The sequence below is a fragment of the Acipenser ruthenus genome, chromosome 4 (assembly GCF_902713425.1).
Source record: "Acipenser ruthenus chromosome 4, fAciRut3.2 maternal haplotype, whole genome shotgun sequence".
NCBI classification, from domain to species: domain Eukaryota; kingdom Metazoa; phylum Chordata; class Actinopteri; order Acipenseriformes; family Acipenseridae; genus Acipenser; species Acipenser ruthenus.
The window spans coordinates 50,340,246-50,484,424 of NC_081192.1; the positions used below are offsets into that span (position 1 = coordinate 50,340,246).

General features: G+C 38.2%; 2 protein-coding genes across 30 annotated transcripts; both read left to right on the top strand.

Moving 5' to 3' along the window:
• Nucleotides 1-19,162: 19,162 nt before the first annotated feature.
• Nucleotides 19,163-94,302, top strand: LOC117399461 (band 4.1-like protein 3). Of its 29 annotated transcripts, none has more exons than XM_059022510.1 (27): nucleotides 19,163-19,335; nucleotides 38,251-38,441; nucleotides 40,030-40,221; nucleotides 62,753-62,857; nucleotides 63,074-63,116; nucleotides 64,073-64,148; nucleotides 64,295-64,513; nucleotides 65,620-65,707; nucleotides 65,979-66,131; nucleotides 66,913-67,010; nucleotides 68,156-68,331; nucleotides 71,085-71,168; nucleotides 71,800-72,062; nucleotides 75,061-75,627; nucleotides 77,389-77,442; nucleotides 79,249-79,314; nucleotides 79,935-80,126; nucleotides 80,892-80,936; nucleotides 82,021-82,125; nucleotides 83,510-84,187; nucleotides 85,596-85,712; nucleotides 86,218-86,301; nucleotides 90,436-90,564; nucleotides 90,914-91,012; nucleotides 91,494-91,574; nucleotides 91,851-91,967; nucleotides 93,193-94,302. In XM_059022510.1, exons 2-26 carry the CDS (start codon nucleotides 38,262-38,264, stop codon nucleotides 91,959-91,961), a joined length of 4,005 nt encoding a protein of 1,334 aa, XP_058878493.1. In that variant the 5' UTR covers nucleotides 19,163-19,335; nucleotides 38,251-38,261; the 3' UTR covers nucleotides 91,962-91,967; nucleotides 93,193-94,302. The 29 variants fall into 29 exon arrangements, with proteins under 29 accessions (XP_058878493.1, XP_058878487.1, XP_058878488.1 ...); XM_059022504.1 differs by having other exon boundaries at nucleotides 19,164-19,335; nucleotides 86,218-86,649; XM_059022505.1 differs by having other exon boundaries at nucleotides 19,164-19,335; nucleotides 71,854-72,062; nucleotides 86,218-86,649.
• Nucleotides 94,303-100,144: 5,842 nt separating this feature from the next.
• Nucleotides 100,145-112,626, top strand: LOC117399667 (zinc finger and BTB domain-containing protein 14-like). Its single transcript, XM_033998984.3, has 2 exons — nucleotides 100,145-100,418; nucleotides 110,612-112,626. The coding sequence occupies exon 2, from the start codon at nucleotides 110,627-110,629 to the stop codon at nucleotides 111,941-111,943; it is 1,317 nt and encodes a 438-aa protein (XP_033854875.1). The 5' UTR covers nucleotides 100,145-100,418; nucleotides 110,612-110,626; the 3' UTR covers nucleotides 111,944-112,626.
• Nucleotides 112,627-144,179: the final 31,553 nt, after the last annotated feature.

Genomic DNA, 144,179 nt, shown 5'->3' on the forward strand with positions numbered 1-144,179 from the left:
CACATATTCCCTATCAGTACACATACAGTATGTCCCCTTTCTTTTGAAGTCTTGACACCAATGTGGTCTTTAATAATTAAAGGAATATCAGAGTCTCTTGGGTGTAGTCTGGTAGAGTAATTTCAGCCTCTTTTGCAAATCCAAGATTAAATGCAAGGATCTTTTTGCTTTGCTCAGCTACACTGCAGCATTGAACCATACAAGCTGCTGTATTGAACCATACAAGCACAGATCTGCTGCTGTTCAATGCCAAAGTGTTTAGATGTTCAGTGGTATATTTGAAGCTTTATGACGTGTCATATAAGTTAATAAGCAGCAGTGTGGTGTTTCTTGTATAAGATTAATGTAAAAGACATTAAGTACTTTGAAAAACGCAATGATAAAGGGCACCTGTTTCTGCAGAATTGTGTTGACAGATAAAATATCTAACATTAAAAGGTGCCATCTATTTTGCTGTGGGCTATGAGGGTGCTGCAAATCTGACCCCAAGGAGAATTGGGAGAGCGTTCCATTGAAGCTCTGGGGAGTGTTCATTGTAGACGGCAGGTTCAAATGCTATCAGCTCTTCTGTAATAATAAAAACCACAGTGGAAATTGCTTTTATTGTCAGTTTAAGTATTATTGCTTTCTGTTCATTTGACATTCATATCCGTTCCTCGCTCTTTTTTATTGTGGTACTTTTTATAATGCATTTTCTTATAATGCACGCCTACAGGTATAATAAATCATCACCTACAACCTTCAGCTTTTCATGTGCTTTGTAAAATGAAATGAAATTCTTAAAGAATGTATGGTACTTGAATATTCTCCGTATTACTGTAATACAATTTGTTTTTTTTCTGTTAACTATTTCTATAATGCATTTTTAATTTTTTTTTTTTTATAAATTGCTAGATATACACTCTCGAGTATAAAGTCAACCTTTTGGCTAGTGCTTTCATCAAGGGCAGTAATTTTGTATACTTAAAGGAAAATGTGTCGTGTTAATTATTTTTTTTTTTTTAAACAGATACAAAAGAGTTAATTAACTTAACACCAATATTAGAAGAAGTTCAAACTGATCCCAGGTGACCCTTAGGCTCATGTTTGTCTCTATTTGTGGTTAATGTGCACATTTAACACTTTTGAAATACAGTAAGGCAGTGTATAGTCAGTAGCTTGTGGTTATTGGGTATAAATAAAATTCCTATGAAGTACTAGAATGCTTTATTTAAATTGTGTGAGGTCACAGGCTTTCTAAATGAACAAGGCCTGGTTGCTAAACCAGCAGAAAAGGCATTTCTAGATGTGAACAAAAGAATTGGGAAAGGGAATCTTTATAAAAAATAAATATATATTTATAGTGGATAAACTGAAATATAAATCTGCATTCTAAGTACCTCAGCGTTGATATATTGCGCTGCGAAAACATCCTGTAATTGGGCAAGATACAATTATTTCTGATTTAAGTCTGATTAAAAAGCCCATCGCATATAGTGCTTTTATTAACTGGTTGCGATGTAGTTGTACAGGAATGTTTTCTCATGTGTTATGGTCACATATTTTCCCTCCTTCACTTGAAGGGATTGCATCTTCAAAAAAGATGCTCTGCTTGTTGCTCTGGTGTCCCTTCAGAAATGCATCCATGTGTTATCTACTGAATTGGATTACTGAAAATCTGAAATGCTTTGTATATCTGAAACACAAGAATATGAAAGGTTTAATTGGGATTCCCATATAGCAGCTTTATTTAACTCTCACCACTCTCCCTACACACCCAGCCTTACTCAAGCCTTGGATAACTCTTGAGGCACGAGCTACAACTTAGGGTATAATTTGGTTGGTTTGTTAGCATTTCTCTGCAGAAGACTGCAGAAAAGTTAGATTTAATTATATTTATTTCAGATGCTGAATTTAGTAAGAACAAGAAAAAAAAGGAATGAAAAAGAGGCCCCATTCAAATAACTGATAGTGTCCAACAGTTTTTTGTTTACTATGCTTAAAATAGCATCATTAGATGTAAAAATGTTATCACCATTTGCTAGGTTTCAAAGGGGAGAAAGCTTACTGTATATCTAAATAGTAAAGAAACGAGACTGTCAACAACATCTGCTTCTGATAGAGTAATATTAATGTAAACAGACACCAAGACATTACTAAAATTCAACTGTCTGCAGAAATATACATTGAGGGAAAATGAAGATAGAATGACATCATTTACATCGGTATGTAATGTAATACAACACAATAAAGTTTCAGTCATCAGTGTATCAAACTTACATGTTTACTGTTCTAGCTGTGTTGAATCCTGGCTGAAAACACCAAAGATGATTTCTTTTTATTTATACTTTTTTGGGTTGTGGGGGTCTGGCTGTGATTGAATTTTAACAACAGTATTAATGTAGATGTCAAAAGGGAGTGTGACGGGGTACACCCCGCCCCTGTATTATTATTTCTACTTTTATATATTTTTATTTATGACGACGAAAAAGCCGTGTTCATTGTTTGTTTTTAATTAAAACTTTTGAGAATGTGGCTGGAGCCTTAACAAGGTAATTGTTTTATTGATAATTAATTAAGGCTCCAGCCACAGCTTAAAAGAACCTGCTACAGGCTGATGGAGGCATTTTGAGCCAGAGACGAGTACTGTGCTGATCTGGAGAATACACCCGAAGCAACTGCTACCGCTGTACCACACGGTGTTTGTTTGTTGATTTATTTTGGCCATCGAGCCCTTTTGTTTTGTGTAAAGTGTTTTGTTTATTATTTCATTTATTATTAAAAGCCGAGCGCAATCCCGTCTCGTTCCCCGTTCCTAACTTTGCTGCCTTTGCCTTTGTTTACTTTCTGGCCTGCCTGACGTCACGCCACTCGCCATCTTGTCACAGTATTTTTGGAGGGGATTGTCGATGATGACCTACTGGTTACTGTGACAAGGCAGGCTGAGTGATGACGTCAGACCCAGGAAAGGAAACACACACAGGACGGTGAAATGATGAAGGCGCTTGCTTGCGCCAGTTTATTTGAAATAAAAAGGTTGTACAAAACAGAAAACCCCACTGAACAAACAAAACGGTGCGTTGGCCAAAGTAAATAGACAGATAAACAAAGTGGACGAGCAGACAAATCAGTACCGCGCTGGTGCTTCCAGAGCGCAATAGCAATTGTTATTTTCTTTTCTCAGTTTTTACCTCCTCTCCATACCCGTTCTTTACTCACGAACACACAACCCCAAGTGAGTAAAACGTGCATCTATATATATACTGTTGTGCCGGGATTCAATTACTAATTAATTATTCACTTGAATCCCAGCATGTGAACTAATTATGTGCAACCCCGTGCTCACATACTAAATACTTTAAATGCGCGTGATAGTGCCTAAATACAATAATACATTTTAAACACTCATGCTCATTACCCACATTATATCCTGTGTACCAGCTGCAATATACCAACATTTACACACTACATGCAACATATAACACACAAATGCACACAGGGCGGGGCATATTGCCTCAGTTACCCATATGAAAAAAATATATATAATTTGTATATGTATAAATTATATATAAAAAATATATAATTTGTATATGTATACCACTGTATGTTCCATATGAGATTTCACTCTCATATAAAGGGATACTTATATAAATCACATATGCACAACAGTTTATTCTGTCAAGGTTCTCATAATTTGACTTATGTGAAAATTATACATGTCCTTATATGTTTCATAGTGATTTTGGTAAAATACGGGAATTTCTTATTCGGTGAACTATTAAAACATATACTTTAAATATATGATTCATATAAGCAAGCTTGTTAATCATATATGCACTGTGGTGCAAATAAGGCCAGTTTCTTATAATTTCACTTATACAAGACATTACTGTTTCCATATGAACCATATATGTACTGTGACGAGACAGGGGTGTATGGATAGAAAAAGACAAGACAGACTGACGCACTCAGTGAATGCTCAGGAAGTTTATTATTGCAGAGCCCAAAGGGTGTCTGCTTGAACACTGTAAAAGCAGGGGGGGGTCACAACAGAGGAGCAACACCCCCTCTCACGCTGACCACCGGCCCTCGTCCCCTAAACAATACGGATAGGACCAACAAAAAACATCATTTCAAAAATTCTACTTGTGTATTGTTTTCACTATAAAGCAATTTTTTGACTGTATTGCCTGTCTTATATGTCAGCACATAGATTAGAAATATACACAACTTTTTGATAAAGGTGACCAGTTTGCAGCTGTTTGTGATGCATTTTAAAACAAATGTTAAAATGAAATAACACTAAATACATAGTCTCTTTGAACCACTGCAAGTACTATGTACTGTATACTCATTATAAATTCACAAAGTAATTTAATTTGTTCATTGTGTTTTGTATGTGCTATTTTGAAGTTCCGTGTTATTCATTCTTATCCTTATCGTGGCTCCGATAAGTATTTGTACACTTGGTATACAAATCCTTATTGGATCCAGCGTGCCAGTATGTGTATATGACAACCATGCAAACTTCATGATGTCCAGGTAAGACTTAACATTAAGCAGTCATATATGAGTCAACATATAAAATCCAACGTGTCTGCCTTATGTTGAATTTTTCCTTGTATGTGACAATGTTTATACTTGTATGTTAAATTCAGAACATACATGTTAAATATATTTTACATACATAACATAGAAGAAGCTTGTATGATTTGTATATATTTTTTTCATATGAGTATGTACACTACAGTTTCTTACGGAACTATATACAAGCAATGTGTCTGGCTTTCATTTTAAAATTATATTTACTTGTGTGTAAATTATTTGATCAGGTAGCTGACAAAACAACTGCTAAATCTGTGAACAATATGGTTGAGCTTTAATTCTAGATTTTAATTAAATCTTTTAATCTCACTGTAACAGGGGAGATCTGTGCTGACTCTTCTGGCGTGTTCATAGTGCTGCAGGGAGAGGGCAGCAGCTCGTCAATATCTGCCTGTCAGTCATGGCAGTGACACGGAGAGGGGAAAGAGTGGGTGTGCGGACTTTCCTTCTCTCTGAGTGGCTGGGAGGCGGGTCTTGGGGGGATTGCTGACCCTATAAGTTTCATTCTGCTGTTCCCTCAGCTCTGCCCACGGAGACGTAAGCCGGCGTGCGGAAGCGCTGGAGAAAAATCAGCCCGGACGAAAAATCCCGGCGAGACAAACAAAACCAAAAGAAAGAAAGATTTAGCAGTAGCGGGGGAAAAGAAAACTCTTGGGCAGCCCCCGACAAAGTGGATAGCAGGCTGAGGGAGCCGCTAGAGTAGGACGGAGACCCGGGCCGTACGGATAGCGACGGTTGGGGAGAAGCTGCCGAGTGCAGCACTTTTTATTTTGTAGTTTTGTTTACTGTGTTTTGTTTTCTCTGTTTCTTTTGCCTTTTGATTAGTGTTCTTTTTGTTCTCACTTCTGTACCCTGTACCGCTCCGGTATAGTGGTGGCTCTGTCGCTACCATAGTTGGTACGGCAGGCCACCGACAACAGCGCCCTCTGCGGGCTGAACCCAAAATAAGTTTCTAATAAAACTGGGCACCTGTGCGGTGTTTTCAGCCTCATTTCTGTCTCTTGTGTCAGTGAATTACCCACCACCCTTCCACACGTGGTGTCAGAAGTGGGATTCACTGGCACTGCCCCCTTCAAGCAGTGCACACCAGCATGGATGCTTCCCAGTTTGCGGAGATGATGAATCTCCTGCGCCAGACCCTGACGGCAGCGGTGCAAGGGCCGGCTAGACCGGCGGGACCTGACCCCCGGTTGATGAGACCAACCAAGATGACGGCAGAGGATCGACCCGAAGCCTACCTGGAGGTGTTCGAGGCGCTGGCGACCTCTGCCGGGTGGGATCAGGCCCAATGGGCCAGTTACCTCTTGCCCCAGTTAACGGGGGAGGCGCAAGCGGCAGCGAGGACGCTGTCTCCCGACCGGATGATGGACTACCCCACGCTAAAAGCTACCATCCTGAATCGCGTGGGGGCCACACCGGAGGGCTATCGGAGGAGGTTTCGGGAGGAGCGCTTCCCGCCCGAGGAGCACCCTAGAACCATAGCGCATCGTTTAAATGAGTATGCCATGGGGTGGTTGCGGCCAGATGCGACCACGAAAGCGAGGCTGGTGGAGGTGATTGTGGTGGAGCGCTTTCTGGAGTGTCTAGCTCCGGAACCACGGCTGTGGGTACAGCGGCAGGCACCCGCCACCATGGATCAGGCGGTCGCCCTGGCAGAGCAGTACCGGGCAGCCGAACCAACGCCAGCCAGGCTGCCGGGGAGAAGCACTGCGGCATCATTGGCTCCACCGGCCCCGGATAGGGCGAAGGGACTGGGGGGAAGGGGTGTACAAGGTTTTGGGCGGGGGGGGGCTGTGCGAGCTCCCGGCCCGGGGACCGGGGCAGCGTGGGGTTCCCCGCGGGCTGCTGCGGGGTCGGACCGGGGTCTCGCACGGTTTCCTTACCGTCGAGCCCCTTTGATGGCTCCGGTGTTTCCACCTCTTGCCGAGGCTCCAGGGCGAGAAACTAGCCCACTGCGGTGTTGGACGTGCCGGGAGGTGGGACACCTCGCGCGGGATTGCCCCGTGATGGAGTGTGACCTCAGCCGACCAGGTAAGCCTGTTCAATTACCTCAGTCACTTCAGCAGACGGGTTTTGTTATTCCTGTGACAGTGGATGGTACAAAAACCCAGGCGCTCCTGGATTCAGGGTGTGGTCAGTCCCTAATACAGGATAGCCTAATCTCACTGGGGCATAAACGGTTATTGGGACAGGTGCATATCAAATGTATTCATGGGGATGTACGCTCCTACCCTAAGATAAGTGTGAATATAACGATTGGCCAGCAGGGGACGCAGGTGCATGTAGGGTTATGTCCTCGATTGCCAGTACCAGTAGTTCTGGGGCGGGACTGTGGGCAGTTTAAGGATTGGTTAGCTGCTCTGACAGCCCCGCCCACCCTATTGGCCAAGAAGGAGGAAGTAATTGGAGAGATCTTCCCCTTCTGTGACCCGAATTGGTTTTGCCAGCGATTTAGACCCCGAAAAACTAAACGGGAACGTCGGGCCGCTAAGAATGAGGGCTGGCGATGGAAGGAGTCCGAGAGGTTTCAGGTGGGGGCGGTTGGTGAAGAGTCGGGGGGGGGAGGCTGCAGAGCCGGCACAAGCGTCCGGCTCGGCTGCCTCCGCTCCGGACCGACCCGACCCCGAGCTGGAAGCCATGGGAGCTGATTTTTTAGCTCGTTCCCGTGACTTCCGACTCGAGCAAGGGCGTGACGACGTGCTGGGCAGGCTCTTTGACCAGGCAGCGGTGGTTAATGGTCGGGTGGTCGAGCCCAGACGCGCCGCCACGTACCCTCACTTTGAGATTAATCGAGACCTGCTGTATCGTGTTGACAAATTACCCCAGACGGGGGAGGTGCGTCATCAGTTGCTCATCCCTCAGCCCTTTAAGGAGGATTTGCTGCAGCTTGCTCACGCTATTCCCCTGTCTGGTCACTTAGGAAGGGACAAAACCAAAGCGAGGCTGGTGACACGGTTCTATTGGCTGGGGCTGGATGGTGACGTCAGACGGTTTTGTGAACGGTGTGGGGAGTGTCAGAAAGCTAGCCCTAGAGCCGTCCCGCGAGCCCCACTGGTGCCATTGCCCCTAGTGGAAGCTCCGTTTGAGCGTATTGGGATGGACATAATCGGGCCATTGGAAAGGAGTGCGGCGGGATACACACACCTATTAGTCATTTTGGATTACGCGACGCGTTATCCAGAAGCTATACCCCTCCGATCTATGTCCGCTAAGTCTGTTGCCGACGAGCTCGTGAAGGTTTTCTCCCGGGTGGGGATCCCCAAGGAGATACTGACCGACCAAGGCACTAACTTTATGTCCCGGCTAATCCGCGGGACATGTAAACTTTTGGGGATTAAGACCATTAGGACATCGGTGTTTCATCCTCAGACCGATGGGCTTGTGGAGCGCTTTAATAAGACCCTTAAGAACATGTTGCGCAGATTTATTAGTAGTGATGTGCGTTACTGGGACCAGCTGATTCCTCCCCTTCTCTTTGCGATCAGAGAGGTACCCCAGGCTTCCACGGGGTTTTCTCCATTCGAGCTGCTGTATGGGCGAAGACCCCGGGGTGTGCTCGATCTGGTCAGAGAGATGTGGGAGGAACAGCAGGATAATTCGACGAATGCCGTCCGGTATGTGTTGGACCTGCGCAAACGTCTGGAGTCTGTTGGAAAATGGGCGCAGGATAATTTGCAGCAGGCACAACACAGACAGGAGACCCAATACAATAGAGGAGCCCGGTTGCGCACATTTCAGCCGGGGGATAAAGTGCTTCTATTATTACCCAGTTCCGAGTCGAAACTCCTGGCTAAGTGGCAAGGACCCTTCGAGGTTACACGCCGGGTTGGGGCGGTGGATTATGAGATCTGCCAGCCGGAGCGGCGGAGAGAGAAACACATTTATCATGTTAACCTCCTGAAGCCCTGGCTGCAACCGGAGGCATTGATAGTGGCGCACGCAGATGACGTCACCGACCTGGGACCTGATCTTTCTGTGTTGGCGAAAACAGGGTCGGTACAGATTGCAGAGAATCTGACACCAACACAGAAATGTCAGGCTCGGGCGCTGGTGACGAAATTTCCTGATGTGTTTTCTCCCGTCCCGGGGCGGACTCGAGTAGCCCATCATCACATTGAAGTTGAGCCGGGGACGCTAGTTCGCCAGAGGCCATACCGTGTACCTGAACGTAAAAGACAGGTAATAAAAACGGAAATTGATGAAATGCTGAGACTGGGGGTAATAGAAGAGTCCCAAAGTGACTGGAATAGTCCAATTGTTTTAGTGGATAAGCCGGACGGGTCAACTCGGTTTTGCATTGACTTCAGGCGAGTTAATGAAAAATCGAAGTTTGACGCTTATCCCATGCCCCGGGTAGATGAATTGCTGGAGCGTCTTGGCACGGCTCATTTTATGACGACACTGGATTTAACGAAGGGGTACTGGCAGATACCCCTGACCCCGAAATCCAAAGAGAGGACGGCGTTTTCGACTCCCTTCGGATTATACCAATTTAGGACCATGCCCTTTGGGTTGCACGGAGCACCAGCCACTTTCCAGCGGATGATGGATCGCATTTTGCGGCCCCATCAGCAGTACGCCGCTGCTTACATAGATGACGTGGTTATCCACAGTGAGGATTGGCCGAGTCATCTGTGTAAGGTAGCGGCGGTATTGCAATCCTTGCGGGAGGCTGGGCTCACTGCTAACCCAAAGAAATGTGCCATTGGGAAGAGTGAGTTGGAGTATTTGGGGTATCGAGTAGGGGGTGGCCAGATCAGACCGCTGATTGCTAAGGTGAAAGCCTTGGCTGACTGGCCGGTCCCTACGACCAAAACCCAGGTGCGCTCTTTCTTGGGACTAGCGGGCTATTACAGGAAGTTCATTCCGGACTTCGCTACGCTCGCTGCTCCCTTGACAGACCTCACCCGGAAGGCTGCCCCAAATACGGTTCAGTGGACGGAGCCGTGCCAGAGGGCCTTTCTCGCCTTGAAGCGGAGATTGTGTAGTAAGCCAGTGCTATGCAGTCCGGATTTCGGTAAGAGGTTCACCCTGCAGACGGATGCGTCAGAGACAGGTCTCGGGGCAGTGTTGTCTCAGGAGGTGCGGGGAAGCGAGCACCCGGTCCTGTACATCAGCAGGAAGCTCCTTCCCCGCGAGAAGAACTATAGTACCATCGAGAAGGAGTGTCTCGCAGTAAAATGGGCAGTCGAGTCACTCCGGTACTACCTCCTGGGGCGACACTTCACCCTGGTTACAGATCATGCCCCCTTGGCATGGCTTCACCGGATGAAGGATAACAACGCCAGAATCACGCGATGGTACTTGGCCCTGCAGCCCTATGCCTTCAGGGTTGTCCACCGAGCAGGGAAACTGCATCAAAACGCAGATTTTTTCTCTCGGGAAGGCATGGGGTTGTAGGATTTTCGAATGGACCGGTGGTGCCATTCTAAGGGGGAGGATATGTAACAGGGGAGATCTGTGCTGACTCTTCTGGCGTGTTCATAGTGCTGCAGGGAGAGGGCAGCAGCTCGTCAATATCTGCCTGTCAGTCATGGCAGTGACACGGAGAGGGGAAAGAGTGGGTGTGCGGACTTTCCTTCTCTCTGAGTGGCTGGGAGGCGGGTCTTGGGGGGATTGCTGACCCTATAAGTTTCATTCTGCTGTTCCCTCAGCTCTGCCCACGGAGACGTAAGCCGGCGTGCGGAAGCGCTGGAGAAAAATCAGCCCGGACGAAAAATCCCGGCGAGACAAACAAAACCAAAAGAAAGAAAGATTTAGCAGTAGCGGGGGAAAAGAAAACTCTTGGGCAGCCCCCGACAAAGTGGATAGCAGGCTGAGGGAGCCGCTAGAGTAGGACGGAGACCCGGGCCGTACGGATAGCGACGGTTGGGGAGAAGCTGCCGAGTGCAGCACTTTTTATTTTGTAGTTTTGTTTACTGTGTTTTGTTTTCTCTGTTTCTTTTGCCTTTTGATTAGTGTTCTTTTTGTTCTCACTTCTGTACCCTGTACCGCTCCGGTATAGTGGTGGCTCTGTCGCTACCATAGTTGGTACGGCAGGCCACCGACAACAGCGCCCTCTGCGGGCTGAACCCAAAATAAGTTTCTAATAAAACTGGGCACCTGTGCGGTGTTTTCAGCCTCATTTCTGTCTCCTGTGTCAGTGAATTACCCACCACCCTTCCACACTCACTTATAAAGTTTAAATGGGATCCGTGGAGGAGGTCTCTATGCCGTGAAAAAAATACCAAGAAGATTTTAAATACAAAGAGGCATCTTCCAACTGTGCTGTGTACCATGGATTAGCTTTCATTCAAATGTTGAGCCATATTGACAAAACAATAATGCTGTGGATTTCAAAGCAGATATGCATTCCTCCTGCTTTGTAAAAATAAAACAAAATGGTGGCCCTGTTCACGTCCATTCCTTGTCTACCTGCATCAACATGGAATTTCATTTATATAAAATAAAGAAATCATAATTCCGTCATGCTTAATGGATCCTCTTAATATCCACAACTAGCTCGTCTCCCTTTTAATACTAAATATTAATGATGCATGATTTGAAAGAAGGGTGCTTTCAAATATCCGTTGCTCATTGTGTTATACAAACCAGACAGGAAGAGTTTATTAGTTTACTGCAGCATTATTTTATTAAACTGCAAGATGACTGACCACTCGTTGATTGCTGTTCCATGGAGCAGTAACTGATGATTCAGCTTTGTCGTGTCAGATGTCAGATGAATTTGAGTCATTTCCTTTGAAAATGTATCTTTTTGAGATTTCCGATGACCGTATTCTAGTTCTAAACAGATGTCTTCCACATTTCTTATAAAAGAACAGTTTTTTGCACCAGTGTGTGGAGTGCAGGGTGAGTCATGTGATTGTTGAGTTGCCGATCTTGGTTGGGGATTCAGAGGGCCCTCTGAATTGGTCTTTGCGTTCCTGTTTTGAGTTTTAGTGACCCCTACTGGTCAGGTGCCCGATGAGTTCAGGTGTTAACTTCAGAGGATGTGCCCTGTCTCAAGGGTTCAGTAGGTTGGTTACATAATTGATTGACAGAAGGAATGGATGTGACACATTGATCTTCAGTCCTCTTAATTGGTGGTTTGCAGTCAACATTAAAGAAAATGAGTAGAAACAATGGGGGTAAAATACATTGAATTGATTAAAAAAAAACCTCATGGTACTTGGTAAGGACATTTTTCATTATTTGCTGAGACTATCAACATTTTGGTATATAATCCGGGTACAGACAGAGACACTTGTTCATCACACTATCCCACTATCACACCTACATGTACAGGTATGTAGCTCCAATTTCATATTTTTTAGCCACGACAGGATTTTGATTTTACTGACATACTTGTTAATCTTTGTGTATGCAGATTTCAGCTCGTGCTGAATTCTAGGTGGGTTTGGTACAGTCAAGGTAGATCAATTACTATTTTTTTTGCTGCAGTGAAGCCAGCCAGGAGAAGCTTTGTTGGGTACATGGTGGAGTATTCTGTGCATCATTTTTAATCTGTTAGTACACCACTGATTTTCCTATTGACGTGCATCTGACTAGACACCCTGTCAGCATGCATGTATAAGTCCATCAGTGCTTCAGAGCCATCCGGATTGCAAATACCAATGACTATGCATGTTCTACTTCTCTCCAGTTAAAAGAGATGAGGCAGATTGACGGTTTTAAAGGCTTGCTTTTCATGTGAATGAATTACATTGAAATGAATTACCGTAAATTGTGGGTAGAGGATTAAACTTGTGACGTTGCATTGAGATTGTTATTTTTATATTGGTGAAGTTTGTGTTATCTTCAGGAAAGCCAGCAATGGTTCTGAATTTGATTAAAATCTCTAAAAACTTTTGTTCTCCAGGAAACAATTTTGGAGAACCAAAATTGAGCATCTTTCTTTAGTTTTAGTGGAAAGGGAAAAATTATTTCTTATTTTGATAGTGATAAATAGGGGCAGCTATTCTTAGAATAGTTTTTTTTCTTGTGTCCTACTAGACCCTGATACAGCCATCAGATATCTTGTAACAGATCAGATGAAAATGACATCACACTGAAATCAGATACACTTCAATTATTCTTATTTAATATTTTCTTCAATATGTAGAGATTGATATAATTTTATATCGACCCCCACAGCCCAACTGCCACAGTTATATACATTACTATGTCTGGATTTGGAGTGTGATTTGGTTATCTTACTTTTGGGGTGCAATGTATGCAATGCTATGTCTTGCATATGCTGTGTTTATTCAGTAAACAGATGTAGGTTTTTAAATGTTGGTGGAGCATAAGCACGTTTCTACACCACTTACACTAAAATGTAAACTTGACATTGGTGTGATCAGGTTAGCTGTTAGTGCGTGGAGAGCTAATTATAGCCTTGAACTATCAATGTCTGAAAGTTTTATAGTGATATCTGAGTATTATACTGTGGGTTGGAGCTTTTTTGGTTCATCTATTGTCCTAGATCATTTTACTGTAGCTGCACTACAGAAATGGTCAAAAACATTTTACTGGTTGAGATACTTGGTAGTTATTTAAGAAAAACTGTATAGCTGATATTTTGGTCTTGAAATATCATAAAATGTTTATTAAAAAGCTTTTGAAATTTACTGTTTACGTTGTAGAAATGTTCTTATTGATGTATATCGTACACGCTAGCATGCTACTTAGACATTCCTGAGTGATGAGTCACAGTGGCTGTACAAGTTTGCAAGTGCTTGACATTTTGTTAACAGAATTGTAATTGATTTTCCAGTTTGTCTGTTTTTTTTTATTACATTTCAGTGGGTGAGTGGGACAGGATGAGTCTTATAATCTAGGGAAAACCAGATATCCTGCTTATTTATTTATTTATGTATGTATGTATGTATGTATGTATGCATGCATGTATGTATGTATTTATTTATTTCCTTAACTTTTTATCAACTTTATTGGGGACAAATTGTTTTGAAATGATCTGTGAAAAAACCTTTTTTTTTAAATTTTTTTTTTATTTATTTATAAATATCCTTGTGGTTAACATTTTACTGACAGGCTTGCCAAGAAAAATCTGATATTTGCTGAGTGTTGTACTACTGTACTCGGTTCCTCATTTCAAATGCTGCATGTGATGTTCTGCTTTTTACTATCTTGAAAGGGCTGTAGCCAGTCAGCTGATTAAACAACTCACAGATAACAATCTGCTTGAATCTCTGCAGTCTGGCTTCCGGCCGCATCACAGTACTGAAACTGCTCTGCTCCGGATTGTGAATGATCTCCTGCTTAATGCTGATGTTGCTGCTCCCTCTGTGCTTGTCCTCCTTGACCTAACTGCTGTTTTTGATACCATAGATCATAGCATTCTTCTTGACTGCCTTCAGAAGTATGCTGGGGTCTCTCCTGGCTGTCCTCTTACCTATCTGGACGCATGCAGTCTGTCTTCTATGATGGAAGCAGTGCTGATGCAAACCTGGTCACCTGCGGTGTCCCTCAAGAGTCTGTTCTTGGGCCACTTCTCTTTTCTTCAACATCTTTGCTGCCTTGAACCTCGGAAACTGTCTGCTGCTGCCTTCCCCCACTGTACAAAGCCTTGCTGTACTTCTGGATAGTAACCTCATCTTTGATGCCCAAATCTCCTCTGTAGTCAAATCCTCCTTCTACCACCTCCGAAACATCTCAAAGGTCTGTCCCTACCTTTCCCTCCCGGATGCAGAGATACTCTGTCATGCATTCATCTCCTCTCGACTCGACTACTGCAACTCTCTCTTTGGTGGTCTTCCGTCACGCGCCATAAACAGACTGCAGCTGGTTTAAAATGCCGGTGCTAGGATCCTTACCAGATGTAAAAAAAACATGATCACATTACCCCGTCTTACCCAGCTGCATTGGCTACCTGTAAAGTACAGGATTACTTTCAAAATTCTCCTGCTTGCCTACAAGGCCCTTCATCATACAGGTCCAGAGTATCTCTCCAACCTGCTGACCCGCTATGTCCCTGCACGCAAGCTGAGGTCCTCTGACTCTGGCTTGCTTGTTATACCCAAGCAAAAGTGCACCACACTCAGAGAGCGCTCTTTTAGCTTCATGGCCTTGACTCTCTGGAACTCTCTCCCAGCTTTGGTGCCTGATGCTCCCATCGTCGCTCGCTTTAAATCAACTCTCAAGACCCACTTGTTCTCTTTTGCTCTCAATGCTCTTTAAGCCTGATATCTGTTATTAGCTGCTGTCTAAATTGCTATTTCAGGTTTTTCACTTATTTTCACAATCTTATTTGTACGATTCTCTATGACACACACATCCACAATGTTTCACTGCAATTTGTAACCTGATGGCTTCACTTCTAGTGAATGTAATAATCAAGTAAACATTATTAGTAAGTACAATTTAAAAAAGAGATACAATTCTGCACTTTAAATTGATTTTAATTTTGACCTTTGGGTGCAGCCATTCTCTAATTTTAATTTGTGTGTACCTTTTATAGTACCTTAATTTCTAATGACTGCCCATAATTATATTTTAGATTAGAAATCAGCAGGTTCCAGATTGCAGTAGTTCAGTTACAGTGGTTTGCAGAAGTATTCACCCCCCTGAAAAGTTTTCACATTTTGTTGGCACCTGAGCGTACTCCACAACACTTTCAAATTAGACTTTACATGTAGAATCTACACAAACTACTCCACATTGATAAAGTTAAAAAATGCATATAGAATATAAATAAGTAAGATTTACAGAGAAAAACAGATTAATCTCAGTTGCATAAGTATTCAACCCCTTTGCTACTGCAGCCCTAAATCAGCTCGGGTGCAAATGATTTGTTTGAAAGGTCACAAAATTAGTGAAATGGTTTCAGCTGGTGTGTACTCAAAGTGGTTTAACTTGTAGATAATTTCCCTCAGGTATATAAAGACTTTCAAGCTGCAACTCACATAGTGATCCAACAAAGCAACCATGAAGACCAAGGAGCTTTCGAAACAAGTCAGGGATAAAGTGGTAGAGAGGCACAGAGCAGGAGAAGGGTACAAGAAAATGTCAAAGGTGCTGATTATCCCTCTCAGCACAGTAAAGTCCATAATTAAGAAGTGGAAGATGCATCATACCACCCAGACACTACCCAGATCAGGTCGCCCTCCCAAATTGAGCAGCCGGGCAAGCAGGAAACTGGTTTGGGATGTCACTCTGAAGCCAGCAATGACCTTGAGAGATCTGTGTCTGAGATGGGGGTCAGTGTTCACACTAGAGAGTGACAGCCTGTCCTGTCAAAAATGTTCCTGTCCCATCCCATCCCATGAAAGAGTAATCATTTCCAATCCTGTCGCATCCTGTCCTGTCCACATTTTTCCCGTCCCATCCCGCCCCGTAACGCCCCGTAACTTTTTTTTTTAAATTCCCGTCCCATCCTGTCTTGTCAAAAAAAATCCCATCCCATCCCATCCCGTGATAAACAGAGATCAACTATTATTTGGAGGTACAGATATTTTTGTATTCATGTATAAAATTAGGGTTTATAGGGTTTTGCATTAAACACTACCGGTATACTACTAGTAATTTGTTTTTAGTTTTTGTTTTTTCAGAAAAAAATACAGTGCAAGCACAGGGTCTTTATAAGCAAAATTTGCAATATGGAGATCGCCCTCTGTGTATTTCCAGGTATTATTTGATTCATTGTAGCGTGATTAAACATAATTTGGTAAAATTAATGTGATTATATGTTCAAGTGAGACCCGTTAATATTATTTTGTATGTTTATGGTAACAGTCAAGTTCCATGTCATAGGCTCTTTTCCGACTTTAAAGAGCAAAAAAACACTCTTCCTGTCTGCTAGTGGCAGAGTAGTCCTGTTCCTTCCCATTCCTGGAAGCTTAAATCCCGTTCTTGCCCGTCCTGAGAGGTTTCTTTTTTTTATTTCCCTGGCCCGCCCTTTCCTTTAAGCTTCACCCCTGTACCATCCTGTCCCACAAAATTTAACACAATTTTTTCCCGTACCGTGGGTCCCACGGGAGTACCGTCTTCATGTCACTCTCTAGTTCACACATCAACAATAAGCCGGTCCCTACACAAAGCTGGCCTGTATGGACGGGTGGCAAGAAAGAAGCCATTACTCAAAAAGCCTCATCTTAAAGCACGTATGGAGTTTGCAAAAAAGCACGTGGATGATACTGCAGACATGTGGAAAAAGGTTTTGTGGTCAGACGAGACAGAAATTGAACTTTTCGGTCTCAATTCCAAGTGTTACGTCTGGCGCAAGCCCAACACTGCACATCACCCAGGCAACACCATCCCAACCGTCAAGCATGGTGGTGGCCGCATCATGTTATGGGGATGCTTCTCTTCAGCAGGGACTGTGAAGCTTGTCAGGAAGCTTGCAGTCCATCGACGACCCCCAACAAATTTATCAGAACTGGAGCAATTTTCCTGTGAAGAATGAGCAAAAATGTCACCATCCTACTGTGCAAAGGGGCTGAATACTTATGCAACCAGTACATTTCATTTTGTACATTCTCTTTGCAAGTTTTGCTGACATTTAACCTCCTCCTCATATAATAGTGTTAAGTTTAACCACTACAGCTTTGAATAAAAAAAAGTTTGTTTGAAAAACTGTGCATACATTATTTGTAATTCAACAAAATGTGACATTATTGGTAGGGGGTGAATACTTCTGCAATCTCCAGTGGAGATTCCATTCTAGAAACCTGAACCTGTCCACTGGGGACATGAATGTAGTCAGTTTTGACGATTCCTCATCAAGTGAGATCTGCCAGAATCCACATTTTGCATCGAGAATGCTAAATATTTTAGCATCTGGCATGTCTGCAATTACTTGCTCAATTGTCTTCATTGGATGGTGGGGTCTCAGCAACGCTTTGTTTAAGTGGGCTGGGTCAATGCAGATTCTGACTGTGCCATCTTTCTTGATAGCAACTAACACTGCTGAAACCCATTCTGTGGCTTCTTCTATGGGGGTTATGACACCCAGCTTTGTCATACTGTCCAGTTCTTGTAGTACGTATTTGCCTCATGGTAATAGGTACCCTCTTAAGTGCACACACAGCAGGAGGTATAGAATCATCAAGCTAATAGGCAGTTTCCCAATCATGTCACAGTCAAACAGTTCTTTGTATTCTTTGAGCTCTGGTGTTTGAGTTAGTGTGCACATCTGGTCTGAGCTAGATTGGTCCCAGCGTGATGCTGTCAGTGAGACCTATCAGTGGTTTTACATCCTGGTTGACTACATGAAATTGAAATTTCCCATGTGTGCAGTTCAAAGCCACTGTGTCCTCGGTTTTAATTGTCTGTTCTCCATATGCTACAAGGTTGACTTTCTTGGTTGAATCTACTGAAATACGAGGCTCAATGTCCCTTAACAGCGCATTTGATATGACATTACACTTTGCACCTGTGTCAACCTTGACTTTGATCTTTGCATTGTTACGAGCAATCGTAAGAGTGGTGAAGATCTCTCCCTTTTCAGTTCTTAGATCAATACTTTCACAGTAGAATGCTTCTAATGGCTCACAGTCCAGTCTTACCTCCAGTTCATATACTTTGTGCAGGTTTCTCACTTTGACCCAGTAGCTGACTGTGGCAGGTTTTGCATGAGTAGTTGATGGTGTGAACGTAAAATTGCTAGGCAGTCTAGATCTGCAACACTTAGTAAACAAGACTGCATATTGCTTAAAATGTTATTTGCATCCAAATAACATTTCAACTGATTACTGACCAAGGATTCCAACATTTTTGCCAAAATTGACAAATTGGAAATTGGTGTGTAATTATTCAAGTCAGGTGGATTTCCAGCTTTTAATGGAGAAGTACCATAAGCTCATTTCCAGACATTGGGCAGTTCATCTGACTCAATTGAAAGGTTATAAATATAAGTAATAGGTTCTGCAATAACTGCAGTAGCTGTTTTTAATAAAAACAGGTCTAGCCAATCAGGACCTGCAGGCTTCCTACAGTCAATAGCTTGTAGAGATTTTAAGATATTGGTAACCTGAAAAGAACAAAAATGGTTAAATTACACATTCCTGTCATTAGTGGGCTTTGATGTGAAAATCCAAGACCATTTCTCTTAGCGCATTAACGATACACATTATTTAGTCTGAAGAAATAGGAGATTGAATAAACAGTTAGTATACGAAGGCCCATAGGGGTCACGAGGGCAGGGCAGAGGCAGTCTGTACAAATATGAGGAAATAGGTTATATTTTTCATTAGTCATCTCAGGCATGCTGAAACAGTGTTGTGCTGGCTATGATACCAATGAATTACTACTGGCATTCTCTATAATACAAAAACAAAGCTGGCATTGTCATATTGTGCCTTCAGGATTTGTAGTCCTTGGTGGTGTGACAGCCCAAGCAATATAATTGTCGGTGAACAGTGTATTTGTATACAGTATCCAATAATTCTATTTAGATTGTGTTTTTTTTTTTTTTTCATTGCTTTGTCGCTTGAGGTATATATTATGCTTTGTAAAAAAACAAAAAAAACAAAACAAAAACAAAACCCAAATACAACAGATGCATGAATTCGACTTCACGCTACATACACGACTCACGAGAGTAACTAATGCGCTATTTGCAACTGGGTGAACAGTAGGTTGAATGTAACTGGTTCGCTGGCTGTCCTGTTGTATCCCAGAATGCTGCGCTGTGTCATATCTCCTCTCTTCAGCTTGGATTGTGCTGGAGAGAGAGAGCAGACTTGCCGTAGTCAGCAGCGAGCCTCTGGAACAGCAGCATAAGTACCAGACGAGGGGGACACTGGATACCTGGTAAATAGAATAAACTATTGAAAATAAAATACAGACTCTGATGCCTTTCGTGTAAAATTATAACGATAAAAAAATCGAGCCCCCCCTTTTTTTTTTTTTTTTTTTTTTTTTTAAATGAGCAAGAGAGGGGGGCTCCAACGTTTCCTGTCGTTGCATTGCCCCCAGTGACAGTATGCGTGTCCTTAAAATACATTTGTGGTTCTAGTATTACTCGGTTATACTTTTGTTTTTGTAGGGGTAGTGTGCATTTTTCGAAAATTGTTTTCATTTCAATATACTGTAAACGAATGCTATTCGGAATTGGGCATATATTTCTTAACTTGTGTTGCATTACATGCGTAATGCATGTTGTGTACAGCTGAGATTCGTATGGGAATGGTGTTTATTTGTTTTGCAACAGATTCACTTTGGACACCCGTGTGCAGGCTACTTTTCAGTTGAAATATTAGAAAAATCAGAAAAAAGTTAAGTTCTTAATAATATTATTGTGATTTGGAACACGACGCAAAGAGCTCCAGTGTTTGTGTAATTTTCTGTAAGGTAAGGGGGTTGCGACGTGTGCTCCCATAAGGTTGCATCAGGTCCCCCGGTGTGAGATTCCTGTCGTTTTGATCAGTTTCGACTTGCAGTGATTGTCTCGCTGTGCTGTTAGTTCTGCAATGCGGTGGGTGTGGTTTGGATGTGGTAGTAAACGGGCGATGTGGACCTCTGCAGTGACAGCCCCATTACCCCACCATATGAGTTAGCATTTTTCTTCAAATATATATTGCTAAGACTTTCCACTTAGCAAGATTCAGTAAGACCAGGTTATATTGGATTCGAGGAGGCAAGCTGGGTAAGAATAGTCCAATTGGTAAATGCTCCTGAAACCAGATGGTATTCATCACAAGAAAATAGCAAGAGGCAGGCAATCAGGGATCACTGGCACAATGTAATCTGCCTTTCATTACATTTCTGGTGCAAGTGATTTAATCCCTTGTGTTAATATAAGTTTTTGTATTTATTTTTAAATGCATTACTTTTTCCATTCTTGTGAAAACAGAAAACAACTTAAATGACAAACTGTTCATACATATTCAATCTCTGTATTTTGTGTTTTTTAACAAACTGAAGTAGAACGTATTTCTGTGATGGTTCCACTGTACTACCGTGGGAGTGTAAAACTCAATGTGATATGAAAAAAAAAAAATCATAAATTAATATTCCGGCATCCCAAAATGTATTTCTTTACAACATTTGTTGATTTTCGTTAAAGCAATTTAAAATATTTTGAGGTGATTGATTGTTTTTTTTCTGCAATGCAGCGCTTTTATAATTAAGGCTGTTAAGAGTGGCCTTGAACCATACTCAAAGTGCTTGAATGTGTACTGTACAATTCAACCAATAATTGAGTTGTATTTAGCTTAAATACAGTGCTAAGGTACTTATCACCATGCTGAACTGTAGATTTAACACAGTGAGTATATAAGCATGTATGATGTTTAAACTTGTCAAAAAGGTAAGCTTTGCCTTTTATAGTGCCTCAGCAGGGGTTCCCTCCAGTAGAGGTTTCAACAAGTGACAGCTGGCCATTGTGACATATGCTATTCATTGCTCCTCATGCCAGGGGCACACCCTGAAGCACAGTAAAAAGATAATGTGGAACCGTACCTTGCTTTACTAAATACTGTACACCGTGAGGCGCACAACGGATGTGCAGGAAGCCTTTGGCGGAATACAAAGGTTTTAAAGGGCCTTACTGAGGAAACAAAATCTGAAAAGTTTATTTGGCTGCATGGAGTAGCAATATTTTAAATTACAATTATGTTCACTGTGCAAAAGTCTTTGCAGTGCATTGGATTTTTTTTTATAGGCAGAGGAACATTTCCTTGTTGTTTGTCCAATTGGAGACCTGGAGACAGGGATATCAAGGTGCCTGAAACGTTTATCCAGTTTTGATGAAACTTGGTTTGTAAGTTATTTAGCACAAGAGAACATACTCTGAAATATAAGGAGGTGGTGGCTGTCCTTTTGTCTACATGCAGTACAAGTACAAATGTCACATTTATGCATTTTTACATGTATCTGTACATAAAGTGGATATAATCACGGTGATCTACATTTTCATGATTTTATGCTTTTAGTTTTTGCATACTTTTCCCAGCAATTTTTTGTCATTTGTATTTTGGGAATATGGAAGATGATCTAATTGGATCAAGTTTTATCCAGAGATGGAAAGATGGACTATTCTGAATGTCCTTGACTTATCTCTATTGATGGTAAGGACATGAAAATGATCATTTACAGCCTTAACACCTTTTTTTTTCTTCTTCCCAGGTAGACAGGAAATGTTTTCTTAGCACCTGGTAGTCATTTCAGTCTAGGCATGCTTTAAAGGTTTAGGATGGTAACAAAGCATACATCGATATAAATACTGGTTCATCGATTCAATAATTACATTTTTGAATGCGCATAGTTTATCTATGAAACTGCACTGAACGCCCTGACTTGCTATTTACAGTATTACTGCCACAGACAAGCAGTGGGCGTGCTCTTCTTCTCCTGCTCGTGTTAACTAGCATCTGATTCGCTGGTCCCATCCTACCAGCGAATCAGTTTTGAAAAACAAAATAAGTGCGCCACCTTGTGTCCAGAGCAGGACGACAGGCTTGTATTCCTGGCAAACAGCCTGTAAATAAATTGTACACATTGAAGAAAACTGACTGTATATAGTTTGCGCTTCTTTGGAGTTTCAAAATGAACTGTAATATAATGAATATTTTGCAATATTCAGTAACGTTAAAAATAAATAAATAAATGATCAGTGATGTTAAATGCAATGTTGGAGTAAGTATCAGCTAGCGGGTATGCATGTTGTGGTAAGTAAATTAAATTATTGTTGTTGTTGTTGTTATGATATTGTAGGCAGGGATATCCATATTGTGTTTCACAGATAGTGAAGGTTAAGTGCTACAATATTAACAAGATGCAATGCATGATGCTGCAACTGTCACTGAATAAAAAAGACTGGTACGTTCCAAAGTATTGTAATCTGTTTGGAATAAATATTTTATTATTATTATTATTATTATTATTATTATTATTATTTGTTTATTTAGCAGACGTCTTTATCCAAGGTGACTTACAGAGACTAGGGTGTGTGAACTATGCATTAGCTGCCGAGTCACTTACAATTACGTCTCACCCGAAAGACGGAGCACAAGGAGGTGAAGTGACTTGCTCAGGGTCACACAATGAGTCAGTGGCTGAGGTGGGATTTGAACAGGGGACCTCCTGGTTACAAGCCCTTTTCTTTAACCACTGGACCACACATCCTAACACTCCTGTAGTATGTTAAACTTGCTTTAGGCTTGTTGCGAATCTTGTGTTTTTTGTTTTTCCTCGATGCTACCAAGACGTAATTGCCCCTCGCATACAATTGTTGTGCACAAGCTTTTACTTAACTACAATGATATTAAAATAATAACATCGCAGGAAGAGGAATGCGCCGAAAATGTATGGAACAATCATCGAACGATTGTATTGTGTATGCCCAATTAATCGATTGTTATTTTGAGGCTTAACTGACAGCCCTACTGTACACCCATAGAGAAACTTAGAAGCACTTGCCTCAGGTGTCTGTATAACATCCCCCATTGGACCACTGTCTTATAACTATACTTAATGCTAATTTCCAGCAGGGTGGAGCAGTTGGTTAAACCTGCAGCTGTTGCCAGTCTGCTCACTTTAAGCTTTTAGGTGGTGAGTGCTTGTTTATTGTGCCTGGGATTCCTTGAATGTGTCTTTCCTCCCTGGCTCGGAAGTGGTAAATTGTAGTAATGTATTAGCCAGACAGCAAAAGAATAGGGATAGCGTTTAATTTATATTTGTAGCACCCCTTACAGTAGTCTCACCCTCTGTATTCTTTACCTTACAGACAACCTTTAATGTTGTGGATTGTTTAATATTACTCAATTTTTAATATACTTTAATGTTCCATTATTAAAAAAGGCTTTTCTGTTGTATTTCCACACTGTACAGAACTAGAAAAAAAATAAAAAAGGTTTTGGTTAAATCTGTGACGTGCTGTAATCATTTGGGAAGCCAGGGACTGTAAACAACATTTGCTTGATGGAGTATACATTATTGAACACTGTTAATTTCAAAAGACATACAGGTAGCTCATTATATGTTGTTGTTAGAAATAATGCTTCAAGTCTGTGATGTATGATGGTGTTTATCGAGAGGACTGAAACAGAACCACATTTGTTGTGGGGAAGTGATTAGATTAGTTTAGTTCAGTTTAGGTCTATTTTTAAACTGTACTACAGGGTTATTTGGTTGCGCTCCACTCTTTGTTGGGGTTTGGCTTGTCAAACACCATGAGACTGGGAGTTTAAAGAGGCTCAGATGTAGCCTTGGATAGGATAATTGGCCTGTGAGCTAATGAAAATGTCACGGTCTTGAGTATGTGTATGTCCAAGATAATAGGAGTGAAAGAGAGGGAGAGAGCTGTTCAATTCTGATTAATGAAGAGCTTTTCCAACATGTGAGTACACTGTACTGTAGTGAGGAGGTTTAGAAGGCATCCTGGGCAGAAGAGGACTTTTGCTCCCATTAGTGAGGGTGGCAGCTGGAATGTTTTAATAATAGATTGGTTGTCTTCTGAGGGATTAGGAATCGTATGAGCAGAAGGAGCCACTGTACTGGACAGCTGCATGCCCTTAAGTGTTAAAAAAGCAAAGGCCATTTTTAAGAGATGCCCTGTAAAGGACTAAACCTGTCAAAATATCTCATAATTAGTTTTCTGAGACAAGTATGGCAACAGTAGTACAGATGTCACAGGCTTGCTGTACTATACAGGACATAACGACGTTGTACTTTATGTAAAGAACAAAAATCTGTTTTCCTTTTTTATTCAGACAATATATAGTAGCCTATATAAAACTTCACTGTGTTAGTGTTTTAAAGGATCAAACTCAGTTGAACAATTTATACATTATTAAATTTTTGCAGCTCTGAAAAATATCTTTAAATATGTTGCGTTTAGATTTTGTTTTTAATAGGCCTACTTTAAATCTATTTTTCTGAAGTGTTTACTGACATTTTTCAAATACTATCTGTAACTTTAAGTTATTATTATTAGTCGTAGTTAATCTAACTTTAATAATATGAAATGAAATTATTCAGTTTATTTGCATTCAGCAACATGTAAAAAACAAATACAAACAAGACGTTTTTTTTTATTTTTTCACAACACTGTTTCACGCTGCGGTTTAGTCCCATATTTCTCAATTCCTGTGTAATGTTTTGGTAGACTTTATCGTTTCGGACAGTACGACCTCAGGATCCATTCTCAAAACAAATCCACACCACTCCTTCGTGCGCCTGTGTCCACTGAATTTGACGTCACGTTCCACATTGCAGCTTCTACTTTGAACAGCAGTGCGAACAAACCCGAGCCACGCTGAGTGGGCTCGGGTGTGCAAGTGTGAAAAGGCTAAGTAACAAGTAACATTAGGTATGGAAAACAAATATGGCATACTACTTTATACAGTAGCTCAAAAGATTATTTTAATAAAATATAGTCTTTCTTACCAAGGAATTGTATGTGTGGGGGTCTCATTTTTGGTATGGCTAAGGGGCGGGGGGTCTCATTTTTGGCCTGATTTTATCCATAATTCAACCCCTTCCCTGTGTAAGTAGCCTAATTATTGTGTGGTCCCTAATCACAATAAATTAATATCCCAATCACAATTGACATTCATAACAAGTTTTCAGTTAGTTGGCTGTACAGTTTTTGAACAGAAGCAGTTTGATGTTTGGGGCACGTTTCGGCGAATTTGGTTGTGGCCATTTTGATATTAAAATGTATTGCTTCTCAAAAATGCATCACTTCTCAAACCTGAAGCAGGTTTGATTGTTGATGACATATACCAAGTTTCAGATCATTCACTTCACCAGCTGACGAGGGAGTGCAAGGGATAATAAATTTCAAGTTTGTTGTTGACTGGTTACACAACGTTCTAGCAGGAGCAGTTTGAAGTTTTGGGGGGGGAAAAATGAATAGATAACAATAGGCTTCCTCAGCCATTTTGGCTTGGAAACCTAATTTAATTATAATTAATTATGGTTAATAACAATTAGGCCTATGATACAGAAATACAATTTAAAAAATCAGAATACTTCTTGGGTCTGACTGCGTCTTTGATAAACCTTCCATAATATACTTAGGCCTTCTGTTTTTCGGTTTTTATTAATTGTATTTTTCAGTTCTTATTTTTAGCTGTTTTCAAGTTTTATGTAAATCCTTTTTTTCTGGGCTTTCGTTTTTGATATACTGTATGAAATTAGTGTTTTCGGTTACTTTCCAAAATGATTTTTTTTCCTGTCCAAATATGTATAGTAACTCGACAGTACTTGCACACTTAAGTTGTACCTTCTTTCCTTTGCTGTCTTCCACAACGAAATCCCTATGGTCACGGGCACATTCTGGGTTTTTTTGTGTGTAGGCATTTTTTACATTTCCCCACAATTCTGTTTTAAATTCTCTGTATCTTAACTGTAATACAGCTTTAAATCCCGCTAACACGCCTCCATTCCTGATTGTAATCTCGTTTTAAATTTCACAAACTGAGTCTCCAGTAGAAATAGTTGGGGCGGGTTTAAAGTATTAAGAACGAATCAATGATAGATACAAGTCAGGAAGGCAGGACATTGCCCAGCTGCACTGGTAAATGTATTTATTATTATTGTTGTAGTAGGTTTTATTTTTAATGGGAAAAGGGTAAAGTCAACGTGAATTGATTAACCATTTCCAGTTTTTTTGATGTTTTCCGGTGTTTATTGGCTATCCACCGATTTCATTTTCTTTTGTATCGGGTGTTTTGTCGGTTAAAACCAGACGCCCTAATATACCTCATTCATTTTTTTGCCAGCAAGGAATCTCTCTTAGCAGGATATTATTGATCCTTGCTCGGTATGTTGCTGTTCTCTCTTTGCTAGTGGCAATCTGGAAGCAAATAGAATAAATAAAGGTTAACAGATGTTGGTGAAAAACATCTGTATCATTATACTTTGAGTTCTACTCATAAAACACTTTCCAGCAAAGCATAAGCTATATTTGAAAATATGATACATTTATCACTTAGAATCCTACAGGAATTATTGGTAAATCATGTATTATTGCCTTTATAGATTATACAAGGGGAATAGTACCTCTTAGGAGGCCAACAAACCAATTGGTAAAAAGTTAGTGTCCTATGGTGTGACGACTAGGTCCTATGGTGTGACGCTCAAATACCTGTCACACAGGTATTTGACATTTTCATCACACCATAGGACATTTTCTATTTCTGATTCTAAACAGGCACTTATGAAGCCACCTACACATTATCTCATGACCTTGAACCTACTGATATTAATTTATTTTCAATGTGAAGATAATCCATTTTACTTTTTTTTTTTTTATTATTATAAATTCCTTTTCTATGTGTAACACCAAAGGACACACAAAATGTACATGTCCTACAGGGAGGCGTCAGACGTGACGTCCTCCTAAGGTTTGCTGACTTCCTGATGTCAAAAATGAAGTGTTGTGGTCTTCAAAAATGCCTGAATTTTTTAGCAAATTCGTCGTCACACCATTGGACATTGATGTTGGTGACAACATTTTTTTAAATAAATACTTTTGGAAATATGAATTTTCTAACACTGAATCTGATAGTAGCACAGGATATCCATGTAGAATTAGTTTAGGAATCTTATCTAGCATTTGTGAAGCATTAAAGATTAACTTATTGAGAGTTTTTATTGCTACACGCCTTTGGGGACAGTCACACTATAGGACACCTTGACTGTTTTGAGTGAAAAAATTCAAATAAGGAATAATCTATATTTACAAAAAAAATGAAGACAAGTTAGTTCATTGTGAGTAGTTTTATGGAACAGATCAATAAGTTTTTCAACATTTCCCTGAGTATCACTTTTTTTGTAAGGACATAAAAATGGTTGTGTCTTGTCTTTTGCCCTTTTTCATCTGATGAGATCAAATACGGTCCAGGGAAAAAAAAGATATGGTGTAAAATTACATTGTCCAGACTGTCTGCAGATAGTCTTTAAAAATAAATTACAATTGCACTAATATAGTTCTTAAATTGATGACGAATAAAAAATAAGAGAGAAAGAAGTGAGAAAAATAAGTGAGAAAGAAGGTCTGCGTGATGTTGCTCGAAATCGCTCGTGCAGCGCCACCTACTGTTCAGAATGAATATCTAAAAAAAGGGCCTGTAAATCTGCAAAGCTGCATTTTCAATGGCTGTGTTCAACTTAACATCTATAAATAGTGCTTCTTGTTTTTAATCAGTTCAATGTTTATTAAAAAAAGAAAATAATAATAATTTTTTAATTAATGCATTTTTGGTCTGAGGCGAAAGGATATTTAATAAAAATTACTTCTTTGTTAATTAAAACATGTTTTTACCTGTTTTTTTTTTAGTTAGTTGACCCATTTTATAAGTGCAATAAGGCACTTCAGGGTGTGAGATATCCACATGCCCCTGGCGGTTAAAGTATATCCCACACCCTGTCGTGCCTTAGTGCTTACTTATCACGCTCCCCTACTGCTTTAGAGTAGCCTACTGTCATAGCTTTCAGCGTGGCAGGGTGTTCATATAGCAAAGTGACTTCTGCAACATGGAGCTGCAAAACAATCTGCTGATACAGTAGCCATGTAAATTATATATTAACAGGTCAACAGGTTTGTTTATAACATATAACAGGACACATCACAAGACCACCACATTGAGTGCAGTAAGATTTTTCACTGGCATCCATTGCATCAGACCAGTATGAATATGGTGTATTATTTGGTACATCCCTAGATCAGCTGTAGAAAGCTGATTGGAAGGTGGTGATGTGAGGCTGTCTTGACCTGCAATTACTGCTCTTCGGTATGAAGTCGAAGATTCCATTGCAAGCTTTTTTGTATCCCAAAACAAACATTAATGTAGACCAATGCATTTTCCTTCTTTCATAACTGTTTTGAGCCAAGTCATAAAGTTAATTGGCTGCTTTATCTCCATCTTCTTCATGTGCCACTGAATAGGGATGGGAATTTTAAACGTTTAAACGTATAAACTCCAAAGAAGTGGTTAAACGTTGAATAATATGCTAGACGTATAATCCGTCACGTGAAAAATTTCACCAGACGCATATTTATTTAGTGTATTAATTTTAGTAATTTATCATCAGTAGTCCGCCGTGTATCAGACTGCTCTAGTGCCACAGTAAGGGCAGATATAATAAAAAGGAAGGGGTTTGGCAATTGCCTCCAAGTAGCTTTTCTAGAAAGATTGACACTGGGGAGGGTTTTATTCTCTGGTTCATTGCTGCAGTGGACATGGTATGGGATCAGCTCCATGGATTAATAAAGTTAATGACGAGTTTTTTTGTGAAGTTTGTTACATGTTTTTAATAAAATGACATTTCTAAACAAATTTCTAATTGCTGTATCACAAAAACATGTTCAGTGCTTCACCATGTGAAATGAAAACATTCAGAAATTACTGGATGGAGTTACTGAATGCAGTAAAAATCCATAATAATCCATAATCTATAAAAACATCCATAATAAAGAGAACTCTCCAGATGGCGACTGACATTTAGCCCTTACATCCCTTTTAATATGTATAGTTTTTTTTTCAATATTAATTTAAAGAAAGCATATGTGTAAATAAATAGTGTATAGGCTTTAATTCACCAGTACACTTTTACACAAATCATATATATTAAGGCTGTCAAACAATTAAAAAAATTAATCTCGATTAATCGTGCGATGAAAAAAAATTATAGATTAACGCACTTTTAAGCGCATTTTTACACAACAATAAAATACAACTTTAGTTAAATATATGTTTAGGAAAACAGCAAATCCCCCTTTTAAATAAACATTTTGTTTAGAAAGAGTTCATTATGAAGTAAAAACCTCCTAAGAAAGGACCTTTTCCAAGTTGCTCTTTATTCCATTAGGATGTATGGAAAGATTTTTGCTTAGCTTGGATGTTTTTTTTTACCTCTGTAAATATATTGGTTTCAGTAATGATACAGAATACAAGGTATACAATGCTCAATTTACTTTGGATCACAAATGTTTTTATTGGCAAAAACCTTTTTTTTTTTCCCCAATTCACTTTATGCCAACTGGATTTTGCTTGTATCTCATGTAAAGACAGCAGACGTCCTTTAATTCATGCTGATAGGGATCGAAGTATCCAAAGAAGTTACATTACCGGTATATTATATCCGTTGTTTAGACTCAGGCTGCCAGGCTAGGGTTAAGTCTGCTTTCTGATTGCTTGTCACTGGTTTCCAAAGCAGTGACAGTGTCCATGAGTTGATGAACTCCACAAAGATTGCTGCTGCATATCTTGATCTAGTACTGGTACAGCACAATACACTATGTTTTAAAAGTAGCCTACTGAATTAAAGTGTGCATATATCCAGTCAACAGGCCTCAAGGATTATAGAAACACAGTTTATTAACACATGACATATATCCAGTCAACAGGCCTCACGGATTATAGAAACATGGTTTATTAACACATGACATATATCCAGTCAACAGGCCTCACGGATTATAGAAACACAGTTTATTAACACATGACATATATCCAGTCAACAGGCCTCACGGATTATAGAAACACAGTTTATTAACACATGACATATATCCAGTCAACAGGCCTCACGGATTATAGAAACATGGTTTATTAACACATGACATATATCCAGTCAACAGGCCGCACGGACTATAGAAACATGGTTTATTAACACATGACATATATCCAGTCAACAGGCCGCACGGACTATAGAAACATGGTTTATTAACACACAAATAACTGAGATTTCTTCTTGCAAACATAGTCCTCCACAATACAACAATATCGTGCTTTAAAAAAGGAACAAAAAAAAGATATGCACTTAAGCACTGTGTAGGTAAACAAAATAATTATGACAAAATCCAATAGACATATGTAACTAATAGTAGTAATACATAAACACATTCGCTTTACTTTCGAGTGAAACTCAGCCTGCCAGTTTCGGGAACTGTCTTTTTTTTTTATCAAAAGAACCATAGGGAAGTTTTTTTTAAAAATATATATATATATATATATATTTTTTTTTACAAATTGGTGCTTTTCACCAGTGTTTTTTTTACTTCCACTCGAGAGGGGTAGTGCTGCATTGAAGGTATTGAAGTACGTGAAGTTAAGAGGATCAAAACAGGACTGCGATTAACGCGTTATTAGGCTTTTTAGTTAATCGCAGAAGTTAACTGATTTAATTGACATATATACAGAAACAGCTTTGTTTTGTGTGCTTTTTGGAGTTGTGTGTGATTAAATTATTGTTTACAGATGGGTGCTCGATTGAGACTTGCTGCCTGCTAGGCTTGGTTAAGGGCAAGGGCAGCAAGTGATTGGCTGTGCCGGTCCTCAATCAGCAGGTGGGCAGGTCTCGACTGAGTGTCCGTCTGACTGCAACGTAATGCGACACAGAGGGGCGCTGCGTATACTTGGGAGGAGAGAGTCCGCTCTGCAGGAACGACAGCTACGCATAACTCTGAAACTGCAAACGGTGCTTGTGAAGGCAATTGTCTTAACTTTTGGCTCCTGATGCAAGTGCGTGGATTAGCTCTGGCCCAGCTCTTGCTCCACATGTTAGACACACTGTGTTTATGTTGTAAAGCGGGTGGCCATGCTTTTTGTCCTGCTGGAGGCATTCGTCTCTGGGGAACAGGGCAAAGCCAACCCACTGAGAAAAAGTCTTTACTATGTTTAAACTTTGTAGATAAGTCTTTACGATGTTAAAACGTTATTTGCGTATTTAAGGGTTCTTTACTAGGAAAATACTAACCAGGGCTGTCGGTATACATCGTAATGTAATATAAAGAGAGAGTGTGTGTGTATGTAGATATGGTTTAAACGTTTAAACCCTGACACCTGCATAGCATTTAAACGTTCATAAAAATATATCGAAAGCACAAACCCTAGACTGTAGGCTGCGGACCACAGTTTGGGAACCCCGACTTGAAGTACATGAAACTTGGTTGGACATTGTATAGCACAAGTTATCTAATCAAATGGTTTTCTGGGTGGTCCTTGAACGATGGAAATCCTTTCTCCTGTATACAATAGTTCGTTTTAAGTATTTCCAATCCAATTAACATGCTGTATTGTTTCAAACAGATAATCCCCTTGCTGTCCCTAAACTGTGATTCATCTGAAACAATAATGTTCACTCAAAACACTATGCTATGGAATATAATGTGCTTGGGTATAATTGGGTCATTCTTGATATATAAAATATTAAATTGTGTGAACTTGCATTGTCTGTAGATTTGTTTTAAAAAGGATGATGAATAATCCAGTCAATGTTGTATTTAGTAAAATATTCTCCATTTGACTGTAATCAGTTTAAAGGTGGAATGTAATAACGCTTCCTTTTCCACATTTATTTCCAGTTAGTTATGTTATTACTTTATCTAGCGAGTGCTTTTACTGGATGCGCCACTCGGGAGCCCCGAATTTTACTTATTTTAAGGTACACATAATGCATACAGTTATTTTATGACTTTCTTCATTTTAAAACCAGTTGTAAAGCTTTTTTGAGCATGCTGAAAGTAAGTAAAATACAAACTTGTTTTCTGATATTAACTGGGTTGCCTTTTAATGTATTTGTACATGTTTTTTTTTTTTGTTGTATTAACAGTATTTCATGCATTGAGTCTTATATGAATATTCGTATTTTGCTCCTTTTCCAGCGTTCTTATTTATCCATGTACACATCATAAAGACAAATTAGTCACTTTTGCTTTGATTTTGTGATAAAACTGGTACTTGTATTGATGTTATTGTTAATCTTTAAACAGTTTGAAGCATTTTTTAGTGTCTTTTGGGCCAACAGTATGAACTTATTTTTCGTATTAACACAGTATTTCATGTGGTTGTTTTGCAATGAAGATTTGTTGCTGGTTAATTTTTCATTGATTGTCCATGCTTACCAATGTACATGTTTTGAGGGTGAACAATAAATATAATATGTGTTAATAAAGATAATACTTATTGCTTTTATTAATTTTAAAATCATGTTGTTTTTTTATTGTGCTGCAAGCCTACCTTAATACACGCTTGTGTTCCGATATTTACAGGGTTGTCTTTAGTGGATTTTACTGTTTTTATTATTATTACAATACAAACTGTTATTACCCACTGACACAACCTTTAATGATGTTGCTGGAATGTTGTAATTTATTTATGTCGTTTCTATACGGCTGTGTGCAGGCAACTTTTTCATGCTTGCATCTGAAGTATTTGCAGTAGTGATCTTACATAATAAACGCTGAGTCTCAAATAGTCGCTAGTCTCCAATAGGCGCCGGGGCTACTGGCAAATATTGTAAATAAACGCCAGGGCGTTTATTTAAAGTTTTATGGTACTGGTATCATAACTACTGTATGATTGTGACCAAGTGGGTAAGTGTGTACAGGTGAAAGCAATGCAGCAGTGCAGAAAAAACAGGCAACAATATTCAGATGCAATGGTGTTTAATGATCTTTGTTTTTCCAAAGTCTGACAGCAAAACAAACAGTAAACAATAATGATAGAAAGTAATACAGCAGTGTGTATTACTTTACTTATAATCCCTGCGTTTGACCCCCAACGAAAAAGTCCCATTCTTTATACACACACACGTAACACAAAACACATACACAGTTTGTTAGTGAGTGAATTAGTGCTTGTGGTGCAAATACAATCCTCTGTGAAAACAAGAGCAGCGATGTTGTCCGGTTTAGTGCTGACCTTTGGTGACAGCTCTGGATTGTTATTTAGACAGCTAACACAAACAAATACAATTTAGACACGACAAACAAAACACTCGCGGTTCACAATACAGGTCTCCTTTAGGTCTTGTTTTAACCATTTACAAAGGAACAGATCACTTTACTACGTCCCCTTTTTATACCCTCACTCATGACCCCTTGGTTAACGAGCGCATCCGCTCCTCCAGTCCGTGGATGCCACGTCATTTCCCGTCCAGGTCATTGAGTTTGTGTACCATAGCTCCGCCCCCTTTCTAGATGTCTGACTTCCACCTAACCCTGGGAATAAACTGTCATGCCATTTAGTCCAGAGTACTCTGTTCCCTTTACACAGCGCCCTCGCAGGTCGGGAGGGAGATCTAACACCAAGAATCATTCGATCTCTGTCACAGTGACATACTTTGTTTTGTAGTTAACTCATGAGAGGAGTACACTTTTCAACTTTAATACAGTGTTGCATATAATGGCTTTGATAACGTTTTGCAAATGAACGAATATCTAAATATGAAAATTCCATGTTTGTCCCTGCACCATGCAGTATTTTCTCATATATTGTAGTGTGTGTGTTTTGTTTATTTTGGAGGATTAACATGTTTAGTAAAAAGCCATCAAGGGCCATACTGTATCAACAAACATTTACACACTGAGTTTTTATTTTATTATTATTTTTTTAAGAAGACTTTATACAGCCTTTTTAGAACTGTTCATTTGATTTTGCAGACCCCGTTTACTGTAGCTCTAGTCCTTACCTAAGGTATTATTGGTGATAGAGTTTGGGTAGTGACTTTATCTTTAGTAAATTGGAAAGTAGTAACATTTGGTCGATAGTAATTGTCTTAACTTTTGGCTCCTGATGCAAGTGCTTGGATTAGCTCTGGCCCAGCTCTTGCTCCACATGTCAGACACACTGTGTTTATGTTGTAAAGCGGATGGCCATGCTTTTTGTCCTGCTGGAGGCATTCACCTCTGGGGAACAGGGAAGAGGGCAGTTAATCTTTATGCCAGAGCAAAGCCTCAGAAAAAACAAACAAAATCCAAATTAATTTCAGGGAGACTAACCCAGGCTTCTCCCCAGGCCTTTTCAGCCGGACGGGCCGCCCAGTGAAGAGGCTGTCGCTGCCCAGCTGAAGAAACCCGATCCGTCCGTCTTGCAGATGCTACTGTGCCTTTAACAATAAGGATTGATTTGCACTTATAGCAGACAAGATCAGTTTTGCATTACTGGGTGAAAAAATAATCTTGGGACCACATGACAGCTGTGTTACACCTTGACACAACATTTAGAGTTGAAAGGGCAGGTTTTCTGTGTTAAGCACTTCGAGAGGCTTTTCTCGTTCTTTTAAACAGTATCAAGTTTTACATCCTGTAGATACAGTATCATGAACTGGCTTATGCTTAGTAAAATCAGAATACGTACTACTATAACTACTGTACAAAACACTAGTTGGTAGAATATGAACTAAATAAATCTTTGTAAAACTCTTTGACAAACCTTTAGATTAGAAATGTGCAGGTCAAACCCTATGGCTAGGTATTGATTGTATTAAGCCCCAAGTGCTGTAGTAAAGGTAGTAAGGTGATTGAAATTATGTGAAACATGAAAACTATATAAAGCCCTGTTCGTATAGAACATGTCAGACCAGTACCAGCTCTGCTACAGCGATATTGTATGCTTCAAATTGTGCAGTGGCTAATCATGTTGAGATTGTTTCTTGTACACTTATTTGTTATTACAGGCACTTAAGCAAATCCCTCACAGCATGATAGAGATAGCTACCAAGCACTTCTAGTATTACTGTACTAGTCAATAAATCCAAATAAAAATAAAAAAGCTTCTAGCCTATAATACATTTCATGAGTTGTGGTTTAAACGTTTAGAATGACATTCTGAGTGCGAGATCCACACTCTCCAAAATTACAGTGTAAGTGTAGTTGCTACTAATAGGTTTTGTGGTTTGTCTCCATTCACACAGAATGCTATGTCAATGATATACCTGCCTTGAAATATTTGTTACTACGACTACTGGCAACAGAAAGAGACACAAATTAGAAGAATAAAACAGGCATTTGAAAGGGCGGGGGAGAGGGGATTCAGTGTACTCGCTAGTGCAGAAGATGTTTGGATGTTCAAGTGACTATGTTAAGGCAAAAGGAACAGAATCTACTGTACATGAATTAGGCTTCAAATGTGGAACGCAAAATGTCAGCCGTGTATTAGACAGCAAGATCCTGTGGAGGAAACAAGAAAGTGACTTAATGCTCGACAGGGATAAGTTTCATAGTGTAATGCCGTATGTGTGGCGGCATACTGTACCATAGGGTTCCAGACTGCTCTGCTGACACTACAGTAAATCATCCCCTGAGGTGGTTCTAGTTAATAAAGTGTGACTGCATTTTACAGGAATAACCCATTCACAAAATATACTGCATAAGTGCAAGCTCAAACTTGGAAAATAAGATGGGGATAACTGCAAGTAGGAATACGTTGAAGGAGAGGTGTGTATGATCACACACTACAGAAACATCATAATATGTACAGCAGTGCCCCATTCTGCTCCTAAAGGAGAACTGAAGCAAGAAAGTGGTGTCTAAATTGCTGTGATTCAGGCTTGCAGGTGACAAGGTGGGGCTAATGATTCTGCAAATAGGAAAGAAGAGGCATTATTGAACTAGCCTGAGGAGAGAGTGCCATCACACTGATACTGTACAGTACATGGCGCAGTATGCAGAGTGCTGCATTACTGATCAATCTTTTACACTGTTCAGTGTGATGTACGGCAATGAGACTGGATTGTGATCACTGCTGTTGGATGCTGTACTTTTCACTTCTGGGCTAGAAAAGCCACTCATGCTGTACAATATGTGCGTTTTAAGGAAATGAAAGCTCCCAGTTTTGAGTGCAGTATGAGCTGACTCATCATCATAAGACCCTGCTGCTATAATTTGCTTAGCATGTTGAGTCATTGCTGCATGTGTTGAAGATACATGTACTTAATGGCGGAATTTGATGTTTAAAAACTAGGTGTGCGTTGTTTTTTGGATGATTATACAGTACCTGTACAGTAGTCGAATTATTCTGATGTTGCTTCTTTTGCAACTCCTTTTTATTTGCTTGGAGATTTAATCTCCTGTAGCATTTCAAGCTACAGTACAGTAACAATGACTTTATCCAAATTTCTTTGCATGCACACTTGACCCTACCACAGGTCTCTTTGTTAGTTACTTTTACAAAAATATTTTATTTCAAATGAAAGAAGAAACCCAGTGATCTCTCATGTGAGCCACACTTCAGTTTCAGTAATTACATTGATGTACTGCAGACTGTTTAACAATGAAATACGATACAATTTGAACAGTGGGTAAAGCTCCACAACTATAGATCTTGCTTGTTTTTAAAATGATTATCACACACTACCAGGCAGGTTCAGGCTCCATTTTGTCTTTTGTACAGTAGCTGTCAGATAGAAAGGAACCTGACAACAATGAAACACTCAAGGAAGGAACTGGCTTTTGAGCTTCTTTATCAGGAAAGCATCAAATATTTGTGCGTCACTGTCTAATTTTTATTTGTAAAGAAAGAAGAATACTGTACCTCACACTTTGTCAGTGCCTGGGGCTAAGCCTTGTTTCATGTACTGTAGGAAGCGTATTTGTTACAAACTGCTTGGCATGAATATGTCTAATTAAACTGACTGTCAGCTGCGAATCATCCTTTGTCTCAGATGTCGGATCTCTGCTATTTGCAGGACACGAGTGTGGAGAGTGACTGCCTTAAGTTGAGTTTCTATCTTGAAATGTACAGCCATTTAGCTCTTGATTGCCTTTAGAGCTGGTTGAAGCCCACAGAGAATGAGGAATAAATAGTACAGTACTTCTAGAAACACACTGTACTTTGGCCTTGAAAAGGTGCCAGTCATGTATGGTACTGTATAATGTACATTGAAATGTGAGTGCCGGGGTTGAAGTGCATCTGCTTGAAGAGCACAGTGTAAATAGATTATATTTAAAATAGAAGACACATCCGGCAGAGGCGATGCTACGTCTTCACTTCCCTTCCCAGATATTGGCAGTGGTTTATTAACTCTAGCAGTATTCAATCATTCATGTGTCCTTTCAGAGGTTTCCATGGATACCCTGGTATCTAAGCATTAGTGGGCAGCTGAGAACATCTCTGTGTCATTCTGAATGTTTAAGTTCCAGTGGGGTTTATTATTATTATCATTTGCCTAAAATCATTTGATTAACATGGTCCCCCTCCCTTTATTGAAAATGTCAAAATATTGTCTACTTTAACGGTATGTTTCATATCTGGAATCCCCCCTTCATGACAGTCTTGACCCCCCCCCCCCCCCCCCCCCCCTTCATGAAAGTCTGCATCCACCCCTGTAACATTCTTGTCAAATTAAACAGGAGCAGATTTATTTTGTGCGCCGATTGTCACTATGGGTTTCCTGTTTCCATGGAGACAAAATTAAACTCCTACTCGGAGGTGTGAAAAAGCATACCCCTCTGAGGTACAATATGGGGAGCTGTTTACAGCACAAGGCAGGTGACAATCTTTGTTCAGTGATCAGAAATAAAGTTAAATATTGAGTCTACTGTGCTGTATCACGCACCGTACTTTGTACAGTAGACATTTTGTTTGCTTCCTGGAAGGTTTTGTTTTGTGCTTGAATCACAATATATTACAAACCACAAAGTTATTAAAAATAAATAAGCAATATACTTGGCCAATTTATTAACATGTGCTATGAAAATGATTAGACTAAACTGTCTAGACAACTGACTTCTCTAATGTTACAGCTTTGCTGGCACGTGGCATGAGTATAAAAATGTAGGCTAAAAAACATCATATACCCGCAGATAAAAAATGATTTTATGCTGCAACATTCAAATATGCTGGATATTTACAATCTGAACACAACTGAAGACCCATTTTCCAGTTCACTGAATAATCAGCTTTCAGAAGACTATGATTTTACAGAATTTACAAACAGGAAATGTTTTTATGTATCCTCATTAGCAGTTATCTAACACAGCAATTTTCTGTTTTTCAGAATAATCCATCATGACCACAGAAACAGGGTCAGACTCTGAGTCCAAGCAGGAACAGGAGCAGCAAGAAGGGTCTGGGCAGCAGCAGCAGCAGCAGCAGCAGCAGCAGCCACCGCCCAAGGAGGTGCAGCAGTTTGACACCGAGCAGTTCCCTGCCGCTGCAGCACACAGCACTCCCGTGAAGAAGGAACAGGCAAGTGAAGGCAGCATCCTGCCACCATGGTCTAGGGTTAAATAGTCAAACTAGATAAGGATAAACAGTCTTTCTTTAAAGTGATTGTACCTAACAAAATCTACTCCATAAATGTTACCCATTTTGCACTTCCAATGTAAAAAGATGCCGGTTTTAGCAACCCTTATAAATACATCTGTCGGTTATTAACAACATTTTCACAGGAACCAGTCCTGTCCCATAGACTTTAATGTTCGTGGATTTCGGATATTAGCAACTGTTTGCCACTTAATGACAACTTTTTTTTACAATTTCCATGGCTACAGCACGCACATGAATACATGAGGCGCATGCATCGCAGCATCTATGTGTCAGTTTTCATAACGCAGCTGTACATTTAGTCTGATTGTCGTCTGTCATCATGGCTTCAAAACGTGTAGACCTTTCTATAGTCTATAAAGTTCGGATTCTGGAGGCACTACGTGAACCCGGTGCTAAGCAAGTACGGTTAGCAGAAAAGTTCTCAAAATCTGTTGTAACCTGCATTTTCAAATTGGCTTTGAAGCTGCACGCAAAATTGAGAGTGATTACAGCTGGAGGCGGCAAATCATAAAAAAACAAACATTGGACAACTACTTCTTTTATTATTATTATTTATTTCTTAGCAGACGCTAAATGATGCTTCTGTATTAAATGTAAGTACTGTATACCAAGAGTGTTTACTGTTTAAGGATATTGATAGTACATTGTTGTAGTACTATGTGTACAGTACAGTACTGTGTATACATTTGTTTCACACATCCGTGTAGTATTAGTAAACAGTTGTTTATTCTGATAGTTGGTGTTTTTCGTGTTTATTTTTTAACACTGTAATGAACCAAGACATGTATTTCAGTGTGCTGTTTCTACAACTATAGTATACATTGTTTTTCCATATACATACACTTGAAAAATGTGGCTTTTCACTTAATAACAACGTTCAGTTAATAACAACTTTTTTCTGTGAACCGAGAGGTTGCTAATAAGCGGCATCTACTGTACATGCTTACTAAAACTGCGCATTTGAGACCTATATAATGAATGGGTGTTCATGGTAGAGAAAATTTGATGGAACTATTTTATTAGCTACAATTATTTTTAAGAATGCTGTACTGCAGCATGTTGCAGACCTGGTGGGGTGTAAATGACACATCCTGTCCACTGTAAAGACATGCACTGTACTAATAAAAATATGTATCTAGCTTTATCAATATTTATTTGTTTTTCAACTAAGTAATATCATTCATGATTTACATGTCAGAGGAAAACTCTCTTATTTTACAGATTGTCTTAAATCAACATTTCAACTAAATTAAGAATAGCTGCTTTAACGTTCAACTGCATGGAGGCCAAGGAAGATAATCCCACTCAAAATGCTATATCAGTCTAGTAAAGATAACTCCACCACTCAGGTTTTAAGTACACATGTATAAAAAAATGGACTTTTTCAGTTTCCGTACTTGTAAGATTTTGAAAGTGTTTCATTAGTTCTATTTCTGTATAGATATGTAGTGTTGGACAGGATACACTTTCTCTTTTTCTGAAAAACTGCCTATTTGTTCACTTGTAGAACGGGGACAGAGACGGAGAGGTAGAACCTGGTAAAATTGAATACCAACAGTTTGAAGACGACAAGGCCTCTCAAAAGTCATCTTCAAGCAAACTCTCCAAACCATCTCCTCTAAAAGTGGTGAAGAAGCCCAAAAACATGCAGTGCAAAGTCACTCTGCTGGACGGCTCAGATTACTCCTGTGTGGTGGAGGTAAGTAATATTGTTTAATCGTCATTTCCTCCAGGCAATCATACTATTATACTTTTATGGAATGTCATGCGGATCACTTCATGCATGGGAAAATACCTCACAATACCAAATTTACACTACATACTATACAAGTGCTGGTGTCTTAGATAACACTAAGACAAATCTGCATTATAACAAATATAACTTTGAAAGCAGCAGATAACATTTTTAAATAGTAATGCAGAATAAAGATTATTTGTTGATGCTCGGTTACGTGTGTTGTAGAATATTGTTTTTGGACTGTGCTAATGGATAGATGCAGTAGCTTACTTTGGGGATATTTTTCAGGGACCGGATTAATTTATAAAAAAAACTTGTCTGATTTAGACTAAACCTTAGTGATTGCTGGCTAAATTAATTTAGTTAAGTGAGGATTTTCTGTTCTTCAGTGGCTTTTTCTTTGTTACAACTGGTTTCATCTGGCCTGAGAATGAGCAGCTCTCTGTCCTCAAGAGGAGTTTAAATTATTAGTTTTGCTGATTAAATTGGGAGATGAGACCGATAAATCAAAAAACATTGTGCTGCAGTGACTAATCAATCAGATCGCCTCATATCCTGTTCTATGGGTCTTGAGTAAATGTCAAGCTCTGTCTGATATTTAGTCTGCCTTTTTAACTACAATAGCCTTTTCTTGGTTAAGTATATTTAAACCAAAGCAGTGGTTTTACAGCCGTGTATTTGCTTTGAAGCGTTGCATAGTAGACCTATGATGAATCCAAAGAATGTTCCAGCTGAGCTTAATGCCATATTATATTTGAATAAAGTACGTGAGGCATGTCTTAATTAACAAATATAAATCATGTGGATTTCCTTAAATAGCATACGTACATAGTTCAGTGGGTTAACTTGCCATTTAAAAGCTGATAAACAAAGTTGCTTTTTATTAATTTGTAAGCATTAATTTTTCTGAACTAATGGCAAAAAAACAAAACAAAAAAAAGACCTTTTTGTTGAACTGCTTCAATGTTCTGCAAGGGTGAGAAGATTTCCGACTATTAATTATCCTTTGACAAGCTCTTTCAGTAGACAAGGGGTTCTCAAAGTGAGAGGAAAGGTGTCACAGAAAGTTTGAGGGGTTGCAAAACCACTACCTCACAATTAGACATACTATGCTTTTCAGTCATATTCTTGTCCATGGGACAAAATGCTAGAAAAATCTACTTGTTCTTCTTAAAAATCTACTTGCCCCCTCACCGTCCCACAAAACACACACAAATAGAATATAATTTTTAAAATCTAGCTTTTATTAAACAATAAACAATCAATTAGTGATTAATAATAATTTTAGCTTCATGAAATCAAATAAAGAAAAAGTAATTCAGAACATACTTGCCAAAACTGAGCCCATCTAATTTCTGTGCATTAGGGCCTATACAGTGCCGTGAAAAAATATTTGCCCCCTGTCTGATTTTCTGCATTTTTGCACATTTTTCACATTGTATTTGGTCAGATTTTTTGTGTGTTGTAGTAGTATATAGAGGGAGGCTGAGAGAAAAAAAAATACACCAAAGTTTGGTGCTTCTTTCATTTGTTTGGTGTGCAAGGTAATCAAACATACAATGTTCAGGTGTGAAAGTTATTGCCCCCCCTTGTTAACTCGACCCAATTAAAGGGATAATTAGGGTCAGCTGTTTGAGTACTTTGGTTAACAACCAGGCCTAATTTGGACCAGCCCTGCCCAATATAAATCTGACTAACTTTGGCCCTTACTATTAGAGTGAAGTTGTCAGCACAGAGGTTCCAGAGCAGGGGTGCCCAATCCTGGTCCTGGAGGGTCCATGCCCTCCTGGTTTTTGTTCAAACTGTACACTAAATTGATTAATTGGACCAATTAAGCTTCTAATAAGGGCTTGATTGGTCCAATTAGGTAATTTAGAGCACAGTTGCAACAAAAGCCAGGAGGGACATCAGCCCTCCAGGAGCAGGATTGGGCACCCGTGTTCTAGATTCACATCATGCCACGAACAAAAGAAATTCCTGAAGACCTCCGGAAAAAAGTCTGGAAAGGGTTACAAAGCCATTTCTAAGGCTCTGGGTCACCACCGAACCACAGTCAGAGCCATATTGTCCAAATGGAGAAAGTTTGGGACAGTAGTGAATCTTCCCAGGAGTGGCCATCCTGCCAAATTCTCTCCAAGAGCAAGGCATAAAATTGTCCAGGAAGTCACAAAGAACCCTAGAACAACATCCAGGGATCTGCAGGCCTCTCTCGCCTCAGCTAAGGTCAGTGTTCATGACTCCACCATCAGAAAGAGTAGCAAGGCGGAAACCATTGCTCACTAAGAAGAACATGAATGCTCGTCTCAAGTTTGTCAAAAAGCACCTGGATGATCCCCAAGAGTTCTGGAATAGTGTTCCATGGACAGAGGAGTCAAAAGTGGAACTTTTTGGCTGACATGGGCCCCATTCTGTCTGGCAAAAACCAAACACTGCATTCCACAGTAAGAACCTCATACCAACGGTCAAGCATGGTGGTGGTAGTGTCATGGTTTGGGGATGCTTTGCTGCATCAGGACCTGGACACCTTGCTATCATTGAGGGAACCATGAATTCTGCTCTGTATCAGAGAATTCGACAGGAGAATGTCAGGCCATCCGTCCGTGAGCTGAAGCTGAAGCGCAGCTGGGTCAATGACAATGATCCGAAACACACAAGCAAGTCTACATCAGAACGGTTGAAGAACAAGAAATTTAAAGTTTTGGAATGGCCTAGTCAAAGTCCAGACCTAAACCCCATTGAGATGTTGTGAAAATCATTCAGGATCTGAAATGAACAGTTCATACTCGAAAAACCCACAAATGTCACTGAGTTGAAGCAGTTCTGCATGGAGGAATGGGCCAAATTTCCTCCACGGTGCTGTGAGAGACTAATCAATAACTACAGGAAGCGTTTGGTTGCAGTTATTGCTGCTAAAGGTGGCATAACAAGTTATTGAGTCTAAGGGGGCGATTACTTTTTCACACAGGGGCATTGGGTGTTGCATAACTTTCTTTAAGTAAATTAAATATGTATCACATTTTTGTGTTATTTGTTCACTCAGTGTCCCTTATATCTAAGATTAGGTTTTGATTGAAGATCTGATAACATTCAGTGTCAAAAAATATGCAAAAATGCAGAAAATCAGACAGGGGGCACATACTTTCACGGCACTGTACATGGCAAGTCAGACTTCACACACTAGACCGATAGAGATACCTTTTAATATTAGTTGCAGCATTTCAGTATTTTAAGTTTCGGTTTCGATTACTGTACATGATTTTAAAGAGCAGCATTACCGGAGAGCATACTAAATTACTTTACATAACAAAAAATGCTTACCAACCCGAAAGAAAAAATATATATCTTTACAGAAGATGTTGATGAGTTGACAGATCTGATGGTGAACCTCTTCACATTACGCACCCGTCAAACAATTTGAAGTAAAATGAAAACCATACATGATACTTAACACGTTCTTTCTGATCATACTTCCTGAGTGTTGTGGCTACCACTGATAACTTTTAGGTAAGTGATCACTAATTTACACTTATGGAGACATTTCTAAAGAAATACATTTCCTAGTACATTTTAAATCGTATTTTTTACATTCAAACTAGGTAATCGTATGGTATATTTTATCATAGAGTGAAAACGTTATTCTCTTAATGTGTAGATTTTCAGCTATTTAGAAAGGTATAATACGGTATGCTTTTGGTGGATATTTTGTCCTGATACACAAGCTGAAAGTCTCATTTAGGTCAGTCAGACCTCAAACAGGTAGAATGTTCACCAGAGCGGAAGGGTTAAAGGATTGGTTTCTAAACTACATTACCCACGGTGATTACGCTTGTTACGTTTTGGTTTCCTATGCTGCCACTGGACAAAGAGAAATTATTATTTTTTGTGGCCGTTTCTGTGGGCATTGCGCTCTCGGTCTCACAGCGCAAAGTTCTATTCAAAATAATAAGTCAATCTATAGCTTTACAAACATACTGCCAATCACCTGATTCTTATGTAGCATTTTAAAAAATAAATAAATTGCTAAACCGTTACATATAAAATAGTTTATAGGTTTTTGTAATTGTATTATGTTAAATATTCTTCTTTAGAGCTGGTGGTCAAACTTTACTGGGTCCTACTAGAGACAAAAGGCAATGCAGGCTTCTCCCCAGGCCTTTTCAGCCGGGCCGAGCAAAGTGGCTGTCGCTGCCCGGCTGAAAAAACCTGATCTGCCCGGCTGAAAAAACCTGATCCGCCCGTCTGTGCCTTTAACAATAAGGATTGATTTCGCTTCTAGCAGACGAGATCACTTGCGCGTTGCTGGGTGAAAAAAAAAAAATCTTGGAACCACATGACAGCTGTGTTACGTCTTGACACAACATTTAACCAATCAGAGAGTTGAAGGGGCGGGTTTTCTATGTTAAGCACTTCGAGAGGCTAAAACGTTAAAAATGACTGCTAAAAAAATAACCGATTATTTTCAAAGCAAAAATAGTGACAAATGAATGCAGGGGTCAAAATAAGCCGGCGATCAGCGCAATCCACCGCCTAATACTATATTTGCACCGGCTACTTTATTAAAAAAATATTAAGATTATTTTCGCGTATTATTATTCAGTCCATTTTTTTTGTTGTATTATTGTACTGTAAGGTGATATATAGTACATAATAGCTATACATATGCACCAAAAAAAAAAAACGCGTATTCCTTTTGTTGTGATATTGTAACAATATGTACCCAGGTGCTTGTGAGAGAGATATTGGGTGTTCATGTATAGAGGCTGTATGCCATTAAGAAGAAAGGCGTGATGGGGTATCAGCTGAACACTTGTCAGTTGACATACAAATGCTTAAGTGCAGAGGTGCTGGATTATTACACTCCGGTTTCATGTACAGTTATGATAGTGACCAAACGTGTGCGAGTAATGTTGTGTAAATAAAAAGGTTAAAATGAACAGTTGCATTCAAAAAATGTAGAACAGCGAAAAACTAAAATAGACGTTCATTAACAAAATGCCCTGAAAACTTAAGATAAAGAAAACAATTTAAATGAAGCAATAAGCTCAATAATTAAGCTAAAAAGGAAGTGCAAAGGTTACCTTTTTTTTGTGAACTACATTAAACCTATGTTATCCTTCCCCAATAAAAAATAGTAATGAAAAAGAAAATGTAGAACCTAAAAAAGCACAACCAGATATAGTCAACAAAAGACAGCACATTTTTCAAATTCTTTGTCGTATTATATATTTAAGCTAAGGCAAGTTTATTTTTCCATTAAAAGTGCTCCTGGCTATAATGTTCTGCTGCCTGGCTATACTGAATTCCTGGGGAGAACCCTGCACTGTAATAATATTGTTGCATTAATTTATTAACTGTACTCTGTATATATTTTACACTTTTTTTTTTTTCATTTGTATGTGCGAGACTTCTGCAGTTTAGAATTGTCAGGACCTTGCGTGACTCCCTAGAAATCTGCAGGAGTTTTTCTAACAGAACGTTGAACAAAAGAAGAAAAAAAGTACTTGTACGACGGTAAATGCTAGTAAATGCTGTTGTACCTCACACAAATTTTGTTGTCCCGGGTGTCGGGCCATATGAATTGCACACCACTGCATATAGTAATAGTTTTTTGCAAAAGGTGTCCAGAATAGAAAAACTTGATTGGTTTGTGCCTAGCTATCTGTATAACTATATAAAATCCCACAATATATTTAACAGCTATCAAATCTAAGACAGGACAGATCTTGCAGTATGTGAACGTCACCTGGGAAAATTAGTCGTTTTATATGAGCAAGGAGAGTTGGAATAGACTGGTTCAAACCTTAATCTGACTGAACACTTGGCTATGTATAACTGTTCATCACTCCATGTACTGTCATGTAAACAATGTCCTGCAAGGAAACACCCAGGGCCTCGTATTTGTATATTATTTGTTCATTTAGCTGACGCCTTTATCCAAGGCGACTTACAGAGACTAGAGTATGTGAACTATGCATCAGCTGCAGAGTCACTTACAATTACGTCTCACCCGAAAGACGGAGCACAAGGAGGTTAAGTGACTTGCTCAGGGTCACACAATGAGTCAGTAGCTGAGGTGGGATTTGAACCGGGGACCTCCTGGTTACAAGCCCTTTTCATTAACCACTGGACCACACAGTGCCAGCAGTCTGCTCCAGCTAGGACTGACCTGCATGATGATTACACTGCCCCATTTTTCGGTTTGGTATCAAAAAGAAAACTAGACAATTGTGTTCTGCCCTAACCATGGATGGATCAGTTTATTTAACTGAGATAGTTTTAGTTGTTAAAATTAAAACTGTTTAGCTTCACAATGTTTCCTGATTTTTATAATGCTTGATCTGCTTTTGAAACAAAATTGCTCTTTGTTCAGGTTTTAAAATAGAGAAAATTCTGTTTGAAAAGTTTAATAGCGCCTACATTAATTGTAGGCTCTGCCTTAACTGTATATTTCATTGACAATCATGGACACAAGTTAGCAGCGGCGTCTTTAATATTCAAATACTGTAATTATCTTGGTGGCTGGTGGCTGCACCTTGTAAGAGTGAGTGAGTCTTTTTTCCTGGGTCTTCTTGAAAATCAGTCATCAAGGATTTTTTATGACTAAAATAATAATAAAAAATAAATAAATAGGTTAATCGTGCATTTTATATGTGGGTCACCTTGGATAAAGCAGTGTGTCATATTCAAATTACATTTAGCTCAGAATATAGAAAGATTAAACTTTCTCTTTTTTTGGCAAGATTGATTGATTAATAAATAATTTTAAGAACAGCCATGTACATGTCGTTGGGTCAGCACTGCAAGCCCTGGTTAACACCACCTAATTATCGCCCGTCGGTGATGAAATCCCCTGCGTACAGAAGCTATATGTTGCACTTATATTTTTGGAATATGGAAAGCTGATTATCTTGTCTATTTGTCATGAAACTGGGTAGTAACATTTTAAGATTGAGTATCGGATTCTGGGGATATAGCAGGGTGTCTGTCCTTACATAGGTGTATCTGGAGAATCGCTTATCAAATTGTGACATTTTGAGGCAAACATTTTATTGCTAATTCTTATTGACAGAAGGGCTTTAGGATTGATTAAATTAAGTGATTTGGAGCAGTGTGTGTTTTTTATTCCCCTTGTGCTTTCAGTTAAATGGCCTGTGCCAGAGTATAACGAAATAAAAAATATTTCTATTTCCATAATTCTACAAGAAATAGTCAAGTAGTGTCGAGGTAGTGAAACAAACTTACATTGGGTCTGGTTGATTTATTGGACAAACGGATACACAAGTCTTCACTAATTTAGTATTCAAGATCCAGGGCATGAAGTTAAGGTCATGAAGGGCAAGGCAATATTGCCTTCGTTGGGCATGAAATTTCAGGAGCTCCAAGGCAGTTCTAGGGGGGCAGAAAGGCAAAATATAAGTCCAACCCAAGGGCACCCAGGCAATTTCATACTCATTCATAAAACAACAAAAAATTAATACAGAGAGCCTATTATATTTATGAAATTTGAATCCAAACAAACACAAATCAATGTTTTCTGAGTGATTCACACACTAATTGTTACAGAAATAAAATATAGGTCACTTTTCCATTGTAAAAATAAAATGGTACAGTATAAAGAAAAACCCAATTTAAAAACTTAATGAAAAAATACAAAGGGTAATTTGGCAAAGAATAAGTATTCAGGGTATTTTTTTACTAAACTCGGTCAGCCTGTCAACAACAGCTAAATATAGCACTTGTCTGTGTCCTGTAATTAAAGCTTTTTTAAAATCCTCTGTCCCATGTGTTTCATAACTTAGGGTAAGCAAATTCAACTGGATTTCATGAAACGTTATCCGCTGGTGAGGCGAACATTTAATCAATGCATTTTTAAATGCTAAAAATAGTATTCTTTCAGAAATTGAGATTTTCACAGAGAATTGGATATTGTTATTACACGGCACTGGTTTAATTCATGGAAATCGTGAAATCCATGCTCACTGTGAAAAAATACAGCCTTAGTGATACAACAGCACAAATAAGCGAAATACAGATGCTCCCCGGGTTACGCAAGACCCGACACAAATTCGACCTTACGCAAAAAGTTCCATAAGGCATAAATAAAATTTTCGAGTTGCGGAAAATATTGCTTAGCGTACGGAAATGCAAAGTAGTGTGGTGTGCAGAGGAATACAGCAGTAGCATCTCCTACAAGGGAAGGCTTTGCGCTCTCACAGCCTCTCAGTCTCGTGTTCTTATTGTTTGCAATCGGATACTCAATCGGCATTGTGTTATTTCAGTGATACTGTATTTCTGTTATTTCACCCTATTATTTCATTCAAATCATGACTGGAAAGCGACCAAGTGATAGCAAGAGTGCAGGACCAGTTCGTAAGCGAAAGAAGATTGATATACGTATCCGATATTGATATACAGACGTGCTCAAATTTGTTGGTACCCCTCCACAAAAAACGAAGAATGCACAATTTTTTCTGAAATAACTTGAAACTGACAAAAGTAATTGGCATCCACCATTGTTTATTCCATATTTAATAGAAATCAGACTTTGCTTTTGATTTTTTATTCAACATAATATTGTAAATAAGAAAACAAATTAAAATGGCATGGACAAAAATGATGGGACCACTGCAATCAAACGTTTTCTGTAGCTCTCAATGAGACTTCTGCACCTGTTAACAGGTAGTTTGGCCCACTCTTCCTGAGCAGACTGCTCCAGCTGTCTCAGGTTTGATGGGTGCCTTCTCCAGACTGCAAGTTTCAGCTCTTTCCATAGATGTTCGATAGGATTCAGATCAGGACTCATAGAAGGCCACTTCAGAATAGTCCAATGTTTTGTTCTTATCCATTCTTGGGTGCTTTTAGCTGTGTGTTTTGGGTCATTATCCTGTTGGAGGACCCATGTCCTGCGACTGAGACAGAGCTTTATGACACTGGGCAGTACGTTTCGCTCCAGAATGCCTTGATAGTCTTGCGATTTCATTGTGCCCTGCACAGATTCAAGGCACCCTGTGCCAGGCGCAGCAAAGCAGCCCCAAAACATAACCGAGCCTCCTCCATGTTTCACTGTAGGTATGGTGTTCTTTTCTTTGAAAGCTTCATTTTTTCATCTGTGAACATAGAGCTGATGTGACTTGCCAAAAAGCTCCAGTTTTGACTCATCTGTCCAAAGGACATTCTCCCAGAAGGATTGTGGCTTGTCAGTATGCATTTTAGCAAATTCCAGTCTGGCTTTTTTATGTTTTTCTTTCAAAAGTGGAGTCCTCCTGGGTCTTCTTCCATGGAGCCCACTTTCACTCAAAAAGCGACGGATGGTGCGATCAGAAACTGACGTACCTTCACCTTGGAGTTCAGCTTGTATCTCTTTGGCAGTTATCCTTGGTTCTTTTTCTACCATTCGCACTATCCTTCTGTTCACTCTGGGGTCGATTTTCCTCTTGCGGCCGCGCCCAGGGAGGTTGGCTACAGTTCCATGGACCTTAAACTTCTTAATAATATTTGCAACTGTTGTCACAGGAACATCAAGCGGCTTGGAGATGGTCTTGTAGCCTTTACCTTTACCATGCTTGTCTATTATTATTATTTTCTTTCTGATCTCCTCAGACAACTCTCTCCTTTGCTTTCTCTGGTCCATGTTCAGTGTGGTGCACACAATGATACCAAACAGCACAGTGACTACTTTTCTCCATTTAAATAGGCTGAATGACTGATTACAAGATTGGAGACATGTGTGATACTAATTAAAGAAACTAATTAGTTTGAAACATCACTATAATCCAATTATTTATTACCTTTTCTAAGGGGTACCAACAAATGTGTCCAGGCCATTTTAGAATATCTTTGTAGAATAAGCAATAATTCATCTCTTTTCACAGCTTCTTTGCTTTATTCTATGACATACCAAAGGCATGGAAGTATACATGATAAAATAGCTTTTAATTTCATCACTTTTCAGGAGGAATGAAGCATTATTTCAATGAGCTGTAAGGGTACCAACAAATTTGAGCACATCTGTATACATCGGGGAGCGTATGTAGAAACTCTGTCAGGCAATGGAGAGTGCTCTGCATCACAATGATGAACAGCTGTGGAGTGATGAAACAAACATTTAGCTATTTGGTCACGCCGATAGTGTTACATTTTGAGAGTCTGGTGAGGCGTACAAAGAAAAGAACACCATACCTACTGTCAAGCATGGAGGTGGTAACCTCCTTCTATGGGGCTGTTTTTCCTCTAGTGGCACAGGAAATTTAGTTCAATACATGGTAAAATGGATTCCATAGCATACCAAAAGATATTGGCCAATCATCTAAAACCCTTCACTACAAAACTTGGTTTAAAGCGCATCTGGACGGTCCAACAGAACAACGATCCAAAGCACACATCAAAATCTACTTCAGAATGGTTAAAGAAGAATAAAATCAAGATTCTGGAATGGCCTAGTCAAAGTCCCGAGTGCTACAGAGACACTGCCAGTGTTAATGGCTTTTTAGCTACACTGCGCTGTCGAATTGGCAGGAGCCTTTTTGACCGAAGAATATTCCGAATGTCTCTATGATGTTGGTGTGTTTGCTTTGCTGCACTGACAACGAAGGCTACTGTTTTTTCTTCTTGTTAGCAGGCAACTGCAGCCCGTCTGTTTTACAGTGCATGCTTGCAGTTTGCGAGACTTTTTTAGGTCTTTACCTGCACGCCACTTGTCCTGACCTGCCAGTACCAGTGACTCGCTCTGCCGGTACCAGTTGGTACCAGAGCCGGTAGCACAGCTTGTACCAGTCTGTACCACAGCCTATACCCTGGTCAGTACCAGAGCCTGTACCAGTTACTGGTCAGCACCAGTTGGTACCAGAGCTTGTACCAGTGACCTGTTCAGTACCACAGTCGGTGCCTCGGTACCAGTCGCTACCAGAGCCGGTTCCAGTGACCAGGTCGGTACCAAAGTAGGTAGCAGTCACCCTTATTCAGTGCTCGAAGTAGCGACAATTTTAGTCACCATGGCAACCATTTTCCTCTTTTGGCAACCTGTAAATATTATTTTAGTCGCCTACAGGCCCACGTTAAAAAGAATACAGCTTTTTAGTGCCTATGTCACAGGCACATCTGTCCATACAGATCGTTATGTTACTGTATGTGGAATCCCTAGACTAAAAAAAAAACCAGGAAAATGCATCTAAATATTTTTATCACGATTTTCACTACATCCGTCTAAATGGAAGTGGCAAACTGATCACTTAACGTGCACGTATTTAATTATGTAAATAGGTAAGCTTCACAGCCTACAAATACTGTACAATCAGAAATGTTTGTTTTCCTTTTGCATGTTTTTGTCCTGGCATTAGGAGGCTGTGTGGTCCAGTGGTTAAAGAAACGGGCTTGTAACCAGGAGATCCCCGGTTCAAATCCCAGCTCAGCCACTGACTCATTGTGTGACCCTGAGCAAGTCACTTAACCTCCTTGTGCTACATCTTTCAGGTGAGACGTAGTTGTAAGTGACTCTGCAGCTGATGCATAGTTCACACACCCTAGTCTCATATCTTGTAAAGCGCTTTGTGATGGTGGTCCACTATGAAAGGCGCTATATAAAAATAAAGATTATTATTATTATTACAGGACAGCACAAATAAAATTTTAACAACAATTCATCTTTTTTCTTCTGTCCTCGTAGAAGTTTTTTTTTTTTTTTATTTACATATTTCCGATACAGCATGTTGTACATTGAGAGGTTTCCTGGCTTTATGGAGTGCCTTCTATCGTACATTTTACACTAGTTGCGTTGGTAAAGTTGAGTGCTTTCACTTAAGTGAAAAATCGCAGACACGTCAACAAAAAATTTATATATTGCAAGTCACAGGCATTAAAAAAACCAACAAAAAACACGGTATCCATGATACCTGTGACAAAATTCCATCATCATCATAATAATAATAATAATAATAATAATAATAATAATAAATAATCTGCTTATTGATAAAACCCATCCCCGCACTTCCAAAGTGTTACAGTATTGTGGTTATTATATTTTAGATTTGTCTGTGTATAAATTATAATTACTGTAAGTACAACTATGTTTACCATGAACATGCTAGCTGCTGATGGTTCTTGAGATCCATCTTGGCAGCTGCTGATGTACAGCAGCCAGACACTTTTCTCGTCTATCTAAGCTTAAAGTTTAAACGCCGATTTGGCAATTAAAAAAATGACAGCTTCTTGTCTTTCATACAGTCGTGATAGTGGCATCCCACAACCACACAACTCCTTGTCATTTTGGGAAAATGACTTATACAGTGTACGGTAGTTACAGTTAAAAGCATGTCAATTACAAAGGGAAACTGTCTGACAGCTGTTTGTTTTCAGCAGCTCCGAGGCTATATGCGTGCGCACCAACTTACCCAGAGGTCCGCGCAAACCTATTAGAAGATTAATAAAATGTCGTTGAACAGACAGCATAAAATACTCTTTTGTTTCAAAGACTAAGAATGTTCCACCAAAATCTCTAAGCAGCATCAATACAAACGAAGCCAGTCTTCATGTTCAACGAAAAGTTCACATGAGATTTCACCCATCATGGTGCCAACAGTTCAGCTGATTAGTTAACGAATCTGCGGTAATGTACTGCAGTTATTGTAAGCAAGCTTAGTAACGAAATTACTGTTCACTATTACCTATTCTAAAGTTTGTTTTGGACTACCTTTTTTTTAAATGTGCAGAAAAACAAATCTGCAAAAGTATTACATATATAGGCTATGGAAATAAAATATACTTAAAGATGCACATTATTGTTTAAGTTAAAAATGTATACATTAATATAATATTATTTTGAACAATAGTTTTTATTTATATTTAATAAACTTCAGTGCAGTTATGGGCAACCATTTTCTTTTTCTGGCACCCATAAAGAAAAAAAATAATTGCCTAAAATAAAAAGCTTGCTTCGAACACTGCTTATTGGTACCAAGGTTGGTACCAGTCATCTGGTTCATCAGGATCGTTACCAGTGACTCAGTTCGGTCCGGTTTGACACCAAGACTGTTACCAGTGCTTTTTTTGTGTACTCAGTTTTTAGCACCAGTCAGTCAGTTCTTGTGCACATACATTTCACGGCCGAACTGTTTTTTCAACCTTACACCATGCCTGGGTTTCACCTTTGTGCTGGCTGCAAGAGAAACATTCCAGCAGAGGATAAGCACAACAGGTGCAACCACTGCCTGGGAAGGCTCATGCACAGTTTGTGCTCATTTTTCTGGACACTGGAAAGCAGACTGGCCCAGGGACCGATGTCTTACGGGCGCAGCATGACTCTCCTTCATCCCCTGTAGTGCGGTCACCACAGTCCCCACTCCCTGTTACACCAGGAGCTAGGAAATGACTCCTCTAGTGGTAGGAGCAGGACTAAGAGTCTGCACTCCTCTAAATCCTCCTCTTCATCATCTCCCCCTCCTCCATCAAGGAAGAGGAACAGGAGCTTTTTTTTTTATTATTGATCCACTTTAAGTCCTGGGGTAGTTAGCCATACACCCTTTTTGGACTACTGGTGGTAAATGCTGAGATTACCCAATGAGTGTAACCTTGCAGCATATACACTGCATGAGGGTTCCCCTCTCTACTGTGGACTATATGCCATGGACCCTTATCGGTCCCCGGCCAGAATGCTAAAGGCAGTTTATCTTACTTTAAGCACATCTGCCGGTGATGTGTCCTTCATTTGCGATGGCTTGGTATTGTATCCCATACTTGAAAGGGAATGTTAGGTTATTATCATAACCCTGGTTCCCTGAAATAGAAATGTAACCAAGGTTGCTGCGTTCACTCTTAATGGAACAGGCCTGAAAAGAAAATGGCGCTGAGCCTTAATGCGTCACACATATTTATCTCCTGGGGGCGGAGACGCATACAGGGCTCTTAATGGATCAGCTTTGATGTAAGTGCTCAGGTAATTTGGGGTGTAATAGATTATATCCCATTAGGTAATGGTTACATTTCTATTTCAGGGAACCAGGGTTATGGTATGTATTTTTTATACCTTTTTTGAATTTGCCATGCGATTTTCCAATAAAATGACACCTCCCACAAGTCTGTAGCACAAACCGTTTTGGATGAAAAGGTTAGTTAACGTTAAGGAGGGGGGGGGTACCCATCAACCACATTTTGACCCCTTTACCTGATCACTCTAAAATCTCTTAATTTGAGTTTGTTTGCCTGAAACAACCCCAAGAACCAAGTTTGGTGTAAATCAGAGAGTTGTTTTTAATTTTTTTTATTTCACTAGACTGAATGCTATGGTGGCAGAAAAAGCACTAGTACATTATGATCGCTGTACCAAGGTCTTGGAACCAATATACTTAGAGGGGTTTTAGCAGTGCATTGGATTTAGGCAGATTAGTATTGGCTTTAGATTGAGAGATCAAAAAGCATTAAAATGTGTTGTCCTGAATAAAGTTGTTGATGCCATTGGCCTTCACTGTTGTATTCGATTCTGTTCATTGGTTGTACTGCAAGTCGCCAGAGAAACTGTCCTCTCATGTAGTATGGGTGTAATCCAATTCGGATCATCACTACTATGATGCAATCAGAAAGAGCACTTATGTGAATGTTGTCCCCTTCTGGACTGTTTCAGCCATTGCTACAGTATGTATGTGATGTATCCTGGTAAAAGCATGCCAGGGAGCTTTAATTACATTTAATGGATATCTGATACTGCTAAGTGGTATTGTATGCTAAAGTTGCAACTCATAATATTTCTACAGTAAGCTTTCAAAACATTCAGGAACTTTAAAGATACTCAGAATGGATTGAGCGAATGCACAGCTGGTTTAAACCTGATCTTGTTCTGAATTTGAAACGTTCAACCTGCTCTTTTGGAATTCAGTCACATGTTCTTAACCAGATTAAAGCAAAGCTAGAATAAAAATAGTTATTTGGGTCACCTCAATTCAGCCTTTCTATCAGCTTCTGCTTTGGGAATATACAGTACCTCTAGAGTTGTCATTTTAAAGCTTTGGGATCTTATCTGTATGAATTAACCTTTTTTTTTTTTTTTTAGTGGCTCAATTTTATGACATTGAGAAACCTCTCATTTAGCGAAACCCCTATATCATATACAACAAAACCATAGTTAGCAACATTCTAATTGAAATAACGTTTGGTAACAGCGGCGCTATACCTTGTAAAGATAAAGATCGTACACAAATAAAAAAATGGTCTCAAATAAACCGTAGAAAACACAGCATATAAAAGTGTATTACACAGACTTTTATATAGAGAATAAACTACAATCTACTGTACATAATCAGATAGTAAAAAGCCACCAAGGAATTCCGTGACATCACAAAGGACGAGGCTGCAGGCCGAGTCCTCTTGAGATGTCACGGATAATACCAGCATCAAAAGAAAAAAGAAACACACACAGATCAAATTAAACAAATCTTTTCTTTACTAAAAGTCACAAACTTTTTAATAATAATTAGGTGCTGTCGGTTAGTATCTTTGCATTTTCTTTTGGCTAACATCAGATTCATAAAATTTCACGCTGACTTTTGAGTTGTTAAAAATGCAGTTATGCCCAAAAATGCTCTGGAGGCTGTAATTGCAAGACAGTTTTGTGTGAATGACATTTTGGTGGCACTTCAACACTGCGTCGTTATCGTTATTTTCTTTCTCATTATCTTTGTTCTTTTGTTTACCGGCATGGTCTTGCAAATTGGAGGAAGTACTGGCCAGAATTTCAGAGATCTTTCGCTGCTTGTGTTCAGCAAGGTATGAATAATTATTTATGCTCTGCAAGTTCTTTGGGGGAAGTCCAGGCTGTTTCCATAAGAAATGTTATGCAAATACCTGTGTCTCTTCAGGTGTTGATCAATGCTGCCTATTACTCCCCTCAAATTATGGGGTTTGTCTAGCTGCACATATAAATTGTGCAAGAATTGGATCCAGCTCGTCGTGAGGGATCGTTTCTGCCGGTCACAGTTCACTGATCTCTGCCAAATATGATCTGAGGTGGTGGGATCGGAGATGGTTTTCCTTATAGTGTTGGTATTTTGCTGCTGTGCTACAAAGTTCTGCCTTTTAGCCTCTGACACAACGGGAAATCGAGAGAACATTTTTTTTTTTTTTTTTAACAAATAAGCTTTCTATTTGAAAATTGTCTACTTGAACTTTCAAAGCACTTTGAAACTGTCAGATGATGTTTTCTTTTTTTTTTAAATGTTCATTCCATTTACATCAGATCGTGCCTGTAATCAGAAATATCAACGCGATCTGTCGTCACAATAGGGATTACAATATAGTACTATTGTCAGGAGTAGCCTGTAATCGTATAATTAAGAATAGGGTTTTCTAGGGAAATATCAGTTACACTAGTATTATATCATAAATGTATCATACGTAATATGCTCACCATAAACATTGGATAGTTGAACAGAACTAACTTGCACTTATTCAGAGTCTGAGCTCCCCCATCTCCTGCTTCAGCACAGCTGGACTCTCACTGGAAGGGAAGGCAGACAGGCCCGCTTCAGCCGTCAGTCAGGGTATTGTGCACAATATTCATTAAGTGTTTTCCTCTTGAGCCCCATTTTCAAATCAATCTAGTAACTCACTGTATACCTATAGCAAAAGCTTACCTACATCTTAACCCACTAATTTCAAAGTAGGTGCTTTGAATGACAGGCGCTGTAGCTGGCAAATGAAAGTGCACAGTCTGTGCAGGTCTTGATGATTGATGATTTAAACGAATTAGAGCATTCTAGCACTGCTTCAGTCAGTGAGATCTGTCAGAACAGGGGGAAAATGACAGTGACAGTGAAACTACAGTTCTAACGGACCACTGAGATGACTGACAGCGACCCCTAGTCATTCAGAGCGGAACAGAGACGGGACAGACAGTAAATATAAAAACTACACAAACTAGAGATGATTTCTAATTGATTGATTTATTTTTGGTTAGAAAAAAAAATAGCGAGTGGTTTTATCGATGTTTATGCTATATAAATGTATTCAACATTTACCAATTTAATATCGAAAAGTAGCAAGCCTAGTCATAAGTCATTTTTACAGAATTCAGAACATGGTAAAAGGTACAAAGTACAAAACTGGCAGAAAAAGTTTATTAAAGTTTCTTAAAAAAATGTTTCCTCATGACAATGTATCCTCCTACTATCCCATTACAGTGTTTCAGGTCCCAAGTTATGGTGCTACAGATAAAGGAATGTCCCCACAAGAGATGCATATGAAGACCCCTTTTACCTGTAACCATTTGCCCAGAACATGCTGGAATATAAAAAAGGCACAGAAATTACAAAGTAAAATTACACATTGTTTTCAATAACTGTTTATGCATTCACTTCACCATAAAGTGTATACCTAAGACTTTAAGTAACTACTGACCTCTGTCAACCAAAATGTAATGACACCAAGGGGTGGTGTTAGTGTAAAAGTCCAAATCTGAGGAGAAATAAAACAAGTTTTCCAATAATAAGACCATAAACGGAATGAGCTTTGACCTCGAGGTCAAATAAGTAAATAACAAAATAAATAAGTCAAATAGTAAATAAATAAATACTTAAATACATAAAATAGAAAAAATCGGCCTGGCTTCCTGATCACCTGCACTGTCTGGGGCCTGCACTGTCAGGCACGGTAAATCAGAAAGTATGGTAAAGCTACATTCTCGACCAGCAAATAAAGTAAAGCACAGTAAATGCGTGGTATAAGCATGGGAGAAGAATGATAAACTACAAAATTACTGTGCATGTATATGATCAGCTTTGTGATTAACTTTTTTATTGCAGAAATATATATAACTTCAGCTATAAACAGCAACCTTGTACCTAAGATGTCTGTTGTAAAAGGATTACTACTAAAAACCTTCAGATGGTAAATTACAAATTATAAATACAAACCGTGCAGACATAAAATGACTGACAAAAAATAAAGAGTGACTTAGAACATTGCTTTTATAAAGTAAATCATCTGCCTAAATAACTATCGATAAGCAATCGATCTGACAGGTAATTTTATATATAAAAAATAGTAAATAAACCAACTTGCAAGGAAACTGGCAAACACGATAACGCTTCCTAAATATATTACTAATTTAATATGTCATGGCATATTAGTACGGCATTGTGGCAAAGTGGTAAGTGGTACGTGCAGGTGCAGTGCAGTAATCCAACAAGAAACGACAGACAAACAAAGTATGGGTGAAAAGGTTTCTGTTTATTTTAATCCAGAGGTCTGATGACCAAACAGAGATAAACAATGATGGCTGGCAATACACAACGAAGTGTATTGCACAGTAAATGATGATGGGTTGCAGTCCCGTTTACAATAAACAGTTATCCCACAAGAACAATAATCCCAATGCAAATACCCAAACACAAACACGGTCACCTCTCCCAGTGAGTGCAGTAGTGCTGGTCGTGAATTTACAGTGTTATTTTAGTGAACAGTCAGTGCGTTGTTGTCTGGGTTTTGTGCTGGCCGTGGGCGACAGCTCCGGATCGTGTTTAGCCGTCGAGTCTAATACTACACAAGACAATCAAGACGATAGAGACAGACTGACAAAAAACAAACCAAACACGTTCTCTTTAAACACAGAAATATCGGTCCTTTTGGTTCAGTTTCAAAAACCACAACAAAAGGAACAGATTACGATTCTCCGTCCCTCTTATGCTGTCACACATGACCCACCCCTTGGTAAATGAATGCAGCTGCCATTACAATCTGTGGCTGTTTAAAACCTTGCCTTCCTGCCCTTCTGTAACACCCACTCGGTCAGAGGGGCTACAAAACGCAGGGTCATGTTTTTAATATGTAGAGCGACTACGCCAGTTCAGTGCGATAAAGCACAGAATATTAAATACATGATGAGGTTCTTTTTATTCGGATACAGAATTTAAATACAGGAAATAATGTAACCAAGAAAAGAAAAATAAAACACAGAGTCAAAAGATACATATAAAAGCAATGAGAATGGTTTTATTGGACAGCATGGTTAAAAGTAGCAACAACTAAAATATACCAGTGGTCAATTACAGACTTTCCATCATAATTAAGATTTACAGTGCCTATAGTAAGTATTCACCCCCCCTGGATGTTTTCACAGTTTGTTGTGTTATAAACTGTTGTCAACAAACTGAAAACATCCAAGGGGGGTGAATACTTCCTATAGGCACTGTATCAAAACGCCACAGTGCAAACTGCAATATTGCACTTTTAAAAAGTGCTGAGTGCATTTAGGAAAGGTGCTGTTCGTTAACCAGGCTTAAATTACAGGATAAAACAAACCTTTAAAAAAAAAAACACATTTGACACGTTGTCTGTGCAGGGAAGGGAACTTCAGATCGAGGGAAAATATCTGTATAACAAAAAATCTCTTTACTTTCCATACCATAGGCTCCTACCGACAAGCTAAAACCCTAACCCTAAGTAATTGACTTCAAGGTCAGTTAATTTACTGAAAACTAGATGGGTAATACTTTAATAATTATTGTGCACTTGTAATGAGACCTGAGGGAGTCAAATGTAGTGATTCTGATCTTGGAATGCTTAAGGTATTACAGACCTTGCTTACCATAAGGTCAGAAATAGCGTGTTTGTTTAGGTCAGCCTAATTCAACCCTTTAATGTAATAAGGCTAAGCCTATTAAATAACACCAGTATGCTTTTACCATACTGTGTGTTACAGATTTTAACTGTAAATAGTTTAATTAACAACTTTTGGTGAATGATTTATTCGCTTGAGTTGAAAATCAGTTTATGGCTTTTATGCATATTGTTTTTTAGTCGTCGTAATATTCAGACTCCTTTTTCTGCTATTAAAATTCAGAGATGGCAAGGTTATGTCATTTTTACCAACATGCATACTGCAGACACTAAGACTGCTGTTCAAGGGACTAAGTGGATTTTGCTTTTATTCTTCCCAGTGATTTTTCTTTTTTTTCTGTAGCATTATTACCAATACAGCCTACCGAAGCTCATTTCTAGCTTGATCTTCCGGGATTGAGCAGCAATGCCCTTCAAACCAGCTTACCTTTACTGATTTACTCAAGCATCCATTAATTGACTTATTAGTTTGAACTGACCACCACATTCGTTAACAAGACGTGATTGAATTGTAATGCGATTGTTTTTTTGTACTGATAGTCTCTAACTGGGCAATACTCCCTCCACTTAATAATTTTTAACAGTAACAAGAACACCTTGTGGCTAGGAATGAGTTGTCATTAAAAACATTGCAGTGCTGTCTGGGTGTCTCAAATACAATATGGAAGAAAATCTAATCTCCTAATGGACATTTCTAGATGCTTCCAGAGCCAGAATGCCATATTTGTCAAAATTGTCAATTTGGGAGAGATGGCCACAGAACAAGTAATTTAAATCATTACCGTATGTACTGTCATTTTGTTTTTGAGATGTCGGTCTCTCTGTATACCATACCTGCTGAACAACTCAAATGTATTTAGCAAACCCACTCCCCAACCTCCACTCCAAACATGCACAAGAAGAAGAAAAAACATCACTGATGTTTTTTTTTTTTAAACTCGGTGGTATTTTGAAGTCCGTTTCAGACTACAACACTGCTTTGTAAGAGTCTTGGACTACATAATGGCCTTTTAATGAACACTGGTTGCTGATGGAAAATGGAATAGTACTGTGAGTATACATATTCTCCTCTCTGAGAGGTCCCGCTCTGGCTCGTGGATAGTGATAGTGGAGTGCATTTTTTGATAGTGCTTGAATTAATTATTATGCATGACAGGTTTTATGTTACTCCTTGACATTAGCAAAGTTGTATACTGTATTTACTGTATAACATTTTGGTGTGTGTACTGTAAATATAATTTTAAAATGCTGCAGTACAGTATACTGCGTCTCTGATTGAATTGAATCGTGCTTTGTTACATCATTGTCAAACAACAATTTTTGTTTTGTAAGAGATGTGTTCTTGTTTGCCGTGCAAAATAATAGACTGGACTATTTCAAGATTCTGTGCTTTGTTGGACAATATTCGACCTATTAGTCACTAGACTTCAAGAAAATAAGAGTCAGCCAAATAAATAATAGGGGACAAGATAATCACAGGTTTAAAAAATGGTATCACATCAGTAATGGCAACTGAAGATGGCATTTTTCAGATCTTTCTTAGCTTGGACTCGTCGGCCAGCTGCAGATTCATGCTTTTGATGATCCAACCCTGTTTCAGCTTGAGCTAGTATAGTTGGTGAGAGAGCACAGCAATGTCCAAGTAGGTACCATTTAAGGTCTGGCAACCCTGCTTGAACCTTCTATAGTGTAGTAGTGACCCACTGGGGTGTTGCATTTAAAAGACATACAGGAGAGCTAACACAGCCAAAATAATTCCAATAAATCTTACCTAATATGTAGGGGTGCACCGATAAGGATTTTTTTGGCCGACACCGATAACCAATGGTTATCTACCTGGCCGATACGATAGTATACTGACAATAATAGATAGTGCAGTTAAGCTATTGTAAATTACTAGAACAAGGCATAGGGCCTATATTTAAACTGCTTTATAATTAAAAATGTTACAAAAATGAACAGATATCGTTTACTTGTGGTATTTATGACAACAATGAACAGGTATTGTTTACTTGTTGCATTTACTTCAGAAAATGATACAAAGAATAACATAGTATTATATTGTGTGCTTGACAGCAATTTCTACATTTGTTTTACAACATAGTCACACAAAAATAACATTTTGCATTTGTACTAGTAAAAACACTTCTGTAGAAAAAATATATATAATGTGACATTAACTTTTATAGCTACTTGCTGTCAAACATTGCATATTATAACTTATTATAACATATTCTAACTTATAATTACAACTACATATACTGCACGGTAGAAAATAAAAATGTAGCCTACGCAATGTCAACTACAACAACGTTTGTTAAATTCTTATTTTAAGCATACACTGCTTAAAAATGCAGCCCAACTTAAATTGTTCACTTAATAAAAAAAAAAACTTCCAGTTACAAAATTCAGTCAAACTGAATTTGTTACTTAACAAAAGACGGCACAGTAATCAATTTCTGCTTCAAAATGCCTTTGTGAGATTTCTTGTTTAGGTTGCCTGCTCTTATTTCAAAGCATCCTTGTTTTACCTTATATTCTACTGCTGGGAGATTAGTGTGATCAAATCAGAAGCTGGCTTTCTTTTTGCTGGTCAAAGTGTAAGAAAACTGGAGGAAATTTACTGTAGGTCTTGATATGTTTCATGCTAAACCTAATAGTTACTTATTCATTTGTATGTTAATCATTTTTCAAACTGAAACATGTAGAACTGAACGTCATCCACATTAACAGTCTCTTTTTGTTTCTACGTACAGTGTAATCTCTTCTTATGGTTGATCTTATTTGGTAGTGTGTAATATAGTAAGGGAAAAACATCTTCTCATCTTGTTGTACATGTTACTCTTCTTTCTCATGGCTGACTCTAAAAATACATTTCTTTTTTGTTTTGTAGAAGCGCTCCAAGGGCCAGGTGTTGTTTGAGAAAGTCTGTGATCAGCTCAACCTTCTAGAAAAGGACTACTTCGGTATCACATTCCGGGACTCGGAAAACCAAAAGGTGAGGAAACTGCATCATTTGACTTGAGAACTGCCTCCAACACAATGTTGTGACTATTTTTACTCCAATATTTGCATCATAACACGGATGCAGTCACTGTTTATTATTTCTTCTTTATCTATAAAGAAAGAGAAACGGAGACACAATAATGGAACTATCGGTAGAACTGAAGGTCATAAACAAAACTTTTTTTTTTTTTTTTTAAATCTCTTTCAGAATTGGTTGGACCCTGCCAAGGAAATAAAAAAACAGATACGAAGTAAGTGTTTCCAGATTCTCAATTATTAGAATTAAAAGTTTATTACATATATATATATATATATATATATATATATATATATATATATATATATATATATATATATATATATATATAGCAACGATTTGGATAATTTGTAGTAAGCCAATTATTTAGATTAGCCAAGCAAAATGTTTTAAAGGTTTTTGGAATTCCTGTTGCACAAATTTTATTTTTAAGTACTTGCAAAGTGCATGAATGCTGGATAATCTATATTAACCCAGCTCTTGTTCTGCTGAGACTTGCTGAGACTTTTAAAGGTCAATTTGCTGACCAGTATAAAAGTTACAAATAAAAGCCAAAACACCAAAGTTTTATATACTCCATCAACATAAATAATAGTAGAATATCTCTAAAAAAATAAATTAATATAGCGTAGCGTACATTGGATACTGACAAACTAAATTAACAAAACACCCCTAAATATTGTAAATATGCAGCAGTGGCTCTAACAGTAATTATGAATACGATCATTCATTTTAACACAATGCTTATTAACACAGCACCGCCCTACACACGCTAAAAAATGCAGCAGCAGCTGATCGCGAGGACAAGTCCGTTTTGAACCGTTTTGAAAAGACTGAATAAATTATTTGAATTTGAGTTTGATGATGAGTCAAACAAAACAGTACTGTATCATTTTTTAATCGATTAGCAACGAATTGCTATCGGTGCCAAAAAGGTGTTCTTTTAAGCAAAGTTCCTGTTCCTTTAGGCAGAGCATTTCCAATGGGAAAAATCTGTTTCACCACAAGGTTGTTCCCTAAGCCAAAGTGTTCTCTTAGGAGACGTTCCTGTACGTAGAGACGGCTGTATTACAGTTCCTACAGTGGTGAGGCTGTTACAGGTCGGTCCTCTGCACTCGGCATGCTGTTTGTTACATTTTGTATTGTAAGTATTGGGTTGTGTTTATGCAGGTGGTGCTTGGCAGTTTGCATTCAATGTAAAGTTCTATCCTCCTGACCCAGCCCAGCTTTCAGAAGATATCACCAGGTAAGATAGCAGGAAACACATTTTTTATTCTTTTCCCAATTATGGATAAAAATGTGTGCATTATTTGAATAACTATATTAATATATAAAGGCACTGCGACCATAAGAAAGTGTCTGTTTATATGCCAAAAATATTCCCCCTTGTAGGTATTACCTGTGCTTGCAGCTAAGGGACGATGTGGTGTCGGGCCGCCTGCCTTGCTCCTTTGCCACACACTCTGTGCTGGGCTCTTACACTGTCCAGTCTGAGCTGGGGGACTATGATCCAGAAGAGTATGGCACTGACTATGTCAGTGAGTTCCGCTTCTCCCCCAACCAGACTAAAGAGCTTGAGGAGAAAGTCATGGAATTGCACAAAAACATCAAGTGAGTCAAACTTTTGCTTAGTTTTAGCTGCAGTTTAATTGATATAATCAGAAGCATCATTATACACAAGTTTGCCTGTAGTGTATTGCTGAATGGGGCAACAATCCAACCAAGTCACAATAAACAAAAAAAGCTCCACCAGTGTCATTTCTGTTTGCTCAAACAGGACACACTAGCTATTTTTTATTTTATTTAATGTATGTGTATTTATTAATTTTCATCTGAAATAGTTTGGACTGATGATCGCACCAGTGTCTGCATGATCAGATAAAGGACACTATAGTGTCTATAGTGATTTCAAAGGGCTTCCTCAAAAGCAGCTTAAATAGGAAATATCACCTTTCGATATTATTATTATTATTATTATTATTTATTTCTTAGCAGACGCCCTTATCCAGGGCGACTTACAATTGTTACAAGACATCACATTATACATTATTTCACATTATACAGATATCACATTATTTTACATACAATTCCCCATTTATACAGTTGGGTTTTTACTGGAGCAATCTAGGTAAAGTACCTTGCTCAAGGGTACAACAGCAGTGTCCCCCACTGGGGATTGAACCCACAACCCTCCGGTCACGAGTCCAGAGCCCTAACCACTACTCCACACTGCTTGCCCCATAGGGTGAATATGTACCAACCGTTTCCTACTGTATAGCATTGGCTTTTTCTGTTCAGATTTTATTACTTGACCATGGGGGAGAAAAAATCCACCAGCAATTGCTGGAAGAATAAAGTTGCCCCCCTTGCAATTAAGAAATCAAGAAGATTATGTGCCGAGAACAACTGAAAGTATAGTGTCATACAAGTTGGCTATTCTTTAAAAAAAAAAAAAAAAAAAAAACCCAAAAAACCATATGCTAAATGTGCAAGCACAGTACATGATAGGGGCCCAATAAGTCAATATTTATTTATTTTGAACATCTCAGCTCTCTGTATTTTACACTTGTTGCTATAGTTAAAAAGAAAAAAAAACAGATTGGAGTGAAAACCTTTTCTTGCAAGTCTTTCTGCATTGTATTTATTGCTAAGCCTGTCCTCTACAAAAAGTCAGTGTTGTAGAATATTAATTTGTTTTGTCATTTTTTTTCTGCTAGGGGAATGACGCCTGCTGAAGCAGAGATTAATTTACTGGAAAATGCCAAAAAGCTGTCCATGTATGGAGTAGATCTGCATCATGCCAAGGTAGTTTATAGCAGCACACATGTCTACATATGCATCCACAAGGATACACATTGCTACTGGAAATTAAAAAGGTGTGGGTTCCAAAAAGAAACCTCTTTTACTGATTTGATCTTCACAGTAAGTGTTACTTGCTGCACAAAACATGTAAGAAATATCTACCATTCCAAAGATGCACCATTAAATCTATAGATATGGCCCCAGCAGTTTACATGCATACATATCTAAGATTACCCACAAAACTGAAGTAATCCTGAGTGTGTTCTTTTTGCAGGATTCAGAAGGCGTGGAAATCATGCTAGGAGTGTGTGCTAGTGGGTTGCTTATCTATCGAGACCGACTCAGAATAAATAGGTTTGCCTGGCCCAAGGTGCTCAAAATTTCTTATAAGAGGAACAACTTCTACATCAAAATCAGGCCAGGGGAGGTAAGTCAATGAACAAATGTTTCATTGGTAAACTTACACACAGTGCTGTGCATAGGGATGGGATGATTAAATAGGAAAGGGAGAGGACTTTAGATTGTGGGGCTGTAACATGCATCAATATGATTTACTGGTACATTAAAAACTTGTAATATCATTACAGTAAAACAAAGTAATAAACTGGGAAAGGGAAATGAGTTTGGAAAATGAGTTCCGTTCATTTGTTACATAGACCTACTGTAGTGGAACAAAGTGAGTAACCAGAGTGGTGCTTACGACATCAAATAAACATCTGCTATAAGCTCATTTACTGGCTAATCATAGTACGACAATCTAATATATGAAGCATTAAAAGATCATTTGCTTTTCAATGATTCATTTGTTCTGTAAGAACAAAGTTGAGCTGTAACTGTTAAGTAGAAAAAAGTCGTCAAGTATGGATTGTTTAGGCTGGATGACTAAAAGGAAAAGATAATAAAACACTGTTATTTAATGTTAACCCAAATGCCCTCTGACATTTACATTATTTTAAATCCTTGCATTAAGCAAGATGAACTATTAACAACTGTTATAGCTCTCTTTAAATGAAAACACCAGAGACATACTTTCATATACAGTAAAACCAGTATAACTGCAGTTGTTCAGTAATTCATTTAGGACATCAACATGCACTGTACTTTAATGTATGAGGACACTTCAATATTCTCTGTAGTTCTGTGTTTTGTTGTGTGTAAGACAAAATAATGTGTTTGTCACTAGGCTGAAAACTGTCCCTTTTTCTTAGTTCGAACAGTTCGAAAGCACAATTGGCTTTAAGTTACCGAACCATCGAGCTGCCAAGAGGCTCTGGAAGGTTTGTGTGGAGCACCATACATTCTTCAGGTAGGTTGCATATTCTCTCTTCGTGTGGAAATGTTTTAACACTGGTTACATAATATATATTTGTGAAATGCATGGCACAGTTGACTAATACTGTCCCTTTCATTATGGAGACCATCTCCCACTATTAGGACCAGCTGTCTATCAAGAGCCTTTTTTACTCACTCAGACACAGACCTTGTAGATTTAGATTTTTGGTGCAATAATAGCATTTTGGCCACTGGGTGGCATTATGAAGGTCAAGTAAAAATATATTTGAATTCTAGGTAAATTGAAGTAATGCCACTTCAATTACATTACTTCAATTTACATTACATTAGTTTATTACTTTTTGCTTGATCCTGGTTCACAGCATTGGCGCATTTCATTGAGACTTCCAGGTTTGTCTTATGTCACAAACATTTTCTAGCTAAAACCTTTTTATTTATATTCTTTGCAAATTGGAATGCAGATTCATGTGGCAATACTTTGTTCTTTAAAACCAGGTTCCATTCTTTTGTGTTTATTGAAATATCTTCAAAACACACTGTAGTATCAAAAGGTTCCTGTATCTGAATCTTACATTTATAATTTGGGTTTAAACGTATTCGATCTCAAACATGAATAAAAATAATTATATTTAAAAAAGCCTGGCCCCCCTTTCAAGTCATCTTTTCTGTCAGAATGAGTTTTATTCTTTAGAGAGAACGGCCGTGATACACACAGTAAAACCTGCTTAAGGATTAATAAAACTATGGCAGATTTCATCACAGCTGTCCTGGAATCAAATGCTTTATAAATGAAATATTAAACAGACATCTGTTATACCACTGACTAAAACAACGGATGAGTTGCAGATGCTGAAATGTATTTGTTTGTTTTACGACCTGGATCAGAACCCCTTTTTAAAGAAATTTCAAATGACTTGCAGTATAAATAATTAAATAGTATTAATGAAATGTACCTCAAGTACAATATACAGGTTTTTAAACAAACACATTGAATGCAACTAGGGCACAGCATTGATTTGCTTAATAATGTAGTACGTTTACAAATCTGCCAGTCCACCACATCTGCAGCTGCTATGATAATGGATTGTTACTGCAGTACTTTTGCAGGTGTTCATTCACGGATATCTAACATTTCTATCCCCATCACTGTTTCCTTAGGCTAGTATCCCCAGAAGTCCCGGCAAAGAAGTTTCTCACTTTGGGTTCCAAATTCCGCTTCAGCGGAAGGACACAAGCCCAGACACGACGGGCCAGTTCTCAGATAGTCCGCCCTGCACCCTCATTTGAACGTTCCTCTAGCAAACGCTACACCATGTCCCGCAGCTTGGATGGGGGTAAGTGCTTCACGATGATAATTCTGAACGTAATGTGACAGGCTGTTATCTAGAGCAAGTTTTAGTGGTATAAATAATCCTCTAGGCTTTTGAGTCTGCCAAATAAGACAGTGTGCCTTTTTTATCCTCCTTCATTTATATCGGTTTAAAGAAGATACTGAGTCTTTCTTTATTTCACTGTCCATCGGAGGGAGTATTTTAATATATTGCAAGCACTGTCATGTTTTATCAGTGTTTCCCACACCACACTAAATTATGCTGTTTTGCAAGCCAAGATGCACACATCCAGAATGGATTACACTTCATAATGCAGTAAACAGGTTTTCAATAGAATGTTTTATTTCCTGATGTCTTTGGAAAAGAGGGCAGTTATATTTAGTGTTCCACGTTTCCGGTTTATTCCGAATTTTACCGAAAAATACAGGATTTTTTTTTTTTTAACTGGACTTTGGTTTTTTCTGATTTATACCAGATTTTTGTCTATTATTCAATATTTTCCAGGTACTATTTTCTAGGAAATGCACAATATTTTGATTAAAATGCTGTTTTATTTTGATTCGGACATTGTAATCAGCAGCCCTACACTGTATCCTAGGATACAGCAGACGTTTAGATGGCAGAGGATCAAATAACGTTCCAACATGGTTCTCTGTCACTTCACAAACACATTATCACCTGTTTATGTTGGCCAATCAAAGTCTGATTATTGTGGCAATTGATGGGCTTAATAACTACTAGCTTGATAGAAAACTAAATTGAAATACACGAAAATATAATATGATTAGTGGATGAAGAATGGGGAGAAAACGTAAATCAGTTTATGAATATTCAAAAGAATACTAATGTTTCGAAATATACAAAAAGCAAAAGTGGGTCAGAGGATGCATAGTGTTGCAGATACTGCTGCATTGAGGTACATGTTCACGCTGACAATAAAAGAACATACTGAAAAATAAGAGACACATTAAACTAAAACATTAAAGTTAACTGAATGACAAGCAATCCATTTATGCAGCTTTTGCAAATAAAAGGAAAGCTCAGAATAGCTGTGTTATGAGTTTGTCAGAGCGCTGTGCTTTGCTGGACAGACACCATTTATTGCAGAGAGGTATGTATTGGTGACTTTGTGCGACAGTACTGTCTGTCCATCAGCTAAAACACTGTCTAACGCCGACAATCTTAATCGTAAATATTTGACATGCTGAGGACATTAAACTTAATCAGAAACCAGAACTGCTACGCATCATATTCCACGTGTAAAGTGTGTATGCTGAGATTTTTTCCCAGATGTTTACAGATGTTTCAATCAAAAACTATTTATTAATATATGTAGAATAAACTCTAGAAAATTCTCGGAATTTTTTATTTTTAAAAATAAAAACCTAAAATGCGGAACACTACTTAGTGTAGGATTATTGTTTTAGTATAAATCTCGGGCAGTTTGAAAAGACAAATAAGGTGTACATGCATGTTTAAGAACCACAATAAAATTAGTGCAGACTGGTTGAGCTTATCATTTTACTGTTTTATTGTAATAGGTTAATGACCTGACCTTCTTCTTCTTCTTCTTCTTCTTCTTCTTCCTCTTCTTCTTCTTCTTCCTCTTCTTCTTCTTCTTCCTCTTCCTCTTTATTTCTTAGCAGACACCCTTACCCAGGGAGACTTACAGTTGTATACAAAAAATACATATCAAGAATTACAGTACAATTAACCACACTCGCCTGGTCCTAATCACAAATAGTAGATCACCTAATTAAAACAACACCTTAATAAAATAAATAATTAATAACTTAAATGCTGCTAATGTTAAGAGTTAATGAGGCCTCCAGTAGCCAATGGGAGAGATTTGGAAAAGGAAAAGGTCCTCGATTTAGCTGTCCTCGCTCGTACTGCCCAGCTCAGACTGCCCTTGGTCGTGTGGCCCTTAGACAGCTGGCGCTTAGAACGACTGGTGTTTTAAGACACTGATTGCCAATTTAGACTATCCTGTAGGCCAGGAGACGTATACTTAACACTAAATTTGCATCAACCTCACAATTCAACACGCCCCAACACAGTTTGGATAACTGAATTACTATTTTTTAAGGGCAGGCTGGTTATCTTTAGCAAGCAACGATTTTAACTAACAAATAAACCACAATCCACTCACCTATTTCAACGCCGATTCAAACAGCAACGCGAATTCCAGCCAGGGGAAAAAGCAGATACCACGCGTGTTTACAGATTATGCTCTCAAAACTTACACATCTTTTAGTTTTGTTCCTAATGGCACTAAGTATATGATGGTGATAGAAAAGACATTTAAACATTTTTTTTTATGTTGCTGGATAACAAAAATATTCTCTGTTTTCAAAACCTTTCTGTTGCACTTTTCTCAATGTTGTGAAAATAGATAAAATACAACAATTTAGGTTTCAAAAGTAATTGGAAACAGCTGGGGTTCATTGCATAGCCTTAATGTATTCTTCTGTTCCACAGATTTATTTAGGGTCACAATGTGATGAGGTGTAGCTTTGAAAATTTGGTCAAAATTAACGGCTACTTACAATTCACTTCGAAGCTGGAATCCACCATGTGTCTGCTATGAAAAGCTGGCTTAAAAGTTAATGGTTCTCAGAATGTTAAATGAACCAAAGATAAGAGCAGCCCAATCCTGCCACCACTCCAGTTCTGGCTATGTGGTAGAACGTATTTTGTTAGTGTTCTTTCGATTTTTGAATTCTCACCACCTAATTTTATACTAATCTCCTCAGCTCAACGGAGTAAACCAAAAAGCAAACTGACTGTTGTACCTGGAGTTAAACTGCCAGCCACAGTAAATGAGACTAACCTTCCAGGTAGATATGTAGTGTGCCCTATAAGATTAATTTGTTGGTTTGCATGTCATTGGTGACCTTTTGATCACCCTGATTTCTTACAAATTTCACGCAATTCTTCCTGGCAGGTATAGTGATATTAACCACAGATTACCTTTCGATTTGGCCGATATCCAACCAGATATTGCTTTCATCAGTTTCTAAGCCTTTACCTTTGCATGTTGATTTAATACAGATTGTGTGATGAGTGCTTAATATGTGGGTTAATCCTAATTACACTGAAATCTGATACCCTGTGTTCTGCAATGCCTATTTCGATTTTCTAGTTGTTTAAAATGTTGAATGAATGTTTATGTAACTAGGGTGATAAGTAATGTCAATGTGAAGTGTAATACATGTACAATAGTTATGATAATAAACAACATGACAAACACATTTGGGAAATATTAATGCTGCTTCTATCGAATGAGATCTAAAAACTGTTTCTTGGTGGAGGAAATGGCTTTCGTCGTTGGCTTTTAATTTTATGCCAAAATTAATGACTGCACATTTTTAATGCAGCCTCATTGCTGTTTTACAGTACAATGCTTTTGAGAGCATAACAAATACCTCCTTATTAGTCTTGGTGTTCAAATATCTCCCTGCAATCTAGCCTCAGTGAGTGAAAGCCACGAAATATTCATGAAGGATTCCATGTCCGCTTCAGAGATGGGCATCGCCCAGTATGGGACGACCAAGGTCATCGCCTCAGGGGACCTCATCACCACAGTGACCCCTGAAAAGAAGGCTGAGGAGGAGAGGGCCGAGGAAGAGGAAGGGACAACGAAAGACGAAGAGGAGGAGGAGGTGGAGGAAGCAGAGGAGATGGAGGTTCCTGAACCCGCTCCACTTACCCCTGTTAAATACGACACAAAGGTATGTTCTATAGGGTCCCTCGAGGGGGACAGCATGGTCAGCACTTGCAGAGTATTCAGTACAATGACCTTGGTCTGGCTTAAAAGTCTTTAGGTAAGCAAAGTGTAATTAATCAGGCAGTGTTTAATGGTAGTAAAAACAACAACGCAGAAAACAGAAAATTGGTTGAACAAAATTGAATTGATCTATTTTTAGTGTAATCTAATTTGACAAATCTCGGCCAAAATGGGATCATAGCATAATTGCAAACAGTCCCATCAGAGATGTATCTCTCATAGAAGACTGTATACAAACAGATATTAATTAAGGCTGTATTTTTTTCACGGTTATCATGGATTTTACCATTTCTGTGAAGTGTACCCATTTTCATGTAATATGTAGTTCCCTGTGAATTTTCATTTCTGAAAGAATAGTATAAATACACATTTCTATCACTTAAAAATAAATACAGCAGACATTTGCCTTATTGACGCACTACCTGTTACACTGCATTTAGGAACCTGCCAGCCGGTTTAGTTTGCTTCCGGTAAATGATTGAACACACTGCATAGAACTGCACGACTTCTGTAAAATGTCTTCAACAAAAGACACCAGCTGTGTCAAAGCTCAGAAATATTTCTGGTAAAGATCGCTCTGTCCAGTACAAGAAGGGGACATTCCACGTGTTGTTATTTGCATTTATTCATGTTTTTATTTTGTTTGATAATTCACTGATGGTGAAAATAAAATGTCTTTAAAAGGTGGACATAAAAAACAAAATATTAAATAATTTAGCATTTACTGTTTTTCAAGTAAGCTTCAAATATTTAGGAACATTTGTGTTATCCCTAGTTCCAATCCCTGACATACAGTACAGGCAAGAGTTAGAACACAAGGTAGTGAACTCCTGGTGTTACTGAGTGGTCATGCTGGTCTTAAACTAACATTTCATTCAACATTTCAAGTGTAAACTTGGACTTACCTCTGAAAGGGAGGCAACAGGGAATTTATTGTGCAAAATAAATGATATGCAGTTGAAAATATGTATGCCTATATATATACAGTGCCTTGCAAAAGTGTTCAGACCCCTGACCAATTCTCTCATATTACTGAATTGCAAATGATACATTGAAATTTCGTTCTGTTTGATATTTTATTTTAAAACACTGAAACTCAAAATCAGTTATTGTAAGGTGACATTGGTTTTATGTTGGGAAATATTTTTAAGAAAAATAAAAAACTGAAATATCTTGCTTGCATAAGTATTCAACCCCCACACATTAATATTTGGTAGAGCCACCTTTCGCTGCAATAACAGCTTTAAGTCTTTTGGGGTAAGTATGTACCAGCTTTGCACACAGTGTCAGAGTGATTCTTGGCAGATTTGCTCCAGGTTGTTCAGGTTGGTTGGACGATGCTTGTGGACCGCAATTTTCAAATAGTGCCACAGATTCTCAATGGGATTGAGATCAGGACTTTGACTGTGCCACTGTAGGACATTCACCTTTTTGTTCTTGAGCCACTCCAATGTTGCTTTGGCCTTGTGCTTGGGATCATTGTCCTGCTGAAAGGTGAATTTCCTCCCAAGCTTCAGTTTTTTAGCGGACTGAAGCAGGTTCTCTTGCAGTGTTTCCCTGTATTTTGCTCCATCCATTCTTCCTTCAGTTTTAACAAGATGCCCAGTCCCTACTGATGAGAAGCATCCCCACAGCATGATGCTGCCACCACCATACGTCACTGTAGGGATGGTGTGTCTTGAGGCATGGGCAGAGTTAGGTTTGCGCCACACATAGCGCTTTGAGTTTTGGCCAAAAAGCTCTATCTTGGTCTCATCTGACCACAAAACCTTTTCCCACATCGCAGCTGGGTCACTCTCATGCTTTCTGGCAAACTCCAGACGTGCTTTCAGATGGTACTTTTTGAGTAACGGCTTCTTTCTTGCCACCCTCCCATACAGGCCAGTGTTATGCAGAGCTCTTGATATGGTTGACTGGTGCACCATTACTCCACTCCCAGCCACTGAACTCTGTAGCTCCTTCAAAGTGATTGTTGGCCTCTCTGTGGCTTCTCTCACAAGTCTCCTTCTTGTTTGAGCGCTGAGTTTTGAGGGACGGCCTTTTCTTGGCAGTGCCTGGGTGGTGTGATGCAGCTTCCACTTCCTGATTATTGATCCAACTGTGCTCCACTGGGATATTGAAACACTTGGATATTATTTGTACCATTTCCCTAATCTATGCATTTGTATTACTTTATCTCTAACTTCTGTAGAATGCTCTTTGGTCTTCATTTTCCTTCAGATTCACAGCCTGACCAATGATCCTTCAACAGTGGGGTTTTTATCCAGAAAATGTGACAGCAACTTTAATGGTTCACAGGTGGAGGCCAATGGTAAGGTAATTGTGTCCTCGTTAGGGCAATTTCTTTCATCGGTGTAAACTGGGAGCTTCCACAGCACAGGGGTTGAATACTTATGCAAGCAAGATATTTCAGTTTTTTATTTTTCTTAAATATATTTCCCAACATAACACCAATGTCACTTTACAATAATTGATTTTGAGTTACAGTGTTTTAAAATAAAGTATCAAAAGAACAACATTTCAATGTACCATTTGTAATTCAGTAATATGAGAGAATTGGTCAGGGGTCTGAATACTTTTGCAAGGCACTGTGTGTGTATGTATGTATGTGTATATATATATATATATATATATATATATATATATATATATATATATATATATATATATATATATATATATATATTGAATGATAATGTAAAAGAAAAATCTAGTATCTAGTCTAGACTTTCTTTATACTTTTTACTGTTTGTATATTCCTAAACTATTGTTGACTACAGTACAAACAATAGTTTGACATAACTGATAAAGCAACTTGTATAATTCTTATCAATGTCCAAATCTTAACTAATGAGTGTTTTCTTGTCCTTTTTTGATCCTATACTGTATTTGTATGTATGTGTGTGCTTTCCTCTTGTCATCTGTATCCCCTTCATCTGCAGCCACCACCTTTATTCTGCACTGACCCATCCTGCTCTGAACCTTTGCATTCTGCTTCCCCTGTCTCATCAACAAAGATCCGCAGGAGACGCAAGGAGAACGCTCGCAAAAGAGCAGGTTCCGCCAGCCCCACCAAACATGGTGCTGTCAGTAATCACGGGCAGCCGGATTCGGAAAAGAAACCACCCGTTCACGTAGATGAGCAGGATCTGGTGGTTTTGGGTTATAAGCAGAAGAAAGACAAAAAAGGCGGGACCTTGTTTTCCTTCTCCTTGCATCTCCCAGATCTGCCCTCCTTCCTGGATGACGATGGCTACCTTTCCTTCCCCGACATCTCAGAAGTTAATTTCTTACCTGAAAGCATTCAGCACTTTCTCCCAATCCAGTCGCCCTCCCTTGCTCCCTGTTTGTTGTTCATCTTTTTCTTCCTGCTGTCCGCCTCGTTCTCAGTGCCCTACGCTCTCACCCTCTCCTTCCCCCTGGCTTTGTGCCTCTGCTACCTGGAGCCCAAGGCGGCCTCTTTGAGAGCCTCACTTGACAATGACCTGAGTGACAGTTCAGAGGAAGAGGTGTGTACCTCGGCCTAGAACACACTTCTTTTTATGTGTTCAGTGCTTCAGTCCTAATCTGTGTTACAATGCTGCCATAGTGGTCCTACTTTCAGAACCTCATTTCTGTCTTTTGCGTCTAGTGCTTAGTGTGAAACAAATACTGTACTTTTGTATATATTTTTTTGTGTGTGTGAGTGACCAGGTTGGGCACAAAATCAAATCTAGCTTTTTTTAAATTTATTTATTTATTTATTTATTTATTTATTTATTTATTTATTTTTTACCCACATTACTCCACACTATAAATACTGAAATATTTAAAACAAAAAACACAAGCTGCTTCTTGATTTGTGAGCTGTTCACTTTTTTAAATTTCTTATATATAATAAAACAAAAAGATGTGTTTTATTTATTTATTTATTTATTTATTTATTTATTTATTTATTTTAAAAACACACACACACATATATACACAGGCACACACATCTATCCCAGACTTACAATATGCACATTTTCTAATTGTATCAGATACCTGTTTAAGGCTTTGATGATGAAACCAGTCCTTTATTTGCAGGATAAACCATCCCTATTAAATTTCTGAAATTAAATAATATCAAAATATTCAGTACTTTTTGTGTCTAACCTACACAGTCATTTAGTTTGTAAAGTGTAGAACGGTAGGTTTGTTTTAAAAGCTGCTGTCAAAAAATAAAAACATTAAAAAAAATAAAAAATAATCCTTAGGAGCATTAATACATATAAAGTAGGAGTTTCTCTGCATTATTGTTTACCAAAAAAAAAACCATTTGAAATATTACAGTGAAACATAAGATTATATTTGGCTAGCTTTGAAAAGGTTTAAAAAACAACAATGAACAAATCCTACAGGCGTTTTATGATATGTATCTTGTCATTTTGTCGTCATTTTGTAGTTATTGATAAAATTGACACATGTTTTACATTGGTGCCATTTAAGCTTTTTGTTGGGATGTCTTCTTGACAAACACAAATTGAAAACAATGTGCAATTACTGTACAGCACTTTAATCAATAGGAGATCTTTTAGAAGATCGGATAATATTGTAATGCAGACAGACTGCTGCACCCATGGTCTCATAGCTCACAGTATCAACAGACTGCTGCACTCATGGTCTCATAGATCACAGTATCAACAGACTGCTGCACTCATGGTCTCATAGCTCACAGTATCAACAGAAGGGTGAGATGAGGGCCTGAAAGTCAGGTGACTGTGATAGTTCCTTAATTGTTTTGTATTTCTTTCTTTCTTTCTTTCTTTTTTGTTTTAACAATTATGTGGCAATTGTATTTTGCCAAATTGAAGTAAGGTTAAAACTGGGGTTGGACCACTCTTTTTGGGGCTAGCTTACTTAATTTATATAAACCACTGCTCAATTGGATAAGCAATACAAATAAGATTCACTTGGACACCTGGCTTTCCTAACAAAGTCCAGCAAACATTTTCTTTGGTTTGGCTATTTGACTGATTTTTAGATAAACGTGATGTATGTGTGATTTTAGACGAGTGTCTACCTTGAGGTTTGAACTTCCTCTGAGTCTGTTCCAGCTATGCAATTAAGCTTGCTTTTTTATTATTATTTTTGCTGCCTTTAAAGCCATGTTTTTTGTTGTCCATTACTACAGTCCAAAAACAATAAATGAATGACTAGCGTGTGAGGCAAAGATTAGCGTAACTGACAAGCTGGATTTCTCTTTGTTCCTGCTTTCCATTTGGAACCTGGGTACATGTGTAACAAAACAGACTGACAGCGAGCACACAGACACTGCGGCTGATGGCGAAACTACAGCCACAGAGGTTTGTACACAGAGTCACCTACCTCAAGCACTTCAGAGGTGTTACTATAATGGATTTCTGTTTTTTCTTTATTTATTTTTTTGTTAGGGGATAAATTGGAGTGCCAAACACAGATATACATCTTGTAAAATCTGTGTCGGCAAATCATTATACAGTAGTTAATATCTTACATGTGTTAATTTAAGGTACTGGTACAGTTGAATAGAAAAAGTAAATATGTCCACGAGATAAACAAGTGCTAAATAATAATCATTGAGTTTATATTGTATAAGACTGACCGTGTAACTCTGGTGAATCTGCTTGGAAATGCAGCTCTTCCCTGTACAGTGAATATAGTCACACTCCATTGAACAATTAACTCACACTGTGAAGTGCTAAGCCTTTCAAGAGAAAGGAGTTTCTTTTCTGTTGTGTGAACCTGTACTAGGTTCAATCTATGTGACTTTTCCATTACAGTCTTGTGGTTTGGCTTTGTATTATTTATTTTTTTTAAATGATTATTTAGTCTAATGATATCGATCTAACGATTGCTTTGGTATTGATTTTGTTTTATAATGGGTTAAGACCACGCACATATTTCACAAACATTTCTAGCTTGCATAATATAATCTTTTTAGATTTCTTTTTTAAATGAAATGGATGTAGTCCAGAGCTCAAGAATGACAGTGATCCATCTGCAGACATTCGCAGCTATTGTATTTTTACACAGCATTTCTACAGTCTTTTGCTGTTACCAATAATAATGTGATATCTTGTAACAATTGTAAGTCGCCCTGGATAAGGGCGTCTGCTACGAAATAAATAATAATAATAATACCATGCAATTCGCTAAATGATATGGAAAGAATGTCAATATAGTTTGTCTAGTGAGCGTTGGAGAAGAAAAGGCTAGGCAGGGATAGCATTTCTGTATTGACAATAATACAAAATGAGTATCAACCTATACTGGTATATCTATAGTGCAGAAGTATTTTCTTATTACCAACAAAGGCAAATAAGAAATCATACAGGGCATGTACATTGTATGATGTTTTTATTCAAGAATTTTTGTTATTACAGTATTGGCAAACAACCCAGAATCAATCTTTGTTCTTCACTTGTAGCTGGACTTACCGGCAGTACTAGTCTGGTACAAACTCCTGCTGTCAGAGGCGAGACTGGAGCAGCTGGGAATTAACCCTCAGCTGCTGCCTGTGTATGCCCTGGCACAATCACAATAGGGGGGGGGGGGGGCATTGGTCATTCTTCATTCTCTTCACAAAGAGAACTGCTGCCCAAGTCAGCATGATTGAGGAGACCTTGCAACCCTCCCATTGTGAGGTAAGCTCCCTCTTTGGGACTCTGGGAATACTTCAGCATCAATAGGGTTTACACACTTACTAATTTATTTTTTACGTGATAATATACTGTGTTGGCTTCTGTTTCATGTGCTGTGCCACTTTTCAACAAGGGTCTGTATTTTGACTGAAAAGGTAATTTGTGTTTTAATAAAAGCTTTTCTTTTCCCAACCCTGCTTAATGCTGACAGTCAGATCAAGAAGATGAATCTGAAATAAAGCCACAGGTACCGGGGGATAACTATTATTATAGTGCGTTCCTCACAGCAAACATTTCAGTATGATTAAGTGTGCATATATTGGATTTATTCTAAAGATGTGGTTTTTATTGTTTTGTTTTCTCTGTCGTTGATTTTTTTTTTTTTTTTCCACAAGCCGGAAAAGAAAATTGTATGAAAATGAATGCTTGCCCCCAATAATCTTGTTAAAATGTATAAATAAGTAGATTTTTTTTCTTTTTATTTTACAGAATAGTTTTATAAAGCGAATAAAGGGGGAAAATGTATTTGTCAAACATAGTAATCTGATGTTAGAGGTTGGTAAAAAAAACAAAAAAAAGTGCATGCGTGTCTTTTGGGTCACAACTAGAGCTTGGAGTGTGATGCATGGAGGGATATGTTTCTGACATTTAGGCTGATAAAGGATAGCCCTTCTACTAACCAAATTAAGATTTTGGCGTTTCACTTTGTTCATAGGAAACCACTGATTTTCATAATGATTTTTATTTATAATATTAATCTTTTAATTTAAACAAATGTTTTTTAGTGCTTGGCTTGACTTAACAGCTTCAATTTGCCAAAGTAAAAAAGGTATTGTAATCAGTAGAATTCTAATGTTGAGCTTCTGTAAGTCTGAAATGTTATTTATGTCTAGACCACTCGATATTTCAACCTTTTTGCACCACTAAGTTTGTAAAGAAATTTTAATGTTATTGTTATGTAAACAGGAAATGGTTAGCCATACTTTTACTCGTTTTGATACATCATTTTTCATACAAATATTATTTGGTGCAATCGGCAGCATGGTTGTTGGCTTGTAGAGATGTACATGTACTAATAAATGTTCATCCATTCTAAAACCATTCAGAATTCACTTGGCCCCTGGGTTGATTTTATCCAATATGTTTCAACCATTTATCTGTTTTTTATTACTTAGGACACAATTAAGGCTGAAGAAGAGTTATTGAAACACCAAACCAACATTAGCGAGTTGAAACGAACCTTTTTGGAAACAACCCTAGATGGCACTGGACTTACTGAGTGGGAGAAGAGGCTCTCCACGTCCCCAGTGCGGATTGCCCCGAGACTGGAAGATGCTCCAATGATTGAACCTCTTCTCCCGGAGGAAGTGAGTTCTCCTGCTTCTATTAATAAATACTGTTCTAGGGCCATACTGATTCCATTAAAAATGCCAGAAAATGCCACATTTGCACACAAATTCAGGGAACATTCTCTTTTTTACCACTTCGATCACTCCAAACAGTGCATGCACTTGTGGAGTTTTTTCAGAACCAGGCTGTAATGTTAGTCTTAGCGTCATGTGTCCTTACATTCAATATCAGATCTTTGTTTCCCAAGCAAGACAATTGTCAATAAAGTTGTTTCCTTGCAGGTGGAAAAAAGGTCTTTAAGCAGTTTAGTATACTGATCTTTTTTTCTTTTTTAAGATACTGGTTGTAAAAATACCAGTCGGAAGGTGGGGGGAGGGGGGGGGATATTGTTTTTAACAATAAAAAGCAAATTACATATTTGATCTGCTGTTATCAAAATCGGAACAAGAATCACATTGCATATTCAAGCAAGAAGTGTGTATAGTGTTTTGTTTTTACGAGGCTATGCTAGTAAGTTTGTCTTGCGCAACTCTGTTACATTTAACAAGCTGTACGTCTACACGTTACACCCAGTCTGTCTTTGTTGACTTCCAATATGACCTATTTAAAGAATTTGTATTGAAAATGACCTGTAAAAAAAGAAGATTGTATTTTATGGTTGTGATCTATTTACTTGTACAAACTTTTATTCTTGAATTTGGCTGGAGGGGGTGTAGTTTTATTTTATAACAGTTTTGTTTGCTTTTGCTTTTTGTAACTTAATATTGTGTTTTGACAAACAGACTAAAGAAGAATCAGCTAAACTAAAAGCAGATGAACCCCTAGAGGTAGGTTTTGTTTTCAGGCTATATGTTATTTTCTCATTGTGTGGATTGCCTCATCCTGTCTTGGTCTTTTGCGACCCTCAACTCATGATAACATACATCTACAAGATTTCTTGATGGAACAGTTTTATTGTCTTGAGACCATTTAGATTCTTAACTTTTTACATTATTTACATTAAGATAAAATGCTAAATCCTGGTACGATTGCTGTAAGCCACATGTCCAATTGCAACTTGACCAGTGAGTTTGAACTACAACACATGACGTGATTAGGTGGCTATCTGTAGCATTGTTTTTGTAATATCTGCATATTCTAAATTGAAATAGAAAATACAAGCAAATAACCAAAATATCTATAACAATAGAAAAGGGGAACCAATGATAACAGTGCTAGCGCTAAAAATGCTAGTGCTATTAAGAATATAATTTTTTTAATGTTGCTTATAAAGCCTTTATAATTACCCAGCCATTTATTTGATCAAGCTCCTAATTAACATGATGTAAAGTACATACAATTACAGCAGTATAAAATATTTTTGTGTCTTCATCGTGAAATTGGCTTCTAGAAGGTCACAAGCCTTCTGTTTTGTATTCCTGTTCTTTGTTGTTCACATACTGTTGTATCTTTCCACACCTTCGTTGTTCCTGTTCTTTTCTTTTTACATATTATGATATTTTCTGATACACATTCATGTGTCTTTGCATGGCTGCAGCCACTGAAGCAACTGAGCATGTGCCAATAGGATTGCGGGTTAAATTAGGATGAAAATAAAGAACAGCAAATTACTTTGGAGAACTCCTTGTATGATTCCCTTTAGACAAGTGTACTGATGTTTATACAGAAGTTGACATTCATTTAATTGTTTTCATTTCTCCTACTGTATCACCTCCTTTTCCCTTCAGTGGTGTACTGTCCATATTAACATACTCAATATTTATTGATCATTAATGGACCCTTTGAGTGTTGCCACTGCTCGCTGGTTTGGATCTAGTGTTTTGAAATGAACATACAAATCTTGAGCCACTAGTTAGGATTTAGCATGTACACTGACGCTGCTATTTGGAATCTCCCTGGTTTTTACACTAGCCTGGGGGCAATGAGAAGACTGTGAAAGAGGGGTTTACATCTGGCAGCATGATCTCCTCTTCTCATCACATTAGGATACTGAAGAATATTCCATCATACCCTGAGGTTACTTTTATATAACTTTTACAAAACAAACAAAAAAAATACACCAGAAGTACAGGCAAGGCTTATTGTGGCATTTTTGTGTCATATGACTATTTTTTAGTAAACTGTTTTTATGTTTTTATTTCTAAATTTGAGACTTAAATTGGAGTTATAGATTTCTTGACTGAAGCCAAATTGTTTGTCTACAGGGGATGAAATTAGCTACTGTACTGGGAAATCTGTTTTTCCTCAATTTCTGTTATTGTTGTAGACGCCTATGAGTTCTGTTATTGTTCTAGCCGCCTATGATTTCTGTTATTGTTGTAGACGCCTATAATTTCTGTTATTGTTATAGCCGCCTATGATTTCTGTTATTGTTATAGCCGCCTATGATTTCTGTTATTGTTATAGCTGTCTATGATTTCTGTTATTGTTGTAGCCGCCTATGATTTCTGTTATTGTTGTAGCCGCCTATGATTTCTGTTATTGTTATAGCCGCCTATGATTTCTGTTATTGTTATAGCCGCCTATGATTTCTGTTATTGTTATAGCCGCCTATGATTTCTGTTATTGTTATAGCCGTCTATGATTTCTGTTATTGTTGTAGACGCCTATGATTTCTGTTATTGTTGTAGACGCCTATGATTTCTGTTATTGTTATAGCCGCCTATGATTTCTGTTATTGTTATAGCTGTCTATGATTTCTGTTATTGTTATAGCCGCCTTTGAGTTCTGTTATTGTTGTAGACGCCTATGATTTCTGTTATTGTTGTAGACGCCTATGATTTCTGTTATTGTTATAGCTGTCTATGATTTCTGTTATTGTTGTAGCTGCCTATGATTTCTGTTATTGTTATAGCCGCCTTTGAGTTCTGTTATTGTTGTAGACGCCTATGATTTCTGTTATTGTTGTAGCTGCCTATGATTTCTGTTATTGTTATAGCCGCCTATGAGTTCTGTTATTGTTATAGCTGCCTATGATTTCTGTTATTGTTATAGCCGCCTATGAGTTCTGTTGTTTGTTATAGCTGCCCTAACCTATAGTCTTTTTAACCTACAACATAACAATACAGTGTTTCCTTGTTTCGCTGTCTGACTTTCACATAAACAAATACAAAATGAAATATTGAAAACAATCAATAATTTAAAGGGACTTTGTACCCATTAAGGGGCTTGTGAATTATCGGAAACTGTACAGTTGAACCGTGATTTAACAACATTTGTAAATTACTCAGTTGTGAAATGACAAGGGAGCATGCTATACATTGTGTAAAGGCTTATTTAGTAATTGTTTGTGTAATTAGTAAATCTTGACTTTGGAATTTATGATTTAAACTACTTGAGATGCACTCGCAGTTTTAAAGCAATTTTTTTTGCTAATGTAGTTTTTATATTTCGAATATAGGATTCTGATGACTGGGTTATTGTAGACAAAATGCCAGCTAAGGTAGTCCCAAGCGAAATGAACACTGTTGTCACCTATAAAGTAATGGCAGTCACTAGTACTGTTTCTGATGGAGCTCAAAGCAGCCGTGGCAGTAAAATCAAAACCCTTGAAGACTACCGAAGAGAAATGAAGGAGGAAGAGCTAAAACAGAAAGCGTACACCTTGGGAAAGTCATATGATACCCAATCTGGGAAAATCGTGACCATGACAACGCGGGTCAGAGATGGAGATAAGTCTGTGCATTACTCCTCACAGGAGGCTACAAGAAAGATGGACCACTCTTCCACTGTTAAAATAATTCCTGTTTCGGCTGAGTATGAAATTCTGGAGCCTGTTTCTGAGAAAACGACACCATCTGGGGATGAAGTGGCTTTAGTAACGATCAAAGAAGCCAAGACTCCCCTTGCCTCTGAGGCCTATACAAAAAGTTTTCTAGAAACAGTTATCACAGAGCTGCATGATGAACAAGGTAACCGTATCCTGAAGGAAGGTGCTGGTCACCTGGAAGAGAAGGTTCTGCAAATGGATGATGTCATACAGAATGACAAAGCCCAGTGGAAACTTCATGGGGAGCAGCCTTTTACTGTTGCTACTCCTCATTTTGTAACCGAATCCTCAGCTGCTACAAGAGTGGTGGTAACTAATGACTTTTCTGCTGATGTGATGTGCCTCCTTACCCACACCTCCCCTTGGTTAAAATTTCCAGCATGAGTTTTTGGGCCAACTTTTTCGCTTTGTGATGAAAGCTCTGATTGCTTAAGAGAACCTTCAGCTCACCTCTGCTGCTTCGCTTCACTGTTATCACTAAAATGACACAAATCACTCACCCTAATATATTGTGTCATTGGCTGTTTAAGCTGTACCTAAACTCCTAAGACGCACGCGATATCCCCTCATTAGGATCTGTGGGAGATGCAGACTGCTTGGCTGCACAGGCTTATTTCCAAGTGAAACTTGTGTTTTTTTGCTTGACAGAACTGATTTGACATAGCACTGCTTCTGTAGTGCGCAGTTTGACTTTTGTTATATTTTTGGCTTACAAGTGTTTCAGCTGCTTTGTTTTGCTTTTTAAATGATATATGCCTAATTCAAAAAAGTTAAGTATGTTTTAAAAAATTGCAACTTTTATAATTGCAGTTGAAAAACAAAACAACGTATTGACGATTCACCAGCAATTAAGGTTTTTAGACAGTTAAGTTAACTTTTATGAATAAGGCACTAAGGGCCTCATTTATGAAAGGGCACTAAATGTAGCTGTAACGTGCACATTAAGTAGTAAGCCTAACGTGCATCAAATCTAAATTTACTGTCCTTAATTTACGTGCACACTATTTGGCTAATTTACATACCACAGCGTTCACACTACATGTATTGTGAGTGATCATTTTATTTCTGCACGATAATGTCCAAGACTTACCTGTGACCACTGTGACATAAAAAGCCCCAGCAGTCCAGGCGTACGTTTTGGTCAGTGGCTTATTGTGAAAGGTGGAGGTGGCTTTACATTGACCCGAAAATGAGCGATCAACAGACGCAGCCCTCCGCAGGGGACAGGCAGAGGCAACACAAACTGCACGCAGAGGAGTTGAAAATTTTCGTGAATGAGATTGTTTTAAATTTATAATACCTTGTTTGGTCCAGTGTTTTATTTAACCACTCTATTATTTGTACCAATGTAATGAACTATAAAATAAAATCTAAGAAATGTATTCACACTTAATATAACCTGTTATTTACAGGTCATTTTCATTACAAATCACATATTCATTCTGATTACCATAGTGTGTCACAATAGAATGAGTGTGCCCACTGTTTCGCACGATAATGAATAAAATTGCAATAGTAAATACGGAAATCATAAATGTGCACACTAATTGCAATTATGGTGCACCATAATGTTTAGTGCCCTTTCGTAAATGAGGCCCTATGTATTATAATCCTAAGCCTACTTTCTTCTTTCTTTTGATTGTGTAAGTCTGTCCCTGTTGTCTGTGTTTGTCATATATCTTGTATTTGTTGACTGTACATTTCTTTGTCTACTTAGACTAAACAGACCTCTGGTGAAATGGATGATAAAGACTTCTACACTTTAATAGATTCAGCAAGAGATCAATACAGCAATGTGGAGTGGGCTACTTCTGCTTCACGTAGTTTGGCTCAGGTGGCCTTTTTTTCTGGAACAATAACCTTCAACCTGCATAACTTAACTAACTGAATTTCTAAAGTGGTTTGATGTTGATGTACACCCTAAACACAAACCACGTAATGTTTTAAGAACAATTTTCAACAATACCCACCACCCCCCAAAAACTCACTTACTTTTTACAGGGCATTTATAGTACATCATGCTAAATTTAAAAAAAAACAAAACACTTAAGATGCAACTAAATGATTTGCAGCAGACTGGTGCCTTTCTTGTATATTTCACATAGTCTTTACACATGTAGAGTCAAAGCAAGTCTGTAAACAGGTAGATTGGAATACGTATGCATTTTGACTGTCCAGTTATTATCCTCAATTTTAACAAACTTGTATTGCAACCATTCACTGATGCTTTATTTACTGCAAGCACTTAATCCTCCTAAGTCCCTCAACCCGCTGGCAGTGTATCCCTACCCTACACTTTCTTTTTATTTGTAACCACCATTTTGTATTTTGTGTTCCAGACATCAGAGGTGAAGGTGGAGCGGAAAGGCATCTCTCAAACATTGAAGCAGGAGTTGCACCAGCAGGAGCAATCCGTGATGAAGGTTGTTCAGGAGACGGTTTTGTTGAAGGAGGAGGAGCATGTGAATATGCATGCAAGTGATGCTGCAGATAATGTGGCTGCCCTTGAATGTGATGCTGCTGTTGCTGTTGCTGCTGCTACTACTGCTGCTGTTGCTGCTGCTTCAGTGCACGCAGACTCTGCTGTTCCATCTTGCCGGAAAGGGGAAGAGGGTTCTTCAGAGGTTAAGGATGCTAGCACAGAGGCGAGGGATCAGGGCAACCAAGCTATAACTGACCAGGTTGGGAGTGTTGATGCATCTTCCCTGGAACAAAGGCAAATGCAGGATGCCTCGATGTCAGACGAATCTTCAGATAAGCCTCACTTTGAGGTAACTGGGAGCCCCTATGTAATCCTTCTTTAATGTGGTCCATTTCTGACACTTTTAGAAACTCCTACCACTGTTAACGTAATTCTAGTTAACAAAATAATTCCATAAATTGTATCCGCCATGCACATCCATTCATTATATGGGTTTTAGGTGTGTAGTTTTGAAAGAAACACATGTTTTAGCAATCATATTCTTTTTAAAATATACTACTTTAAGTTGAAGAAATCTGTTTGAAAGACATGATTTTAGACTGTCTTGGACTTCCTGAGTCATTTCATCTGGAGCGAGAAATTGTTCCAACTCCTTTCCTGTCATTAACTGACCATTAACCATCTCTTTCATTGTACAAACTTTACTTACTGCATGAAGATGTTTTTAATTTTGGAAGGGCTGAATTTATAATGTCTGCTTCTGTCTTTTCTTAACATAAATCTTGTTACAGTTAGTCTACATTTAACAGCCATTAAAATTTTTTATATTTTCTGCTCATGGTGTAATTCCATAAATGTAGAATTGAAAGATATTTTGGACATCGTACTTAAGATATGTATTGTAATTTAGTATCAATTTGACTAAAAGAAAGTTGCAATACATAGAGTTTTATAAAGCACCCAAAGATTTTCATTACAAAATGCCTTGTCAGACAAATACTGCGTAGTTTAACAGAAAGTCGATTCTGTTCATCGTTCCTTGGTTTATGCATATTTGTGAGGTGGGGTGCTACTTAATTAAGGAAAAGGTCACCAGTTTTGCTCGTAAAAAACTCCTGATTCAATCCTGTCGATTTTCTATAAGAACAAAGTAACCCAACTGTAAAGAAAGTTGAATTACAGACGTGCTCAAATTTGTTGGTACCCCTCCACAAAAAACAAAGAATGCACAATTTTCTCTGAAATAACTTGAAACTGACAAAAGTAATTGGCATCCACCATTGTTTATTCCATATTTAATAGAAATCAGACTTTGCTTTTGATTTTTTATTCAACATAATATTGTAAATAATAAAACAAATGAAAATGGCATGGACAAAATGATGGGACCGCTAACCTAATATTTTGTTGCACAACCTTTAGAGGCAATCACTGCAATCAAACGTTTTCTGTAGCTCTCAATGAGACTTCTGCACCTGTTAACAGGTAGTTTGGCCCACTCTTCCTGAGCAAACTGCTCCAGCTGTCTCAGGTTTGATGGGTGCCTTCTCCAGACTGCAAGTTTCAGTTCTTTCCATAGATGTTCGATAGGATTCAGATCAGGACTCATAGAAGGCCACTTCAGAATAGTCCAATGTTTTGTTCTTATCCATTCTTGGGTGCTTTTAGCTGTGTGTTTTGGGTCATTATCCTGTTGGAGGACCCATGACCTGCGACTGAGACAGAGCTTTCTGACACTGGGCAGTACGTTTCGCTCCAGAATGCCTTGATAGTCTTGCGATTTCATTGTGCCCTGCACAGATTCAAGGCACCCTGTGCCAGGCGCAGCAAAGCAGCCCCAAAACATAACCGAGCCTCCTCCATGTTTCACTGTAGGTATGGTGTTCTTTTCTTTGAAAGCTTCATTTTTTCGTCTGTGAACATAGAGCTGATGTGACTTGCCAAAAAGCTCCAGTTTTGACTCATCTGTCCAAAGGACATTCTCCCAGAAGGATTGTGACTTGTCAATATGCATTTTAGCAAATTCCAGTCTGGCTTTTTTATATTTTTCTGTCAAAAGTGGAGTCCTCCTGGGTCTTCTTCCATGGAGCCCACTTTTGCTCAAAAAGCGATGGATGGTGCGATCAGAAACTGGCGTACCTTCACCTTGGAGTTCAGCTTGTATCTCTTTGGCAGTTATCCTTGGTTCTTTTTCTACCATTCGCACTATCCTTCTGTTCAGTCTGGGGTCGATTTTCCTCTTGCGGCCGCGCCGAGGGGGGTTGGCTACAGTTCCATGGACCTTTAAACTTCTTAATAATATTTGCAACTGTTGTCACAGGAACATCAAGCTGCTTGGAGATGGTCTTGTAGCCTTTACCTTTACCATGCTTGTCTATTATTTTCTTTCTGATCTCCTCAGACAACTCTCTCCTTTGCTTTCTCCGGTCCATGTTCAGTGTGGTGCACACAATGATACCAAACAGCACAGTGACTATTTTTCTCCATTTAAAAAGGCTGAATGACTGATTACAAGATTGGAGACATGTGTGATACTAATTAAAGAAACTAATTGTTTGAAATATCACTATAATCCAATTATTTATTATCTTTTCTAAGGGGTACCAACAAATGTGTCCAGGCCATTTTAGAATATCTTTGTAGAATAAGCAATAATTCATCTCTTTTCACAGCTTCTTTGCTTTATTCTATGACATACCAAAGGCATGCAAGTATACATGATAAAATAGCTTTTAATTTCATCACTTTTCAGGAGGAATGAAGCATTATTTCAATGAGCTGTAAGGGTACCAACAAATTTGAGCATGTCTGTATATGTCTTTGAAAAGTGTCATCTAGAACAAGGAGACTGTGGAAGTCTAATCAGCAGTTTAATTCCATCGAAACTAAGCAAGAGCCAATAAAGCAAAAACAAAGTTATGTAGGTGCTTGTGAAGGCAGAACTGATTTTCCAACATTTTCTTTTCTCTCTAGTGTATTCTCAAATATTGTCCATTCTCAGTAAGATAACCAAAGGGAGCCGTACACAGTCATGTAGCCATTAAGTTTCCACATTGAATGCAGTAGTGGACAGTTATTGGATATCTATTTAATATAGAGCACATCCCCTGGTAACCTATAAAGCTTGAAAAACGAAGAACTAATTTACTAAATCCAGCATGGTGTGTGGGCCTCCTTTTTTCATTAGTCGAATATTTACCACCACCAGCTTTTGTAAATCATTTTCAGACATCTTAATGTGGCTGTTGTAAATGAATATAGAATATTAAGGGTTTTTTCAATATTAAACTAATTAATGTTCTTTCTTGCGCAGCTATTTAACTTAAAACTGCATTTGGTAGATATTTATATGTTACATTCTTGTAGCAATTGCCGGGACAAACACTTTAAAAAATAAAATACATTTAAAAATAAAAAAGAATAGATTTAACATGGTTCACCTGGGGTAAAGGCACAAAATGTCTGGTGTGCAGAGGCACAGATTACAGTTGTGGCTGCGCCAATGTTATTGATCTTGGCTGGGATCCCATGTGAATTGTCACATTGACCCTGGCACTCATGGACTGCTTCACTTCACCATGCTACAGCAGCATTGAGCTGAAGCAGACACTTGCAGTGCTGACCTTTGTCCTGTAAGACCGGTATCCCACTGACATTCTCCATTGAGCTCCTGGATGTAAAGAGACAATTGGCTTGGTGGTGGAATCGGAGGATGCCCATCTTCAATTTTCCAGGGCTGTTGTAGGGAGTTGCTGCGGTGAGGGAACATAATTGAACATTCTAAATTTGGAAGAAGTTTATACTAGCTTCCTCATGAGATGTACGGTGCTAGTAAATTAATCCCTGATTCTCCTGGCCATTAAAATGGATTGATGGTGTAATGCCTGGTAATCTTATAAGAAATAAATACATGGTTTTTTGGGGGTTTTTTTCTGTACTGCATTAAACCCATATATTAAGCCATAATGTGAATATTAGACAGATTTGCTCACCCTGCTTATTATGGCAACTTTTTGGCTGGCATATTTTGCTTTGTGTGTGTAAATAGTTTTGTGCAATACAGAGAATACTGTGATTTGCTTATTGAAGTTCTTGGTGCAACCTTATTTATTTATTTATGTATTTATTTAAACAGCCACCTGTTGTGAAAACAGAATCTGTGAGTTTTGGCAGTACCACTCAAGAAGAAAGAGAGGAGATCACCACAAAGGAAGTGCCAGTAATTCACACAGAGACAAAAACCATTACTTACGAGTCATCCCAGGTAATATAGATATAGGTAGATATAATAAACATAAAATATTATAGCACTACCAAGTTTTCAAATTCCGTAGCCAGATCTGGTTACAAAATTTGAAAACGTAGTAATGCTATAACATTTTGTTTATTACTTATGTATAGTAATAGGCAAATTTGGGTGAATGTGATCCTAATAACAATAATGCCATAAACACATAGGTACTGATGATTTATAAGAGTTGCCAATCTTTTGGCATCTGTATCATTGTTCTGTATGATATTGTATGACTAAAACATCCATTTGTATGCTTGTGCATTGTGCAACATATTGGCTTGCTCAGATGTTTAATCTCTCTTTGTTTTCTATCCTTAAGGGGGATACCAGTGCTGATGCAGAACCGGGTGTTCTAATGAGTGCCCAGACCATCACGTCAGAAACGACAAGTACTACAACTACAACACATATCACAAAGGTAACACCAATGTATGGTTAAGAAACAGCATCGCTCTTAATGTTATATTGTGAGAGTTGTGTTTATTTATGGGATAAATGCATTTATACATCTCAGGTCAGAGGGAAGGAAACAGGTTAATTTATTGGAGTCGACTATGGGCAATCAATTCACTGGTGAGCTGAATGTATGTGTAACACAGTGTTCTGTTTTGCACTGCTGCTACGCATACTTCTTACTTCGTGAAGGTCATGGGATATAAGCTCAAAAACATTTTGTGGTTGCAATGCTGCCTTTGGCACATTGCAAGTTCAAGCTCCTCCTCAGCTTCTTAAACACGCACATAAGCTCAGGTTATTGTCACACATCTTTTAATAGAGTCCTTAGGGGGCTAATATTACAGGACAACCTGTAAGGTGGCAGTTCAATAGAGTGCTGTATTTGTTACAAGTTACAAGTGGAATTTTGAATGACTTAACTGAATTTTTTTTTTCACTCATAGACGGTAAAGGGAGGCATTTCAGAAACAAGAATCGAGAAGAGAATTGTTATAACGGGTGATGCTGACATTGACCATGACCAGGTACGATTATTTTTGTTGGCGTGTTTTTTTTTTTATGTGCACTGTAAAAAAAAAAAAAAAAAAGATATATTTAACAAATCAAAAAGTACCTCAAGAAATTAGATTTGATTTGCATGCTGTTGTGATTTTTTTTTTTTTTTTTCAATTGATAATTTTGTTGTAATCGCATTTATCTTGTGCAAATGATGCAAATGACCATGAATCTCCACCCTGCTTCTGATCATGCATGATCCACCTCCTCTTTGTTTTCCCACTACTCTGGTTTCCTTGAGCTAGGCCCTGGCTCAGGCAATTAAAGAAGCCAAAGAGCAGCACCCTGACATGTCAGTGACCAAAGTAGTGGTACATAAAGAGACAGAGATCACGCCTGAGGATGGGGAAGAGTGATGGCAGGTAAGAGGAATGCAGCTCTCAACCGGTCAGCTTACCAACTGGGAATAAAGCCGCAGGACCTCCACCCTTTATATCACCAAAAACTGACCCTCTCACTGGCAAAGAAAAGAAAACAGCAGTTCAGTTGTTTTTCACTAAAGGAAACTGCTTTTTTCAGGTAATTGGAATTGGTAATCAAAAGTTAATGGCAATTTAAACAAAAAAGTGTCACAGAAGCAATCCCCTCAATTGTCTAAAATGAGGTTATCTTGAATTGAAAATTATAAATCGAACAAAATTAAAGTATGCCAGTTAGCGGGGCTATAGGCTGCTACTCTTCCATTCGTCTGTGCTCCTAACCAGCCCTCACATTTTGACATGAATCCTTGCTTTTATCATTTGTTTGTTTTTTTATGATTTCTTAACAATTGCTATGTAATGCATTAATCTGTAATTATTTTAAAGGCTTTTTTTTTTTTCTTTGGAGAATAACCAAAATCCACTGCATTTTGAAGCAGTGGGCTTTTTTTGCATTATATCTGTTGAAGGATAACAATGCAATTGTTTTGCAGCACAAAAAACAGTCAGCACTGGAATAATGTTCTGTATACTGAGCTATATGTGCATGGTATAGTGCTTTTTGGATAATCAGGCTTAATACAAAGGGCATGCGCCGGCACAGCAGTACATTTTGCATGCATTGTATTAGCTTTTAAGCACAGAAAATTGTTTTATAACGTGTTTCCATTTCAACGCACAAGTAAAACCCCAGGCTTTTAGAGGTGAAATAGGTGAAATACTTGAAAGGCTAGTGAATTAGCCTTCTACACTAGTTTTGCACCCTTGAACTTCACATGCAATTACACTTGTTTTTACCAATAACTTTTTTTGTAGCAAGTAACATCACTGTTATACCTTAGTCACACCAAACTGTTGAACTTGTACAGAACTCCATATTGAATGAGGTGCCTTTGTTGAGTTATACAAGGTAAAGTATTTCTAAAATGTTTCTATTTGTTTTAATAGTAAATTGCAGGTTGTTAACAGAATGATGTACAATTATGCTCTGTTCAATCACTCATGAGGATAGAGTTTGGTGGAGGTGTTCATCATCTGTGCTGCAATTTGCACATTGAAGCAAAGTATTATGATTCCAGGAAGTGTCGTCTATAAAACAGGTTTGGTAAAAGATCTTGTGACTGAAATGCATGCTTTTTTTATTCTCTTTTTTTTATTATTTTTTTAGGAATAAAGCTTGCACTTCAGAAGAAACTTTTACACATTGTGAAGAATAAGGACGTCTGTGGAGTCAGCTTTGATTTTATATACCAATATCCACCTATGGGTATCTCACTGCATTGGATCACCTCATAGGAAATAGCACCCTTACACAATCACTCTATGAACGTTTGCTTACGTAAATCTAAATCAATCCAATAAAACATTGGAAAATGCATATTGCATGAAAATGTAAGCAATGCTGCATTTTTTATTTTATTTAAGGCAATAATGAAATTACCCAGGTTCCTAATATACCTGCACACTCATTTCAATGGCAGTAGAGCTATAAAAAAGAAAACTTTGAAATCTGCCTTTTAAAAGTAATGAGTTATTAAGTAAATAATTTTAAGTAGCTTTTTATTTTTTAATAATAATAATCACCCCCAAAATGCTATAGGCTGTACATGCAATTTGCATAATATTTAATCACGCATTAGATGTGCCAATATTACTGAGCTCATCTGTTTACTCAAACACCTTGAACCTTGTAACTGGATTTTATCTGATTTTACTGATATTGCCTGCAAAACAACAATGAACCTTAAACTTTGAAATTAATTATTATGGTACATACATGTGCTTCTTAGCAGAAAAGTACTATCCTTAGGTAATGATTTAGTCATGTTTACTTGAATCACATCATTTTTGTTTTTCCACTATGTTTCAAGTTAAGGTGAAAGGCTAAATATAGTATTCCTGTAGTGGCAAAAAAAATCTAAAAAATAAGAGACTATGCTGCTTGCAGAACAGACTAACTTACATTATGAGAGTAATTGATTGTATGTTGAATCTGTTCATCAGTCACAGAAACTTGCTGTGGAGTCAAATAAATCACTCAATATTGACTTCCTGTGCAAAGTCAAGCCTTAAACTGTACAGAGAACAGCAACTTTCAGTGAGAGCTAAAAAAAATATATTAGTGCCCGTGGTTTAAAAGGCTCCAAGTCAAGGATGTACTACTATTCCATCCCATCATCGTGTTGAATGTATGTTTCCACATTCGTGAAATAAAAGTGGTAAATGCATTTCAATGAATTTGTCGTTTCTTTTTTAATAAAACATACCGATAATACCATACTGGTTGCCTTTTTGTTTGTTCACACTTGTCGCTACACTTGGAGCTTATTGTAGGAGATGGTGGAATTGTAAACCGGGATCTTTACAGAATGTAAACAAAGTAGAGAAGGCAAAACTATGGAAGGATGTAGTAAACGCACAACATAACTGAAGATCTTTTTATGCCAGTGCATAATGAGTTCACCACACTGCAGCATATTACTGCCAGTCCACATGCATCTCATGAAACACAGTCACTATCAGCACTCTTGGGATGTGTGTGGCAGTTACTTTAACACTGTCAAATACAACTGCAAAATCAAGCAGATTATTCCACAAATAGTGTTCTAAAGATTGATTGGTTTCCATGAGGCACTGCAGTGCACATCGGACCTGCTTGATACTGACTTAAATTTTTCAGTTTTGGAATTTGTTGAGGACTTGGTTTAAAAGCGAAAAAATCAATAGGTGTATACCTGTGCGGCATTATGGGTGATGCTGGTAGAAGCTCTTAGAAATAGTAAGGAGTTGGTAGTTTTTTTGGGGGGTGGGGGAACTAATGTTATGTGAAATGACATAGTGAAACTGAACTCAGGCCGTAAGATGCAGTACAGTGTTATGTTGTCTACTTTTATTTTTTGGAGTTTTGTGAAAATCCCCAAACACTGACACACCCACACGGCTGGAAACAGAATTTCCTTTTTTCATATCCAAATTCAAGCTTAGGGCAGGAATCTGATCTGGTAAAAGAAAGAAATCAGAAAGGCACAACTCAGGGCAGGAGAGTTATCAGCAGCAAGAGCTTTGGACACCCGAGGCTCGCCATTGTTAAAGGCTGGGAGTCTGTGATCAAATAATATAGTTAGACTTAACTATAAATTGATACATACAAAAGAATGCAATGTTTCAAATCAGTAATTAAAATAATACGGCAAGTAATATGATGAAACTTACTGACAAGGGGAACATACTTGCTCGGGGAGAAGAAAGAAAGATGTATAATATTGTGATCAGTGATAACTGATCAAGACAATTGAAAGACCCTGGCAGTTCACTGAAGCTGGGTTATTCAGGAAAGTAAAGGGCATCTGTGTCCATGAAGCTAGTAAGCAGCTGACCCAGGACTGTAGCTGCACAGACGGACTCAGCTTCAGCTCCTTGGTTATTTACTAGGACATACACATTCAAAAAAGACTGGAGGAATCCATGTAAAGGCAGAGAATGCCTGCCACTGACACAGATCAGTAAATGCATGAATTTCATCACACAATGCACTTGCACACACATCCACAGGAGAAAATTGTTTCACAGCGCAAATGTAACAACACTGGTCCCACACAAAATAAAACCAAAAGCTGATACAAGGCTCAATTTTTTAATCAACGCCACACTCTAAAGATGCAAGATAACAAGACTGCTTAAAATAATGGATTATTCATTTTAAACTGCACTTGAACAAAATGTATTCAATGAAGTATGTTTGGAATATGAAACCAGTCAATAGAATCTAACACTAATAGTGGTTGTCAATACCCAATATAATTTGGTTGTTTTGCAATTATGACTAGTGATCTGTTAATTAAATGTAATTTATGTGTTTTTAAAATAGAAAAATATCAACTATAGACAAATTAATTTGCATTTAGAGGCACCAAACAATGGACACACAGATGTAAGGACTACCCCATCATAGGTGATAGAGGATGCAGTTGCTAACTCCTACTGTACACGTGCTATTTATTGCATTAATTGCAGACACCACTATTTGTATCATGGAAGGTTTTTACATCAGCATGAGTAGAACAAAAAAAGCGGGGGCCAAGTTTGCCTCAATTGTGTCTTGTTTAACTTAGGCACTTTAACTTTACATCTTTATGTCTTCTTTGTTGACTTGGCCATTTTTGTTTTAGGACAGATTAAAATAAATAAATACCACAGGTATTTGAACCCATGGATAAGGGACTTGCCCGTAGGCCATGATGTCCTCAAAATTTCAGTTTTATTTTATACATCCAAAGTTGGCTTGAGTCACACATTTTGATTATGTACTCTACAGCCCCTAGTGGGCCATTTGAGGTTATACATATTTCAAACCAATAAAAAAATAATTCAAGCAAATTGCATTCCCTAGTTCATGTCATTCCTCACAGGTATGCCAATATGTTTTTTTTTTTTGTTTTTTTTTCACAGCAGCAACACAAAGTGACGGTTTATCATCTTGCTTTTGAAAGTACCATTATCTGTGTGGAAATAAATAAAAATGGAGAGCTAGTTAAAGTGGGGGAAAACATGGTACAATACACAACTTAATACTGACATGGTTAGTGTAGACATATATGGACAAATGTAAGGACACATGTTACATGTTCTTTAGCCACATATTGTGAACACATATACTAGCAGATTTTGCATGTTCCTTTGTTGTGTTGAATAATGCCCTGTAACACTGGGTGAAAATTTCAAGCAGTAGAAAACATAGCCTGCATTCAGTTTACTGTATCATGAACCATGTATAAGGAGAACAAAAATTCTGCATAAAACATACTGTACCTTTCTTGGTGTTTTTACATTATGCAAAAAATGTTTGTGGTACAATTTTGACCGCCACAGATAGAAGTGTTTGTGAAACAAAGGTGTATGTTTAGAGTATTCAAAATTATTTGCACTAGCTGCATGCACATAACATATCCTGTTTTTATTAACGGTTTCTTGTTTGGATGTGTGGATGTTTATTTCTATGAAAGCTTTTGCGGATTGTAACTCCTGGACACCTTTATGGATTGATCTGTAAAATTGAATATGACGGAAAGAAAAAGGCACAGAGACAGAGTTTTAAACCAAACTGTCCTCCAAGTAATCCCAAAACAACACCTGCTCACCTACATAAAACTAAATCCCTGGGACCATATAGTTCCAGCAGAGAACAGGAGACGATATAGGAGTTGCATAGAATTGTGTAGTTTATGAAACATTTTAAATGATTTCACAGCAAAAAAATACAGAAAACTCATTCAAGTAAAAAAAATAAAAATACATAAATAAATAAATATTAATACCTACAGTTTGGAGGACATCTAGTGGTTGGTTATTCCTACTGCAGTTTTTTCATTAGTGTAATTATGTAGTATATAATTAGTTATTTTTACATACATTGTGAAATGTAAGTCATTTGTGAACCTTTTAAATTGAGATTTATAATTAAACATGAATACATGTGGCTTTGTATTTACAAAAAAATGCCAATAGCATCAAACTTACACGGCAAACAGTGAGCATAATGCAGTCAGCAGAGCTAGGCTGTACAGTGCCTATAGAAAGTCTACACCCCCTTGAACTTTTTTCACATTTTCTTGTGTCAGTGCCTCAGAGTTTCATGCATTTAAATGAGGATTTTTTTCCCCACTTATCTACACACCATACTCCACACTGTTAAGGGGAAAAAAGTTATATACTAAAAATACAAAACTGAAAGATCATAACTGGATAAGTCTCCACCCCCCTGAGTTAATACTTGGTGGAAGCACCTTTGGCAGCAATTACAGCTGTGAGTCTGTTGGGATAGATCTCTACCAACTTTGCACACCTAGATTTGGCAATATTTGACTATTCTACTTTACAAAACTGTTCAAGATCTGTCAAGTTCCTTGGGGAGCGTTGGACAGCAATCTTCAAGTCATGCCACAAATTTTCGATTGGATTTAGGTTGGGGCTCTGACTGGGCCACTCAAGGAAATTTACCTTTTTGTTTCTTAGCCACTCCAGTGTAGCTTTGACTGTGTGCTCTGGGTCGTTGTCATGCTGAAAGGTGAACTTCCGTCCCAGTTTCAGCTTTCTTCAAGGACTTCTCTGTACTTTGCTCCATTCATTTTCCCTTCTATCCTGACAAATGCTCCAGTCCCTGCCGATGAGAAACATCCCCATAACATGATGCTGCCACCACCATGCTTCACAGTAAGGATGGTGTTCTTTGTGTGATGCGCTGTGTTGGGTTTGCGCCAAACATAACACTTTGCATTTAGGCCAAAAAGTTCCATTAGTTTCGTCAGACCACAAAACTTTTTGCCACATGGCTACAGAATCTCCTGAGTGTTTTTTTGCATACTTCAAACGGAATTCAAGGTGAGCTTTCTTGAGTAATGGCTTCCTTCTTGCCACCCTACCATACAGGCCAGATTTGTGGAGTGCTTGGGATATTGTTGTCACATGCACACTTTGACCAGTCTTGGCCATAAAAGCCTGTAGCTCTTGAAAAGTTGCCATTGGCCTCTTGGTAGCCTCTCTAATCAGTCTCCTTCTTGCTCGGTCATCCAGTTTGGAGGGATGGCCTGATTTAGGCAGGGTCTTGGTGGTGCCATACACCTTCCACTTCTTAATAATCATCTTGACCGTGCTCCAAAGGATATTCAAGGCCTTTGATATTTTTTTATACCCATCCCCTGATCTGTGCCTTTCAACAACTTGGTCCCGGAGTTCTTTTGAAAGCGCCTTGGTGCTCATGGTTGAGTCTTTGCTTTGAAATGCACTCACCAGCAGAGGGAACCTACAGGCACTGCTGAATTTATCCTGAAATCATGTGAATCACTACAATTTAACACAGGTGGAGGCCACTTAACTCGGTGTGTGATTTTGAAGGCGATTGGTTACACATGAGCTAATTTAAGATTGCTATTAAAAGGGGGGCGGACACTTATCCAACCAAGCTATTTCAGTTTTTATTTTTAATTAATTTTCTACAAATTTCTAGAATATTTTTTTCACTTGGAAGTTGTGGGGTAGGATGTGTAGATAAATGAAAAAAAAAAACGATTTTAATGCATTTTAATTCCAGGCTATAAGGCAACAAAAGGTGAACATTTTGAAAGGGGGTGTAGACTTTCTATAGGCACTGTATATTGCAGTTATGCTCTGACTGCTTCTGATAATGTAAACATACTAAATATTTAGAAAATTAAAACATTTCAGTTGAACCGCGGAGGCCTGCCTATCAGTTTGAAATCTGCTGGATAACTTGCTTTTAAAAAGAGTGCCTCATGTGCCTGATCTAAGTGTGTTGTGTGCTGTGCTATGATAAAGCACTTTATTATTATTATAATATATATATATATATATATATATATATATATTATAAATGTATGTTCATGGTTACGGTGGAACATTGTTTTATTTATGCATGTTAATACTTTAGTCACATTGTGTACTTATGGCCCCTCTAGCAATTCATGCTACTTTAATTAAACCCTTTCTGAAACAGTTCAGTTTCCTGTCAGGATTCAGCATATGCTCATTTTGTGTTTGGTTTCATGGCAATATTTATATTTGTATAAGAAACACTAGGTATATAATAATAAAGACTGGTTGCATTTGTTTAAATTCTATTAGGTATTGCAATGGCCCCCTATGATATCAATATGTCAGAACTCAGACTTATTTTCATATCCAAGTTGTTTTTTGTTTGTTTGGTTGTTTTTATCATTAATATTATTGCACAAATTGTCATATAAACTTTGACAATCTGGCACATAGTATTCACAAAATTGTTTTAAATATTTGTTTTACAGGTCAACTATTTTTACATTGACCTTTTCCTTGCAGAACCCCCTGTAGTACGCCATTAAAATGTTTATTCATATATTATCTTTATATCTAAAAGGTTTGTTTTTTGCATTGAAGTAATTTGTCTTAATACATTTCACACGACTACAATGTAGGCACACCAACATTTAGCTGTTCGACTAATTCCATCAGACCGCTCGTGAGTCGTGACTGAGGTTCGCGCCCCAAATCTAGGCTAGCTCGCGCTCCGCACATTCTGTTATATTGCAGCATTTTTATTAAGGAAATTAACTTTCAGGAGAGTTCTCACTCGCTTGGTGGTTTAGTTTGAATTTCCCTACGTTTTCTGCGTACGGACGCCCATTTGCAACTAATGGTCCGTTCGTATCTCCATGCATTGCCTGCATTACCCCAGATGTCCGCTGCGCTATAATCATTCTGCCTGCAGTTCCGTGCCTGCGCAGCGCGTCCTTCCTGCTCGTTCTCAGGCCCATCCAGTACTACACAAAGTATTATTCATTTCTGCCAAGGGCGGCGTTGAAAAAACAAGAGCTACAAAAAGAAGCGCATCTTCTTTTACAGGTAAGAGATTCAAATCTATGTTTAGAATAAAAAAAAAACGTGTGGTTTGATCATGCATTTATTTAAAACATTGTAAGGTTAAGATACCTGCGCGCTCACGTTTGCATCAGCAGGACGAGTTCAGCTGGGCCAGGAGTGTTCATGTTCATGGCTGCTCGGGCATTGTGCAAAAAGATACGGGCGACTTATGACATGCCATAGTAGCACTGAGATGATGTATGTGCGTGAAATGTTATAATAGAAAAAACTATATATCAACGGCAATTTTACTTCCAATGCGAGCATTCTTATTCCAGGGAGCACATTTACAAAAGCGTGTTTTAACTTTACCCTACTGAAAAAAAAACAACCAAAAAAAAAAAAAAAAAACCCCAGGGCGGGTGCCAGTTGCTTCAGCGCTGGCTCAAAATGGATGGACGCAGTTACCCGTATCTCCTATAATGTACATACACGTCTCAACTTTTCAGCACTTCATTAAAGAAAAATACAATAAAATTAACACCACGTTGAGCTATTACGTTGAGAGTAAAAAATTAATTAAATGAATTTAATCCGCAGCAGTGCGAATCAGATCCCCGTGTTGTTTGGTCCATGTTGGCTCAACACAGGCTTCAGACTTGATTGTTTCTTCCATGCTTTTAGTCTTTAATATTGTCCCTGTGTGTGTTTTACCAATTCTGTCGAAATTAGTTTACAAAAAATAAAACAATGCATGAAATCGCTAACATGAAGAAAGGTAGAACTTCTCAGTTGAAGTAATCCTAGTAGGGACATGCGCAAAAAGTTCACGAGGCGCGTGAGTTGGTGTACACAGCCAATGGAATGTGTAACCTGGCCTTTCCACGCTGGGTAACACATGGCCAACGAAATGAATATTTACCCTCTAGTAATTATTATGAGATGTCTGCGTCTAAGGCTGTGTTAACACTGGGTTCGAGAGGTTTTGGTCCGCAATCGGTACGGTTCGGTACTTTTGGTGTGAAGAACAGTCCACTTGGGAACCCTACCTAGAAAAGAGGTGGTCTCGGTCCGCATTGTAATGTACTAGGTTGTGTGTTAGCGCCATTAAAAAATAAAATAAACAATTTTATGGATTATTTGTTTAATCATTATGATTATTTGTATACCATATGTTTAAAAATAGCTGTACTATTTTTTTTTATTTTTTATTTTTTTAACTTTTTTACGTTTAACACGTTTTGACTAGATGACAATATAAAGAAAGTAATGAGTTTTATCATCAGCAATAAATTCACCCGATGTTTAATTTTTAAACTATTACTGTGTTATACTGTTATTGCTGGCTTCAGAGTTGCTACCGCGTCAATACATTTTAAAGAAAAAAACTCCCCCTTTTTCACTGTGGAAATATGGTAATCCTAAACTACATGCACAGTGCGAGAAAACTGAAGCTCTGGTAGAGAATTTGGTCAGACACCAAAATCTTGCCGAACTGCACGAAACTCACAAAAATAATAAAATATATAAACATCCAGTTCACACACCATATAAACGAACCGAGTACAGTTGAAAAATTGTGTTGTGAACACAAAGAGACTTTGTCCTGAAAAAAAAATTGAAAAGTACAAAAAAAAAAAAAAATAGTTCGCATCCAAACGAACTCGGTCACTTTGTTTGCAGATAAGTGTGAACAGCAAGCATATCGATACATTGTTTCAAACGAAACGAAACAAACCCAGTGTGAATGGAGCCACACAATTCTACCGAAGGCCAGATTATAATTACGGACCCACGACCAGGGCCGGATTAACCCATCGGACCCCTACCTTTATATGAATAACAACGAATAGCCGATTATTTATATCTACAGTAGATGCCACTTATTAACAACCTCTGGTTCCCAGCAAAAAGTTGTCATTAACCGAAAGTTGCCAATAAGCGAAAAGCCCCTGTTTTCAAGTGTATTTATATGGAACAGCGATATATACTGTAGTTGTACAAAGTACTACACAACGATGTACTACAATCGTCCTTACAACGAGTAAAGCAAACATAAAAAAATGTGTTGTACTAACAATCATTTTAAAATTGTGTTATTTAGAATTAAGAAAATTGCCCAACGTTGCCTGCTTTTTACAATGTACCACCTCCCGCTGTAAATCCATCTCAATTTTGTATGCAGTTTCGTAGCCAGTTTCAAAGCCATGATTCTGTCTCAGTCCACCAGAAATACGCAGTTGCGAAGTCAGTGTGTTATAAAAGCTGCATGAAGTATGTGCATAAATCATACAAGTGCGCTCTGTAGCCCTGGCAACTAGTAATAAAGCTGTCAATAAGCGGCGTGCAGTTGCTCATATCAGAAGTCCATTAACATTAACATCTATGGGATGGGATTGGTTCCTGGGAAAATGTTGTTAATAGCCGAAAGTTGTCTTTATTAGGGTTGCTAATAACCAGCATCTACTGTGTATATATGTGTGTGTGTGTGTGTGTGTGTGTATATATATATATATACATATATACACAGTGCTGCCTCGCTATAAGGCTCTCTTTTATAAGTAGGGCTTTTGATTTTCGGTTTTAACCGATAAAACTCTATAAAACACCCCCAATATAAAAAAATGAAAACGGTGGATAGCCAATAAACCCTGGAAAGTACCGGAAAAACTATGGAAATGGTTAATCAATTCATGTTGACTTTACCCTAGTCCCATTAAAAAATAAAACCTACTACAAAAATAATAATAAATACATTTCCCAGTGCTGCTGGGCAATGTCCCGCCTTCCTGACTTGTATATATCATTGATTCATTCTCAATACTTTAAACCCGCCCCAACTACTGAGTGACAGCACATTGCTACGTTTCTATTGGAGACTCATCTTGTGAGATTTAAAACAAGATTACAGGATGGAGGCTTGTTAGCGGGATTTCAAGCTGTATTACTGTTAAGATACGGAGGATTTAAAACAGAATTGTGACTAAATGTACAAAATGGCTACACACAAAAACCCCAGAAGAATGTGCCCGTGAACATAGGGATTTCGTTGTGGAAGACAGCAAAGGAAAGAAGGTACAACTTAAGTGTGCAAGTACTGTCGAGTTACTATACATATTTTGACAGAAAAAAAAAGTAATAAACGCTCACGCATTTTATAAAGTAACCGAAAACACTAATTTCATACAGTATATCAAAAACGAAAGCCCCGAAAGAAAACGATTTACATAAAACTCGAAAATAGCTAAAAATAAGCACCGAAAAATACAATTAATAAAACCCAAAAAACAGAAGCCCTAGTTATAATGCGCCTCAGGATATAACACTCCTACAGCATGTCCCCCAATTCCCTATACTAGTGATTCATGCAATATCTCTACAGTAAATACAGTACCGGTGTTGTTCAAACTATAAACAATTTCTCAGTCTAACTTCAGTTTCTGTCTCTCCCATTTGATACAGTATCTGAACTGAAGAAAAGCTGCGCTGGCACTTTATAACACAGACATCGTATTCAGCATTCGTTTTATAACTAAATAAATATTAGGCCTATTACTTGGTTATCTTTCCTAATGTATTTACTTTTCTGCTGCGAGAGGAGCTGCAGATTTTTCCAGGAGACGAGACGCTTCAGCCCAGCTCCAGCAGCCGAACCTGGGGCGAGCCCATTCCCTCTTCCCCTCGTCTGACTAGTTCTCCTTTTTACACTTGGTTTGCTTGCCTGTCACTTCGAACTGAACCGCCGTTTAGCCAGGCTATTTATAGTTTAGAAACTGCTAATTAAAATGATCCACGAGTGGGAATGTTACCTTTTTTGTTGTAAAAAGTACAGCAGTGATTACATGGTACTTTATGCATGTTTTAATTCACGGAAAGTTAGATTTTTGCTTCACTATATGTGCATTATAGAGAGGGAGTTATTTTATTTTGTATTTTAGTCAGATGTGTGTTATGTGTCCCGCAGCACCCCCCTCCCCCCTCCCCCCTTTATAACGGTCTTAGGTTAGAACGCTTATGTTGTGTGTCCTCCTAGACCCGTGTTGTAGCGAGGGAGCACTGTGTATGTGTAATGTCCTGCCTTCCTGACTTGTATCTTGCATTGATTAGTTCTGAATACTTTAAACCCGCCCCAACTACTGAGTGATAGCACATTCCTACATTTCTATTGGAGACTCCGCTTGCGAGAATTAAAACGAGATTACAATCAGGATGGAGGCTTGTTAGTAGGATTTAAAGCTGTATTACAGTTAAGATACGGAGGATTTAAAACAGAATTGTGGCGAAATGTACAAAATTGCCTACACACAAAACCCTGGAAGAATGTGCCCGTGACCATAGGGATTTTGTTGTGAAAGACAGCAATGGAAAGAAGGTACAACTTAAGTGTACAAGTACTGTCGAGTTACTACTATACATATTTTGACAAAAAAAACAAAAACGAAAACACTAATTTCATACAGTATATCCTAAAACGAAAGCCCTGAAAAAAACCCATTTACATAAAACTCCAAAATGGCTAAAAATAAGCATCGAAAAAATACAATTTATAAAACCCGAAAAACAGAAGCCATATATATAATATTAGCTTCTATAACGCACGCTTCACCAATTTGCAAAAGGTGTCATTTTTGGTGTTAAGTTATTATACGTAGTTTTGGTCAGAAACTGTCAATTATGCTGAATTCTAGTGTATTAATTATGACAAATTTCATGCAATGCTCAGAACTGAACTGACAGAATCTGACAGAAACGGTTTAATTGAAGGTGGTGTGCTAAATACATTTCAAAATAAATTTGGACAAGGACACCATATGTTGATTGTTGTCCAATTTAAAAAAGGTGATACTAATATATCGGAAGGTGCTTAAACTTTTGTCCACCAACTGTATTGTCCACAAAAATATATATAAAAAATAAAAAACATATCTGTAGATTGTCGTGTAGTCAAGTCAGGGTTGACAACCTTGTGTCATTTTGTTTTTACTGACATGCAGATTTACAGTGGCCTTTTTTTTTACGACACTATTTGTGTTTACTGACAATCTGGATCATTTGCTTTGTTGGTCTGAAGCTGGTTCTGTTTTTAACAGCAGTCTTCATAGTCAGAATTTGATCCAGAATGTCTGTACAGTAGGGCTGGAACAAGGGTACATTTTGACCTTCGAAAGTTCTGAACACATTACCAAAGACTCGAACCGTCGATGGTACTAATTTGCATAATTTACTGGTGACGTCACCATAGCTACTAGTTTGTATTTGATTGAAAATCCTATAATTTTACAGGTAATCCATATAAGTGCACTAAAACATTCATATGCAGTTTAAAAATGTGTTAATAGAACAGTAATCATGGTTTTATACTTTAAATAAAAATATGTAAATGTAAATGTCATTTATGCTGCTTGTGATATATATATATACAGTTAGCTTTCACTGCAGCCACACCTTATTGTGAGCAATTAAAAGAACTGCAGCTGACTTACGCAAAACAAAGCTTTATTTAAGTCATCGTTCCAAGCAGGTTATCAGTTACAGTCACTTTAATACTACGACTGATAAAACATAAAACTAATAATATGAACTTACGCTTGTCAAGTGACCCCGGAGATTGGTTGTGCCTCCATGATACATCAAGAGTCGCTTGTACAGTTTGCATTCACTTTTATTTTGGTCGTCTGGGCATTGAACAAAAAAATCCCAAACAGCAGATGGTTTGAGACATTTGTTTCAATACAGCTCATACTACCATAGCATGTGCTAAAGCACTTCATGCCAAAGTGCTTTGGCATAATATACCCTGCTCCGGTGCACAGCAGTGGCACCATATAGAGTTGGTAGTGGATTTTGTTTTAGTAATATGAATTATACAAAACAAAAGATTGAATTTTGCATGTGAATGACATTTAATGTGCACAACCCTAATAGACAGTCATTTCTTATGTCTGTTTTTACAAGATTCAGCAATAAAAAAAAAATAGTTTTAAATCTGCAGTACTGTGTGGCAAAGCCAACATATTCAAGGCAAACTTGGCAAGTGTAGGAAAACGTGGCTGTCTGCTAGGTGCAGACAAGAGCACACGTTTGTGCCAGTCTTCATCAGCTGCCAGATCCCGTCTAAGATCCGCCAAGTCAGTCACTTGTTATTGTATAAATTCAATACTAATTTCAGCACAGTATTGTTAATTGGCATTCTTCTTTTGATACTTTTCACAGAAGGTGTAGGTACTGCATATGTCATTCAAGCTAATTGGGAAAGCGGCAAAGCAATAATATATATATATATATATATATATATATATATACCGGATTCTGCCGAGTCAACGCTTATGTTTGAACTATCGCCCCACCCCAACTTTTAGCTGAATGTCAATTTTTCACCGTTTCTAATAACCGTGCACAAAAAAATAAAAATAACCATGTGCAAATAATTCCTGAGGTTTCAAATCTCATGCTTCAAGTGAGTAGAACAAGCTGTGCAGTACAGTAGTTACTCTGTGCATCGATTGAATACATTGTCAGCACTTTTCATTTTTGATCTGACAATACAGACTCGGAGTCCCATTGATTACGCTTTCCTGTTAAGCTACAATCCCTTAAACAACAACGATATTAAAATGAAAGACAAACTATCGGATACAACTCAAAAGTTTTATTCAAGCCAAAACGCTGTATTTAAATAAACAATTAAACATAAAAGGGGTTATTTTCTAACTTACCACACATAAAGCACTACTTCAAAAAATAAAAACCTATAATAAAATAAACATTTCAAAAGAAACTAGGGTGTAAACCGATATAAACAGGTATATGTACATACAAAACTGTAAAAACAAGTCATTTTTGATTTAAAACGAAAGTAACTTGTTTTCTCCGTGTATCTGTTTAAATAAATAAATAAATCGTTTTGGGCCCCCTAATGATTTTGGGCTCTATGCGTTAATCCAGCCCTGTCCACAGCTGCTACAACTGTTTATATCTCAAATATTTCAGATGCAGTCTTCATATTTTCAGTGTTGTGGAAGTGATCCAAATGCTTATTGGCCGATGGTTATCTACCCATATCAGCCGATACTGATGATAATAAACAGTGCAGGGAAGCTATTGTAAACTACTAGAACAAGACATGGGGCCTATATTTAAACTGTTTTAGAATTATAAAACAATTAACAGATATTGTTTACTTGTTGCATTTCAGAAAATAAATACAAAGAATAACGTAGTATTGAACTGTGTGCTTGACAGCAATGTATATATTTGTTTTACAACAGTCACACAAAAAAACGGGAGCTCCCAAGGGGCAGCGCACAATTGACTGAGTGCTGCCCAGGTGGGGAGGGCTTAGGTTGGCCAGGGTGTCCTCGGCTCACCGCGCACCAGCGACCCCTGTAGACTGGCCAGGCGCCTGCGGGCTTGCCTGTAAGCTGAAAAGTGAAAAGATGGCACACGCTTCGGAGGACAGCGTGTGTTTATCTTCGCCGCTCCCGAGTCCGTGCAGGGGTGGTAGCGGTGAGCTGAGCCTAAGTACAATTGGACATGTTCAAATTGGGAGAAAAAGGGGTCAAATTAATTGGCGACTACTAAATAATTTTTTTTAAAAAAAACTGATTACATCTGTTTATGCATATAGTAATTACAAAATAATACTTTTTTTTATCTTATTCATGTTGATTTGTACCAGTTGGGGGTCAAAGCAAAATCCCCAATTTTTTTTTTTTTAAATCCATAACAAGTCAGAGTAACAACTAGGGTTGTCACGATACCAGAATTTTGAACTTCGATATGATACCCGTTCGGCAAAAAAAAAAAAACATCTGAACACACAAAATAAAAGAACATTCCTTTAATAAAGGTAAACAATCTTGACTCTAGGTCAAACGGTGCAGGTGCAGTAAACGTAATTTGCATATTATCACTTAAGAATTGTTTTGTGTAGGACTGTGATTGACTGGCCCTTTAATAGTTCTGCTTGTTTTTGGTAGTGAAATAAAGAGGATGAAGTAAAACTACAAAGTTTTTATTAAGTGATTCAGGTGAGTGCTCTGTACATTATTGACGGAGAAAAGTTCTCAAAGTTTTTACTGTTATTATATTTGTGCTTATAACTGTGACTACAGGGGTTTCAGGTAAGTACCATATGTGGAATAAATCAGCACAAACTGGGGATTCAGAAAATAAAAAATCCATTGTTTGATTTGATACCCACTAAATTTAGTACAGCAACGTAGGGCAGCAGTATGGAGTAATGGTTAGGGCTCTGGACTCTTGACCGGAGGGTTGTGGGTTCAATCCCAGGTGGGGGACACTGCTGCTGTACCCTTGAGCAAGGTACTTTACCTAGATTGCTCCAGTAAAAACCCAACTGTATAAATGGGTAATTGTATGTAAAAATAATGTGATATCTTGTAACAATTGTAAGTCGCCCTGGATAAGGGCGTCTGCTAATAAATAAATAATAAACAAAAAACTAATGAATGGCAGGAGGATGAAAATAAATAAAATACGCTTTTTAGAAGAAAAAAAACATTTGTTGTCAATAAATATTTTTTTCAGTGCTCGGAGTAGAAAAAAATGTATTTTACAATCAAACTTCAAGGTCTTGGGAACATGTCTAAAATGGAAGAATTAAAATTGGAACACCAGAACAAAAGTTACAGCCATTTATAACAAAACTATAGAAAACGCAAATGCAAAATAATATATAAAAGTAAAGAAAATGATCAAAAACAAGGGAAACACAATCTTTTTTATTTTGTTTCGCAATGTTTTCTTTGCTATCCTGCACGTCTGTTCCATCCAGTGCTCTCTCACACGGCGTGAAGCAGTCAGTCAGATTCTCACTGACATAGATGCCCATATTGGGTATAATTAGAAAGCCACAGTCTGCCCCTTTCCAAGAGTGACAGCCATATGCGCCTATGATATACCACTCTTGTGTACTACTTTGTAGAAGACCGAACCCGGGGCGACCGCAAAGAAGCTAGACTAACCTCAGAGAGAAATCTGTGAAGTGTGTTTGATACATTGACAGATAATTAGAGTCGTTCCCCCCCAGGCGAACAGCAGCTAGCAAGGGAAGTGGCAGGAGGCAGCGCTGTTTTACAGTTGAAATCCCGTTTCTGTATGGTGGCTGAGAGGTGCAAAAATACTTTTTTCAACACTCTTAACTTGCTCTGTTACTTTGAGAAGCCTGCACAGATGCAATCCCATCAGTAAACACTCAGAGGTGGCGGGGCAGGGGGGAGAAGGTGAGCTCAATCGCATGCAGATTCAGAGAGGTAGACCTGAGGGGAGCAGAGAAGCTCTGCGCTTAATGCAAAAAATAATTGCCGAATATCGGTGTACATTATCGGCTAAAATAACAAAAACTGCTGATCGATGATTGTGTTTTTTGTCTTTATATCGATGCCATTCCGATAGGCTACCAATTATCAGTGGACACTCCAAATACTGTATTTACTTCCTACTTGGTTCACAACTGTGATCTGTGATTTTGTTCGAGGTGGATATCCTTCAAGACAAATAAACCCTTTTCTGTCTGATAGTGTTTTTCTGTTTTCTGATCATTTAAAATTTAATTTGGGAGCAGCCTTATCCATTTGAGGGGGAAACTGTATATTGCACTAATTTGTTTTTGCACTAAGATTCATTTTTTTATATGAAAAGTACAGGTATCAAACTTAAACAAAAAAAAACAACTGCTGGCTCAAAAAAGTGGTAGTTAAAAAGATTGTGACTATCATTAAGTTATAATGAAACTTAACCCAATTATTATTATTTTTATTTTTTTTGGAGAACCACTTATCCATTTCTGATAAAACTTGGTTAGACTTTTTTTTTTTTTTTCTTTTTGAGTTTCAGAGTATCGGAATCTTGAGGATGTAAGGAAAGCCCAGTCCATCCTTTTACAGTTGTGGTGGGGGATGTATGTTGCCAATCATTTCTGTAATAAAAATGTGCGCTTTAAACAGTAACTGTCTTGGTTCATGATTAAAATGTGGACCTAGTCTGCTGTCGTGGTCCTCATTGATTGGAACAAGGACTACGACAGCAGACGTGGTCCTGGGTATGGATGATAAACTCCTTTGCAGCAGACTAGATGAATGTGCTTATTGGGTTTCAGATGTGTTTTAAATTACACAAAGCTTTAAAGTTTTAGCCTTGTTCACAGTGTAATTTCTTGTACTAATGCCCAAAGTGTTTAATTTTGTTTCTCTCTTTATTTTTTGATTTGGCAGGATCTTTTGGTCACCATGTCAGAAATAGTGAAGTATGTTGATGACGAACACAAAACAGTCTTTCTGAAGATATTAAACGAGCAGAGGTTGGAAGGTGAATACTGTGACATTGCCGTCGTTGTGGAAGATGTTAAATTTAGGGCACACCGCTGTGTTTTGGCAGCTTGTAGCAATTATTTCAAGAAGTTATTTAAAAAACACGAAGTTGACAACTCCTCTGTGATTGAGATTGATTTTTTGCGCTCTGATATCTTTGAGGAGGTACTAAACTACATGTATACTGCCAAGATTTCTGTGAAGAAGGAAGATGTAAATCTTATGATGTCTTCTGGCCAGATCCTTGGCATTCGATTTCTGGATAAGCTTTGTACTCAGAAAAGGGATTTGTCTGCCTCTGGAGAAAAGAAGGCCAAATATGCTTATGGTGTTGAGAAAATCACTATTCCAAATACAGACTCGCATGATAACCATGACGATGATGTAGAGGTGCTTGGAGATGAGAGTCCATCAGATAATGTTGTAGAAGAGACCCAACCAAACCACGAAGTTGACAAGTCACCCCATAGCACCCTTAGAGTCCAAGAAGCAATTCTTAAAGAACTCAGCAGTGAAGATGTTCATAAAGTGAGCTGCTATAGCCAAGAAGTGGAATCCATGGAGACCGAACCTAAAGACTTGGGTTCACAGACACCTCAGACTCTAACGTTCGCAGACAGCATAAGTGAGGTCAAAGATGAGCAGCCACCAGGGTGGACAACTGCCGCTGGAGACATGAAGTTTGAATATTTGTTGTATGGGCACAGAGAACAGCTTGCTTGTCAGGTCTGTGGCAAGACCTTCATTGATGAAAACCGACTGAGAAAACATGAGAAGCTGCATTCTGCAGAGCGGCCGTTTATTTGTGAAATGTGCAACAAAGCCTTCACCACTCATGCTCATTTAAAAGAACACCTAAAAATACATACAGGCTACAAACCCTACAGATGTGACGTCTGTGGAAAGTCCTTTATCCGTGCGCCAGACCTTAAGAAGCATGAAAGAGTCCACAGCAATGAACGTCCCTTTGCATGTCAAATGTGTGACAAAGCATTCAAGCATAAATCCCACCTGAAAGACCATGAAAGACGGCACAGGGGAGAAAAGCCCTTTGTTTGTGGCTCCTGCAGTAAGGCGTTTGCCAAAGCATCAGATCTAAAAAGGCACGAGAACAACATGCACAGTGAACGCAAGCAGGTTCCTGCCAGCGCTATTCAGAGTGAGACAGAGCAGTTGCAAGCAGCAGCCATGGCGGCTGAGGCAGAACAACAACTGGAAACTATAGCATGCTCATGAAATTGGAAGCACAGTGATGCACAGCCATCTACTAATGGTCAGCTGCAGTTATGTTTTTGAAAGTCTTCAGAAATTGTATAGTGTTTGTTTTTTTTTGTTTTTTTTTATTTAATTATTATTAAATAAAATTTTAGAAGAACAAGGTTTTAAAAAAATGTCGGTGCAGAAATGAATTGTCAAACCAACTAAAACATGATGATTTTTTAAATTTATTTTTTTAAAACTAAAGTTGCTTCACTTGCATCTGTCAAATGCATAATGAACAATTATGTACTAAGTTATCCTGTTTAAGGTGTAAAAATCGAATACTTTTTTTTTTTTTTTTTTTAATATAAAAACTGAATATACCAAAGCTGTATAATGACTTGTCCGGTTAGGCAGTTTAATTGAGGATGACTGTATTGCCTTACATTTGTTGACCATGTATGTACTGTTATACAGTACCAGATGTGTAAATAAACAATAATAATAAGTAAATGAATAACCGTTCTAAAATAAGACAACACTAATGACCTTTGAAAGTAATTTGAATGCATAATGTTTATATTGGCAAGAAGTGTATGCAAGATACGTTTTACACATGCTCTGTGTACAACCAGTTTAAAAAGGGTTTGAAAGAAGTTGAGCAGAGCTGGTATTAAAGTGCTAGACAACCATTTTTATAATAAAAACACATACTGTTACTTATGAGTGTGGACTGGTTCTGTTGTAATACCCAACACAGATACTGCTATACATGATCAAATGCTTATAGGAAAACCTGCTTGCTGATTCTGTTGATTTTTTAAAGGTTTCTGCACTGTGGACATCACTATCGTCATTGATTTGCCGGTTTTAGAGTTTTAATTTTTTTTTGCTGTGCAGATACAGTACACAAGAAGTTGTGAAATTAGTGTTTGGACAACGTGTAGAATAAATGCAAGAACATTTTGGGACGCACAACATCAGAATAACTGATAATTTCAAATGTGGTTTTGCAATTTTGTTTTAATATTATGAAATTATATTTTTTTACAGTAAGAGTCTGAATTATGAAAAAGGGAAAGCAGCAAACAGATGCAATGATTGAGTCAACAATATGTGATTCTTTTCATTAGAATTTTTAAGTTCACTTTGCTTAAGGACCTGTATTAAAGTCAGCTAAAAAAAAGAACTTTAAGAAAATATTAGTAGGGATGGACAGAATAGTCAGGATAACTAGAACATTTTAAATAATGATCCACACATATTTTAAGAATACAAATGGTAAATTGGTTCCCAGTAATGTATTTTAAATAGACAATAGTAAATACCATTTTGCAAGTGTGACATAGACGGATGGATACTGTTTATTCAGCTGTTTAACTTAAATTAAATCACTTTAAGATTAATACAATGTGTTCATTGTATTAAATTAGTGATTGTGATTTACTAGCTCTTTAAAAGCCCACTGGTCGTCTGCATGGTGATGTTGCTGATGTTTCAAATGGACTTTTTTTTTTTAACATTTAAACAACCTTGAAAAGCCTCTTTCTAGAACTGAAATATCGATTGACTGTTTTCAAGTGGTGATGGAAAATTCCAGTGAGCAATTATGAGTCAAGTTATAATTTACATTATACATTTTTTCTTGTATAAAAGTCAGCAGTTGGGATAACATAATGGGGAAAAATGTGTTCACAGCAAAGATTTAATCACTAATGTTTAATTAAATGTTCATAACTCAAAGCTTCTAGATATGGCATTGCCATCATAATTTGAGATTTTGGTGGTTTTGACATTTCATTTTATGGGGTTAATCACGTTATTAGGATGTATTTGAAATCTTAAAAACATGAAATGGGATACTACACCCATAGGAGAAGACAACGTGTAATTAGGAGCACTTAGCATTCCTCCTGCAGAGACGATTTAGAGTACATGTGCCCAGTTCTTCATATAGTTATTGTTGTTTCTCTCACTGACTACAAATTAAATAACCGAGCTGGAGTGAAGGGAGCAAATCTCAGACTCAGCTGGCATCATTGATTTTTAAAAGAAGACTTGGTAAAGCAATATACCCATAAGATATACTTTCCCTGGGATAACAATGGTGTATGCTTCAAGTTCTGGTGAGTAATTTCACACATTTTGTATTCGTCCGTTTATAAATACTTCTCTTTTATAACTTTAATTCAATGGCTTATAAACATTTCGAATGTCTGATGCACAAAGTGATGTTGAAATTCAACAAACATGCAGGTGCACTTCGATAATATTCACAATGTAGTTTAAAGATTTATTTTTAGCTCTCAACTGCATTCTTAGTCTAGCAAGACAGTAAAGGTAACTTTAAATTAATATTTAAGTATATGGGAAATGCTTACCAGTAATATGTGTATAGTAAAACATAAACTCAAAAGATGATAACGTATTAGTACACTTTCAATGTAATAAATCACCCTTTTATGTGTAAATTCTTATTTCAAATTAGGTCTAAATGGATAGACATTTACAAGTGTAGAGCTTACTGTTCTCTAAACAGTGAATAATAACAATTTACCACAACAAAAAAGTACATCAGAACAACAGAATATAAGCCTTCTGTCAAGGTGTGTGTGCGTGTGCGTGAGGAATATCAAAGTAAACAGTATTGTTTCATGTTAAAATGAACACACAGGATCTTAAATCTGTTATTGTCGAATCTACAAAATTTGAAGCTTCACAAAATTATTAATATAGAACTGTCTGGTAACTAATCTGAACAATTGCCTTATTTTACACTGCATGTTATCCCATGGAGATACTGTACCATCTGTTAACCTTTTCACAAAGAAAGAAAATAATATTACATTCCTAACAATTTATCTTTAAAAGAAAACATGCTTTTATATTGGCAATCAGATAATAAAAAAAAACCTAGGTTCTTATATAATAATAATAATAATAATAATAATAATAATAATAATAATCCAAAGTAAAGATGTGTTTAGTTTTTAAACTATTTTATCCTGCAGGTATGAAAGATAGTTGACATGATGTGTTGACTGGTTCTGACTGTGTTAACTGACCCATTTGGATTCATTTTAACATTATTGAAGAAGCTAAAAAAAATGGTAACTTAGTTACAAAAACATGCTCAAGGATGCAAAAAGCACCCAAGCTTGTAAGCTAGCTTGAACTTGCAGGATGCGTTGTCTGCATACATTTTGATTAGCGTTACTTTAATTCCGGCAATGCAAATATTTCAAAGATAAACTGCTGTATGCATTTTTAAATATCAGTTCATTTGTTTTCTTCATTTGTGTTAGGTTTCTGCTTTTTAAATGGCAGCAACATGTGCTGTGTTTGGCCAGGCTTGTCTGTCTTCCCCACTGGGAGACTAATTAGCTCTCTGATGGCAAGGAGCACATCATCAAGGTAATTGACACTTGTACCTCACTGCTAATTGATGTGGCGTGTCCAAATGTCACTCTGTATTTCTCAGACCAAGGAACAGAAGGAGCAAAATGCAGCGGAGCATGCACTGTCAGTCATTATTACAATAATTAGAAACAGGATTCTGAACCTAAATTGGATCTGATATTTATAGCTGTTCTTGGTGGCAGTGATAGTCTGCTGAAGGTCATTTTTCTTACTTTGCAACCTTAAACAATATTATCTTTCGATATTGATCAGATCTCATAATGCTAGATGACATACTAAAGACTGAAGTTGTTTAAATTGATGCTGACGTTAAAAAATTAAAGGAAAGTAAGAGAAAGGATTTTAAAATGAGCAATTGCACAAGAGGTCTACATAGGATTTGATACCCATGGAAACAATACGAATGTGTCAATAGACAAGTTAATTTCTGCTCATATACCCTGTGACAGTTCTATTAATGGTGACACAACTTCCATTGTAAACATTTTATTCTTCATAAAAAATCCTATCTTGGACCCTTGTCCTCCAATTGTGAGGCCATTGCTTTTTTATATCTTATAGTTACCAGAATACTAATGTCTAACTGAAAATAAATAAATAAATAAGAGCAAAAAGATTATTGTAATGTAGCCATATCTCTTAAGCAGGTTGGCAACTATGATTCACATTTCAAAGAAATTACCAATTACTACTCCTGTATAGCTACTTAAGTAATGAACAGAAACATGTTTTACTCCCGGTACTGCTTTATGGTTTATATATATATATATATATATATATATATATATATATATATATATACTGGAACAGTCCAGTGTTAAACCAGTGCTAGTTGTTTTGTTCAGTAGGAGCTCCAGCTGGGAGAGACATGTTGAAATAGTTAGCAGGCAATGGTTTATTTTCACTCCTTGTGTCACTAAAGAAATTGTTTACTTGATGTCTAATGGCCATATATAATATAATATTATACATACATACACACACACAGTGGTTTGCAGAAGTATTCACCCCCCTGCAAAGTTTTCACATTTTGTTGGCACCTGAGCATACTCCACAACGCTTTGTAGAATCTACACGAACTACTCCACATTGATAAAGTTAAAATATGCAAATAGAATATAAATAAGTAAGATTTACAGAGAAAAACAGCAGTGTGGAGTAGTGGTTAGGGCTCTGGACACTTGACTGGAGGGTCGTGGGTTCAATCCCCGGTCGGGGATACTGCTGTTGTACCCTTGAGCAAGGTACTTTACCTAGATTGCTCCATTAAAAACCCAACTGTATAAATGGGTAATTGTATGTAAAAATAATGTGATATCTTGTAACAATTGTAAGTCGCCCTGGATAAGGGTGTCTGCTAAGAAATAAATAATAATAATAAAAAACAGATTAATCTCAGTTGCACAAGTATTCAACCGCTTTGCTACTGCAGCCCTAAATCAGCTCAGGTGCAAATGATTTGTTTGAAAGGTCACAAAATTAGTGAAATGGTTTCAGACTGTGTGTACTCAAAGTGGTTTAACTTGTAGATAATTTCCCTCAGGTATATAAAGACTTTCAAGCTGCAACTCACATAGTGATCCAACAAAGCAACTATGAAGACCAAGGAGCTTTCGAAACAAGTCAGGGATAAAGTGGAGAGCAGGAGAAGAATACAAGAAAATTCAAAGGTGCCGATTATCAGTACAGTGAAGACCATCATTAAGAAGTGGAAGATGCATCATACCACCCAGATCAGGTTGCCCTCCCAAACTGAGCAGATGGACAAGCAGGAAACTGGTTTGGGATGGCACTCTGAAGCCAACAATGACCTTGAGATATCTGAAAAGTTCTGTGTCTGAGGTGGGAGTTAGTGTTCACACATCAACAATAAGCCGGTCCCAACACAAAGCTTGCCTGTATGAACGGGTGGCAAGAATGAAGCCATTACTCAAAAAGCCTCATTTTAAAGAATGCATGGAGTTTGCGAAAAAAAACATGTAGATGATACTGCAGATGTGGAAAAAGGTTTTGTGGTCAGACGAGACAAAAATTGAACTTTTCGGTCTGAATTCCAAGCGTTACGTCTGGCGCAAGCCCAACACTCCACATCACATTTTTCTTCTGTTCACTCACTTTGCATTTTGTTAATTGATAAATATAAACTATTAACACGTCTATTTTTGAAAGCATTCTTACTTTACAGCATTTTTCACACCTGCCTAAAACTTTTACACAGTACTGTATATGTATATATATATATATATATATATATATATATATATATATATATATATATATATATAATTGACAACAAAATAAATCTGGATATTGAGCTCTTAGATGCTCATACAAAAATGTAAGAGGTTTCTCAAAAGGTCAAATTGGGCAGTTATAGTGGCAGAAGAGTTTCATTATATTATTATTATTATTATTATTTATTTCTTAGCAGACGCCCTTGTACAGGGCGATTTACAGTCGTAAACAAATACATTTCAAGAATCACAGTACAAGTAATAATACAATTAAGAGCAAGATAATTACAATGACTTTGGTTCAAAAATACGATTCAGTAATGGAGCAAATAACAGTGTCAGTGATAGTTACATAAGGATATAATTAAATACAAAATACTACAGATTAACACTTGACAGATTACGGTACTCTAAAGTGCAGTAAAATCGGGCAGATATGAGCAAGTAAAGCGCATTTAAGGAAGAGTGTCCATAGGGAAAAAAAGAGTTCTACAGGTCTGAAGAGGTGAGTCTTAAGGAGGTGCAGGAAGGTGGTCAGGGACTGGGCAGTCCTGACATCTGTAGGAAGGTCATTCCACCATTGCGGGGCGAGGGTGGAGAAGGAGCGGGCTCTGGAGGCAGGGGAGTGTAGAGGAGGTAGAGCCAGTCTTCTGGTGCAGGAGGAGCGGAGGGGTCGAGTGGGGGTGTAGGGAGAGATGAGGGTCTTGAGGTATTATTATTTTTTATTATTTGTTTATTTAGAAGATGCCTTTATCCAAGGCGACTTACAGAGACTAGGGTGTGTGAACTATGCATCAGCTGCAGAGTCACTTACAATTACGTTTCACCCGAAAGACGGAGCACAAGGAGGTGAAGTGACTTGCTCAGGGTCACGCAATGAGTCAGTGGCTGAGGTGGGATTTGAACCGGGGACCTCCTGGTTACAAGCCCTTTTCTTTAACCACTGGACCACACAGCCTCCTAGGTAGCTGGGTGCAGTCTTGTCAAGGCATCTGTAGGCTAGTACAAGAGTCTTGAACTGGATGCGAGCAGTGATCGGGAGCCAGTGGAGTGAGCGGAGCAGTGGAGTTGCGTGGGAGAAGCGAGGCAGAGAGAACACCAGGCGAGCAGCAGAGTTATGGATGAGCGGACGGGTGGCAGACGCAAGGAGGCCAGCGAGGAGGGAGTTGCAGTAGTCTAGGCGGGAGAGTACCAGGGCCTGGACCAGGAGCTGGATGGCATAGTTGGTGAGTAAGGGTCGGATTCTTTGTATGTTGCTCAGGAAGAATCGGCAAGTGTGTGCCAGAGTGGAGATGTGCAGGGAATAAGATAGGCAGGGGTTCAGGGTGACTCTGAGGTTCTTAGCTGAGGAGGAGGGAGTGTGGTAGATTCCAGAGGAATGGGGAGGAGGGAAAGAACAGGAGGTCAGATTTAGAGAGGCTGAGTTTGAAGTGATGCGAGTGCATCCAGGAGGAGATAGCAGACAGACAGGTAGAGATACGGGAGGGGATGGTGGAGTCAGAGGTGGGGAAGGAGAGGAAAATCTGAGCATCATCAGCATAGAAATGGTATGAGAAACCATAGGATGCGATGAGGGGGCCCAGGGAGCGGGTGTAGAGAGAGAACAGGAGAGGACCCAAGACTGACCCTTGGGGGACTCCTGTTGAGATAGGGCGAGGTGTGGAGGTTGCCCCATGCCAGGTTACCTGGTAAGTGCGGTTGGAGAGGTAGGAGGAGAACCAGGCCAGAGCAGTGCCAGAGATTCCAAGGTAGCGAGAAAGGATTGTAGAATAGAGTGATCGACAGTGTCAAAGGCAGCAGAGAGGTCGAGGAGAATTAGGACAGAGGAGAGAGAGGCAGCTCGGGCAGAGTTTAGTGAGTTGGTGACAGACAGGAGGGCGGTTTCAGTGGAGTGAGTAGAGCGGAAGCCAGATTGGAGAGGGTCAAGCAGAGAGCTGGCGGTGTACAGCCCGCTCGAGGGTTTTGGAGAGGAAGGGTAGGAGAGAGACAGGACAGTAGCTCTGGAGGGAGGTGGGGTCGAGGGTAGGTTTTTTGAGGAGGGGAGTGATAGAGGCTTGTTTGAAGGCAGAGGGAAAGAGACCAGAAAGGAGAGGTGTTGAGAAGGGAGGAGATGAAGGGAAGTAGAGCAGGAGCAGCAGCTTGAAAGAGGTGAGTGGGGAGGGGGTCCAGGGCACACGATGTACACGTTAATTATAAAAAGGTAATTGTCATTATTCTTATGTACTGTAGGCAGGGCCGTAGCTATATCAGTTCATTGACACTTTGTCAACACACTGACTCCTGTCGACACGAACGCAAGTCAGCCATGTGTCAACACAAACTTTCCAAATGACATTGGATTACTCACACGTGATCACATTAATTCAGATAAATTCATGTGATTGCATGTATTTTCACTCTTTATAATTACTATTATAGCAAGTTAATTTATACCCATACTGGGAAGGGTTAAAAATCTCAGCGAGTACAGATTTGTTTTGTACACATCACCTGACCTAACCCAGTGCCTGGTGTGCCGGTCGTTCACGTGAATGAAACGCTGTACACAGATTGGTCAAAGAATATATTGTGGCGGAGGCGTATCTGATCCGCAGCAGGAATAAATAAAGACAAACAGGTTGTAGTTCAAAGCAGTTAAAACCGCTGTTTTTATTGAACTGGAACAGCAGGCAAAAGGATAATGCTCAGTTAGGCAACTTCAACAACACACCCACAACACAACGCAACACACAAAGCTGCACGCAGGCAGCTCCTAAATAGGGATTGCCCTCGAGCCCTCTTGGCTCGCACACACAAGGGCACATTTACATACACACGGACCAATCACTCAGACCCTCGGTCCCGTGCAAGCTGACTAGCTGAACCAAACACAAATCACACAGCAGCAAACACAGACCCCTCTGTCATACAGCTGCACTGTGCACGTGACACCCTAGGCAGCACGCCAGGACTGCCTAGATAGGAACCGCGCATTCACTCACAGACTCACACAAACGGCGGGGAAGACAGGACAGCACACACACACTGCATCAGGTGGGGTGAAGTTGACTAGAAAACAGCAGCTTCTAGGTTAAACAGCTATCTCTATAGATCGGTTTAAAGTAAGTAAATAAATAAAAGCAGGCTACTGTTTTCTGGTCAACCTCACCCCAACTTACAGTATATGCTGCTTTACATTTTTATTTATTATTTTATTTTTGCATCATCCGGTATACGTGCATAAAATACTGTCTGACTGGTAGTGCTGAGAGAAAATGAATAGGAAGTTAATGTATTGTTTTATTTTAAATCACATTTATCAGTATTGCTTCTAAAGCTGGATTTTGGTGCTTGCTATTGTGATACTTGTTCATTAAGTTAATTAAATTAAGTTGCAATTACTTTCAACTTATAATGACAATATTATAAACATGTATTAATTATTATATTTCTATGTAGTTTTAATAATCTTTTATTTTAAGAAACAAAACACTCAAATATAACAGTGTACTGTGCCTTGAGGAGGCATATGTTTAAAAACAATTGAGATGTATTTCTCAAAACAGTCACCAACTATTCCCTTATAGAGAATTATTTATATGTGAAATTAACCTAATTAGACATCAGTATTTTGGTTTAATATTAATATTTGTTCAACTCTGTTCAAACTGTGAATCAAACGTGTGTATAGTTATTAACATTAAAATGTTTCAAATGGTTTATTTTTTATATAGACATATTGTTTGAGACTGTGCACATTATTGCAATAAGTAGCATGCAAATACATACTAAAAGTAAACAAAAGGGAACATAGCACTTAAAAGGTCTTTATCTGGCACAAAAACAATGAAAACCTGAAAGTGTGTCTGAAGACAGTGGAGCCATTGCCAGATGAACTGCAACCACCATTCTCTCACACACTAGCAGAAGCAGCATGTTATCTGTTTCTTGTACATAGCCCAGATCCTTGTGTCTTGGCTGCTGATTGGGATACTTTCAGGTCAACCTGTTCATTGCAAAATGTTCAACCTGAAACAATTCAGCAAGCATGTCAGCTGTGTAGGGATAAGAGGAGCATCTTCCCTGTGGCATACTGTGCATACCAGCTGCTTTTAACAGCTCCTGTAACTGTTGCCAAGGATGAGAGGACATTCAGTAAGCCTGGTTTGATAAAAAAAAAAAAAATAACTTTCATCGTTCTACAGTGACAGATGACAGATTGGACAGTCTAATCTTACTGGCTTGCGGGACAGATCTGACTGACAGCATAGATCTAAACCAAATCGTCAAGAAATGGGCAACTCTGAAAGGGAGGCATGTTTTACTGTAAAATGGTAGCAATGACCCACAGTCATTTAAAGGGTAAGTAGGGGGTTGCCTCAAAATATAGTGTTCTACATTCCAAAATTTTGCTACAACTGTTCAAGAATGTACCTGTAATTTTCTTTTCATTGCTAACATTTTGACCACTTTTTACACTTTTAAGTTCAACATCTACATCACTGTGTTTCACAAGTCTTTCCAAGATGGCGTCTCATGTACCCAATAAGTACGAGTGAGTCTTCTTCCGGTCACCAACTTTAAAATTGTTTTGTTGACACAAAGTGTGTTCACACCCCACCAACTCCTGAGTCTTAGCGACACCCGTCTGTAGGTTGCAAATCTGGAGGTCAGCCACAGGATGCCGAGTTGCGTAACGCCAGTACACAGATTATAAAGGCGGCTGTACTCCAGGCTGTCCAGCAGTATACACAGGATAGACAACCAAGAGAGATGAAGATGACCCAGTTTAAAAAGGACCTCCTGCTGAAAGTCCCTGGCCCACTTGAGAAATGTGAAAGAAAAAGCGATAATATTAATTATTAATTACATTAATTGTCCCTTATTTGCTCCATCTAAGAATGCTGTTATGGAATGTTTTAGGATAATGGCTGCTTCTTGCACAGCACTTTGGGAGTATTATAATAGCTGTTATTTTTTCCAGGTTTTCAGTGGAGAAGCAGAGACTAATTCAGAACGGAGAATCCGTAATGTGATGATTTATTGATTTGCAATTGAACGGACGACTTAATGATGAATGATATATTTGGCTGGAGACCTTGTCTGTGGGTGCTCGACAGCTACCTGCGTGAGCCTGGCTAGGATAAACATGAACGATATTGTGCATCCTAGTGCTGCAGATAGGAAGTGGCACTCAGGGCCACCTCCCCCCAGGACAAGGCCACCAAACCATGAATGGATAAAATAATCATGAATGATTAACGCAACGAGCCACAGTGGTGCACTGCCACCTACCCCCAAAAAATATGAAAAAAGAACAATGAAAGTGAAGCAGCTGATACACACACCCCCGCCCAGAGCATGACTGCACTGAGGGAAAGAGCCCAGCCTCTCCAGCCTGACCACGCACCCTGCAGAACTAAATACGAACTGCACAGCACTCATGTAAGGAAAAAAGCCGTACTTGCATTATTTTGAACCACCCAGCTGCCCCTTTATGGCAATTTCCATGTTAAAAATGCTCTCTTTTTTGTGCCGATTTTTCATTCTTAGCCCTCAAATAAGCAATTTTTTCAAAACAATTTTTGCCTTATTTTTTAAAATACACACTTTTTTATTGTTATTATGAAAAGCGGAAATATATTATTTCAATAGAATTTCAATAACAAAGTAACAACAATGTTTACAATTGTAGCACTATAATACAGATCACAACATAACATATATATTTTTTCCAATGGCAGCATTATATAAGTATAAATAACATCATGTTTTCCAATGGCAGCATTATAATAACATTATAATACTTGTGCAGGTATGTCAATGCTAACGTCTTTATAGGAGGCTGTGTGGTCCAGTGGTTAAAGAAAAGGGCTTGTAACCAGAAGGTCCCCGGTTCAAATCCCACCTCAGCCACTGACTCATTGTGTGACCCTGAGCAAGTCACTTAACCCTTGTCTCTGTAAGTCGCCTTGGTTAAAGGCGTCAGCTAAATAAACAAATAATAATAATAATAATAATCTAGCACATATACATCAGAAACCTTGCATCACAAATTTTCAATCACATATACAGCATCTTTATCAGTTTCAGGCACGGGTGTATAAGCGCTTATATTAATTATTATCTGTGAAGTGTAGGTATGTGGAAGGGTGTGGGTATTCACTGACACAGGAGACAGAAGTTGTAGTCGAAACACCGCACAGGTGCTCAGTTTTGATTTGTACTGATTTATTCTAGCCCGCAGAGGGCGCTGTTGTCCGTGGTCTGGCTACCAACTATGGCATCCAGAACCTACGGGAATTCCGTGGCAGGGTACTCGGTACAGTTCAGGTGCACTCGCAGGTGCTCGAAAATAATGAAAACGAGAAGGCAAAAAGAAAAAGGGAAAATAAAACACAGTAATCAAAACTACAAAATAAAGGTGCTGCACTTTGCAGCGTGAATTTCCCCAGTCGCCGCTACCCGTCGACTCGGGTCTCCGTCCTACAGTATGCTGTTCCTCAGCTCACTTTAAAACAATATCGGGGTCTGCCCAAGGATTCCCCACTTTCTCTCTATCTCTTTAGAGTCTTTTCTTTAAGTTTCTTTGTGGAAGTTTTTCTCCCGTTCGTCAGCTGGTCTTGTCGAGCAGCGTGACCGCTTGCTCGTTGTTCAGGTCTAAAGGGGCAGATCTGAGGAAACAACAAAGTATTAATTTATAGGACCAGCAATCCCCCCAAGACCCGCCTCCAGGCCACTCAGAGAGGGGGAAAGCGCACACACCCTCTTCCCCACCTCTCTGTGTCACTGCCATGACTGGCAGGCAGATCCCACGGGACTGCCACCCTCTTCCTGCAGCATCGTGCATACGTCAGACGGCCAGTCCAGATCTCTCCCTGTTACAAGGTACAATAAATAAATAGGTAGTTTTGACCAGTACCAATCCTGACAAGGCTTCCTTACAACCTGTAACACCAACAAATAAAAAACATAAAACACTCCTTGTTTTATTCTCTGTAGATACACAGGCATCCATTTTTCACTCACAGCTGTACATATAGAGATGACCCAATCTTTCAAGCATATTTCTTAGGGACTGCTGCCACCTGCCAGTGAGAATCAAAACTGCAGACAACTTTACTCTATTGTCAACGTTGCCGGTTTGAGTTCAGGCTATTCCATTGCCGACCGTGGACAGGAGCTCCCAGAGGGCGGCGCACAATTTGGCGGAGCTCCGCCCCGGGTGTGGGGTGGGGGGGTTGGATTAGGTCGGCCAGACTGTCGTCGGCTCACTGCACACCAGCGAGCCCTGTGGTCTGGCCGGGTGCCTGCGGGCTTGCCTGTAAGCTGCTCAGAACTCCATTGTCCTCCGACGCTGTAGGTCTGAGGTAGATGCATGGTGGGCGTGCAGTGTGTAAAAGAAGCAGTTGGCTGATGGCACACACTTCGGAGGACAGTGTGTGTTCGTCTTTGCCACTCCTGAGTCAGCGGGGGGGTGGTAGCGGTGAGCTGAGCCTAAAAGTAATTGGCTATTCTATTCTAAATTGGGGAGAAAATGATAAAAACAATTGGCGACTACTACATTTTATATAAAAATAAATAAATTTTAAAAAGACGTGTTAAACTTTGCAGTTGCACATATATGTGCCTGCATGCTATTCTCACGGGAGTGGACTCGTTTGTGCTCCACGTGGAAATCGCGGGATAAGTAGCTGTATGTTAATATATATATAACTAAATTAATATAGTGTAATGCTGTTAGGATTTATTCAACTTACACTTTAATATGTGTTAAAAAAAACAAAATGGATTATAAAAATACTGAGGTAGAAACTGAAATTAAAATAGGAACACAACTGCAATGAGGCAGATTACATCTTTCGTTATTTTGGATAAGCAGTGATTAGAGTGACAGCTTTGCTGTACTCTCCCTGATCGTCCTATCTTCAGATCAAACCTAAAGTGTCACAATATGTGTATATGCTTCAAATATGTGCTTTGAACTCGTTCCATCTACTGTATTACTGCAGAACCATAAAAGTTCAATTGTTAAAAACCATACCTGATCCTGTGTATTCATTTGATGAATTTCTGTTAGGACTTGAGACCTGTGCTGCTAGTTACTTGAGTAAAATGATGCTCTCCCCACCGACAACATTCAATGTCTAAAAGTGTATCCACCTTTAAGACAGGATACATTATCACTTATGATAATACGGACAAGTACTGTGCATTTCAATTTGGAGGAAATCTGAAGACCATTTTCAGTCCCCATGTAGTTGAAACAGAGGATTCAACTGATCATTTAAATCTACTGGCTTGATTCATGCCAAAGCTGCCCGATTCCAGCCTTGCTGAAGCACCCCCAGATCATCACCGATCCTCCACCACGTTTCACAGTGGGTGCAAGACACTGTGGCTTGTAGGCCTCTCCAGGTCTCCGTCTAACCATTAGACGACCAGGTGTTGGGCAAAGCTGAAAATTGGACTCATCTGGGGGTGCTTCAGCAAGGCTGGAATCGGGCAGATTTGTCTTTGTGAAGGACGCATGAATCAAGCCAAGTACAAGGTTGTCCTGGAAGAAAACTTGCTTCCTTCTGCTCTGACAATGTTCCCCAACTCTGAGGATTGGTTTTTCCAGCAGGACAATGCTCCATGCCACACAGCCAGGTCAATCAAAGTGTGGATGGAGGACCACCAGATCAAGACCTTGTCATGGCCAGCACAATCTCCAGACCTGAACCCCATTGAAAACCTCTGGAATGTGATCAAGAGGAAAATGGATGGTCACAAGCCATCAAACAAAGCCGAGCTGCTTGAATTTTTGCGCCAGGAGTGGCATAAAGTCACCCAACATCAATGTGAAAGACTGGTGGAGAGCATGCCAAGACGCATGAAAGCTGTGCTTGAAAATCAGAGTTATTCCACCAAATATTGATTTCTGAACTCTTCCTAAGTTAAAACATTAGTATTGTGTTTAAAAATGAATATGAACTTATTTTCTTTGCATTATTCGAGGTCTGACAACACTTCATCTTTTTTGTTATTTTGACCAGTTGTCATTTTCTGCAAATAAATGCTCTAAATGACAATATTTTTATTTGGAATTTGGGAGAAATGTTGTCAGTAGTTTATAGAATAAAACAAAAATGTTCATTTTACCCAAACACATACCTATAAATAGTAAAACCAGAGAAACTGATAATTTTGCAGTGGTCTCTTAATTTTTTCCAGAGCTGTATATATATGTATATGTGTATATATATATATATATATATATATATATATATATATATATATATATATATATATATATATATAATAGCTGTATTGAGCAACAATGCCACCAGGTGTCAGCATAGCTATGGTAAAAAGGCGTGAGGACTGCATTAGGATAGCTAAGAGAATGTTTCTTCCGGATTCCTCCCACAGCTATGCCTCAGTCAGACTAGGGAGTTCACTGCTTGACAGGTTCATCTCTCAAAACAATGTATATTAAAATAAAGCAAGGCCAAAATAGTACTAGTGGTGCAGGTATGTGAATTTGCCTCACGTACTGAATGCATGCCTGCCACAGGGCTCCCCTGGGTCTTAAACCCTGCTATGTACAGACAGGGATTGTAGTAACCACACACCGGCCATGTCTTTTGCAGACATTAAAGGTTTGCTGACATAAGGGGGATTACAGTACAGTTTTGAGCAAAATACAGGAGAAAATCTGCACCGGGAAATGTCCGAGAGAAGGGTCCAAAATACGGGACGCTCCCGGTGAATACGGGAGAGCTGAAAGGTCAGTTCATGCCAATTTGAAATTAAATATTAGGGTTTTTTTATTCATTTGATTAAAAATGTCACTCAAATGAGGGAGTTTAGGATTAATTGGGATGCCTTTTAGGAATAGTGCTAATTATTACTATTGAAATGCCTTGAACTCATGAAATTATGAGGGATATGAACTACAGGGATTGTTTTTGAAGTTAGTCCTTGTGAGAGGGAGGGGAAGTGGTTTACTGTCTTAATGCAGACTGCCATCCTTCTTCACCCCACCTGTATTGCCACGTGATCGTTCAACGATGGTGCCCTGTTTAGTCACTCTCTCCACTGTGTCCCCGTCTCTTCTTGAGCCTGTATTTTTCCATGCAGCAATTACGAAAACAACACCATCAGCTTGCTCTTTTGAGTCACGCGTGAGTCACGTACACCGTCTAAACTCCGCCTCCAGCCAGGGAACTCCTGCTACTCTACACAGTTCCCCTTATGTACCCCAGGCCACGCCTCTATCAATCCGTTACAGCCAACCGCTATTTGGTTGAGCGTGTGACCTTACCCGCTTTTGATATTTGCGCAACCTGAATAACCTGTGCTTCCAACCTTCCCAAGGTGGCTGTTGCAATTGGACCCTATGCTTAAGGCATGCTCCATCTTGGTGAGGTTGCTCAAGTAGCTCCCTTTAGTGCCTCCACCTGTCTGGGGTCCAGATTTCACTCATTTTTCCAGTCTTCACCCTACCACCTCCCCCACCCCCCCTTCAGAGTGGCGCCGTGGTGACACTCGGCGTCCACCTGCTTCCCCCCCCCCCCCTTCCTCTCGAGAAGATAGCATTAGCATGCTGCTTACCTGGCCAGTGTTCTAACCAAAAGGATAAGGGTTGCAGTGACAGGTACCATCGCATCACCCGGGCATTGTTATCTTTCATGGTGTTAAGCCATCTGAGAAGGGCATGGTCTGTTACCAGAGTGAAGGTCCGTCCCACGAGGTAATATCAAAGAGCATCCACTGACCACTTAATTGCCAAGCACTCTTCACCAATGGCCGCGTATTTTTCTTTTTCTCTGGGCAACAGCTTCTGGCTGATATAAAGTACTGGATGCTCCTTCTCCTCCACCTCCTGGGACAACACCGCCCCCAGACCCACTTCTTATGCATCAGTCTGCAAGATAAAAGGCGTACAGGGACCCAAATCAGCCTCTAAGGGAACAATGTCTCTCTCCTCTCTCTCTCTCTCTCTCTCCTGCAGAAACTCTAAAAATTGGTAAGGATCCATCTTTTCCCCTTTTTCCACGTGTGTACACAAATCCCACTCTGACACCAAATGTGAAAGGGAGGGGAAGTGATGAAATAAACACACACACAGTCTCAGTAGTTCAGTGAAATCACACAGTGTATTTTCAAAACCCACACGGGTGCTTGTGAAACACACACACCTGTCAGGAGGCCAGATGTCACTCCTTTTTCCAGTCTTAACCCTACCACAGTCCTCCTAATGATTTTTATTTATAATAATTGGTCCATATTGTTTTTCATTCAAATACAGACGTGCTCAAATTTGTTGGTACCCTTACAGCTCATTGAAATAATGCTTCATTCCTCCTGAAAAGTGATGAAATCAAAAGCTATTTTATCATGTATACTTGCATGCCTTTGGTATGTCATAGAATACAGCAAAGAAGCTGTGAAAAGAGATGAATTATTGTTTATTCTACAAAGATATTCTAAAATGGCCTGGACACATTTGTTGGTACCCCTTAGAAAAGATAATAAATAATTGGATTATAGTGATGTTTCAAACTAATTAGTTTCTTTAATTAGTAACACACATGTCTCCAATCTTGTAATCAGTCATTCAGCCTATTTAAATGGAGAAAAGTAGTCACTGTGCTGTTTGGTATCATTGTGTGCACCACACTGAACATGGACCAGAGAAAGCAAAGGAGAGAGTTGTCTGAGGAGATCAGAAAGAAAATAATAGACAAGCATGGTAAAGGTAAAGGCTACAAGACCATCTCCAAGCAGCTTGATGTTCCTGTGACAACAGTTGCAAATATTATTAAGAAGTTTAAGGTCCATGGAACTGTAGGCAACCTCTCTGGGCGCAGCCGCAAGAGGAAAATCGACCCCAGATTGAACAGAAGGATCGAGCGAATGGTAGAAAAAGAACCAAGGATAACTGCCAAAGAGATACAAGCTGAACTCCAAGGTGAAGGTACGTCAGTTAGTGATCGCACCATCCGTCGCTTTTTGAGCGAAAGTGGGCTCCATGGAAGAAGACCCAGGAGGACTCCACTTTTGACAGAAAAACATAAAAAAGCCAGACTGGAATTTGCTAAAATGCATATTGACAAGCCACAATCCTTCTGGGAGAATGTCCTTTGGACAGATGAGTCAAAACTGGAGCTTTTTGACAAGTCACATCAGCTCTATGTTCACAGAAGAAAAAATGAAGCTTTCAAAGAAAAGAACACCATACCTACAGTGAAACATGGAGGAGGCTCGGTTATGTTTTGGGGCTGCTTTGCTGTGCCTGGCACAGGGTGCCTTCAATCTGTGCAGGGCACAATGAAATCTCAAGACTATCAAGGCATTCTGGAGCGAAACGTACTGCCCAGTGTCAGAAAGCTCTGTCTCAGTCGCAGGTCATGGGTCCTCCTACAGGATAATGACCCAAAACACACAGCTAAAAGCACCCAAGAATGGATAAGAACAAAACATTGGACTATTCTGAAGTGGCCTTCTATGAGTCCTGATCTGAATCCTATCGAACATCTATGGAAAGAGCTGAAACTTGCAGTCTGGAGAAGGCACCCATCAAACCTGAGACAGCTGGAGCAGTTTGCTCAGGAAGAGTGGGCCAAACTACCTGTTAACAGGTGCAGAAGTCTCATTGAGAGCTACAGAAAACGTTTGATTGCAGTGATTGCCTCTAAAGGTTGTGCAACAAAATATTAGGTTAGCGGTCCCATCATTTTTGTCCATGCCATTTTCATTTGTTTTATTATTTACAATATTATGTTGAATAAAAAATCAAAAACAAAGTCTGATTTCTATTAAATATGGAATAAGCAATGGTGGATGCCAATTACTTTTGTCAGTTTCAAGTTATTTCGGAGAAAATTGTGCATTCTTCGTTTTTTGTGGAGGGGTACCAACAAATTTGAGCACGTCTGTATATTGTATCAACAGTCTCAAAAGTGTCCGCTTTGTTTACAGAAGAACCTTTTGTTTTCTAGTTTTTGGTGAGGCTTGACTGACAGTCTTCTTGTGAAAATGACACTGAGGGAAAGTCCAGCCATGAGCAGCACAGGTGTATACTGGTCAGAGTTAGTAATTTGCTCATTTTTCAGCTGGTCATGTTGGTACAGGAGACTTATTTGAGGAGCTGGTTAAGCTGTCCAAGAAAAAGTTAATAAGCCTATTAAAAATTCCAGTAAGAGGCTTGACAGTAGTTTTTTCCAATTCCATAATAATATCTAAAATATTTAATTTAATTTAATTTAATTTAATACATTTTGTTAATTTAAATGATGTTCTACCTCAAGATACAAATATATACTTTTATTAAATTAAAAGTGACTGGATTTCTTTCTTTCTTTCTTTCTTTCTTTCTTTCTTTCTTTTGTTACCGGTGTTGTGATATTCTGTGTCCCAGAAAACCCCTGGTACAAAGCTTCAAATTCCTTAGAAATGTGATTACAATCCCTTTTTAATCAAATACATGCCCACCAAAACATGAATTGTATATTTTATTTTATTTAAACTAAGATTTGAAATAACATATTTTATAAAAAAATATTATTACAAGTTGGGACAAGAAATATATACCTCACTTATACTAAAACAATTTCTGTAAAACAGCAAGTGGACTTTTGAGACTGTTGATATTCTAAGGAGGACTACAAAAACAGTTTTTTTTAGATGTAAGATATCCTTAACTGTATTTATGTGATTTAATTCCCAGCCCCCTACCACTCACTATATCATCCACGGTCCCTGAGACTTCACACACTAGCCGCCTTTCTCACCAGAGTGCATGGAATCCTCTTAGGGAAACAATGTGCCATCCTCTAGAGGCTCAGTCACTGAGGAGGAAGCAAGCAGTAGTCTATTACTGTTTATCTGTGCAGACCACAGCGGTAGACCCCAAGTTATGTCAGGCTATTCCCAGGTGTCCCAGCATCCGTTATCTACTAGTGCATACTTTCCCTTACAAAGGTTTGCCAAGGTTAAAGCACTGCAAATTTTAATAAAAATCACGGTAAACCAGGGCAAACTATAGTAAATGCATAGTATAACCATGGGGAAAGCATGGTAAAAGTCAAAAATACTGCTGTTAAGCTTTTGTAAGGGTTTCTTTGAATAACATCCAAGACAAATAACTGTGTTTAAAATGATCATTATACTTAATCCATAAAAGCAGTTAAATGCATACTGTAGGGACCCAACCCCTCTTGCTTGTCTGGTAACAGCAGTAGAACACGTCTTATGCACCTGTTTTTATACAATGGAAATCAATTAAGCTATTACAGTGATCAATCAACTAATTAAATAACATTAATATAATCAAAACATATTAAATAACAATAATGAAAATATATAAACTAAATAAAAAGATATACACATGTGAGCACATATAATAAAACAATGAGTGACTTAAATCAATCAGCATTTCATACACAACTCCTATTCTCCTTAATAGCCATGGATACATGCACCCAAGGAAGAACCCACCCAAGAATAAAAAAAGAAAAAGGGCCCAAAGTGTGTTCCTATGTCGCATCAGGGTGCCATGTGGAAGGGGGGCGGAGGGGGGCGGAGGGGGGTGGGGGTGTATCGAACATATTTGCTTGTCAAGAACATAAGAATTCTGACCTGCCTGTAAAATTTTATACATGGAATACAGCATTTGGAAAGCAGATTATTTGATTATATTCATAGGGGTTTCATTGAGATGGGATAGGTAGTTATAAATATATTTACTGCTGCCCACTTTAGTTAAAGTTTAAGAAAAATAGTTAAAGCAGTTAAATTCTACTTTTCGGATGAAATGATAAATAGATCCGAAAAAAAATTATGATGATTCATTTGTGACCTATATACAGCATGACTGAGTGAAATGGGAGGACTCATTGTATTTAGTCTCTCTAAAGCAGTGGTACTCTACTCTGGCCCTCGAGATCCATCCAGTCCAGGTTTTTACTCCAAGCAGGTTCTAATGTAGTTAATTGACGCTGCTAGAGGCAATTAACTAATTTAGGACCTAATTGCAATAAAGTAGTTAAAAATTGTTATACTCTTAATCATCAATATTCTATAATCTACAGCAGGGGTAGGCATCCCTGGTCCTGGAGTGCCATGATCCAGGTTTTGTAGGTATCTCTTAATCATCAATTGCTAAATACCTGGAACACATGGTAATTCTGACCAATTAAGCCAATCATTGAATCAATTACGGGTTGGGTAAAACAAAAACCAGAAGTCTATGTGGCACTCCAGGACCAGGGTTGCCTACCCCTGATCTACAGAATCAATTATTGCCACCATCATAATATCTTTCCATCATAATGTCACTATGTTCTTAAGAATGGATGGTTACACAACTATGTTGACATAAAGTTCAGCAAAACAAAATAATTTATTCCAGATGGTCTGTTTTGCTAAATTATGCATTCCACAATGAAATATGAAATCGTATTTTCAAAACTGAAGGCATCATTACATCCGTGTTTCCTTCCAGACAACCAAGGAAGCCTTCCAATGTATCTTCTGATAATAATTAAGAAGATATGTCAGTCAACAGCTCACATCACAGAAGCAGTTGTATTAAAAGGACATTGTCCAGTGAGCATAAGTCATAGCTCCTAGTTAGAAGATTTTTATAAAGGCAGCCAATGAAGTTAGTTGTGGTTTGGGGATATATCACACTTGAATCACAGCCAATTGAAACAAATTACAACAAAGAAATCTAAAGAATTGTGTATTTTTCCAGTTACAAAAAAGCCTGAATAAAGATTTAAAAAAAGATAAACACAGTTTTCTCTATTGATTCTTTGACTTCCTTTTTAGTCATTCTTAGTCTTAGTCTTATCTTTATGAATTTCGTTTTCCTACTTAGCGAACTGGAATACTATGGCTTTATTAATTCATCCTCTAAATGACAAGCATTAGGGTTAAAGCAGACAAACACATATTATCCACCTTATCTGGCTTGCTGTCATTTAATAAAGTCATCCAATGATCTACACAGGAAAAGAGAGACGAGTAGTAAATAAAGTATAAACATTATTAAATAAGAAAACTATATATTCCTCACCATTTAATGTATGTAGAATTAAAAATGTTTTTTTCACTATAAACCTCAAATTAAATCAATATAATCTGTAAATATTAAAAACTCAATAGTGCTGCATTTATAAATACTAAAAGAACCTTATAAATTAAATGACAAAAATTGTCACTCAACATCTTCACTTTTGTTTCTACTAGAAGTATTTTTGAAAACGTTGAAAAAGACTTTTAGTTGAAATGTTTGTTTTTGAATTTATTAAGGGTTCTTTTTGTATTTCTAAACTAAAAAAAAATAAGTAAACAAATACAAACTAACTAACTAATGCATCCAAACTATAAAAACGTTCTCTGCTTTATTGAACTTTCACTGATTCCATTTGTTTTCACTGATTCATTTTGTGTTTTGATGATGCTTTTGCATTGTAAAATGCACATAATTCCTGCTTGGAGTATTTATATCACAGCATAAAGCTATTGCTATCAGACTTGAACCATGTTGATTCATTTCTTTTTTTGGCCCACGTGTCTAACTTTACTTGAAAAGGGCCCATGGGTTAAATACCTGCGCTAGACTACACATAAAAACAGAGCCGGCATGCACTGCTTCAGATATTATTCTCTTTATGCCAATTTGTCCTGCATGTGGGAAGACTGGAATCTGGAAATTACTAATCCCTTTCTAGTTTGTAGAATCTCTTTATGACATGCTTCTGGGGGTGTTATTAATGTGCTTGTTGATGTTGAGATGCTCACAGCAGTGTCTATTTTTACATTACCAAATAAATGTTCATTGTAATTAGGATCAAACATATACTGTATGAGTATGCATTCGTCATTCTATCAACAGTCTCTAGCACTCCACCACAAAGGATCAGTTTTGCCGCTCTCCACTTGGTCTTTAAGAAAGTCAGTTGAGGCAAGCCTGCAACCTCGCCTCCAAGTTCAGTATCTTGGTAACATAGCTGCTTAGGTTCTGCAAGTGAAAAGAGACGTTCTGCTTGACTAGCAAGGGATAAGAATTTTCATTTATTCAAGGTAACAACATGCTTTAGTTGCCTCCATCTAGTCTGTCAAATTTGTTATACAATCACGATTTGTTTTTGGCAGATGACTTTGACGTCCATTGAACCACTCAACCTGCAATAGAATGACCGGCAAGCTTTGTTACAAAAACAAAATGTCACATTTTAAATAAGAATGGATGCTAATCTCTATCATTATTAAAAAGCACAGTACTGATTTGCATATTTTTTTACAGGAATGATATAACCTGGCCAAAACAAAACATGAGTCACTTGATAAATGTAGTATAGTATACTATATAATATAATGATGCAGTTTTTAATTTTTTTCTGGGGGATATAATTCCCCAAATGCCCTTAAATGACAAGAGAGTAAGAAGTAAGGCTTCACATGGATATTATCCAAGTGACAACAGCTCACTTTGTCTTTGTACAGAAGCTGTCAGTCAGGATTGTCTCTATTTTTGACATTTTGACATCAGCTCAGTCTTTTATGTGTAGGATTGGATCTTGACAGGTATTTGTCAAGATATAAGAGAAAATGAATCTTTGTGCAACCTAAAGAAAAAGAAGAAAACGTTATGGCATTTGCAATTAAGAGTTATTTTAGACATTAAACTGCACATCTGCAGCATACCACCTTATTACATCTATGAGTCATATACTGTGACACACATAGTGGCTCATCTAATTATAGACTTGCATGGTCCATAAGCTCTGATTGACACAGGAGTTCCAAGTAAGAAAATATTCTATTAGTCATAAAATCCATGATAGCAAACTTTGGCAACAAAAAAAGAAAAGTATAAGCTACAGGGGATTTTAAGACATATAAATGAAAGATGGTAATTGTTTTTTTTTTATATGTTTGAGTAGAGTTTTGTATGGAACACAAAATAATAATAAATTAATAACATTACTGAACACATGAGCAGAAACATAATTAAATATGAACTTTACATTGATATGGATTCTAGAAAACAAATTGTGAAAATGAAATTGAGCTGCAGTGGGATAGTCCTGGGCTACAGGCCGAAGTTGTTGTTGCTGTATATATAGTAGATAGAACAATACATGTTTACATAAGCACTGTTGGCAAGGAGTGCTTTAAATATGAAGGAACATAAACTTCAGCGCTATATATAACAGAGAACCTATTCATCGTTTATATAAAAATAATCCTTTTGTTAATTATACCAAATGTGTTATACAATAGATACAGTACATATCAAGTATATCAACTGCACATAGTCAGAATCAAGGTAAAAAAAATAAATTTAAAAACAAAAACATACACATAAACGGAATACAATGTGGGATAGGGATTTAAGAATAGCATAAAATAATATTAATAATGATGAATTACCTAAATAAGAATCTCAAAATAAACAAAGCAGAGAAGACTACTAAAGGTCATAAAGTGGACACAGTATATTATTTATCTCATAAAACATTAACAGCCTCACTGAAAGCATTACTAGGGAAGGGGCTTGAGTTTGTTACAGCAAAAAGATACATAAATAAGGATAAGTTAATAACAGAGTTAAACGAATGGGAAAGACGAATGAGGAGACACACACAGAGTCAGAACATGTAAGTTAACATGGAATAAAAATGTAAAGAAAGCAGCACTGGACTCCTCCAGATGGGAGAGATAAATGGGTAGACATGTATAAAGAAGTTGTTAGAAATGAAATAGTAACAGGCCTAAAAAAGAAAGGTAAACGTAATTGAACTAAAAATGAAGAAGAAGCACTAACATAAATAATAGCAGATGATAGTATCAGTATAAGGCCAGCAGATAAAGGTTCAGGGATTGAAACAATGAACACATTTAATTAAATGAAAGCAGTAGAGACTGAATTGCAAAATATAAATACATATGAAGTGCCAATAACGTCACATCAGAAGCAGTAAGGATGGTTCAAATCACTGCTTTATTTACAATTTCAACAGTAAATAATAGGGTTGGCCTGGTTCAGGTTCCTGCAGTGTCCTGCCGTGATAATCTTCTTGGCTCCTGATTTGTCAAATAGGAAAACCCAGACCATGGCAGTGTTTCAGCAAAGCAGAGGTCGGTTTCAGAATCAGCACCACAGACAGCGACCAGTGGGAGTTGGTCCAGGCAGCAGGCTTAGCAGTCCTATCAGCACAGAGAACCAGGAAGAACTGCCTCACTACGTAAAACTGCTGATCTCTAAAGGCAGGGGCTTGATGAGGTGATTGCTTTTAGATGGGAATGCCTCAGGTAACCCACTGTTCTAAAGAGAGAAGGGTTAAAACACCATGTCTGACCGTACAGTGATAGGCCTGCTGCATCACAATTACCATGAAAAGGTAGCCGATAAAGTCAATTTTTTACCCATAGACCTAATTTATGCTTTTAAACATAACTTTCCTCCACATACTGTGCATAGTTTTATTTTAGAATTCAGGATTTGGGATTTATCATGCACAGATATGATATCAAATGTTCCTTTCCAAGGACAAAGACCTTATTTTTATTTTTAGATACAAAAACAGAAATAAGGGAAAAGGTTAATTAATTTTTGCCCCAAATTTAAAAATACATGTGAGAATAAGAGATAACTCATTACAGAGGAAGAAGGAAAAGCTATATTTTTCATCGGGGATAAATAGAATATATATTTTAATGGTTAGTTTCTACTTTTTCTTTAATATACACTGCTGTGCAAAAGTCTTAGACAAGTTGCATTTTTCTACTCTGATGCATTATGAGCATCACCAATTTACTCAAAGCCTCCACTAGTGTTTTCTACTATTATAACAACCTTGACTTGCATAAAGAGGGAAAAACATTGAGTGAAATAGCTCGCATCACTCGATTTTCAAGGTGTGGTATCCGAAGCATAATCAATAAGTACAGAGAAACATCATCTGTAATTGATGAACCCAGGACAGGAAGACAGGAATATCCTTAAGGAATAGAAAGAAGACAAGCATTGAATTGACAACAGAACTGGCAACTGTAGTCAAAAGTTTACATACCCCAATGGAAATGTATAATTTCTAGAAGTTTCTCGAAAACAAATAATTATAGGAAAAATCTTTTGTAGCAAAAGTTTTGCTTTTGTGGATGAGGAAAAAAAAATTACAAGAAATTGATGTCAACAATTATTTATTTCAGCAATTTCTTTGCAAAACTCCAAAAATTCTAAGTATCCATACCCTGACAATGAAAATGAAATTAACTGTTAGTTGAGGCACCTTTAGCAATAATAACCTCTTTTAAACTTAGAATATTTGTCAATGAGCTTTTGGCATGATTCTTTAGTGATTTTTGACCATTCTTCAACACAAAATTGTTCCAGTTCATTCAAATTCCGAGGACTTCTTTTGTGCATAGCCTTCTTTAATAACTCTTAATAATCTCAATTGGATTTAGATCAGGACTTTGACTAGGCCATTCCAGAACCTTGATTTTATTCTTCTTTAACCATTCTGAAGTAGTTTTTGATGTGTGTTTTGGGTCTGTTGTGTTGGAAAGTTCAGTTATGCTTTAAACCAAGTTTTGTAGTGGAGGGTTTCAGATGATTGGCCAATATCTTTTGGTATGCCATGGAATCCATTTTGCCATGTATTGGAAGTAAATTTCTTGACAGTAGGTATGGTGTTCTTTTCTTTGTACGCCTCACCAGACTTTCTCCAAACGCAACGACTATCAGCGTGACCAAATAGCTCGATTTTTGTTTCATCACTCCACAAAACCTTTCAAATCCACCATTCAAATGCAGTTTTGCAAACTTTAAGTGATTGTCCTTGTGACGTTTTCCTAAGAGTGGCATTTTACTTGGCCTGCAACCAGTGAGACCTTCACCATGCAATACTTAACTTACGGTTGCAATGGAAACCCCAGTCCCATTTGCAGCCAATTCACTTTGAATATCTTTGGAAGTCAATCTCGGATTGTTATAAACCTTCCTCACAATTCTTCTACTTGTTCTTGGTAAAAGAACCTTCTTTCTTCCAGACCGAGGGAGCATTGTGACAGTACCATGAGTCTTCTTGCTAATAGAAACAATAGCTGAAATTGGGATACTCAAATGGTTGTAAATCTTCTTGTGTCCTTCTTCAGCTTTATGACAATAAATCATATTCTGCCTAAGGTCTTCAGATAGCACCCTTTTATACTCTCTAAGAATGCTCACCTACAATCCAGCATTTTCTAGACTTTTGTAGAATTAGGTTCTGCATTATCATATTGAAATTTCTAGCACCTTGTAAACAATACTATCATAGCATCAAAGGGTATGAATACTTTTGAAGTAGCATTTTGCAAAACAATTGCTGAAATAAATAATTGTACACTTCTATTTCTTGAAACTTTTTTTCCTCATCCACAAAAGCAAAACTTTTGCTACAAAAGATTTTTCCTAAAATTATTTGTTTTCGAGAAATTTCTAGAAATTATAGATTTCCACTGGGGTATGTAAACTTTTGACTACAACTATATATATATATTGTAAACAGGCAGGGAGGGGGTTAAAATCCTTCATGCCAAAAACATGTGCGTATGCACGTTTATTGTTAAGTGTATTGTTTAATTATTATTTGTTTATTTAGCAGACGCCTTTATCCAAGGCGACTTACAGAGACTAGGGTGTGTGAACTATGCACCAGCTGCAGAGTCCCTTACAATTACGTCTCACCCGAAAGACGGAGCACAAGGAGGTGAAGTGATTTGCTCAGGGTCACACAATGAGTCAGTGGCTGAGGTGGGATTTGAACCAGGGACCTCCTGGGTACAAGCCCTTTTCTTTAACCACTGGACCACACAGCCTCCTAATTATCACCTCCACCTGGTAAAGATTGTAAATTAATGCCAGGTGCAGGGTTTAAAAAGTGTGCATCCAGTCTGCAGGGCTGCTGTGTTTGTGAAGAAGCTTGACTTTGCGTGTGTGTACAGCCGTAATAATTGAACAAAGGTAGGTGAAAAACCTTGTTGTGCCGCGTAAAACTGTGGTTTTTGTTTTGTTTTTAGCCGGTAAACAGCTTAGCTGTCCGGTTATTAGTTTAGTGTTCCAGCTTGTGTTTAGTTAGTGCTCGTAAGAGCTAGGTGTTTGTTTTCATTTTCATTTTGTTTTTGTTATTAAAAATATTGCATCCGGGCTTTAAAAACCTCCATCTCTGTGTCTGGGTATGTCTATTAAAGGGTCAAAACAAACCTGAGCCGCAAGGCTCGTTTACAGATATATATATATATATATATATATATATATATATATATATATATATATAGTAACACAGCAGGGAGGGTGTTAATCCTCCCTGCATGAAAAACATCTGCGACTGCACATTGGTTTGATGTAATTGTTTTGTATTATTGTTTAATTATATTTGTTAATTGTTTTATTATTTAATTATCCCCTGCACCTGGTCTATTCATATATATGTATAGTGGCAGAATAGGGGGAGAAAGGAGAAAAATTGTAGTCCAAGGAGGGAGCTGCAGGACTACAACCCCCAGAATGGCTCCAGTCTGTAATCATTATCACTTATTTAAACCAGCAGAAATGTTTGTTCTGTACAGTCTCCAGTCTGTGTGAAGCGAGACTGTCATAGTGAAGAAACCTGTGAGGCTTGAAAAGGTACTGTGTGAACCTTTTGTCTTTTGTGTGTGTTGTGAAACCGGTAAACAGCTTAGCTGTCCGGTGTTAGGTAGTGGAACTGCAAAAGTCATAAATCTTGTGTCTGGGTCTGCTGTGTTAAAGGGCAAAACGAACCTGAGCTGTGGGGCTCCATTACAATATATAATATAAATATTTGTGCCTGAGAGAGATAATGCAACAGAAACAGCAAACACAAGTATCTAGTTGTTCTGCTTGTGGCCGCAGGTAAAGTCAGGCACACAACAACCGCTGCTGTTAACATCCAGTGCAGCAAACTCAGGGGAACTTGAACGGCACCATAGTCTCTTGAGAATCCACATAATTTGTTAGGTGAACCTGGCTGCTAACTAAGAAAAGTCTGGACCATATAAGTGATATTGTACATTTTCTATGAATGGATTAGAGGTCACTTTCATAACCTAGATTTTATTGACCAGTATATTATTGTACAATGTTTTTTTATTATTTTATTATTATTTTATTTATAAACTCCACTAAAGTGAATAACAATAGCTTATGCAGACAAAACTGTGGAACCTTTATGGTTGAATAGAATGCTATACAGAGTGCTGAGACAAACTGTGCTGGCACACAAAAACAATGTACTTATTCATGTGTAACTCTGACTGCAGTACTCCTCTATAGAATATGAGGTCTAACCTACCAAATACTTAATTATTACATCTTCATGTCTTATGAATTATATGAAAATGGTATTCTGAGAACAAAATGCTGCCATGCAAGAAGTTTAAAATAACCTCTCTGTAATACATTTTTAAATACCCTTGTGAAGAGAAAATCTACAGTATGTTGTAAGGTCATCAAACTATGTAATTGTACAAATGCCTGTTTCATATGTAACCACTGACCCAAGAATTATAATAAGGGTAACCCAGGCAAGCTTGGATGCCAGGTATTCAAGGTATAATTTATTATAGGCACAATTTTTTTGTGGCTGGTTGCTTATAGAATTCTTAATCTTGTATCTAAGAGAAGGATAGCAACTGGGAACTAAGAAAGATAATAGAATACACAAAATACAACTGAGATTACATTTCTGTTTTACTATAAGCATGTCATTTTATTAATTACATTTTTATTTAATAAAATTATATTTAATTTTATTTTTACAGTTAAATCTGTTTGGCTACTGTATACTAAACACAGAAAAGTAAAAAAACAAAAAAAAATGTTTATAAGTGAAGCATGGTCCTTTCACTTTATAAGAACTCACCCTTGCCCATTTGGAATTCACAGGCCTACTGTACCAAACCAACGTGACCATGTACAATTACAAGAGCTGAGAAAACAGCATATTCTACAGTGACAGAAATACAATGATTCTTGGTTGTGAATCTCCCTCCGGACCTGTGAGGGCGCTAAGCAGCGAGAACAGAGTTCTTTGGACAGGCTGGTCTGACGGGTCTTTCCCCGGGTCGGGAAGTTGGCCAGGTGAGACTCCGTTGCAAGAACGCATTGACCCGAAAGGGAAACGATGTGGCAGCCGCAGATTGGAGAGGTGGTTGCACTCGTTTACCAAGGGGTGTGATGGCATAAAAGGGGGCGGAGAATTGCAATCTGCTCCTTCACATTGGTTTAAATGTGAGTAGAACTGAAAATGACAGTGAAAATAATACTGAAACCGAAATCGTGAGTGTTGTGTTTTTATTGTTTGTAATTGTCTTGTCTTGTGCACTGCTAGACGACTAAACACGTTTTCGGAGCTGTCACCGAGGGTCAGCACTAAACCGGAACATCACCTCACCACTGTCACTAAATAAACTTGTATCACCCACCACGAGCACTACTGCATGCACCCAGGACTGGTGACCATGTTAGTATATTGTGGGACGGATATTTGTGTTTATTATTTGGGACTGCAACCCTGTTGTTATATACTCTGTGCACTACACATTATTTGGTCACCAGACCTGGATATAAATAAAAACTGTTTCCAAACCGGATTATAAATCTCTGTGTGTTTCATTACTGCACTGTATCACCCCTTCACCTGCATCCACTCAGCTACTTTGTCACAGCTACATAGAACTATCACTAGTAGAATTGATTGTGATAGGATGTATGCGAATGGAAGCATCATACCAGATGAAATTCAGGCAACAATCACCCAAGACAAATAACCATTGTTATTGGCTATTATTGTTCTGTAGCAGTATCGGGTACATTGGTCAGAAATTGTCAAGGAATGGAAAGTGTATATATTTTTGCAGAAGATGCATTAGTGTAATATTTTAGCAGTTAAGTGATACTGTATACATAGTAATATCAAAATTATATAACATTATATTAAATAACATATTTAAAATTATGGAACAGAAACTTTATTCATATAAGTCTGTTTTAAAATATTTATCATCAACACATTACCTTGGTTATGGTCTAGTTTTCATGATGATGACAGCATCATATTTCTCTAAATAATTAGAAACTGTGGTCTGGAGTCTTGCCTCATACCTCAAACTCTGCAGAAAAACAAGTGCACTTTATCACATATTAATTAGATTATCATAACAAAACACACACAGAATGCAAGTAAGTGTCTGATCAGCTGCGACAAACTAACACAGTGTAGGAACAATTGATTAATTTATCATTTTATATCTTAATTAAGTTGATTAGTTCCAATATTAAAATAAATTTGGGGAGATTGAGGAATTACTATGAACACTCACACTAGACACAAGAAAAGTTGAATTAATAGCTGCAGTTTGTTGAATACAGAAATATTAAAGAACATAACTAAATCTTATTCATCAAAGATTATCAACAGCATCAAACCTTCAACAAAACTTACCTTCATGCATGCATTAGGTAATCTAACTTGCATTTACTTATCAAGGTTCATTAAACGTTGCCTTTTATAAACTATGTAACTCTAACAAATTTTTCAATTAGCTTAAATGTAACTGTATTTCATGCAATTAGGTTTCATGTGGAGTATGTAATATAGGTTATACTAAACAGTCCTTGGCAAAACTGGGCAGCAGTGTGGAGTAGGGTTAGGGCTTTGGACTCTTGACCGGAGGGTCGTGGGTTCAATCCCAGGTGGGGACACTGCTGCTGTACCCTTGAGCAAGGTACTTTACCTAGATTGCTCCAGTAAAAACCCCACTGTATAAATGGGTAATTGTATGTAAAAATAATGTGATATCTTGTAACAATTGTAAGTCACCCTGGATAAGGGCGTCTGCTAAGAAATAAATAATAACACTTATTCAATTGCCATCTGGCTGAAGTTGATCCGTTGAGTTGTCCTATGAAGTCCGATCCATGGTGATTCTTAAGTCCCCAACAGGATCAACAGCACAGTCCTTATGCGTTGTCTTCTTCTTTAATTCTTAAGAGACAAACATGGCCTAACACAGTCTTTTGTATCCTTGGTAATCCAGTAGACTTAGATGTGCTCGTCCAAATAGTCATTTTTGTAATTCACGGCAGGTATATATTTCTCACCCTGGTGAGGTCTCTCTGCTCCTTTCACCACGGTCCAGGGGCCTGTTTCATCAACGTTGTGTGACTGTGATGTGCTTGCGATGTGCTTGCAAGGTCGCACAGGACTGAGATGCTTGTGTTTCATCAAGCACATCACAACGTGGTCGCTTGCGACTGCCCTGTCTGCGATCTGCAAGCTGTCGTAAAGTGTTTTTAAAAGAAGCATGATTGGCTAGAAAGTGTGATAGCAAATATGTCCATCGTAACCAGAAAGAGCAACTTTTCGAAGGACGAGATAGAAGTTTTAATTCATATGGTAAGACAAAACAAATCAGCCTTATTTGGTAAACTTGCCACTAACTTAACAAACAAAGCTAAGAAAAAACGATAGCAGTCAATCATGGACAGGATAAATGCTGTTGGAACAGAGAACTGTTGGCAAGGAAGAAATTGGACAGACCTTGCCAAAACTGAAGGAGGTGAAACAAAG

Coding starts and splice junctions, on each gene's coding strand:
- LOC117399461 (XM_059022504.1), top strand. CDS start 38,262: ATGACCACAGAAACAGGGTCAGACTCTGAGTCCAAGCAGGAACAGGAG. Junction 80,937..82,020: donor AAGCAGATGAACCCCTAGAG/GTAGGTTTTGTT, acceptor TTTTTACACTAG/CCTGGGGGCAATGAGAAGAC. Junction 86,650..90,435: donor CAGATAAGCCTCACTTTGAG/GTAACTGGGAGC, acceptor TTATTTAAACAG/CCACCTGTTGTGAAAACAGA.
- LOC117399667 (XM_033998984.3), top strand. CDS start 110,627: ATGTCAGAAATAGTGAAGTATGTTGATGACGAACACAAAACAGTCTTT.